This window comes from Xyrauchen texanus, chromosome 24, assembly GCF_025860055.1.
Source record: "Xyrauchen texanus isolate HMW12.3.18 chromosome 24, RBS_HiC_50CHRs, whole genome shotgun sequence".
Lineage (NCBI taxonomy): Eukaryota > Metazoa > Chordata > Actinopteri > Cypriniformes > Catostomidae > Xyrauchen > Xyrauchen texanus.
Genome location: NC_068299.1, coordinates 7,322,110 through 7,444,005, shown reverse-complemented (window position 1 = coordinate 7,444,005; position 121,896 = coordinate 7,322,110). Strand labels below are relative to the sequence as shown.

At 38.1% G+C, this 121,896-nt stretch overlaps 2 protein-coding genes across 7 annotated transcripts; both read left to right on the top strand.

The window, feature by feature from the left end:
• The first annotated feature begins 2,397 nt into the window (after nt 1–2,397).
• Nucleotides 2,398–97,373, top strand: LOC127618032 (cGMP-dependent protein kinase 1-like). 6 transcript variants are annotated; one of them, XM_052090248.1, is made up of 18 exons: nt 2,398–2,651; nt 16,290–16,456; nt 29,176–29,289; nt 50,504–50,609; nt 52,963–53,026; nt 59,671–59,748; nt 59,851–59,945; nt 63,338–63,403; nt 67,637–67,711; nt 90,242–90,338; nt 90,796–90,935; nt 91,391–91,480; nt 93,015–93,156; nt 95,048–95,211; nt 95,333–95,455; nt 95,538–95,600; nt 95,682–95,748; nt 95,880–97,373. In XM_052090248.1, the coding sequence occupies exons 1-18, from the start codon at nt 2,398–2,400 to the stop codon at nt 95,976–95,978; spliced, it is 2,004 nt and encodes a 667-aa protein (XP_051946208.1). In that variant the 3' UTR covers nt 95,979–97,373. The 6 variants fall into 6 exon arrangements, with proteins under 6 accessions (XP_051946208.1, XP_051946207.1, XP_051946209.1 ...); XM_052090247.1 differs by lacking the exon at nt 2,398–2,651 and adding an exon at nt 6,500–7,130; XM_052090249.1 differs by lacking the exon at nt 2,398–2,651 and adding an exon at nt 7,837–7,906.
• Nucleotides 97,374–99,211: 1,838 nt separating this feature from the next.
• Nucleotides 99,212–102,516, top strand: LOC127618231 (dickkopf-related protein 1-like). Its single transcript, XM_052090574.1, has 4 exons — nt 99,212–99,445; nt 99,800–99,941; nt 100,049–100,216; nt 101,794–102,516. The coding sequence occupies exons 1-4, from the start codon at nt 99,224–99,226 to the stop codon at nt 102,042–102,044; spliced, it is 783 nt and encodes a 260-aa protein (XP_051946534.1). The 5' UTR covers nt 99,212–99,223; the 3' UTR covers nt 102,045–102,516.
• Nucleotides 102,517–121,896: the final 19,380 nt, after the last annotated feature.

The following is a 121,896-nucleotide window of genomic DNA, read 5'->3' as shown; positions in this document are numbered from 1 at the left end:
ATTGTGTTCTGCTGAAGAAATTAAGTAATACACATCTGGGATGGCATGACAGTAAGTCAATTAGATCATTTAAATTTTTGGGTCAAATATTCCTTTAAGAGTATGTACTGCATTTGATGAAGAACACACTTCTAGGCCAGTAAAAAACTATGTTTTTGTGTATGCAGGTGAGTAGCATGAACACATTCTCTGAATAATTAAATTCAGCATTTTAAACATGACGTCTACTTTGCTCCAGTGGCAATATGGGATAGTACAGATTCCAGTTGATATGCACTTCAAAAGCTCACCGGATGAAATAGTTCATCCAGGTATTTCTTGCCTATGCTTTATGAATACTGAGGATTTGGACACCCTGCTACATTGGCGTACTGATTTTGGCAGTATATGCATATTTGATGCGGCCCAAGTGACATCTTTCTGCTAGAAGATATAGTCCCTGACAGGTAGACTGTATCAGAAAGATGTTCTGTAGGTGCTGCTCAGTTATTTGCATTAGTTTCATGTCACAGTATTAGTTTATTATGGTTTTTAGCATGGATCCAGCAACCAGGATCACAGCTATGCATTTTTTATTAGGCTTTTAATGTGCCAATGTCCTGTATGGTTAAGTTTAATCTTAATTTGTAAATGTAAATAATTTTTAATGTTTTGGAACTATATTTTTGAGGGGTGCCGAATGCTGAATATTTTTGTGTGTGTAGAATGCTGTAGTTCCTGTATGACTAAAAAAATATAGGCTAATATCATAAAACTCTGAATACTTTGCATTGTCTTCAGTGGCAGGTTTACGATTTCTGAGGCCCCAAGCATCTGACCAACCGGGGCTCCATTAAGAACATTTTTGCATTAAACAAAATTGATTTTACATCATAATTAAAAATATTTTTTATAATGATACAGTATTTGTTGTTCACCATGTTGCAAAAGGCTGTATTTTCTGTAATCATCATAGGCAACAGTCGTAACAGTATTGTGACAGTATACATACAAGGCACTGTGGCCCCTCAGCACACTTAAGCACTGCAGAAGGGGGAAAAAAACATTGGCATTTATCAACTTGAACTATGCTTGTGCAGAACAATCTGGAATAATGTAATTGTAACAGTCAATTCTTTGCAACCTGAACTTCAGAACGTTAAATCTTTGTGACACTGTCGCGGCTTGGGTAGTTCAGCGAGTATTGACGCTGACTACCACCCCTGGATTCGAACTCGGGACGCCAGGGGTGGTAGTCAGCGTCAATACTTGCTGAGTGACTCCAGCCATGTCTCCTAAGCAACCAAATTGGCCCAGTTGCTAGGGAGGGTAGAGTCACTTGGGTAACCTCCTTGTGGTTGCTATAATGTGGTTCTCGCTCTCGTGCGGCACGTGGTGAGTTGTGTGTGGATGCCGCGGAGAATAGGCCTCCACATGTGCTACGTCTCTGCAGTAATGCGCTCAACAAGCCATGTGATAAGATGCGTGGACTGATGGTCACAGACACAGAGGCAACTGAGATTCGTCCTCCACCACCTGGATTGAGGCGAGTCACTACGCTCCCACGAGGACTTAGAGCGCTTTGGGAATTGGGCATTCCAAATTGGGGAGAAATTTTTTTTAAAATTGCGTTAAAACGCATCTAGATGCAGCGCAACGAACGAAACAGAATGCAGGTGTTTCGGCATGCGTTTTTGAAAACCGAAGTTCTTTTTTACTTGACACAGTGTCTAAAAAAGTGCCGGTCCTGCTTGAGACACAATGCAGCAGTCAAGGATGTTCGTCCAGTGCGTTTAGATAGGAAACAATGAAAAAACAGAGCAGACCATGTTATAACACGTTCGGTGTGAACGGCCCCTATCTCTTCCATTTGTGTGTATCTATGCAAGTGAAAGCACATGGGCGAAACAAGTTCGGAAGGCCTGAATATTTTTTCATAAATTACAAACCCGAACACAAAGTCCTACCTAGGCTACTTAAAAACGTACACTAAGCCATTGACTTCTAAAGCGAACCGCTCTGAGAGCGCTGAAAACGATGTATTGGCAGCAGGTGTAGCCTACCCAGAACATCATGTTTTTGCAGAACTTTCCTACAGGCAGCTTCTGACAACCCCACCCCCAACCCTTTCACAAAAGTGAAACTCCGCCTATGACTATAGACTCCATGGAGCCACAGTCTGAGTCCGTGCCCGGTGCGAGTTTTGGACGGGGATGTTTGGGACAGTGGCCAACACATTAGCACCGGTGCACATGACGAACAGCGGGACCGACTCCGACTCCCTTTTCCAACATTAAGCACGTGGATAAATCAGCTCTGGATCTTGAAAACCAGAGCTTCTCTGGACGAATGATACGGTTGGAGAGCGCGCCTGGTTGATTTAACGGGGATTAAAGTTTTTGTATCTACTACCTCAGAATGAGTGACCTGGAGGGAGACTTTGCGAAGATTTTAATGCTGAAGGAGGAGAGGATACGAGATCTGGAGAGACGTTTGGCGGAGCGAGAAGACGAGATCAACGAAATGAAGCGAAAGCTGCACAAATGTCAGTCCGTTTTACCGTGCGCGCAGATCGGACCCCGGACGCACCGAGCGCAGGGAATATCAGCCGAACCGCAAACGCACCTGGACATATCAATACAAAGCTGTAGGAAAGTTGCCAAATCTGACAGGTGAGAGATTCTAAAAATCCCATCTGTTAAACATCTGCAAATGATGATCTTTGGGTCATCGCTTTTAATGGTTTGGTACTTTTTGTGTGTGTTTTTTGATTGCACTGTCACAAGAAGGGCGTGTTTGGTGCATCATTCAGTGTGTTTTGAGGATTCAGGACATGAATGAAGAAGCTCTCATGATGACAGAGCATCTTTGTAAAGCTTCAAAGAGAGGAGGAGGAGAGAGGGTGTATCATTGATCTCTAAACCATCATCACCATCATCATCTGCTCCCAGAGGGCTCTGAGCAGGAAGCTTCGTGCATTATCGGCTTTTAGGGGTTGAACGTGTAGCGCCCATGAGCCGGTCTGAGGATATTTAATACGCCATTAGAAAGTGCTTTGTTTGACCATATGTTTCCCCTCCCATCAGCTCTGTCCCTCTGATTTGGACCATATTTGAACGTGAGCATCTTTTAAATAGATTTGGTGGAACTTTCTAAGAAGTAAAAGTGCAAAATGTAAGTTTATGGCTTCACTTCGTTTCTGAGGTGACCTTCCAAAGGGTCTTTTAAATCTCTTGAACAGATTTTGAGTAGGCCTACCGATAGATCATATTTTTGTTAAATCTGAAATGCCTCTGCTATTACAGCTTCTTGGTAATCAGCGAATTTGTTTTGAGGTAAATACCACTCAGGCCTTGTTATTTTCATACTTTGTATGTTATCCTTTACACTGCAGTATGTTAGTATAGAGTTATGGTAGTATAATGCTCAAAAGACCATGCTGAATAATATTAGCATCATCTCACATTTAATTTGCATGCAGAGATACCCACAAGAGGGCAGAAGGTCCTTATGTTGTTGTTTTTCCTCCTCATCACTTAAGGGCCTTGCTGACAACCAAAAGAGCTTTAATATTCTTTTCAGTGACATTTTTAAGGATAATCGTCCTTGGAGAAGAGTATATGCAATTATTTATTAGTGGCATGTAGTAAGTAGGCTACTGTATGAAGACAGATATGCTGGTCTTATAACTCGTACCTTAATCATTTCATTATTGAAGAGGCAAAGCGATTAAAGTCATTTGTAGCTTAATGAGCACTTGAGACCATATGGTGATAAACCAAGAGTGTACTGATGTTGCGATCCATGTCCAGATACTTTTAGCACCTACATTTACATTTATGCATTTGGCAGACGCTTTTATCCAAAGCGACTTACAGTGCACTTATTACAGGGACAATCCCCCTGGAGCAGATAGGGTTAAGGGCCTTGCTCAAGGGCCCAACAGTGGCATCTTGGTGGTGCTGGGGCTTGAACCCCCAACCTTCTGGTCAGTAACCCTGAGCCTCAACCACTGAGCCACCACTGCCCATCACCTTTAGTGATTCCTTACAATCACAATCTTACAGCAGTTCACCTTAAAATGAACATTCTGTAATCATTTACTCAACCTCATGTTGTTCCAAACCTGTGTGTCTTTCTTCCATGAAATACAAAGAAAGATGTTTTGCTTCAGTTAACATTAACTATCCTTTTATTTTATATGAAAACACAGGTGCAATGAAAGTGAATGGTGACTGAGGCTAATTCCTAACTCCCTAATCCCTTTCTGTAGTTACAGATTTCGGTTATTTATAGGAGTGAAAACAGCACTCAACCTAAGTCACTTCTGAAAAATGTAAGTTGTGACATCCGCATTTACATTAAATTTGAGTAGTGTGACTGTAAACAGAACCAATGTCAACAGTATGTTAACCATTGCAATTTCAACACTTTAAGGAACTATAAGTTGGTGATTTACTCCCAAAACGTTGCATTGTGTATACGTTGCCATATTGAACATAAGGAATTGAGTAATAAGTAAGTTATGCTTTATTTATAAGGTAAATTCTGAAGTTATCAAGGACTTATCTGAACATTGTGGATGGATTCTAGAGTTATTGTTGAATGTTGAGATCATGTTGGTGTCATCTAAAAAGAGTTGGTGTACTTGTTAGGGTGACGAAGAGACAAAATGGCGGCAATTGTGAGTCTGTGGGTGAATCAAGCAGTCATGTTACAACAGATCCCCTTTCCATCGATCCACAGAGGAAGAACCTGGCAGGCAGAGTTTATAGAGAAGAAATTTAAAGCCTGTTTTCTAGGGAGAGGTCCATTTGAGGACAATAGCAGTGAGAGAGATAGATGCAGGGGAATAATCTTGCACAACACATTCTTCAGGTCAAATTCGGATATTATTTAGATTGTTCAATGTGTAGGATTTTTGACTGCTATGAATATCCAATGAAGTGTATGAAAAAGTAATCTGGGTGCTCTTGTAGGCTGTTAGAATCTTTTGTTTCAGATTCACGATGCCAAGGTTTGGTTTCAGGGTTCTCACTATTTCCAGATTTTTGGTGCAAGTTCCAACCTCGCCATTTGTTAATTTGTTAATCAACAAAAGCTTTCATGGAGAGCTTTGAAACGGAACATTCATCCAATATCCCCAATCGGGCACAAATACTCTGCCGTTACTTCAGAAATTATGTCCCTTAGACTTAATCATGAAGATTAACACCCCAATTTACAATTTCCCAATTTCGTCTTGTTCAGTCACAATAACAATTTGCCCTCACATCACTTCATTTGGCCTGCGTGTCCTGCATATTCAAACACCAGAGGGCGCCGTATGTTCTTAAAAAAAGTTGTCAGTCCAAACCTGAGGCAAGCTAAGGCAAACCAGTCATGATGCATCCATATACTGTCAGAAATTAACTTTAACATTAAGGAACAATATTTGCCCCTGGATTTCATTTTCAGGGGAACCTTTATGAGGGCATTTTTTCCACCTAACAATTAAAAACACAAGCTGTCTCATCTGTTAATGTCAAATATTATTCACAAATACAATTGATCAAAATTGAGAATGATTACCTCTTACCCTAAGTAATAAATCAACATTAATTCATATGTTATGCCATAATACTTATAACTATAACTGTGACTAGGCCTATAATAAAATATTAATAACTATTTTAGATGTTACATTATGAGGACATTTTTGTAATTTTTGGTGGATTCATCTCTCATTAACTATTTTGAACACGAAGTAACCATTAATTGAGATGGTTCATACTCCAGTGACTATTGCTCAGGGTAGGTTTATATTTAAAACACATATTGACCTTATGGGGTAAGATGTCAGAACATGTCACTATAGGATCCTGCTGGGCATTATGCAGCCTATTATAGGCTTTTCAGCTAAATGTAAACAATTATGAAACAAAACAATTTAAAAAAAGCAAAAATATACAATTTAGCAAAGACTAATAAATATAGAGCCAGCAGATATTACAAATAATACATTTTACATTCTAAATCACGTGACAGCTTGTCCCAATATAAATAATTGACTTATGACATCCTGGCCAAATCTGACATTTATGAAAACTGTTGAATAGTGGGGTGATTAAAATGCATGTTAAAGTTATTAAGATACATGTAAGGCTATTAAACATTACAGATTGCAATACAGCTCTACAGCGCGGAACATCCGTCTGACTGTCCAGGGGCGAATTCCAATCAAAAGTGATCCTCCCTATGCCCTAAGCACTTCAAAAGACAGAGCTATTGATGCGGCACTCTGAAGGGAACATGGCATTACAGTTTAAACAGCCTTCACAAAAAGTCTTCTGAAAGGGCCCTTTGTAAAATAAAAATAAAAAAGCCTTTTGTTTGGAACGACATTTCGAGTGGCGTCCCCTTTGCGAAGTGCCCTTCATGGGCGCAAAAATGCAGTTTGGAACAAACGCCCCAGGAATCCCGCGTTCTGTGACGCACGCGAGGAGCGCGCGAAGGCTGTGAGCAATCTCGAGCGCCACGCTCATTCGTCACGTCACTGCCCAAGAGCGACGCGCGATCACTGTCAGCGAGTGTTGGTGTGAAGATTTGTGCGCTTTTGTGAGGCTGAGCGCTTTTTATTTTCTTTCTTTTCTTTTCTTTTTTTTTTTTGTGTTACATGGATACAATGACATAGACCCCCCACGGGCTCCTCTGTTTTTTAAATGGTTGTCGCCCTTTTATAATAGACTAGAAGCTAGTTTAGTGAGCAGGATTTCTGTCCTCTCAATAAAGTTGTTAAAAGTGCAGTTCTGTGTGGATCAGTTTGATTTTAGTCGGTTCTGTTCGGGTTTATTCGGTTCGAAAGGGATGACGATGGGAACTTTACGCGACCTCCAGTACGCGCTTCAGGAAAAGATCGAAGAACTGAGGCAGAGAGACGCACTCATTGACGAACTTGAGCTCGAGCTTGACCAGAAAGACGAACTCATTCAGAAACTGCAGAATGAACTGGATAAGTACCGCTCCGTGATCCGTCCGGCGACCCAACAGGTCCAGAGTCGCTCGGAGCTGCCGGAGTATCATCGCACCAAACGTCAGGCGATCAGCGCCGAACCTGCGAACGTCCAGCAGTTGAGTCACGTGACCCTGCCCAACGTACCCAAAAGCGCCAAGTAGGTTAAACATTATAATATATAATAATCTATCTAATACCACAATAAATATAGAAAATATGGAATTAAATTAATCCAATACCACCTTAAATTGAATACATCCATTACAGTCATCAAATGCCGCACATTAAACAACATTTGAAATGGATAGTTCACCCAAAAATGAACATTATTTCATCATTTACTCAACCTCATGCCATCTCAGATGTGCATGACGTTTTCTTACAGAACACAAAGGACATTTTTAGAAGAATAATTTACCTCTGTTTGTCCTTTCAATGCAAATGAATGGTGGCCAGAACTCTGACAGTCCAGTGGTTAAATCCATGTCTTCAGAAGTGATATGATAGGTGTGTGGGTAAAAAACCCATCAATATTTAAGTTTTTAAAATAAAAAAATTTTTATTAACCTGAAATCTCCAATTTCACTTTCACTTCCACATTCTTCTTCTTTTGTTTTTTGGCGATTCACATTCTTCATGCATATCGCCAACTACTGGTTGGGGCTGGTCAAAGGTATTTATAGTAAAAAAATATTGACTTAAATATTGATCTCTTTCTCACCCACACCTATTATATTGCTTCTGACAACATGTATTTAACCACTGGAGTCTTATGGATTACTTTAATGCTGCCTTTTTGGACCTACAGATTTCTGGTCACCATTCACTTGCAGTCAATGGACCTACAGAGTGGAGATATTCTTAAAAATCTAAAAATCTTTGTTTGTGTTCAGCAGAAGAAAGAAAGTCATTCACATCTGAGATGGCTTGAGGGTGAGTAAATGATTAGATAATGTTAAAATTTGGGTGAACAATCCCTATAAACACATCATTAACATCATCAAAATCCCAATCTAAAGTATTTACAGTATATGGGATCTTATTCAGTGTACAGAAACTTTCAGAATTTCTGTCATGTAATTTCTTGTTTCTAATGACAATTGTGGCTAGTGCTCACTTATTTTTGAAACAATAACTTGAGTAACCATGGCATTTTGGCAGAAACTATGGTTACCATGGCAACTTGTTGAAAGTGAGGGCTGTATCATGATTTTTGTAGGTTACACATTTAAAATCATTCTAATTTCTGCAGTAAATCTGACAACTCGTCTATTATCCAAACTCATAATGTTTTGTTCAGAATGGCATTCATTGACATTTGCAAGTGTCTCTTTGATGATGCTCTAAAAAACTTTGATTACCCACAAGGAAACCTCTGTACCAGGAATAGTGTGTCAGTACTGAGAGGTTGTAGGGGCACTGAAGAGAGAAATGCACAATGGTTTCTGTATATAATATACTGTATTCTAACTGCCTTGTTTAACAGACTGGTAATTTGCTTATCAAGTGGTATTTGATAAGCAGGCAGGGTATTTGCTTATACCATCCTGCAGGTGGATCAGGAACATTTGCTCATGTTATTTACATAATCAGCTGTTATTATACACAGCTTAGTAGTGAATCGTGTTGTTTTAATTCAAATGGACTCTACAGGACCAGATAACCTAGCCAGAACAATTTTCCTGGACATGAAGGATCTTTGTGTTTCAACCTGCTGCCAAGAACAGACATTGCTTTCCCATAATTAATTTGTATCTAGTGGTGTGACATGGAGGAGGCCGTGGCCGGGCTGTGACGATGCACGCCGGTGCTGAACTGTCGTAATCAGCTGGTAGGGGGATAAAGACGAGCCGGGAGCACCAATTAGAGAGAGAGAGAGAGAGACATGGCCGCTGTGTTCAGTTCTTTTATGTTGACTGTTCTGTCGGTTCCTGCCTCCTCCTTGCCTATCCTTACACATTACACTGGGATTCGCTGTCGGAGAGCCCTCACCACTGTTGGAGTGTTGCGACGCCGAGGAGGTATGGTACGGTTGTACTGGAGCGGTTCGCCAGGAGACGAAGAAGCTGCTGCCATCCGCCAGGGGGCAGAGGAGCTGGCTGCCATCCGCCAGGAGGCAATGTCCAGTGCCATTGCCCATCATTGCGGAGGACTGCTGCCCAGCTGGCCGAGGACCAGGCGACAGTGTGTCAGGGGGACCAGCGAGTCACTTTTACTCTCTCTCTATGTCTCTCCCCCTCACTCTTTCCCTCTCCCCTCTCCCTCCCCTCGTCTCTCCCAGGGCTCCAGAGAGGCAGGGAATCCCTGCCGGCAGATGGACGGCCGGAAGGGCAACACCTCTCCTCCAGGAAGGGAGAGGAGGGGAGTACGTAATGCTGGATGTCTCCCCGGCCTGAATCGGGTGGCGGAGGAGTATGATGAGGAAGAGGGCATGGCCGGGCTTTGACGACGCATGCCCCGGCACTGAATTGTCATAATCAGCTAGGAGGGGATAAATATGAGCCGGGAGTTCGAGAGAGAAACACACTGTGTGTGTGTGCGTCTATGTGTTTTATGTTATGTTCAATTCTTTTATGTCATTATAGTTATGTTGACTGTTCTGCTGGTTCCTGTCTCCTCCTTGCCCATCCTTACCCGTTACAAGTGGTTTGGCAGCAGAGGAACATCATTCTTCCTTTTATGACCAGTGTAGCCTCCCCCATCTGTGGTGCATCTGACGTTTGGCAGCTCAACACTGTTAATCTACAACATAACTTTGTTTTAGAAAACCCTTTCAACCACGATGAAGCAGAGCCTGTTCTGCCTCTTGTCGTCCTTGCATATTCTGCTTATTTCTTTAGCTGATGAGCTCTTTAAGGAATGATCGTGAACATTTAAAGGAAAATAACTGACAAGAAAGCTTCAGAACAGCTTGTGTTGGGCTGTGAGATGGGAACATAGTGGCATAATTATTGCTTTATTTTTTGAAAGCTTAGAATGTGTTTGGAGAAGATTCTACATCTCTGCCTTTCCCCAGGGATACAAACTAAACTGAGCTGAAACATTGAAGAGGCAAATGGCTGTTTTTAGATGCTAAATTACAGAATTGGGTGGTTCTTAAGAAACAAGATATAAAGTCAAGAATAGAAAGACAACTGAAAATTGATCAACAATTTTTACATTTATATGCGTATGTGTGTTTTTAATTTTATACATTATGTTTTTCTTTGACATTCAATTTTACACAAATTTAAAGGGTAAAGGGACACACTTAAAACTCACTCTTGAATACTGTTTTTTATTAAATAATTCTTAAAGTTAATTAACAGAGGTTCAGGAGGAGCATGTTAATTTTAATATGACAAATCACGGCCTGCAAGTAGGAGTATATAAGCCGCTGCCAGGGCTGGACTAGAAGAGAAATTGGCCAAGGATTTTACATAGCAAGTTGCCGGTTGAGCGGGGGGGGGGGTTGGGGGGGGTTTGGGGGGGGGGTGTTGTTCGCTGTCCTTTTCTGCATATCGTGGGTCCATTTTGTGGTCCTTTCTGCATGACGCACCTGCTCATTTTAACTTATTGTGGCCCATTAGGCCCATTTCGCGGCCGACACATCATTCCGCTCGGTTCTACCGATGGCCAGTCCGCCACTGATCTGCAAACGTGACGGACTGTGAGTGCATCGGCCCATCGCGAAAATGCCCGGTATGCCAGATTACCTGTCCAGCCCTGGCCACAGCTTACCTGCTTGTTGTGACAATTCTCCTGACATCCTTCCTCTGCCCCATCTCCTCCTGTTCTCTAGATTCCTAATTTATCTAAATAAGTAAAGTCCGGGGGGGTAATCAGAACTCGAGTCTCGAGCTCCAAGCCCTTCAGTCTACGAACAGCTGGCCACATACGCTTACCACTGCTATACAAGATTACATTAACATACGAATTTCTGAGACATTAAAAAGTGATAGTATATGCACAGGAAAAGCTGTTGTTGATGATCAGTGAAAACTATTATTGAAATCAATATTAAATCCACACGGGACTCTTCAGCCACCATGCCACCCCTTGCTTTGTGTTCTAGTATCTGCAGAGAAGACAGAATAAAGGATGGAGGGAGATATGGCCATTGACTCATTAGCGCACACCTCTATAGAAAACCCTAAAGTTACCAATGACATTCCAATTAGTCCATGCCAGTCATACAGTGAATGAATGCATCATCAGAGAATGTGAATTGGAACAGAGAATGTGAATCAGAACAGATTCTCGGGACAGTCCCCTTCCCAATGCTTATAGAAAATTAATTCTCCAGTCTGAAGTATTTTTACTATTTCACCCCAAGGAAGAATATTGTGAGACAAAGAAAAGTCCTTTCTAAAGAGAAATGTCTTAATTATTTTGATCAGTAATTGCTGGTTAAATGTCACATTATCTCAACCCTTCTTCATATTGCAACATGACATAGCACAAGTAAACTGACGAAGATCCGTAACCCAAACTATGTCATTGAAATGATCAACAAATATCCTGGTAAAAGTTCTAGTCTGCAGTGAGCAAGATCTATTCACAGTCTGCATTCCACAACAAGCTGTACAACCATTATACCTCCACGTCCACAGCTTACTCCAATTTTCTCAGCTTTGTGCCTTAGCATACTTTGTCCTTTTAAGGGAGACAGTCTGTAGACCTGTGTGATGTGAATATACTTAGCAAAGGCAATGAGTAAAAATCTAAGTCAAACAGAGGCTAAAGTGTTGAGGCTGGTCACAGGAAGCTCCAGAGGTCGTCTGCTGTAAATGAGGCCAGTGATCCCTGCACTTCTACTGGATGTAAAATATCTCCCATGACCATTCCTCCAGAGAGCTGAGTAAACACCAGTATGCAAAAATGCCACACAAGTCTTGAATAATTAAGCTACAGTCTCTGAATCTTAGAGCTGTTATGTGCATTACATGGTCCTTCTTGGGTCAAAATGGTCTTTGTTGGGTGAACTATCCTGAATAATTAACATTTAATAATTATCAATTAATTTGGCACACTGAATAACTGACAGAATTTGACCTCATGTCTCACTTTAAGAGGTTTTCCTTATTAATGCTGTTTAGAATGTCAGCTGTTTGACATAGTTTCAGCTAAGCACCTAGCCATTTCAGATATTTTACTTACTATGGCTTCAAAGTGGAGAATGCTCAGTAGAATTCAAATGGGTCATACCAGTTTTGCGATTGGCTTTCCCAATGGGTCTGCTGTTATTTATGCTATCCTGCTGTCTTTCATTCTCAACTGCACAACATTAGAGGTAAGACCCCAGTTTATCTCAAGACGTTGGTGTGTTTGTGGTTATTATAAAGGCACATTTTTGTGTGTATTATAAAGGCTCATTTATACTCACTGGGCAAACAGGCTTCGCCCAGTGATGACGAAATGCAGTGACGTTTTTGTTCTGCCAAGGTGTTCATTTGGTGAGATTTCACCTGTTTGCACACATCTTTAAAATTCTTGACCCAAGTAAACTGCTGGTCGAAGAGTGCTGATGATTGGTTAAAACTATTCATGGGTGTGTTTTGGACGTGACACTTTTTATTTACAATCACGCGTGTCAGCTGAGGAGTTGTTACCTAGGTTACTGTCATTAAAATTTATAACTTTGAACTGTTTGAACCAGTCTCTCAGAGATTGTGTGGAAGTATACTTTTCTACATGATTTGCAACACAAACTTTACAAAGACAACATGGCCATGACAAATGAGTGGAGAGAGATTTGAGTTTTTATAAGTGAAAGGGGTCGTGACAAGTTCAATAAAGCAAAGAAGCGGCACAATGCTAGTAGCGTTTAGCACAGCGCTAAAAGGAACAGTACGTTAAACACTGTGACATCACCCTGTGGCAGGTCGGAGGGCGGGGCCGGCTCGTGATTATACACACCTGGTCCCTTATCAGGCTAATCAAGCCTCCGAGAGGGATAAAGGCCGACTGTGGAGGATTGTGCGGGAGAGAGAGATAGTTAACGGACATATCCGTCATGTGTGTGTTTGTGTCTTTTTAAGTTTATCATTAAAACTATTATTTATATTGTCAAGCCATTTTGAAACAATGTCATGTGTAGTATAAATGGTGGCTTCATTCGCCTAGGGTGCTTTAGTTCATCCAGGAGAAAAAAGTTTGGCTTCTTACAAAGTATAAACCAGGATTAAGTGTGCATTCTTCTAAGACCAAATGATCTGAGCTATACTATCCACATACATTTTATAGCTCTATATTCTTATCAGTATGTCAGCAATTATCTAATTTGTGTTTATTTTAATTTCTCCTAAGAAATTGCAACAGAAGCATTAGAGACAAAGTTAATACGTGTCTCTAATACTGAGAAGTAAAATTCCATAACATTTTCCTCAGGGTGAGACTGTCCAATGTGTGTGGAGTGTGTGGAGTGAAAGAGGCACTACGAAATGTAATGCGTAGATCTTTAAATGCCACATGTCTGTGGAATGTAAACAGAGTGTGGTACATAGGTGAGCTTTTGTGGGCTTTTGCAGCTAAATCTGGTGTCTGGCATTAGTCCAGGTTCACACAAAAAAAGATTCCTGCTGTCATAACGATAGACTTTATGTTTAGGAACACTCAGAAGTGTTCGTGTACCAAACATTTCTTGTCTGCTATTGTCCAGACAAACACACACACACACACACACACACACACACACACACACACACACACACACACACACACACACACACACACACACACACACAACACACACAAAAAACTGAACCAGAAGTTAGTCTATGAATCACTTTATTATAGATGGTTCTGCATTTAACAATTTTAATCGAATAATATCATGAATTAATTACATAATCACAATTAAACATTATAATTTGATGACAAAGGCCCAAAAAAATAAAGATAATTTTATATAAATAATACCTAATAATTCCAATATTTCAAAAAATTGTATGTAGGCCCTATAATATATACAGTATATAATACTGATTGAAATTCATTTTTAAGTAAATTGCATTATCGTGGCAGATGAATAAAGCATTGACTAGACAATACAAAAAGTGACTTAAGAACTCACTATATTGTTTGTTTTATTCTCATATCATTGAACAAGCCTTTAGTTGACAGCAGTCTGTTTTGCATGGAGTTCGTCAATGTATTAAATTCTCATGGTATACGTTCTTGCGTTCCATCTGCTGCATTTATAATTGTCACTCTATGCACATGTGTGTGCCTCAGACTGACACGTTTGGAGCGTCTGACTGGTATTCAATGTCATAAACGGCAAATTTTTAGGATGCTGTGGTAAGTTATATTAGAAACTTTGAAGATCGCGTTTCAAGATTCCTATGCTCTGTTGTGTTTTGCCGCACTTGTTGTGCTTCCTCTTAAGTGAGCGGTTCTCATTCTGTGGCTGCACTACTTGTGAGATTTGTTGAGGCATGCTGCCACCTGATACGCTGATACGGATCATATAAACAGATGTACTTCAAGCTTGAATTGCTCAAATGAACCAATTTTTTAAATATATATAATAGTTGCACTTAATTGATGCGTTTAATCGACAGCCGTAATTTGTAAATACAAAAATGTTAAACTTCACTTTTAAGAGCCATTAGAGAGTTTTACTCGGATAAATCTAATTTTTAATTGATTAATCTTTAAAAAATATTGTGCTTTGAGGTATACAGTATATCACACTGTCTTCCATTGTCTTCCACAGGTTACATTGACTTATAATTACTTAAAATGCATTTGAAAAAGGAATTTCTTTTTCTTTTCTGACTTTGCAGTTAATGTTGTGCAGTAGCATACTAGTGATTGATGTATGTTCTCATGAAACAGAGACCTTTCCCTATGAAATCCAAACACAATTGGTTACAGGAGACGCATTTAAGCTACCAGGTTTAAACAGTGATGTGTCTCACCTGACCACATATGATCGAAAACGAGACACATATTACAGTTTTTCTGAATCGCTAAAACACTTGTTCAGTGGCCTAAACCCATTTGTCAAATCAGTCACTTTTTTTGCAAAACCCTAAACACATTTTCACTCACTAAAACTCTGTGATGCACTTATGTTGCAATATGGTAAAAAACGGGCAACAAAAGTTGTCATCATTTACACACAACAACTCAAAAATGTTCATGCTTGTTTCTATTGATGTGAAAATGTGATGCCGAGGCAGAATGAATCTTTAGAATTAATTTTGCATTTGCACAACATTTTTGTATTGTAATGTGTTTTTCATTTAGTGTTCTTTGTTCTTTGGGGTTTTGCAGTTGGACTACTATATTTTTACAGTATGCAAGTGCTGAATATACAGATATACTATACTGTATTGCTTGCAGTACTTACATTATACCATATGTTCACTGTACTACTGTAAGTTGCGATTACTATACTTTATTTGACAGTAATTGCAATATGTGCTTACTATGCTATACAATAAAATTAGTTTCTGTAATTACATGCCCTGGATGCTGTGTTCTCCATTTTGTGATGTAGTGTCTAATGAATGCTCTGTAGTGTTTATATATTGACTTGATGTGTGCATGATCTGAAAGCATTTTTTGATTTTGAACACAGATGAAATGGTTTTGCGGCGATTGTTTGATTTTGCCAGAAGAGTCTGGTGTTTTGTGAATGTAGTTTGAAGAAGAATAGAAGAATTGTACTTTGTGTTTAAAGTTGTGAGAAAATGGGTAAATGTTTCAATGGGTAAATGTGTTTCAGCATTTCAGAAAAAACGTAATACCAGGTGTAAATGGGATATAAGAGAGTTGGTCTATTTACTTAAATCTCCTGAAAATATTCTACTAATTTAATAATTTTGTATAATTGTATTTGCTGCCCACATTCTCAGACTCACTCCTGAGGCATCTAATGGGCTATGTTCTGAATTCTGATCCTAGCATGCCTTAACTTCTGCAGAATGTAGAGTGTAAATTATACTGTGGATAATATGCATTTTTTTTTGTATGCATAGAATAACCAAATCAATTTAACACATTTTTCTTGGCTTATAGTTTGACTGGACTGAAAAGAGTTAAGTCATCAAAAAATGCTTAATTAACCTTCTTATTTCCAGAATGACAAGTGGACACCACTTTCTCGAGTTTGTTCATGTGACAAATGTTAAGGTCATGTGACAGCAGTTGAAATGTTTAGTGTGGCAAAATGTATTTTTTTTTTTACAAATGTCCTGAAGTTTTCTATATTGCACAGGATACAATAAGCAGTAGGCTAGAATTCCATTCCCAACATAGCCATGATCTATACTGCTTCAAAGAAATGACACAGCCCTATTTAACATCATCTTTCCTCACTGTACAGGTCTAAGGAACTGATCAAGTCCGCTATCCTAGACAATGATTTCATGAAGAACCTGGAGATGTCTCAGATCCAGGAGATAGTGGACTGTATGCATCCAGTGGACTATGACAAAAACAGCTGTATTATTAATGAGGGGGATGTGGGCTCCCTTGTCTACGTCATGGAAGGTGAGAGACAGGAATGGAAAATTTCCTTTTGAAAAGAGTTTAAGAGAGAGCGAGATTGTGCTTTCTCTGTGTGTGAGTGAGTATGTTCAGAAATTCTTAAAGTGATAGTTCACCCAAAATGAAAATTCTGTCATCATATACATAAATGAGATATTTAGCAGAATATCTGAGCTGGTTTTTTTTTTGTATTCAGTGAAAGTAGATTGCGACCCCAACTGTCATGTTCCAAAAAAGAAAAAATTTGCATGAAGTACCATATAAGTAGTCAATTCAACCTGTGTGCTATATTCCAAGACTTCTAAAGCCATATTCTAATTTAACCATTATAATGTGATGTTATTGTAGGGTGTACTATCCCTATAAGGAACAGGCTATAATACATAAAGAGCATTTTTGTCAAACATTTCCATTTATTTTATTGGCTGGCAATTTATCAAAGGCAGTTTTAAGGCACTGTTTAGTGTGTTTTCAGTGTCAGGGGTCAAACTTGGTCACAAGGCTTTCTGTTTTAGACCTCTGTGTGAATCCATGATTTATGTGTAATTCCATGACACTATCTGATTAGATTTAGTTAGTTAGCTAGTTAGTTAGATTTAGTCTAGTCAGAGAAACAAAATCCTGTGAGAGCTGTTAGTCTGCCGTTCCGTTGTTCACTGTCCCAATATTTATAACCATATTTACAAGTGGTCAACAAATTTTCAATGTCCTATACGATGCAATATATAGAGTCAGTGGCGGACGGCAGATATAATGCAATATACTGTATACAGTATGGGAAGCTGTATTTTAATGAAAGCAAATGAGATTGACAATAAAATTGCTGAAATTAAATACTAATTTTACACAATATTTACTCAAAATGTTTTGGTTTGTTCTAAAAATGTAATATTTTCTTTATGTATTTGATCTATATATTAACAGTCAAGCTGACTTGTTTGTTTATGGCTGTTGCTTAGTATATCAAAATGGCCAAAATGGTCTGTCAATAATTTACACATATTATATTATTTAAAGCATCAATATTATTTGTCTTGGACTTTGGTGTTGTTGCTGTCCCTGATTGGTCAATGGACCTGTCTCTGACATCTGTACATCTGTCAATGTGTGTGGTTTAACGAGGAAAAAAAAGAGGTTTGGCTTTATGAGGATCAGAGGATTTTCTCTGTCCTCTCTATTTGTGTTCCTGAGAGAGTGGAGGAACACTTGGTTTGAATTAAAGGATTTTGTTAGTCATGCCCCAGAGATTTGATGCTTTTGTGGTACAAATTGGACATTTCCCCAACACACCAAAACCTGACACAAGCCAGTTACACAGAGAGGGAAAAAGTGAGTGGTTATGTGCTATATACACTCCCAGAACACATTAGCTCTTTTCCAATACCTTGTGAGCTGCCTCGCTGCTTACTGCCTGCATTGCCAGCTGCCTGATTGGTGACTGATTTTTAATGTTCTTCATAGGCAGCAACTCAAATAGTGTGTATTTTAGGAGGCAGCATAATTAAGTTGCCTAGCTTTTGGAACAGTGTTTGCATCAGAAGTGTGCGCAAAATGCCTATAAATGCTGCCACCATAGGCAATTCACTAGGTTTTGAAAGTGCAAATATGACATGTTAATTGTTTATAATAATAAAACATTTACAATCAAACATACATAAACAAACTTCTGCTTAATCAACATTAGCTTTCATATACGTTCATATATTGCCATTGCCATACAAATAATTTGTAGATCAGGGAGAACAGAGGTTTTGGAGAGAAAGGACATGGAAAGGGGACCATTTCTTTAGGATTTTCTATTAGAAAGAGAAACAAACTCTTCACAACTGGGATTCTGTCTTCCTGGCTGAATTCTTTACATCGGAGGGCAGCATAAATAAACGCTATAGATTGTGTAAAAGCAGAGAAATGTGAGATTTTAGAACACATTGGATACTGCTACAACACAAAACTCAGCATTTGAACCCTCAGTAGCAGATAAATCCACAAATAGGGGCAGTGGTGGCACAGTGGTTGAGGCTCAGGGTTACTGACCAGAAGCTTGGGGGTTCAAGCCCCAGCAACACCAAGATGTCACTGTTGGGCCCTTGAGCAAGGCACTTAACTCCAGGTTGCTCTGGGGGGATTGTCCCTGTAATAAGTGGACTGTAAGTTGCTTTGGATAAAAGCGTCTGCCAAATGCATAAATGTAAATGTAAATAATCCAACATACTTACAGGTTATGATCTGAAGTGCCATATTGTCATGCATTATTTCTTGAAGTGGGAACTGTACCATCTTTCAGGAGAAACCATCTTGAAAATCTGGCATTGGTTGTGGTTGTACTTCTGAGCAATAGTGGTAAAAATACATACATTTAACCACTGATTCTTCAATGCGTCTGCCTTTGGAAGTCCTAACAAAGAGGTTTTGCTTTCGCAGTGAAGAAAACCACATCTTCTCGACATGGCGACAACACTAATCCAACACATCCTGGCCTCAGCTATAGCTACATTTGTTTGAGGGCGGGCCAAAGTAGCCCTTTGGTATTATGCAAATGTGTTACATAGTGACGTATATACTTTACGGAAGAAATGGCTGGACTGCAAACCAGGCGTTTCGTGTAGTTCAGGAGCAGTGTTTTCTGTGGGAGAGGATAACTCCCTTTTGCGTAGACTTTGTGCTTTGTAACTATGCTGACCTTTTACATGCACAAATAGCTATATTACACACAAAAGGAAAGGTAACATCCCAAAAAACATAATAGGGCTTCATTAAATAAACACTTAAATAATGCAAGTATGGATATTTTCCTCTTAATATATTGTTAGTTTAGTGTATTTTTAATGCATTCAGGCTGTGTTTTGTATGCAATTGTGAACTCAAACCTACATGGTCTCTGACATGATTGGTGGTGTGGATGGTACAGGGAGACTGGCAGATCAACAATGCTTGTTGTCATGTTGTACTTTAACACACTATCATGGTTTATGCACTAATCATAGTCTAATCTATAGAGAAATGCTCCATGATTTGCAAGGAAGTAAAGGATGCAAGTTTTTTTTTTTCTATTACTGACAGGACGTGACATGCAGTGAGGCAATATGCCCTCTAGCGGCTGTTGACTGTGTAGTCAGACTTTTCTCTATCTGCTGGCAAGATTACTGAACGAATTTTTGCAGAAACTGGTTAATCGACTATCAATAAGCTTAATTGATCAAATTATTAATGAAAATAATCAATCATCGATTTTTCATGAACATCTGGATTTGTATTAGATACTTCCATAACGGAACCTATTTTGTAAAGTTGTGGGAGCCAAACCAGCCATGGCAAACACCAAATGACGACTAGGGTTATGGCTTTCTCTTGCAGTAAAAGTTCAATAATAGTAATCAGAGGATCAATAATAGTGATCTGAGCTGAACTGACCAGCATTTCCATTTGAAGCCTTAAATCATGTTTGGCAAGTCCTGTATTTTTCAGTTAAAAAGAAAGTCTTGAAGATGAGATACAGTGCATTCAGAAAGTATTCAGACCCCTTCATTTTTTTCACATTTTGTTATGTTGAAGCCTTATGTTAAAATGCTTTAAATATTATTTTTTTTTCACATCAATCTACATTCCATACACCATAATGACAAAGCAAAAACAAGATTTTTGATAACTTTGTAAATAAAAAAAAAATAAAAACCTAAATATCTCATAAGTATTTAGACCCTTTGCTATGACACTTGAAATTTAGCTCAGGTGCATCCCATTCCTCTGGATCATCTTTGAAATGTTTCTACACTTTGATTGTAGTCCACCTATGGCAAAATCAATTGAATGGACATGATTTGGAAAAGCACACACCTGTCTAAATAAGGTCTCACAGCTGAAAATGCATATTAGAGCAAAAACCAAGCTATGAGGTCAAAGGAACTGCCTGCAGAATTCAGAGACAGGATTGTATTGAAGCACAGATCTAGTGAAGGCTACAAAAAGAAAATTTAGGCTGCACTGAATTTTCCCAAGAACACAGTGGCCTCCATAAATCTTAAATGGAAGAAGTTTGGAACAACCAGGAGCTGTCGGCCTGGCCAAACTGAGCAATCAGGGGAGAAGAGCCTTGGTAAGAGACTCTGGTTGAGCTCCAGACATCAAGTGTGGAGATGGGAGAAACTTGCAAAAGGACAACGATCACTGCAACACTCCACCGATCTGGGCTTAGTGGCAGAGTGTTCAGACGGATGCCTCTCCTCAGTGCAAGACACATGAAAGCTCACTTGGAATTTGCAAAAAAAGCAAGATTGAACTGTTTGGCCTCAATTCCAAGCATCATGTCTGGAGGAAACCAGGCACCTCTCATCACATGTGCAAAACCATCCCAATGATAAAACATGGTGTTGGTAACGTCATGCCGTGGGGGTGTTTTTTAGTGGCAGGGACTGGTCATGGATGAAGGAAAGCTGAACGCAGGAAGAGATATCCTTAATGAAAACCTGTTGCAGAACGCTCAGGACCTTACAAGAGAACAATGACCCTAAGCACACAACAAAGACAACACAAGAGTGTCTTAGGGACAACTCTGTGAATTCCTTGAGAGGCCCAGCAAGAGCCCGGACTTGAACCCAATCGAACATCTCTGGAGAGACCTGAAAATGGCTGTCCACCGGCAGTCCCCATTCAACCTGACAAAGCTTGAGAGGATCTGCAGAGAAGAATGGAAGAAAATCCCCAAATCAGGTGTGCAAAGATTGTCGCATCATACCCAAAAAGACTTGAGCCTGTAATCACTGTCAAAGGTATTTTAACTAAGTACTGAGTTAAGTGTCTGAATAATTATGTCAATGTGGTATTTCATTTTTTTCTTTTTAATAAATTAGCAAAGTTATCAAAAATCAGTTTTTTGGTTTGTCATTTTGGGGTATGGAGTGTAGATTTATGTCAAAAAAAATATTTGAATAATTTCAGCATAAGGCTGCAGCATAATATAATGTGAAAAAATTAAGGGGTCTGAATACTTTCTGATTGCACAGTATATCTGTGACTGGAGTGAGCATTTACACTCTCAGTCACACGTGGGATGTTTCAGCTGAGATAATTAGTTTAGCCTTACGATAGGAAAGCCCAGACAGGAAATGATGCCATGCTATTATTTTACCCTGAATGTCATATTAGTCTGTGTGCAGAAGTCATCATACTAATTAGCCCCAATCTGAATAAATTAAGACATGCTTAACGACTGCAGATAATGTCAGCTCTAAAATTGCAGCTTATACTTTTAATGCATGATTTCAGTGGATTAACCAAAGGTCACACATTAGTAATCATGTAAAAAGTGAGGATGACCCTAAAAATACAGTCATTCCTGCATTTATATGGTAAGAGTACACATTTAAGCAATTTTAAAAGGAATATTTCACCCCAAAATGGAAATTATGTCGTAATTTGTCATCATTTATAATCACTCTTATGTTGTCACAAAACCCTATGATTTTCTTTTTTCTGTGGAACACTAAAGGAGCAATTTTTAGGAATATTGAAGACACGCATGCCATTGTGGAGAACCTTTCTAGTGCTCGTGAACATACAGCAGATATCAACATTTTTACTGATAAACGAAATTGGGTTATTTCATACCAAACTCATCATTTGCTTTTAGAAGACTTGCAATATGATGCCTGTTTGCTTTCCTATAAGCTTTGATCTATCTTCTGCTATTGTTTTGCAAAGATGGACTGAAATATTCATCAAAATGTCTTGTTTTGTGTTCGAAAGTCACACAAGTTTGTAATTACATGACAGGAAAATTAAGACAGAATTTAAATATTTGGGTGAACTATACCTTTAAAGGGATAGTTCACCCAAAAATGAAACGTCTCTCTTCATTTACTCACCCTCATGCCATCTCATATGTGTATGACTTTATTTCTTCTGTAGAACAGATACAAATATTTTTAAAATATTTTTTCAGCTCTGTAGGTCCATGCAATGCAAGTGAATGGTGACCAAAACAAAAAAAGACATGAGACAGTGGTTTAATCTACTGCATATCTTCAGCAGCAATATGATAGGTGTGGTTGAGAAACAGACCACTATATAAGTCCTTTTTTGACCAGCCCCAACCAGTAGGCAGCGATATGCATGAATAATGCGTCCAAAAAAAGAAGAAGAATGTACAAGTAAAAATGTAAATATATGGTAAAAATGTACTTATTGATCTGTTTCTCACCCACACCTATCATAACACTTCAGAAGACATTTATTTAACAACTGTAGTCTTATGGATTACTTATTTTCTGCCTTTTTGAGATTTTTGGAGATTCAAAGATCTGGTCACCATTAACTTGCATTGTATGGACCTGCAGACCTGCAGAGCTGAGATATTCTTCTAAATATCTTCAGTTGTCAATATTTCATAATCCATTTTAAGAACATATTAAATCAGAATTGACCCTTTTTACTTAAGAAATGTTCTTGTCTTTTTCTGCTTTATTGTTTATCAGTACACATTATTATAAATTCTGTCCCTGAAATAGTGTTCAACCAATATGAGTATTTTAATAGCCTGTACAATGCATAACACAATACCACATAATACAAATGAAACATTCATTTGAAATAATAGAACAAACAAACATTATGAAATAATAGAAACACTTATTTTACACAATATTGTCTCAAAATTCACTAAAACACTGAAAACACATGGGTGACGAATGATTGACGTTAACCAATATTATTATATTCCAAAAGTTTAGCTTTTCACAATTTCACAAAATCGTTGTGTCCCATACTACATTAATTCTTGCAGATTATTTAGTATTACTCAGGTGTACAGCATGTGCTGTCCTTTTCAGCCTGCAGAGTAAACACAAGACAATCTCCTATCATTTAATCGGTCTTCGCTGGGTTTATCTGCAGTCCACAGATAGACTGCTCTCTTTATTTCATTTCATGCATTATTTCTTTCCTGCTTGTTTGATCACTTAGCATCTGTCTCTGAGTTATTAATGTTTGTTTAGTAGGGAGCATTGGGAACGAATATCTAATACCTACCTAATACCTTTTTTTCTTATCTCTGTGAATCATGCGTAATAGATAATAGGCTGTAGGGCATTAATAGAAGTTGAAGGCTGCTCTGAGCATTACTAATAACCATGACAGTGCAAACAGTAAGATCAGGTTAGAGGGGGGTCACCTGTCATCTTGCAGTACCAGCTCTTAACACGCCAGTGTCTGTTCCCCATGTGGCATAACAAGAGATGTTTCCATTCTTTGCCAAAGAAGCACAGTGCATGTTGGGAAATGTAATGAGTTGTTCACAGCAAAATCCTTGCCCTTAAAGGTCATAGCTTCCTGTGTCTGTTGTAGGAGGAACTGGAGGTCACACTATTGTACATTATTACTTCCTGTTTTGGTGGTGGGTGTATTCATTTTGGGAAAAACTTTAAAAAACTACTAGCTTTTCAGTTTGAGCAAACCTTGTGCTGAACCTTACAACTTTGACCCTGTTCATGCTCACAATCTTCAAAAACCTTGTGCGCTGATTAATTTCATGAATATCATTTCAGTTATTGAATGAACTTTCAGTTTAGAAAAGATGCATGCTGTAGACACAGTGGCCCAAAAAAGAATTTGGACAACATTTAAGTCACACTTAAAAAAGTTATTATGTCATTACATCAGAACACAAAATATCAAAACAAGCATATTTTAAAGGATGATAGGACAAGCATACTTTTCAAGATTCCAACATTTCACAAAAAGAAGTTTGTTAAATCATAAAAGAATAGATAAACTAAGCAAAAATAGCTAGACAAGTGAAGAAAGTTCTGAGAAAAGGTCTAACATGATTTGTTTGCAGGTTCCACTTGGTTTGATATTTTGTTTTTTAATGCAATGAAATTCTAAAATTTTAAGTGAGGTTTAAGTGTCCAAATCTTTTTGGCGCCACTGTATGTAGACTTATATAATAGACTTTATGACAAAGATTCAATGTGGGACACCATCAAAATGTCACATGGTCTGAAGCTATTATACAATCACGGTAATTTATTGGCTGATGGCGCTTAAGCGATGGCCCTAGGGAGCTACGTCAAAGGCTCCGTAAAGGCGCTCACTTTCGCGCCAATGAGCCAGATATTCTGTCCTTCAGTGCATGATCTCATCTGGCCTGTGTTGACTAGTGACTGACGTCAAAGCGAGGATTATTATTTCTCCCATTTGAGTGGCAACTTTTTTAAGAAGTGTTTACCTCCGGGTATGTGGTTCATCGTTGGTGAGGATTCCCATGTCATATGTGTTTCCTGTCTGGGGTTTTGCCATGCGGAGGCTGCTTTGGAGGGTTTGGATTGACCACAGTGTGATTTGATGAATGTCCTCTGTGAATGGCTTGCCTACTTTGGCCTTGTGGGAGGCCGGCGTGGACGCCGAGGAGATGGGATCTGAGCAGCAGGCCGACCTTCGGTTCTCTGTCAACCACCCCAGATTCGGCTCGACGTTCTCTCGTGGAGTTTACATTTTATTTGCGTCCTAACCCTGAGGCCTGCACAACAGTTTCCTTCAGTGCTAAGGATGAAGACGCCATGTCTATGGTGGTTTTGGATTCCACCAGTGGCCAGGCTGAGGCCTTGCCTCCTAGAGGACAGATTTCCAGACCCTTGGTAAATTATACAGAGTTGCTTGAGGTTATTACATGTGCAGTGGAGAAGCTGCACCTGGACTGGCCAGATGAAACACAGTCGGAGGATCAAAATCAATCTTGGGTTTCTTAGCGGGCCAACGTGCAACTACGCCTCATAGGCCACTCCCTTTTTCCCCAGACTTCCATCGGGAGATTTCAAAGTCCTTGGATCAACCTAACTCAGCAGGATTACAAACCAATCAACCTCAGAGTTTTCAAATGTGTGTCAAGCTTCCGACCATGGATATACATCATCTCAGGGATGGAGGAGATGCTGGCAGCCCATCTCTCTCTATCTTGGTGGCCGAGGCCTACTCTTCCCTCGAAGCCAGGATGACTTTATCTTTGTTGAACAATGCCTACCTGGCTTCGGGTCAAGCGGCTTTGGCTTTGCACACGCTGGTAGTTTTGCAAGACTACCAAGCCCATTTTAGATGAGGGAGCTGTGATGGGTGCTGAGGCCGTCATGGAACTACCCCAGGCTTCTGATTTGGCACTGAGAGCTACCAAACACATTGCTTGTGATGTTGGTCACAATATGGCGGGCCTCATGGGGGCAGATATTCGTGATAAGGGCAAGGCCTTCCTAATGAATGCCCCTGTGTTACAATCTGGGCTGTTTGGTGATGCAGTTCAGTCGGTGGTTTCCATGATGTAAAACAGCAGACTGCCTCATTCCAGCAGATGCTTCCTCGTAGAGAGAGAAAAAAGCCTACTGCAGCTCCAGTGCACTCACGTTTGGCATCTTCACAACGTCCCACCAGAGAGCCGCATAAGGTGGCGGACACAAGTTTAGCACCCCTCAGAGGGATTGGGATGCTCATACGGTCCTGTCAACATGGGTGCATCAGCAAAGGCAATTGGATGTTGGCCTGGCCCCTTTTAAATGGCTGGCACGACACCAGAAGCTAGCCTGACAGATTTGTGGTGAAACGAAGGGTGAGCCCCCATTCAGTGAATGAAACTGGACCATACAAGCATATCCATTTCTCTCCTGTTTGCCCTTCAGACAGTATTGGGATGAGTTTGCCGTTGTACACGCCTCGAATGCCCGACAGCCAAAATATGGTTCAGTTTCCCATTCATCAAGCACAAGTTTTCAAAAAAGACACATAAGCACCACATGTTGTCCCCCCATAAATAATGCTGGGTCTGTTGTGGCAAACCAGTTTTCTCAAATAAACATCCCCCCCCACACTCTTCCCCATTCATAATAACTGGGAAAATGTTTATTCTGTCAGCATCCCTACTGTAAATGCATTTCACGGCGTTCATCATTTCAGGGGCAGTTGGCAAATGTATGCCAACCATGCCATATAGTGGTTAAATGTTGCGATACAGGCAAGAACCATGCATTAATTCCTCTATCTGCCTGTCTAGCAGCTTAGCAGCAGTTGCAGGGTATTTCAAACTAGGTACTTCGAACGATAGAGCATGGTTATGTCATTCATTTCAGACGGGCTTCGCCAGTATTCAATGGGGTTGTTCCGAGAAATGTTTCTGTTTGGAAAGCCCCATTTTTGATTCGGGAAATTCACTCTCTCTTAGAAAAAGGGGCAATAAAGGAGATTCCCCCATCTGAGAGAATGAGGCTTTTACAGCCATTATTTTCTGGTCCCGAAAAAGACGGTGGCTTGCATCCCATTCTGGATTTGAGATGTTTGAATTTCATCCTAATGAAATGGCAATTCAGAATGCTGATGCAGTGACAAATAATGTCAAAAGTACAGCTGGGGGACTGGTTTGTGACAATAGATTTGAAGGACACTTATTTCAATAATCAGATTTCACCGAAGCACAGGCGTTTTCTCAGATTCGCTTTCGGGGGAAAGCGTATACATTTTGAAACCTTCCGTTTGGACTTGCACTTGCAGCACACTCTTTCATAAAATGCAGGGAAGCAGCTCTGACACACTTGAGGCTTCAAGGCATCTGCATTTTCAATTATCTCAACGATTGGTGTTTGCTCACTCAGAGACTTTGGTTGCCCAACATCGAGATGTTGTTTTCAACCATTTGAGCAATCTAGGTCTGCTTGTAAACCTAGACAAGAACCAATGTAACGGACTCTGTTTCTAGGTGTGGAGCTGGACTCGCAGGTGATGCAGGCACGATTGTCTCCAGCTCGCTTTCTGTCTATATGCCAGTGTCTAACAATTTTCAGAGTGGGACAAGTTCTCCTTGCGAGAACATTTCACTGGCTTTTCGGGCTCATGATCATGGTGTCCGCTGTCATTCTCCTGGGCATGTTGCATGCGAGAGCTTTTCAGTGCTGGATGAACTCCAGAAAGAGGCTTTAATCACTGACACATGCGCTTCGTCCCTTCAGAGTGGCACATGGGTGCTAACAAACACTGCTGCCATGGAAACAGACCCCCCTTCTGATGTCAGGCATTCAGTTGGGACAGGTGTGTCACCACAAGGTGATAATGACAGATGCCTCCTCCACAGTTTGGGGTGCTGTACACAAAGATCGTCCAGCCTATGGAGTCTGGACGAGCCAGCAGCAATATTGGCACATAAAAGATTTTTCCTTCCGGAGATTCTGGACAGCCATGTCCTCATCCAGTCGGACAACAGGACAGTAGTCCTGTTCAATTGCCAGGGAGGGTTGTGCTCTCATGCCATGATAAGTCTGGCACATTGCGTTCTTCTGTGGGCACTAGACAATATACTGTCTCTTCGAGCGTACATGTTCCGAGCTGGTTGAATTTTGGGTCTCTAGCAGCTGCATTGGCTCATTACTTTTGCAGAAAATTGGACACAATGGTGTGAATGCAAGTGCCTTTATGAAGCCCATGATGTAGCTTCCTGGTGGGTGTCATTTAAGCACCATCAGCCAATAAATTGGCATGATTGTTTAAGGGCTTCAGACCACATGACACTCGGATGGTGTGCCATAGTGATCATACACAGTTTCTTGTTTTCCTAAGTGAACCAAGGATACATATGTAACCATTACATTTTACTGTGATCTTAAAACATTTTATTGTATTTTGCTCTCTTGTGTACTCACTTTAATGTGTGTAAAATCTTTAGTAAACATCCATTGCAAGTTGCAGCTTTTCTCAGAGGAAGTTTTAAAATCAGAGAAGTTTTAAAATCAAAGATGCCTAAAGATTTTTTTCTCTAGAACTCCATGATTGCCTAGCAACACGTATGAGGCATATTCTTTGCACCAAAACGAACATATGAGGAATAAAATCACAATGTTTTTGTGATGGGTACGGATTCATTTTGAGACTTAGATATCATATTGTGCATGATTCTGTGCTTGTATTCACAAATATGCAAGAATAAAACAGCTAAATTATCATATTGTCATTCAGACAAAATGTATTTCTATAAACAATATTTTGGACCCTTTTCATAATGAATGAAAGCAGAGAAAGGTTTGATGAAGGTCAAGGCCATATGAAAGTCAATCCACCACATAATCCTCTTCTGGCAGAGCAGAATATTAATGATAATTTAAATAATCCATGAGAAGATATGGGTCATCAACTCTCACTCTTTCCTTGTGTTTTTAAATTCTCATCATGTTTAGCTCTCTGTTTCTCTTCTCTGAAACATTGAAATGTCCTTCTCACCTTTTCGATACATTTCTCGTCTCACATGGTTGTTCACCTGTGTCATCACCTATGTGTCTACTCATCAATTGAAAAGTGAGAATAGACGCTCTCTTTTCTTTTGTGATAAAGAACTATTCGGGTACAGCATATCATTTCCTATCGACCTGTTCATTCTATACTATCAGTTCAATCTATTCTCTATTATTTATTTCCATCAAAATGCAGACAAATGGTGTTTAAAATTAAACATTATAAAAGAACTCATAAAATATTCTATTCTTCTGTATGTGTGTATATAATTTCCTCATTGATTTTGGGTTGAAATAAGACATGAACATGTTTCTAATGTTCTTTGTTTTTGTTTTGTTTTGTGTGTGTGTGTGTGCAAATTTCATTGAATTGTTCAAGGACTGGCTATGAACTAGTTCCAAAAACTGATAAAGCCATGATTAAACATGTCTATAAATGATTGAAGTATGTATAAATATTTTTTATTCCAGAGGGGAAAGTGGAAGTGACTAAAGAAGGATTAAAACTTTGCACTATGGGACCAGGAAAGGTGTTTGGAGAACTCGCCATCCTTTATAACTGCACCAGGACAGCCACTGTGAGAAGTGAGTACACAAATATACATATGCACTGCAGTTGCGAATGAAGTAATTCTGATGACTCATTCAAAGAGTAAAAGCATAGTGGTTAAGTGGGCTAAAGCAGAGAACTGGTAAGCAGAAGGTTGCCGGTTCAATCCCCACTGCCAACACCATTGTGTCCTTGAGCAAGACACTTAACTCCAGGTTTCTCTGGGGGCATTGTCCCTGTAATAAGTGCACTGTAAGTTGCTTTAGATAAAAGTGTCTGGTAAATACATAAATATAATCTTTGCTACAGTACGATTTTCTCTCGGGGCAAAGAATTCTCAGTATGACTGAAGACAACAGTGACACTAGAAATCACTTCATCTGTGTTTGTAATGTGTGCCCTCATTGTTAGAGAAGGGGCCAGGCTCAGATATATATGTGGGGTTTTAACAGAAATAAAAGGAGACATGACAAATCTGTGGGAATAAAAGGTAGGATAGTAGAACTGTAAAAAATAAGAAGTAAAATATTATATACTTTTTTCTTAAGTTATAAAATTAAAAGAAATCAGTAGTTAAAGTAATATTCTGGGTTCAATACAAGGTAAGCTCAATTGACAGCATTTGTGGCCTCCTATTGACTACAAAAAATAAATGAAAAAATTCTCAGTTATAGAGAGGCACTTACAATGGAAGTGAATGGGGCCAATTTTTTTGAGGATTTAGAGGCAGAAATGTGAAGCTTATAATTTTAAAAAGCATTTACATTAATATTTCTGTTAAAACTTGTGTATTATTTGTGTATTATATAAGTTTAAATCATTGTTTCTACAGTCATTTTAAGATTTATGTTGTTATGTCATCATGTACATAAATTTACACAGAAAAGTTTAGTTAGGGATTTTATCACACTCAAATTTTAACATTTACAGATTGGCCCCATTCACTTCCATTTTAAGTGGCTCACTGTAACAGATTTTTAAAGAAAAGGAGAGATACACTTCAAATTATTTTATGTTGGTAATCAACATAATGCCATTAATGCTGTTGACTGAGTTTATAGGGTTAGTTCACCCAAACATTGAAATTCTCATAATTTACTCACCTCTTGCCATCCTAGATGTGTCTGACATTCTTTCATCTGCTGAACACAAAATGAAGATTTTTAGAAAAATATCTCAGCTATGTTGGTCCATACAATGCAAGGGTGCCAACATTTTGAAGCTCCAAAATCCACATAAGAGTACTTAAAAGTACTCCAGATGGTTAAATCCATATCCTCTGACTCGATGTGATAGGTGTGGCTATCCCTTTTGTATTGTACCTGGAATTTTCCTATGAAAATAATTTTATATCTTAGAATATTTCTTGAATATGGCCCCTGGTACTCATTATGGAATTACCAGATAGTTTACACAGCTGTAATAAAATCCATTGTTATCCCATAATGCTTCTTTTTTTTTCTTTTAAGTAGATCATCTTATGTGCATAGGCCTGTGTGCTCTGTTGTTTCTGGATCATTTTCAAGCCTTTCCCTCATTTCTTATTCCGTTCCGTTCCATTCTTTTCTTCATTTTCTTTTTCCTTTGTGCCATCATTCTCTTTCATACATATTCTCTTTTTTCCTCTGCTTGGCTCCGTTTCTCCATTCTCACTCCCTTTGCTCTTCCTCTTCTCTGGCAGTGTTTATGCTTCTCTTGAGCCTGCACTCTGATTCTCTGGTTAGTGTCTGGGACAGGAAGTGAGCGGGGCTGGGATTAAGGGATATGCATGTGTCTGATCTCCCTACACATGGCCAAATGAGAAACATAACTATGTGCATGACTGACATTAGAGTAAAGCTATTTTTAATCTCACTTGTAGAAGAGAATGGATAACTTTAATTAAATTCAATTTCACTTCAATTTATGTAAGGAATATCCTGGGTTAAATTATATTTAATCTCAATTTCCACAGATTTTTTTTTTTTCTTGGTTGTTGAAATAACACACATTTCTTGAATGTGTAATATGTTTTCTCAAAACCCTAAACACACGTCTTGATACTCAGACAATTTTGGCCAAACACTTGACATTTGACCCAACGTACATTGTCCCAAATAACAACATAACAAGGCTGCACTTCTCTCTGGGCTTGTTGGAACATTCAGAAGAAGACATTGAGTGTTATATGGGCCAAGAGTAGCATGACGGTGAAGGAGGCTGTGGTTGGTGATGGCTGCACAATGTGTAACATTAACTCCACGCTGGCCAGGGACGTCCACGAGAGCATCTTGGTCAATAATGTTGTGCCCTCTTTGCAGCTGGAGTATTGTCTGTATGAGATTTGATTACTGATATTCCTCCTGAAAGTGACTTGAATTTTACAGTTTGAATTTATTTTGTTTTTGGTAAATGTAGTTTACTTTAATTTTATTTGGTCGTGATTTTAAGTAAGAACTTGTTAAATTTGAGTAAAAGGAAAGTGCAATCTACATTTAGCAATCCAACAACAAAATAAATTAAACAAAATGTAAAACATTATGCAACCTCGAGTTTAGCAGTCCAACATAAAATAATTTTACAGTAAAATGATGCAATTTGAGGAAAACTTGTGCATTCTTAATTAACTCTCAGTAATACACAAATACTAAGCACATACACACAATCTCTCTCCCCCTCCTTCTTTCCCTCCCCACCCTCCACATTCCACCTCTCCTCCTCTCTCCCTCCCCCTCATCTTACAGTAACATTAGTGCAATTCAAGCAACAGTTAACTTTTTCTAACAGGAATAACTATAACTATTGCAATCTGCATTAAATCTCAGTGTGGCAAGGAATATAATCGAAATGATTTACAGACTGTAACAGTCACACAGTTTACACAATTTTATCACCCATACATGGCAACCCTCCTCGATCATGTTGGAGAAAGAATCGACATTGGCTAGTAAATTTTAGTTTTTACTCGCCAGACCTTTGACGACATGTAAGCAAAATGTAACTAAAATATATTAAGCAAGCTGAGAGAGGGATCCTCTTCATATATATATATATATATATATATATATATATATATAGATATTTCACACAATATTATATATTGTAATTTATTTTTTATTTTGCTTTATGATTTTAATCACATTTTAACTTTTTAAAATTGAACAAATATTACATTCTATCAATTTATATGATGTCATGAAATCGCATTTTTAATAATGATACAAGCTGTTGTCACTGTTTGAAATTTCGTACACATTTGTAACAAAACAATTCACAAGGTAGGAACCTAATAATGAAAATTAGGATGATTGAACCATACAAACTCACTGTGTGCTTCATTTATACAAATTTAGCTTGGGTCATATAATAAAATAAGGGTATATGATTTCCTTTTCAGGCTTCAAAAACATATGAATGACAGTCAAATAAAATTCTAATTAAAATATTATTTTATTTATTTTAAATGTTATCAAAATATGTCTAAATAACTAAAATATATCTCTCTTATTTGTCCGATTTACTTTTGATCCATTGGACTTTCAACGTTTTGTTTTTGTTTGCTTCTTTTGTAACCCAGCTAACCTGTATTTATATTATGCAATAGTAAAATATTTCTGCCTTAAATTATACAATTTCACACATTATTTTAAGGCTCTCTGATTAACTCAAAAGCCCTTATTTCTCATGAAGGAAGAGTTTGAGATTCTGTTTCTAAGCATTTTATCATTTCCACAGAAATAGAGCAGGGCATCGCTGTCTCACTGCATGTTATTAACTGGTACGATCCCTTGTTGTCTGCCCTGTGTTCTCTGTCTCACTAGTCACGTTTATGTCATGTTTCCTTGTTGTCTGCTCCGTGTTTTCCGTTTCACCCGTCACCGATCCCGTTCCATGTCACGTTTTCCCTGTTGTCCGCCCTGAGTCTCACTGTCCGTGTGTGAAACTGCACTTCCCACTATTCCCGGATCACACTCCCAGCCCTGATCACTGTGTTATTGTCCGCACCTGTCTGTTATTTTGTCATTATCTTGTCTGTTTATTTAAACCACCGCTTTCTCCCCTTCCCTTGGTCGTTCGTTGACGTTTCATGTTCGTGTCGTCTAACATTTCCCTCTGCATGTTTGCTCCGTGCCCGTTCTGCCGTGTTTCCCGAGTTCCGTGTTTCCCCGTGGTGTTCGTGTTTTGGTTTCAGTTTTGTCCCCCCGTGGATGTTTTTATTTGTTACTATCTGTTTAAGTTCATTTTTGTTAAATAAAACCCGCGTTTGGATCTGAACCTCCCGTCTGCCTTCTCCTACTTTCCACTGTCATAACAGAACGAACGACCCAAAACTATGCATCCAGCGGTCCAACGAGCGAACTTCCGGCTGCTCAGTCTAAAACAAGGGGACCGACCGGTGGAGGACCATATTGGCGACTTTCTCGTGCTGGCTAACGTCTCTGACTTCCCGGACTCTGCCCTGGTGGTCTTCTTCGGGGGCAACCTGAATGCCTCACTGAGGGAGCGGTTGCCACCGGCAATGCATGAGTGGACTCTCTGCAGCTTCGTGGAGGTGACTTTGCGGGTCTGCGGCTCGCCGTTAACCGTGGGCGTCGCTGAGGAGGACCCTACCTCTCCTCTCTCAGTGGTGACTCTCCAGTCACCCATGGTGCTTCCTGTCACGCCAGTCCCACCTGTCAGCGAGCTCACCCCCACGCCAGTCGCCTTCCACGAGCCAGCGCAGTCCACTTCGTCTGCCCGGAGGAGGAAGAGAAGACGGGCTTCCGCCTCCCGGCCCACACCTGCCCCGGTCTGCGAGCCAGAGCCCACGCCTGCCCCGGTCTGCGAGCTAGTGCCCTCGTCAGCCACGGTCAGCGAGCCTGAGCCCTCGTCAGCCACGGTCAGCGAGCCTGAGCCCTCGTCAGCCACGGTCAACGAGCCTGAGCCCTCGTCAGCCCCGGTCAACCAGTCAGAGCCATTAGCCCCCGATGTCAGTGGGCCAGCGCCTGTAGCCTCGACCGTCCCTGAGCCAGCGCCAGTGGCCATGACCGTCCAAGAGCCAGCGCCAGTGGCCATGACCATCCAAGAGCCAGCGCCAGTGGCCATGACTTCCAAGAGCCAGCTTCTCTCAAGTCTCTCAAGTCTCTCGAGCCACTCATGGCTCCGCCCCCGAGCCTCCTACGGCTCCGCCTCCCGAGCCTCCTGAGCCTCCTACAGCTCCGCCTCCCAGGCCTCCTACGGCTCCGCCTCCCGGGCCTCCTATGGCTCCGTCTCCCGGGCCTCCTAGGCCTCCGCCTCCCGATCATCCCGAGCATCCTGCGGCTCCGCCTCCCTCTGCTCAACCTCCTGAGCCTCCCAAGCCTTCCTCGGCTCCGCCTCCTGAGCCTCCCTCAGCTCCGCCTCCGAGGCCTCCCTCAGCTCCGCCCTCTGAGCCTCCCACGGCTCCGTCAACCACGGCTCCGCCCGCGGAGCCTCCCTCGGCCCTGCCTACAGAACCTTCTATGGTTCCGCCAACCACGACTCAACCTCCTAAGCCTCCTTCGGCTCCGTCTTCAGAGCCTTCTTCGCCCTCGCCTCCTTCGGCTCCGCCTCCCGAACCTCCCTCGGCGCCGCCTCCGGAACCTCCTTCAACTCCACCTCCCGAGCCTCCCTTGGCTCCGCCTCCAGTGGCTCCCTCGGCTACGCCTGCTGGGCCTTCAACGCCATCACCTCCCTCGGCTCCGCCACCCGAGTCTCCCTCGGCTCCGACTACGCCTTCCACGGCGCCTCCTCCCAAGCCTTCTACGGCCCTGCCTACACCTTCCACGGCGTCGCCGTGGAAGTGCTTTGCATTCACAAAATTAATACTTTTATACCTTGTTTATATTTTGGCAGGAGTTTGGCACAAGTCTCTGTAGACGGCATGCACATCAGAGTGCTTGAGAAGTGGCTCATCTTCACACACTCTCAAAAGAGCTGCTCTTGTGACGTCCGCGGTGCAGTTCCATGAGATGCTCTAAGTTCAACTGAATGAGACAGACACAAGTGCTTTTTCCTGCGTGCTCATGAGACAGCATGCAGGGATAGACGAGGCTGAATCCAGCTTCTTAATCAACTGCATTTACATTTATGCATTTGGCAGACACTTTTATCCAAAGCGACTTACAGTGCACTTATTACAGGGACAATCCCCCCGGAGCAACCTGGATTATGTATCTTGCTCAAGGACACAATGGTGGTGGCTGTGGGGCTCGAGCCAGCAGCCTTCTGATTACCAGTGATGTGCTTTAGTCCACTATGCCACCACCACTCCACTTTTATTCAGTAAATGGGCCTAGGTGCATCAACAATACTCTAATCACTGGCGAGTGAAATATTAATATTTACTTTCCAGTGGCTAATAACAAAAGTTTTTTGGTTGCATAGTGCAAAATTTACTTTGGTTGCCTATACGGCCAAATAACAAAATTAGATGACACATGGTGTAAAGTTATGTTAGCAGCTGTGCAGAAATTACTTTTAACATGGGGGCGATGAGGAAACATTTAGAAAATCTATTTTAAGTGACTATTACTACGAACAGAAAGACGTGTTGTAATACTATATCATGTTTGGGTGGGTGGGGACAAAAAGTAAACAGGAGTTACGCTGCTGCCGTCATGACAAGGGCTCCGGGATGCTTTCACTTTAAGTGTTCGTTCATGGCGGTTGTATGGCTGTGATTAAGCCATTTTCAATTTGCATATCTTACACAGCACCACATCATTGGGTGTCTTTCTAAAATACTCCCACACTTTAGATCACCATGGGTAAGTTTTTTTAGCTGCAGTTTGTTCTTCAGGGAATTCATGCTTAAACCAGTTGCAGCCATTTTAATTATTCCAATGTGACGCACGGACGCATGTTTTGCAAATCAACGTATTTCTGTAATCGATGACGTCGATTACGTCGATGAATCGTCCCAGCCCTAATGGCATCTAAAATGTTTGCATAGCTGGATGTGTGGTTATTCCTCTCTCTCTCTCTCTCTCTCTCTCTCTCTCTCTCTCTCTCTCTCTCTCTCTCTCTCTCTCTCTCTCTCTCTCTCTCTCTGTTGCATGCTGGAAAGTGAGAGGTGTTTGGTGTGGTGGTAAGGAGTGTGAGAGTCTGATCTTTAAGATTGAGAGATTGATCTTTAAACTTTTTTCTATACTGGTGGGAGTTTCTCTCGTTTTTTCTCTCTCTCACCCTAGTTAAGTAAAGGATTTATTTGTAAATTGGTAAAACTTTTGACCTTTTGTTTTTTAGTTTGCATCCATTTGTGGTAGATGGACATGGTGTCACTCTCTGATGAGAGAGTGCCAGGTTTCTCTAAGTAAGTGTTTTCCCAAACAAACTTATACTGTGGAGGAGGTTCTTATAGCCATGGGAAAGGCTGTTGGCCACGATAAAATAGTTTCAGCTTTAAGAATGAACAAGGCGGTTGTTATGTTTCTGAAGGAGGAACATTTTGTGAACATTCTTGTGGAGAATGGAGATGTAATATCTGACACTTTTGTCCAGGCGACACCTTTGCGTGCAACTGCAACAAGAGTAACGATTTCAAATGTGCCTCCATTCATTACAAATGAAGCGAATATTAAAGAACTTAGTCGCTTCGGAAAATTTGCAAGTGCAATTAAAATGGTCACACTCTGCTGTAAAAACACTGCGCTGAAACACGTAATGTCTTTTCGGAGACAAGTTTTCTTGTTTCTGGGATCAGAGTCAAATATTTGGGAAGTTTCCTTCCGTATACAACATGGCGATAGCTCTTTCATGATCTTTGCAACAACGGACAGTATGCAGTGTTTTGAATGTGGAGATATAGGTCACAAGAAATGTTCTTGTCCGCACAGAAAACAAGCAGAAGAGGGAAATGCAGAGACCGGTGACACTGAAATTATTAATCTGTTAGATCACGGAGGAACTAGTGATAAAACGGAAAAAAGATCTACGCTGGCAAAGGAAAAACCTGTACCACCAAAAAAAAAACAAAGAATACAAAGTGAAGTTCGAGAAGAAGGGATAGAAGATGAAAGTCCTAACAGCGGGTGCACTTCTCATTCCTGTGAGATATCCCAGACTGATGGTCAGCTTAGCTTTGTCAGATAAGGAGTCAGTTTTGAGAACAGAGGTGAGTGACATTTATTTTCAGAATTTGCTTGGCGGTTCAAAGGAAGGTGCAGGTCAGTTTGATTTGAATGGCAATGAAATCGAAATCAAAAAATAGTAGTGGTAGTGGTTTTCAGTCTGAAACGAATGATGATGAAGTGTGTGTTGAGGATTTGAGGAATGATAGTGACAGTCTTTCAGACATTTCCAAATTTGATTTTAGTCAATTATCTGGAGATCTGTACACTGTGGAAGAAATTAATGGGTTTCTGGATCAAACTAAAGGACAGAAAGTGCTGTAAAATGCTTTAGTCGGTGATGAATTTACAGAAAAGTGTGGGTTTTGATGTTATATCAAAACAAAAGCGGTATCGTTTGAAAACATTTTCAACAGCAGTAAGTAAAAGTGAAAAAGGAAAGATGAAAATGTCAAAAAAAGAAAAATAGGTTAACATGGTTAAGGGTCCTGCCTTCATCTATTTCTTTATCTACCTGTTTTCTTTGTTGTTTCTTTCTCCCTCTTCTGACATGCAAGTTTTAAGAGTTAGCTCTTTAAACGTTAATGGTGCAACGGATAGAGGAAAACAAGTTTTATTATCTGAGTTTCTTAAGCTTAAAGACGTAAGATGTACTATTTTTGCAAGAAAACCATAGTGATGATAGAAATGAGATAGACTGGGGGATTGTGTTGGGAGGGTAAATACTCTCTTAGCCATGGAACGAATTTAAGTGCTGGTGTAGCTATTCTTTTTTCATCTTACCTCAATGTAGCGATCATGTCAAAGCTAGAATTGGAAAAAGGTTGTCCCGGTTTTTGTCAGTTCATGATATGGGTGCACCTACTACATACTTTTTTAATCTTGAAAAAGTTTCAAAAAACAAAGTGTGATGCATTGTCTGTCATCCACAGATGGGTCTAGAACGTCTGACCCAAAAAAGATGAGAAAAATTGCTGTGGACTTTTACTCAGATCTTTTTCGAGCTGAAAGGTCTGATTCTCATTGTGCTTCGGACTTATTAGAGCAAATTCCAACTCTTAGCGAAAAACAACGTTCAAGTTTGGACAGTGCTCTATCTGTGCAAGAATTGACTGAAGCTGTACAACAGATGAAACCTGGTCGTGCACTGGTCGTTTGTTCTGCCGGTGGACTTTTATAAAACCTTAAGTCAATTTGTGGACGCATAAAATGTGACATAATCCAAACGCAATTGCAAATCGCGCATTACCGTTTGCATTTTCGTTTAAGCAAACGCACAGTGACTGCCAGATTTCAAATGGAAAAGCAAAGTCCGTTTGCAACTGTGTTTCCCATGTCTTACGAGTTTTGGCCCTGTCATATTTAAATAGCAATTTCAATTACCACGTCTGCTTTTTCACTTTCTCAGCGTCGCGTATGTAGCCAGCCAAAACTCAAATGGAATACTAATTCCCTTAGTATTTCCATTGATGCCTTACACGGAAACCTGTCAATCAGGGTCAAGGGTGGGATTATGCTATGGGGCGTGTTTGTCTTGGGAAGAGGCGTCACTCACAGTCGACGGTCAAGATAAAATAAACCGGCGTCTGTTCAGGGCATCACCTCTTTATTTATTTTGTATTTATTTTAATGTTTATTTGACAGGGACAAATGCATAGAACATTGCTTTATAAAGAATAGGCCTACAAAGTAGATGCCACGCATACATGTTTCTAGCCATGACTAATTTGCAACCCCTGTCCCTGGTTAGGCTTATAAATTTAAAACAAAAATGACAGAGTATTGAGTTTAAGATTTATAATTAATAAAATACATACAACAAATACATCCCATATATGAAATAAGATATGGGCTTAAGTAGATGTGGAAGTCACTATAAATCAAAGTCTAGACACATTTAACAATACAAGAACACAAAAGGGTGCATATGTCTGTGCGTGCTCACATATGCAACATTATGTTTGTATGCATTGTGTTATGTCCTGTACAGTCAGTGTTCACAAAGTTGTTTCAGTTTCAGCCATTGCTTTAAATGTGTATTAAAAACCTTGAAGTCTGTCAATGTTTTAATTTCAGATGCATTCCACAAATGTATGCCTCTTACTGAAAATGATGTCTGACCAAATGTTGTTCTACGTTTTACGGCTATAGTTTCCACTTATTGTGCCTCTAGTTCTTATTCCGCTCTTTTGTTTATGTACTAGTTGACAGAATATTTCTGGTGCAACGTTGTTCACACACTTAAAAATTAGTTTTAAAAAGAAAAATTTACAAAACTGTCAAAACTCAAGATATTATGCTTCCTTAGAATGATGCAGTGATGCCATCTTACAGATTTCTGGTCCATTACTTTTAATGCTTGTTTATATAATGACTCTTGACCGTCGACTGTGAGTGATGTCACTTCCCAAGACAAACACGCCCCATAGCATAATCCCACCCTTGACCCTGATTGACAGGTTTCCGTGTAAGGCATCAATGGAAATACTAAGGGAATTAGTATTCCATTTGAGTTTTGGCTGGCTACATACGCGACGCTGAGAAAGTGAAAAAGCAGACGTGGTAATTGAAATTGCTATTTAAATATGACAGGGCCAAAACTCGTAAGATATGGGAAACACAGTTGCAAACGGACTTTGCTTTTCCATTTGAAATCTGGCAGTCACTGTGCGTTCGCTTAAACGAAAATGCAAACGGTAATGCACGATTTTCAATTGCGTTTGGATTATGTCACATTTTATGCGTCCACAAATTGAAAACGCAATTGCAAATACAATTTGCAATTCCTTTTGAATAATGTCCGGAAAATCATTCCATATATTATACATAAAGATCAATCTTACTGTATTCCCGATAGAACTATATATGATAAAAATTATAAGAGATTTACTTGAATATTTCAAACTAACTGGAATTAATTTAGGTCTTCTATCTTTAGATCAGGAGAAGGCTTTTGATCGAGAAGATCATGGATATCTTTTCAAAACACTGAAAGCTTTTGGTTGTGCAGTGTTTTTCTTTCTTGGATTAAGATATTGTATACAAATGATTTCTGTTTAGTAAAATTTGGTGGAGGTTTAAGTCAACCAATACAAATGCAAAGGGGTATCAGACAGGGGTGACTGCATATGCTGATGACATCACTATTGTTGTTAAAAATAAAAATGATGTAAACATAATTAAGAATTGTCTTTGGACGTATGAAATAGCATCATCATCTTTCTCTCTCTCTCTCTCTCTCGCTCTCTCTCTCTCTCTCTCTCTCTCTCTCTCTCTCTCTCTCTCTCTTTCTCAAACACAAAAATGTTGTATTTGGTTTCCAGTGGTGTTAGCATGTAAATTAGTTTTCTAAAGAGGCTGTGGATTATAGTATTAGAATGCATAGGGGAAACAGCACAGATATGCCAGCGCCCTGTAGTGATCTCACTCACCCTACTGCTGCCTTGTCCTTTCATAGCAATAGGCTATAAACAACAAGAGCAGAGGAGGACTCAGCAGAGGAGAGAAAAAGCTCAATGATTCATTCTTCTGAAAGGGCAATCTAAGATAAAGGCTCTTAATCACATTACTCTGTTGTAATTATTGAACCCCAGTGGATGCTCTGTAGATATCGTAAGAGAAAAATTGACCTACTGTTAGCAAGCACAGTATGACCCTGCAGGAAAACAAACAGTACAAACAAACATACAACAGCAGACAGTGGGGTATTTGGAAAGCTGTTTTAAAACAGTGTTGATTTTTGAACTTCTGTTTTGCAGTGCTAGTGTTGCAGAAATTACAGACCTCAGCTTTAACATATCTGTGTCATATTTAACCACAAAATCAAAGGAATCAAAGGCTTTGCAGACTTCACAAATAAAAATGTTCCTTTGCTGACGTCCGAATGCTTCATCAGTGACAATTTGACTTGGCACCTTCATTTGCTGCTTTGCCAGCTATGACTTCAAGTTTGTTTACTTCTATCGAAGAGGATTTAAAAATGTAAAATATAAGTTTGAGAGATGTACTCACAGATAAGACCATCCTGCCAATATGCCAGATATTTCAAAATGTGGTCCTAAAGTAGTTTTTATGAAGACTCAATAGAAAAGTTGGAGTTTTAGATGTTATTTGTGTTGTTCTCTGTTTGATTGCAACAAAATATCCAGTAAGGGATCAGCTTACATCTCATATTGAACTTGCTTTAGACCAAACATATTTAGCAGCACCTGTGCAATTTATTTTGTAACCTCTGTTCCCCGATGGAGGGAACGAGACATTGTGTCATTCCTACCACAGCGCTGAACCGATCGCTGACATGGCTGGGAGTCTCACTCGGCTCCTCAGCACAAATCTGAATTAGTGGTGCAAGCCATCTCTTTTTATACCCATATGTCCGGGGCGGAGAGTGTCATGCAAATTCCACTCATCAGTTCTCATTAGCCTTTTCTGAATAAATCATAGAGCGAACCACTAGTGTCACTACATCGACACAACAACTCGTTCCCTCCATCAGGGATCAGAGTGTAAGGGTATTTGGAATGCTACATTTAGAAGGGAACCGTTAATGTGCCCTCATTCTCACACCAATATGTAGGATATTTGGTGCTGATGAATTTAGACGGGAACCGTTAACGTGCCCGTCTTCTAACACCAATATATGTAAGGGAATTTAGGGTCTTGAAATATGTGAGCTATGGACTAAATTAAACTGTCCTTATTGTACATTATTAGGTAATGAAATGTATAATGGAATTAGTCACGTTCGACAACCATTATAAATTAGATAAATGACAAATAACTAGATTATTCTCCACCATTAAAATCGTAAGACAACTTTTCGTTGTATCTGGTCACAAGTTCTACTGTAAGCTAGCTTTAATAAGTGAATTATGATGAATTAATTTATTGGAGTGATATTATTCTCATGGCTTATTGAAAATAATATCAGGTACAGCTTTGAAGCGAAATCTTTTAGAAACAGGGATGAGATTATTTATCAAAATATATCCCAGTTCAAACCATCTTTGAATACAGGCAAACTTTATTGCTATTCTAAACATAAATCTAATCTAACACATATATACATGAGACAGGTTGGTGAAAAGAGATTTACATTTGACAGAATGCAAAATAAATGAGCAATACAGTGAAAATGAACTTTATAGAGTCTGTTGACAATGCCTGAAGAACCATTTACCCTTCTTTAAGTCTACATCGATTTGCTATCGGATTACCCAACGTGTTTAACTAAAACACTAGCACTTTGAGCACACTGTTGGAGATGTACTTGCATGTCTTTGGTGTTTCCTTTGCTCTTAGTTGAAAGTTCGCTCCGTCGATATTTTGGACCTCTGTAAGATCGGATAGTTGTTGTCTGTATGTATGATGAGGTTGGCTTGAAGCGAGGCCTTGATTTTATGGTCCTTTGTTTCAGATTCTTCCCGCTCAAAATAGTGCACGTTTAATCATTAACTTTATATATTGCAAATGGTACAAGAGGCATGACATTCATTGTCATCAGCTTTCTCTGCATATGCCACAAACATTTAGATACTAAACATGACTTTCTTTCATGGATATTGTACGTGTAGGTAAAAAAACCTGACATTCCCTGGTTACAAATCATACTGGTTAATTCATTGGTTATACAACATGGATAAAACATTACACACCTTTTAAAGAGATACAGTATATCAGGATATAATCATTAATTTGTCAGTTATACAAGTTACCACAGTTTAAAGCAATTGTCAGTATTACCTAGCAAGACTAGGTATTGCATGTTGGTCCATGCGGTCTTGTATATTTTATAGGATTGATTAAGCAAAGTACCGTGACTTTGTGTGAGATGTTTCTGGATTAAGGAATGTCCTTATTAAGATGCTGTTTGTTGAACAATGGTCACAATGTCACGTGATCTGATGAGTCTAAGTGTAGCAAACTGGTTGATATCGGAGGACAGAATCTTGTGTGTCTTGAGTTCTCAGGAACTCCAAGGGTGTGTGTTCTGTCTTTTATTGCTTTGACCTTTGAACTAAGGGCCTTCAAGTCATATAGGATCTAGACAAGTCTCTTTGTTAGTTTTATTGGCCAGATGTGAGACTCATTAGCACCGAAGTCTTTCAATTTATGACGTTGTGGAAATCCTAGTTTCAAATCATGTCGTTTCAATTCTTCTACATGTATAATACAATAAGAGGTTACATCAGTTACCAAGACGTTCTGTCATTGCACTGTCAAACAAACAAGTGATAACCAGTGCTGAATAATTTTTACCAATCAGAAATTAGCATAATTAATTCTGATACATGTAATGACCAACATAATTCAATCACGGCCAACCTTGTTAAAATAAAATTATACAAATAAATTCTGAATCTAATTACTGATTACCATTGTCCCATGTCTGCCAACCATGTTGAGTGGTGCAAACATCATCAGCAGCCTGAAACTGAACTTTTGCTGCCCTCTGGTCGCCGTGTGTAGCAACTCCCCCCTCCTTGAGGCTGGATCTACCACCGCGCCACTTTCCACATGTCGCCTAAAGAGCCCATGTGACGTGTTTACCACGCTGACCTCCCCTTTCGGGCAGGTGTGTTCTCCGCAGGGTCTTTTCCCCCTGAAAGATTAGGAAATTGGGTAAGACCCCCCTTCCCTTGATGCATGTAAGGGCCCCGGCCGTAATCGCTCTATGCGAGAAACATAGAGAGAAAAGAGGCCCTGCCAGGCTTGGCCCGTTCTCCTCATTAGGGTAACCAGAAGGAATCTGATGACTTTTTTGGGGCATGGGGGAAGGGTACGTGCAGCCTGATACAGCTGGTCGCATTTGCACGTAAGAGTACCTGCCCGCTTCTATATCAGCAGTTCACGTACACGGCTCAGCGCATGGCACGATCCAAGTGGGACCCCTAGTGTCGCTTCTTCGACACAACGTCGAAGTGAGCGACAGACGGGGAACGTCTAGGTTACGTATGTAACCTCAGTTCCCCGATGGAGGGAACGAGACGTTGTGTCTTCCATGCCACGTCGCTGAGCCGATCCACTGTTGTGGCCGGACCAATCCTGAATGAACTCATAGTATTGCCTCGCCTTTATACCCGTATGTCCAGGGCAGGGTATGCAAATACTATATGCCAACTTCTCATTGGCCTTTTTTCATAGATCAGAGGCATATTCTGCGCTCAAGAGAGACCTGTAGTGTCGCTTCTTCGACACACGTCTCATTCCCTCCATCGGGGAACTGAGGTTACATACATAACCTAGACGGTTCAAATATAAACTGCTTGATTTTATATTGCCTGCAAAACCATCACAAGTATATCATGAATATTCAATTTATTACCTAGCCCTAAGTGCAAAATTACACATTTCTCTTTGGAAAATGTGTATAGCTCCTCATCAGAAATGAGATCTGCTTCCATGTGTAGTGATGGACATTTCCTCAGGCATCTGATATGCATGCATAAACCAGAGGATGGAAGCTGTGCTGGGCTTTGTTAAATAGACATTTGATATGGCTTTGGGGATTTAGATTCAGGTAAATACTGTATGTAGTAAATATAAGAAATGTCTTCATGAACATATGTTGCATGGCAGTTGTGTAGGTGGATACTGTTAAGTCAATGTGTGTGTCTGATGAATTGTGCCAGAGGTATGAATGTCATTACAGATCCAAACAGGAGCTGATTTTTCTCACTATCTTTCTCTCCCCTTGAGCTTGATCTTTAATACACAGCTGAGACTGGGTGTTTTAAAGGGTTAAGAGTAACCCGTCTGCATACCGGCTGTTTGGCACTAAATAATAAATCTACCAGGGCAGTCTGTCTCTTCATTGTGTAGTTCATATTTCTCTTTATGTTTCTTGCTCTTTACATTTTCTTTGCCCCCTCTCTCTCACTCTCTGTCTCTCCCAGGATGCAGAAAAAATAAGAGTGTCAGATGAAAATATGATGAATTTAGCTTAGACTCGATGAAGTCAGTCAGGCACAAAACTGAGCTCAATCCTAGCAATACTACTTGTGAGAGAAAAAGATGGAGAGAGTACTGTTCATACTGTTCTGTTCAACCAACTGAATGAAAAATAAATTATCAGTCATATGAACTTGCATCAACAACATAGAACTACATAAAAAAAAAAAAAAAATGTAATCACTATTTGTGTTTTGTTTTCAAGTGAAAATATCTAAACACACTTTAAACAAGATTCATTTATTTGAGAAGCAAAATTACATTTGCTATTAAGTCTTGTTTTTAGAGACAACGTTAAGAGGTTTATGCTTACAACAAGAAAGCTAATATTTGAAACAAGATAGACCTCTAAAAAGTTTGTTTCCTTTTGAAATCAGTTTGTTCATCTTAACCCATTGGCAAGTATAGGCTTTTCTTTGTATTAAGCATAAACCTCACTTAATTTTGTTACATTTCACTGAATAATAGGTTTACTAGATAACCCACAAATTCATTATTTGGTTAAGAAACTAAGATTTAGTGTGGGATTCTATTTTCAGAAATAAATCATATTTTTCATTTGTTGCAAGAAAGAAACTTGTTGCTGCTAATTTTCTCCCTGTTCTTGATTATGGCGATATTTTGTACAGGAATGCAAGTGATTCTTCATTGCAGGTTCTTGATGCAGTTTACCATGGTGTGATCAAATGTATTACTGGATGTGGAGGTTTAACTCGTCATTGTATCTTATATACAAATGTTGAATGGCCTTCTCTGTTTGTACTTAGACACTTTCATTAGTATGCCTTCATTTATAAAGCACTAATAGGTTTGTTGCCCAAGTATCTTGTAACACCTGTTAATATTCATATAAACTCTTACTATAGCCTACACTCTGATGATATTTTATGTGCCCTAGTCCCTTAGGTGAGGACTGAGTTTGGAAAGAAAGCTTTTTCATTCGCTTATCCTTTTTTTTTTGGAATGTTCTTTAGCAAAGCTTGAAATTACAAAGCTTTTTAGTGCCTTTAAATGTATTTATGAGTCAAGTCAGAGACTTTTTAGACAGCAACTTTAGTGAGTGTCAATATTTTAATGTAGAGTTATCCTAATTTTTATATAATTTTTTTAACCAAATTTTGTATACTTGTTTTTTTATTTGTACATCTCATGTTTATTGTTACAATGTTTTATGCTGCCATATTGGCCAGGATCTCTCGTAAAAGAGATATGCAATCTCAAGAGACAAACTTGGTACATGTCAGATTTGATAAAATGTATACAATGCATGCAAATTGCCAAAAAACTGAAGATTTAATACAAAGGTGTACACTACAGTCTTCAAAGACAAAGGACAACTGGCTCTAACAAGGACAGAAAGAGATATGGATGTCCAGATGTACAACTAAACAAGAGGATAAATACACCAGAGACTCTAGTTTGAGAAATATACACCTCACGTGTCCTCAGCTGACAGCTTTATTGAATTTATTGAATATATATATATATATATATATATATATATATATATATATATATATATATCATGTCATATGCTTCTCAAGTAAATGTGTCTTCTTTTAAAGGTGTTTGAATATTTCTTGGAAAACAAGACAAAAAATAGATAAGGATGCAGTAGATATGGGTTGCTGTGTAGACTAACAAGAGAAGAGAAGAGAAGAGAAGAGAAGAGAAGAGAAGAGAAGAGAAGAGAAGAGCTCACTGTTAAACATTGGTCTTTACCCATAATTCCACAAAGCTGAAAATTAATAGTGCTTGATAAATAGGGATTAGGGATTTGAGCTGATCCTTAACCAAAGTAATACGTGTAACTCGTCTTGAACCATTTATTCTGTGGACATAATTGAGATCTGAAATCAATTTGATTGTACTTACAGTATGATTTTCTCTTGGTAGAAGATACAATCCCATAGACTTACATATAACGAGGACCTGAGCCACATAGAAACCAGAATATCATAAAGACTCTTTTTACTAGGGCCAGTATAACAACTCAGAATTACACAGCACTTCCAATACTTATTACAGTGATATTTTCTATAAAGTACATTTTCAGTCACCCATCTTTTGAAAATCTCTGCATCTATTGTAAGTACTTTTGATGAATGCAGTTTTGTGAGTTAATTGCAGGGCTGGAAATTGTCTCGCTCTGAACAGAGGAAAAGAGGGTGGCTCGACAGAGCCAAAAGGACGGTTGTTTGTCAATAACTTTCTCAGCATTTATTAGTAGTTTAAAAAATATTGGTACAAATTGCAGTAAATATTAGCAAAATAAAAACTTTTTATACAACTCCTTGATTAATATGTGTATGGGTCTCAGTGTGATGAAGGCTGAATATTTTTGCTCTTCAAATGATAAATAACTCATGTGCAACATTAGTTATATTTTGAAAGGATGTTTATTACCTGTCTTTATCAGAGTCTATTAAAAGAATTGAAAATGTTTGAGCCCATCAAGAATTCTTATGAATTTCCCTGTGTGAGGTGAGTCAGTGACTGCATTCAGACAAGGTGGCTCTGCTGTCATTTCATCTTAGCACAGGTCTGTGTTTATTTATGCCTCAGTGTTCTCAGATCATTCACTGCTGGTACTTTTCTCAGTGCAGTCTTAGCACGTCAGTATATTATTTTGTTATGCAAATGCAGGTAAATTATACACATAATTTAGATTTTTTAAATCAAGGGATCAAGGCATAATTTTCTAAAAGTCACTTTCACACATATCAATGTCACATTGTTTTTATTGCTTTAGTGTTAAATACCTGACAGTTTTATTACTTTACATTTACATTTATTAATTTAGCAGATGTTTGTGTCCAAAGTTGTAAAAAAAAGTTGTAGGCGAAAGTCCAGAAAAGTGATTTGGTGCCTCATTGTGTTGGAATCACAAGTCACCACCAAGGCTTATAGGGAAGCCTACAAAGTTAGCTTAGATTAGCGTAACACGGCCATTCCATAGACATTCTATGGGTGGTACACTGGCGAGGAGACAAAAGGCCAGTTTTTTAGACTCTTTTTTAATGGATGTCTATGGAGGAGATGCTTCACAATGCTGAATAAATAGTTTCTGTGTGGAATCAGCTCATCAGTTAGTGAATTAACCACCCATCCGCTAATCTTGTTTTTTTTTTTTGTTTGTTTTTTTTAAACACTAAATCCTTTTGGATTTAACTATGTATGGAGTTTAAATTGATAAAATTGCTGTTTTATAAGAGAAATCATGGATGATTTTACGACCGGAAGCTAGTTGCTAGTTGACCGTTTCAGATGTTACGCTCTCTCCAATGATAACTATAAGATCTCTGGCATCTTTAACTATAAGAGCCTTGAACTTAATATGTGCAGCAACCAGCAGCCAGTGTAGAGAGACAAGGAGGGATGTGGCATGTGATCTCTTGGGTTCGCTGAAGACTAGCCATGTTGCTGCATTCTGGATAATTTGCAGAGGCCTAAAATTCATACTTGCCAACATTGGATTTTGAAAATTAGGGAGATTAGGGGGGCTTCACTATGCAGACTGGGAGTATAGTGAGTGGCAGTTCCAGTCAGTAATACTACATTAACTCTCCTATTGTGTTGTCAATTTGACCCACGTTTGATTTTAAACTGCCTAAAACACTGGTTAAGCTCTTTTTTTCTTCTTGAAATTTTGTGACTTTTCTTCGTTTAGGGTTCTAAATGTGCATGCAAATTTTGACACACAAATGTGTTTTGAAAAGGCAGTACAATATTTGTACCCTACGATGGTGTTAGGGGTCAATTTGACCCACATGTTTTTATGTGTTCAAAGTTAGCTGCACAGTCACAGAATAAAAACGTTGCTTTGAGTTGTGGTCATAATGCACTGCTCTGTGGAAATAAAGTGAACTGAACTCAAAGCACCTAATGAGCTGAGATGTCTGAGGTCATTTGCAGCACTCATAGACGATACTGTTCTTAAAAAGAAAATTCAGAAGACAGAAACAAAGAAAGAGTGAGAACCTTATACATGCGCGTGTTCCACGATATTGCACGCCTCTGTACAAACAGCGTGTCATACATGCGCATAGATGGCTTTTCTGTTATCTGTTCTTAATAATATAATAAAGTGTGTTTCTTCAAGCATGTTTCTGTCTACGAGCAAATTATTTGTAATATTAATTTGATTATAATAGCCTAATAATAATAATAATTTAATACATGGGAAAATAAGCCAAATATCATCTTGACATGGTCAAGTGTCATTGCCAGTGTCACTGTGGCTCACTTCGTGCAAGCGCTTGTTAAATTTATATTGTATAGGCTCATTATTATGTATTTCTCTGTAATGTAGAACAGTGTTAGCAAAATCACTTATAAAATAATTTCTCAGCCCTGGAACTCAAACAATTTTCTGATGCCTCCCAAAATATATGTATTTAAGTAATTAAATTAATATCATAAACGTGCAACAACTAGTCGACTAATGGCTTAAAGTAACGACTACTAGTCAACTAGGAAAATATTTGGTCAGGAGCAGCCCTAGCTGCAACAGTGTTTGTCAGGAAAAGAGAGTAAAATGAGCTCCAAAACAATTACAATCGATGATGTCCTTTCACATATTTTTGACTGTGAAACTCAAATAGATGAAGAAACAAAATCACCATATTTCCATGGATGAATATGTTTCATAGACAGAGGTTTCTCATAGACAGAGAACAATGTTGCTCATAGACAGAGAACAGTATTGGTGCAGATATCAATATGATGATTCTCCATAGACATAATGATTTTTATATTGTACAAACTATAGATTCTATACCCTAACACCTACCCTTAAACCTAACCCTCACAAAAAACTTTCTGCATTTGTAAAATTTCAATAAAACATTGTTTAGTATGTTTTTAAGTGATTTGAATTATGGGGACACTAGAAATGTCCTCATAAACCACATTTATAGCATAATACCCTTGTAATTACCTGTTTGTAACCTAAAAAAAGTCCTTTGTAAAAAACTTAAACCTGCCCACACACACACACACACACACACACACACACACACACGCTGTTGTTTGCTACATTTATTACTAGTTTTCAAATGAGTAACTTGACTATAGTGTAATTAATAACTTAGTAGCTTGGCAAGTTACAATTTCAGAGTAGCTTCCTCAACACTGATCCAGATTTAATCAAATTTAACCTTGATAAATAATGTAAAGTATATGTGGCTTTGAATTGAGGACTCAATTATAAGAAAAGCTTTAAATGCTGATATTGTGAACTGTGTTTCAGCTTTGACCAGTGTAAAGTTATGGGCCATCGACAGACAGTGCTTCCAAACCATCATGATGAGGACGGGACTCATCAAACATGCTGAATACATGGAGTTATTGAAAAGGTGAGCAGCTGTCTTGTCAAGGACGTATGTAAGTTATAAATATATATATATTTATAATATACCCCGGAACATAATAAGGAAGAGTCCTGAGAAATGCAAGCTTGTAATACCACCTGTTTACTCCAGAGGGCAGTAAGTGAAATTTCAGCTGTATGAGCAGTTTATACAGTGAAGAAAACACTTCAGTAAGCAGAACAACACAAATATGTGTTACGTTCTTGCGTTCAAAACACTTGGAGCGCAAATGCGAACTAAGGTATCTCAAGATGTGTTTAAAGATTGAGTATTAAACTATATTTAACTTGACACAGTGACCTAAACATTTTATGTTTATGACACAACGCACCTGAGACACTACACAAGCATGTCTGATGCAGGGTGTGGCTGGATTGAGATTTGGAAATTACCCATAAATATTTAATCATGAATAAAATCAAAGAAATTTCCTTCAAACTTAATTCTAAGTACTACCTCACTAATTATTACACATTCTCTAATTCCAGTGAGCACAGCGAGAGCGCTATATAAGCAGCCAAAGAACCTCCAGAGCGGGGGAGAGAGTCTGGGTCAAGAGATGTATTGTGAAGCTGATGTGTTATTGTGAGCTGACATTTTATTGTGAAGCTGTAATCGCTGAAGTTTATTAATTAAAAACCCCTACCTATGAGTGGAAGAAACCAGTTCCCTGTGTCCTCCTTCCCCTCCAGACCTGAAATTTCTTACACTACAATAACACATCAGCTTCACAATACATCTCTTGACCCAGACTCTCTCCCCCGCTCTGGAGGTTCTGTGGCTGCTTATATGGCGCTCTCGCCGTGCTCACTGGAATTAGAGACAGATGTTAGACATGATTTAGCTCAGGTGCAAGCGCCCTTTCGCTTCCTCTCCCCGACGGGCGCTTGACCACGCCCCCATTGCCACAATATATTTATATATTATGTGATCTTTCACAAGGACTGGGTAATATTTTAAGAATCAGTCATTGAAAAACACATTTTTGTTCAATAGTGAGGGGTCAAGTCCTATTATGATGGCCCCCCAGTTTTTATGGTGGTTATGACCCTGGTACTTCCGCCCATATGGGAAAATGTGATTTCAGCATTAGTCTTTTTAAATGTAATGATCCAGATATTTTATGGCACAAATTGCATTATTTGCTGTAAACTGTAATTGGAGACTTTAATGGACTCTTTTATGACATGTTATGAATTTTTTATGACATGTAAAATATTTAGGCAAGAGCTGTTATTGATGTATGATCATCTCATGACACACTAAAGTGAAACATAGACACATCTCACCGCTTTAAATGTTGTACGTTTACTATTGTACCACACAAAGATGCACAAATCTCATCAGGGACATATTATGGTCCCTCATGACAGCAGATCAGATGACCTCTCCTGCTGTCTCATACAAAATATGATTAATTTGGTTTATTATAAATTGCTGCTGATAATGTGCAATCTAAATAATGCCTTGGCTTTGTGACTTATTACCTCTCTGTGTACAAATTAGACAGAAACCTTTTCCTCTGTTATGTAACTGACCAGAAATGTTTAGAAGTTTTGTATTGTGGTGATTGAATGATATTATTGTTTCCATGGCAGAGAGTAGCTCTGGGTTTATTTCGATTTGTGATGATGACCAGCTGTTTCCATCGTTTCAAAGCCCTGCAGTACAAGAAACCATTTTAATTTGTATTTTGTCTTTTCTTTTTCCCAGTAAAGACATCTAATCATACTTTAAACAAGTTCAGTTTACTTGAAGCAAAATTGTATATAAAAAAAAATACTAGTTTTCAGAGAAAATTTCATCTTGAATCTTGAAGGTTTTTTTTACCCCTTTTACTAATTGTTTTTTCTTGTTTTAGTTAGATTTATTCTTTAGAAAAGAAAAATGATTCGGTTATGTAAGTAAAATAAACTTGATTCAAGATATGTTATATAAAGTCAACAGCTTGAAGCAATTTTCACTGGAAGATAAAAAATACTAATTAAGATATTTTTTTGTAGTGTACATGAAAGTGTGGGAAAAAAATTAGAGAGTGCTGAAAGTTTCTATGGAGTAATGACACATTAATGTCATTTTGAGGGAATTAACACTCAAGCAGGTTCACGTTTGGCCTGTGACGAGTCCCAATTGCATTCCCCCTCTCGCCTCAATAACTTATAGTCTTCTCTTTTGTGTCTATTCAATTAAAAGGATCAAATTCAATAATATGAAGAAACAGATGAGTGCAAGTCAAAGACACGTCAGCTTTGGATAAAGAACTCTGCATTCATCTGTAAATGGATTGATATTGTTTCTCTTTTTCACCATAATGAGGAAATTTGTCTCTTATGGACAGTGTCCCGACATTCCGAGGTCATGCAGAGGAAATACTGAGCAAGCTGGCTGATGTCCTTGAGGAGGTAAGAGATCTGCCTGATCCTTGAGCAAACACAGACATTGTTATATCAAAACGTCAACACATCTCTGATTATTCAAACTCTACAAACAGCACACCAGCTTGTTTTGATTACAGTTTATTCTCTCTATGTGTTATAAACTCCTATTGAAAAAAACACAATCAAACCTGTTTGTCTGAATATACACATTAGATATCGTTTGGCAGACTTCACAAATTGCTATCTTCTCAATTTAATAATTTAAATTATCAACACTTAAAATTTGACTGCAGATGGCGTCTTACGTGTACCATGTTCTTATTGGCAACTGTTGGTTTCATGTCTGTTTATGTTAAGAAAGTCACAATCTCAACAAAATACAGTTTTCAAGACGCATTGTTAAAGGTTAAGTGTGTAAATTCTATGACACTAGCAGCATCAAACCAAATGTTCCCATCTGATGCCTTGGCTGAGGCCAGAAGATAACTTGTCGGGCCACTCAAACAAACAGAGCAATGTTTTGAAAGCGCTAGAGAGTAACAGTGAACATGGAAATAAGAATGTATTTGAACTTTTGATTTTTAACATTGAACACTTTTACACGTTTAAACAAAAATATGTTAATGAGTTCTTTCACATTTAAGGCTTTTAAGCTCAGAAAGAGTCACAGCTCATGTTATGAATGCTCCATATTTATATTGTTACTTATTGAACTTTTGTGGTAAATGCACATGGCTCAATACATATTATGTGTTGGAGTGAATTTAAATATCATGGAGATATTTTTGCTCTCTATATGACTTTGAGAATAACTGCTTCTCAGACAGTAGACATCTAATGTCCAATTGTACTTTGCACACAACATCAAAGGAGAAAAATCTATGTTTTAATAGCATGAGAAGATAAGCCATAGACATTGTGAATGTCTCTTAGTCATCAGTCAGTCTGCCATTCACAGACATAAATGTCTACATACACATTCATCACAGGGGAGTCAGAGATGGATACACACAGTTCTCTGTGTTTTAAGGATGAAAGGTCATTGTTTTCCATTCTGTGTGGATTTGTTGATAATCTTGCAGTAACTGTGGTCCATCCATCCCTCTGGCCAGATCTTTATGCCTTATGGCTCCTACACACTACATGACTTTCAAAGATGTCGGATCGTGGTACCGTTCATATTACACATCTGTCTGTTTAGTACTGAAGTCATAGCGTTTTCAAATGACACAAGGAATCGGAGACAGGGGTTAACACATTACAAAACATTTCACTATTGACAAATCCCAGACGACTCTGCCTGGACTCCAAATTACGTTTCACAACAGAGTACATGCAAGAAGTGATACGAGATACGAAAACAAATGCATGATCATATGTTATGCATTTAAGAATTTCTGACTGTCCAAGACAATTTGCAATTTCTCTCCAACTCTTCTCTTTCTCCATCCGGTTGTGCTACAGTTCAGATGAAACATAAAATAGGCACTGGTGCTCTTGCCAATGTTCCACAAATTTTTCCTCCATTTCTTCAGTCCAATGAGACTTTCTTGATACCGCAGCCAAGCTAGTTGATGTTCTGATGCAGGTACATCAGGACTCCTCCCACTGAAACTTCCCGTGCCCCATTCTTGCTCTCTCATTGGCTGTAGGTCAACGCTGCTGTTGTATTCAGTCAAAACATATTTCACACTGCACAATTTGGCATTGCAGACATGTCCAGATATATAATATTCTAGATATCTCGCTGATATCGGTGACACGTTGGCGCTTCTCTCAAATCGTGTCTTTGATAGTTCATACATTGCGATCGTCGCTCACGGTAGCAAGCTCCGTTTTGCCAACGATTTCAGGCTTTTGTCGGCGTTCTCCACAAATCTGTCCGTGAGCGAAAATCGGGTTTAAAATCGGGTAGTGTAAACTCGGCATTAGCTAAAATATGACAATGTTTTCACAGCCTTTTTACACAGTACAAGCACAAGACCAAACTGTAAAGGGATCAATGGAAAGGAGGACGCGAGGACCGGCTTGATAATATAAATAATATTTTAATAATAAACTTATACAAACACACACATGACATACATGTCCGTTAACGATCTCTCTCTCCTGCACCACCATCTGTCATCGGCCTTTATCCCTCTCTGAGGCTTAATTAGCCTGATAAGGGACCGGGTGTGTATAATCACAACCCGGCCCCGCCCTCCGCCCTGCCACACACACCAAATCATAGACAACACAACAGCACATCACAGACACAGTACATGCAGAAACAGTAGCAAAACAATGCATCTAAAAACAGCATTTTACAATGAATCAACACAATTTACTCCATGATCCAGAAAACCAATCATTATCACAGGACAACACAACACAACTCAAAACATCACAGGGCAACACAACAACAAAACACGACTTGAAACCTTGCTGCATAACAGAAAAACTCAAATCATCAAAGCACAATTCAACTGAACACAGCACAACAGAACTCAAAACACCAAGGTACAACTCAACTCTAAACATCATAAAACAACCCAGCACACCACAACTCAACTGAAAACATCACAGCACAGCACAACAGAACTAAAAACATCACAGTACAGCACAACTCAAAATTTCACAGCACAACACAATTCAAAAACATCACAGGACAACAGAACAACTCAAAACATCACATCGCAACACAACACAATTCAAACACATCACATCACAGCACAGCACAGCACAACACAACTAAAAACATCACAGGACAACACAATTGAAAAGCATTACAGGATAATACAACAACTCAAAACATCACATCACAACACAACACAATTCAAACACATCACAGGACAAGACAACAACTAAAAATATCACAGCACAACTCAACTCAAAACAGCACATCATAAAACATTCACAACACAAGACCCATAATATTATGTTACAGTTTTATTCATAAGTCAGTACTGTAAGTGTGTAATTTTTGCGGAACCAGATTTAAAAAAAGATCACTTCTTTCAAATACATTTGAGAAATGTCCCCCCTGCCCAAACTCACACTATTGGTTGAACCAGTCTTGTTGTGCCAGACTTAACAGGCCACTCATAGAAGCTCACTAATGTTTTGATAGTCAGCTTGTTACACTCTTAGCTGAAATTGCCCTACAAATGGCTTACTTATTGTTGCTTCTTCATATTAAGCTTGAATACGAGACAGACTTAAACAGGGAAACAATTACACACGTCAGTTTTAATGTGTAATTATGTCAAGGAACAGTCTGTAATTACACATAGTGGTTTTGCTATTATTATTTATTACATGTTTGTGTAATATGTCTAATTTGGACACCATCAGATTTGTACTGTTAGGACAGCGGCTGTGATAAATCTACAGCATGATAAACAAAAGAGTGGATATAGCTCAGTTTCTGACATTAAGTAACTGACATAAAGTAATAAAAATTCCATTCTTTAAAAAAATAGAAGAACAAATGCCCGCTGAGGAAAACAAAATGAAATAATGAAAGTATTGAATGCCACCGTGATTTCTGTGCCATTAAGATAGACTAAACTGTCTATCACTTTTTTTCTCTCCCTCAGTATAAAGTCGCAGGTCAAACGCTCATTCCTTCCTTGAATAACATCGTGACATGATTTGTAAAACAAATGTTATGAATTTGAAGGGAGTGAAGGGAGTCTCTTCAGCTAATAATTGACTTTAAATGAGGAATTGAAATTTGCAATAGCTTTTGAAATTTTTATTTTGCATATGTAATTGTGCTGGAGTGCTCTGGGAATTGACAGTCTGAAAACATTTGTCTTTCCTCCATTGTAAAATGTTTTTTTACTTATATTTGAAATTACTCCTTCATTAATTTAGCATACAGTGTAGCTGTATGCAATTGGAAATCCAGATATATTTGCTTCATAACTTCCCTGTGTGTATTTGGACACTTAAGCACTTAAGATGTATTAATATAATTGCATAGGTAACAAAATATCAAACCAAGTGGCAATTTCTTTTTTTTTTTAAGATTTGAAACAAACCTTTCAATTGAATAATTTCACAAAAAAGATTTCAAATGATAAAATAACAAATATACTGTTAATAAAATTAAGAAGTATTTTTCCACTTTCTGGTTGTCAAATATTAGTAGTTCAAAGTTAATGTGATTAACTGCTTCTGTGTTACTCTTTTAGGACACCTTAGGACACAACTTGAGCCTTCATACATCCACTAAAATGATCTTGGGAACATCGGAAAGTAATTGCAAAAATGGCTCAGCCTCATTCATTTGCAGATGCAACTTTGTTTTATATTTATTGTGTAACGCAGTGACATTCATACATTTTTAAATGTGACTTATGTTTCCCAATAATTTTTTTGGGCCATTCTAAATGTAATTTAAGACACAGAGGAAAGCCTTTAATCCATATTAAGTGTCAAGATAGGACAAATACAAACGCATCCATCACTAAGCTGTTAGCCTCCTCTTTTTTCCTAGCGTAACCGGATAAGAAATCACAATATCTATCTCTACTCTAACAGACATCACATTGCAGGAGGTGTATGTGTGTTTTGTTAGAGGACAGATTGTAGGTGATGTTGAAACAGAGTGTTTGTTTGTGTCAAAATCTGGGTGGATAGTTCACCCAAAATAATTATAATTCTCTCATCATTTACTCACCATCATCATCCCAGGGGTGTATGACTTTATTACTTCTGCTGAACCCAAAATAAAATTTGTAGAAAATTATTTCAGATCTGTAGTCCATACAATGCAAGTGAATGGTGGCCAAAACTTTGAACCCCCAAAAATTAAACTCAGGTGGTTAAATACATGTCTTCAGAAGACATATGATAGATGTGAAAAAAATATGGATTATTTTTGTTCTGTGTTTATATGCTTTTTAGAGCTTAAAAGTTCTGGTCACCATTCACTTGCATTGTATGCACCTACAGTGGTGAGCTATTCTTCTCAAATATTTGTGTTCAGCAGAAGAAAGAAAGTCATAGACATCTTGGATGGCATGAGGGTGAATAAACGAAGAGAGAATTTTCTATTTGGGGTTAAATATTCCTTTTACAGTTTTTCCCAATTGATTTTACGCATTTGTCTAAACTCAGGTTACTGCTTTCAATACAATTATCTTAACACTTTGTAATTGTCCTAAACAGATTGTGCATTTTTCTTGATTTTCCTCATTTTCTCGAAACACAACATATACATTTCTCTGATCTAAAATTCATTGTTTTAAAACAGTTAACACAAACAACTAAATTATAGTCATACTCTCAAATGCACATGTCAGTTTGTCAAATGCCTTCATATTGATATCTGCTGTGCTAGTAGTGCTAGTAGTGCACACAGCCAAGAAAATGCAATTAACTAAATTTTTCACACAACTGTCATGACATTGCTATCTATATAAAAGGGGCCAAATATGAAAATTCAGAGCAAACAAACAATGAGGAAGAAGAATAACACAAAGAAGAGGTGCAAATGAGAAGAGGTAGAATGGGTAAATTAAGAGAAAATAGGATGAAGAAGAGATGAGAAAAGGCAAAGTTTTTTTTTAACTCTCTCATGGGTGAGCACTGCATTGAAAGAGTTGAGGAAAGACCAAATGGACATGGTGTAATAATGGTGAGCAGAGAGAAAGTGGACAGCAAGAAGAGTAAAGAAGACACAAAAGTGGCTCAAATGATCTGATAGTTCCTCTAATTTATCGTATTAGGAATCACTGTCTCTCTGAGACTCATAAAGTGTTCGGCCTAATGTGAGCAGATCTAAAGTAACTTCAATCTAAAAAAAGGACAAGGAGAAATGCCATTCCTCTGCATGCCAGTCTATCAATGTCCATTGCATTTACATTTATGCATTTGGCAGATGCTTTTATCCAAAGCAACTTATTACATGGACAATCCCCCGGAGCAACGTGCCATGCTCAAGGACACGGTGGTGGTGGCTGTAGGGATCAAACCAACAATCTTCTGCTTACCAGTACAGTGTTTTAGCCCACTACGCCACCACCTCTCCATGCCATTGATTGTAATTGTTTTGTTTGTTTGTTGTTTTTTCAACAAGAGCAGAAATAAATAGAAATGTAGAGGCATTTTATGAAAACAGATGGAAAAAAGTCTTTACTATGGATTTTTATGATAAATGTGTTATTTCAATCATAGTCAATCATAATCATGTCTATAGCTGAAAATGTTATGAATTCAATAGAGAACACATCTATAGTTTTGATGTTAATAATTATTTTTAATAAATGCATTATCAGGAAAGAATATGTTGCCTCATTATGCAGTGAAATTGAATTGTTTTGCAAAACTGAGTGTCTGTTTCATCTGCTGTGTGAATTGATTTGAGAGCACTGATTATAGTTTGGAGAAATGTATAAAATCGGAACAGAAAAACTGTAACTAATAAATCATGATTTTTTTTCCCCCACGGTTTCATTAAAAGAAGTGTCTGATGAGATTCATTTGTTTTGTGAAATATCAGACTACACTGTTTGTGCTATTCACATTTACAGTATGTGCAGCCCGTCAAGACAATGCGTTTTCTTTGGTTCATTGTGCAGTATCCTGCTCAGTTTAACTAATTATATTAAATTCAGACTGCAAATTCACAACTTGTGACTTACAATTCTCAATTCATCTCTCTGTCTCATTCACAGACACACTATGAGGATGGTGATTACATCATTCGACAGGGTGCAAGAGGAGACACTTTCTTCATTATCAGTAAAGGAAAAGTAAGTCTATTAAAAAAAAAGCACAAGCACTGTTGACATGAAGACAACATGTTGATGTCTCTTTCTCTTGTTCTAATTCCTGTCCATGCTGTCTGCGCTCAGGTAACTGTGGCTCGAGAAGAATGTCCGGGTCAGGATCCCGACCATCTGCGTTCTCTGGGGAAGGGCGACTCATTTGGGGAAAAAGCCCTACAAGGGTGAGATTATTTTTTGTTTGTTTTTTGTGTGTGTGTTTTGTTTTTAAATATTCTTACCTCAAAAACAAACACATAAATATATTTGAGGACGCATAATGGAAGATCTTTTATTAGCTTTTTAAGGATGTTGTGCCATCGTGTGGCAGCTATGAAAAGCATTCTTGGAATTGGAAAAAGTCTTGGAATATACAATGTTTAGAGTAGCTGGACTAACAGATGAATGAATGAATGAATGTTGTATTTTTATAGCACTTTTCTGACACTCAAAGCACTATACAGCATCCACCTGGATGATACAACAGCAGCCATAGTGCACCAGTAAGCTCACTACACCCCAGCTGTTGGTGGAGAGGCAAGAGTGGACTGATACAGCCAATTAATGGATGGGGATTATTAGGAGGTCATGATGGATAAGGGCCAAATATGGCCAGGAGACTGGGGTTACCCCTACTCTTTACAAGAAGTGCCCTGGGATTTTTAATGACCACAGAGAGTCAGAATGTCCCTGTGCTGGGGACACACACACACACACACACACACACACACACACACACACACACACACACACACACACACACACACACACACACACACACACACACACACACACACACACACACACACACACACACACACACACACACACACACACTGGCCTCACTAATACCTCTTCCAGCAGCAACCTTAGTTTTCCCAGGAGGTCTCCCATCCAGTTAGTGACCACACTCAACCTTGCTTAGCTTAAGTAGGTAACCAGTGTAGAACTACAGTTTGATATGGCTGCTGTACTCATACCAGTGTTTAGAACTTACACGGAGCTGAATAAAATGTGAAATCTGAAAATGCTTTATTCACAATTAAATAAAAAATTAACATGCTACAAGTTTTTTAACTAATCACATGTGATAAAGCATTTATTTTGACAGAGTATATTATAAATAGCAAAAGACTAGATAAAAAAAATTCCACTGTGTTCTATTCTATCCTGTTTTTTTTCTGTTGTGTTCTATCCTATTCTTTTGTGTTCTGTTATGTTGAAAGATTTTTTTTTGTTTTATTCTATTCAGTTTTTTTTTTCGGACTGAACTATAAATCTAATTACAAAACAAAAAAATGTTATGATCATGAGCAAATTTTAAATAGAATTGCAAGGCTAAATAAAATAAAATATTGCATTCTATTCTAATATATTATATTATATTATAGTGTCTGTGGTAAGGGGACTGTTTACCCCTGATTACCCCTGGTTGTGTTTCTAGGAAACAGTGATCCTGAGAGCATGTTGATACACTCCGGTGTATCAGGTGTCCTGGTGCTGGCAGTCTTCTGTTGTGAGTCAGATTGTGTGATATATGGAGGTGAAAATGGGCCACGGTTTTGAAGTTCAGAACATTTTACACGGTCCATATGATTCCTAACACAATTCTTCAGGGACCAATTAAAAGCTCTCCTATAAGAGCACATGCAATGCCCTTGTATAACTCAGAACACTGTGTGTGTGTGTGTGTGTGTGTGTGTGAGCATGTATTTATCACTTTGTGGGGACCAAATGTCCCCATAAGGATAGTAAAACCCGAAATTTTTGACCTTGTGGGGACATTTTGTTGGTCCCCATGAGGAAAACAGCTTATAAATAATACTAAATGATGTTTTTTGAAAATGTAAAAATGCAGAAAGTTTTCTGTGAGGGTTAGGTTTAGGGGTAGGGTTAGGTTTAGGGGATAGAATATAAAGTTTGTACAGTATAAAAACCATTATGTCTATGGAAAGTCCCCATAAAACATGGAAACACAACGTGTGTGTGTGTGTGTGTGTGTGTGTGTGTGTGTGTGTGTGTGTGTGTGTGTGTGTGTGTGTGTGTGTCATGATACTCAGAGATCATCATTAATGGCAACCAGAACTTGAAAAAGGAATCTCTTGATCCAAGGATTCAAATAATGTGTGAGTGTATGTGTACTAGATGCATTTGACACTGATTGGATCATGGACAAATGGTTGGCAGTGATGTTGGTGTCAGTTTTTCATGTCGCATTTCCTCAAGCAGGTGGATGTGTTCCAATAAAGACGCACTAACCCACAATATTTGAAAATTGTGGAATCTTACATGGAACAAAAATTAGAAGTTTGGCAGACTGTCCAAGCTGCTCTATTCCATATAAAAAAAGTGAATAGGGACTGTGAAAGTCGATTTCCAAAAATAACAAAAAAAGACCCTAAAAGTATCATAAAAGCAGTACATATGACTCAAATCTTTTGGAGCTGTATGATACCTTTGTGTGAGGAACATTATTTACTGAAAATCTTCCCCTCCGCTTTTACATTTATTCTTGAATACATATAACACAATCGTGATTGGTCACAAGATACTTACCATCCAGCGGCATTTGACATTGATTTCACTGGTGTCAAAACTGGCAGAACATGATGTGAGCACCCTGTTTGAATGCACACATGTGTGAATGAGGTTTTATAGCCACAGCGGAGAGGAAACAATTTAGCACTTGTAATACAGCGAGTAATGACAGCCCATTCTCATTCATTTTCATTGTATGCATAAGAGCTGCTTGGACATTCTGCAGACATCTAATTTTGTGTTCCACAGAACATTTTGTGTTCCTCTCCTCTACTGTCCTCTCCTCCTCTCTCCTCTCCTCTATTCAGTAGTATTGCATTAAGCAGCTGTGACCTTTGAAGCAGTGTTATTGTGTATTTGTGTTGTGACAGCTTTAGAGCCGTTATGTTGTAAAGAATTCTCACCTCTGCATATACAAGTGTGCCTCACTGGAAATGGATCCAACAATGTGTTCGTTGTGCGCACTATTTGAAATTGGACTCAGGATTATACGGTGTGCGTGCATGTGTGTTTAGTGTCCAGCCCTCTTTGCATTCAAACAGTCAGTGCGTGAGAGCTCTTCCTCTCAACAGAACTTCCTATAGTGGGACAGATGTCAGAAAGTGATTGTTGTAGCATTTGTAGAGGTGTACAGTACTGTAGTACTGTATGTGCGCATATAACTGTGCTCAGATCAGACAGCAAGTAAAAACCAGTAGAGCATCATGAAGTCAGAGTACCTTTCAGACTCTGATGACTGCGACTGGGGCGACAGTGAGGAAGAGGACAATCAGGAAATTCTGAGGCATGATTAGATATTTCTTCAATCAAAGTAAATCAGCTAATAATTTTTTGGCTTTAGGTTGAATTCTTTTAATAAGAAATGTACTTTTAATTTAATTCTTTCATTCTTATTTACTGAAATTGCTAAATGGTGATTTGTATTAATTTGTGAACATTTTTAATTTGTAAACATTTCTGTTTATCTGTCTGCATGTCTGTCACATCATATATCACACCATAACAAAAAAAAAAATGTATTATATCTGTTTTTGAACAGGGAGGATATCAGAACAGCTAACTTCATTGCAGCAGAGACTGTCACCTGCCTTGTGATTGACAGAGAGTGAGTAAATGTCAGATTTATTCAGTGGTATGTGTTTCGGCATGAGTTTCTGTATATAAATATATGCCGCTTGAAACATTAAAAGTGTCATTGACATTCCAGCAGAAGTAATTCAGTCTAGGTTTCGCATTTCATTGAACGTTTGTGGATTTTACACTTGCCTTTCTATTGGTGTGTGTGTGTGTGAGGGACACAGAATCTGTAGGTTTGAAGGTGCTTATCGGCTCCAATATAGAAGTCAATAAATCAACTCAACCTAAATAGCTAAAGAGTCACATGTGTAAATAAGCTGGAGAGAGTGAGACAGAAGGAAAGAGAGGCAGACATGTGCCCTCCAGTAGGGGAAGATCTCATTCCAGTCTGTATGACACTCATGACACCATAAGCCATCTGTGTGTTAGCTGTAGACAGTATATAAAATTTTTATGAGAATTATTCCATTTTAAATTAAGTTTCACTAAATTATATTACTGACTTTCTAAATTTAGCATGTCACAAAGTAATAAAGAGTCATAAAAGTTAGAGTGATAGATCTTCAACCGAAAGGTCCTGGATAGACAAATGGAAGTTGTATTGAAATTGTATGATTCACCAAAAAAAAATAAAATCTCATATTTACACCCTCTTATTGCTGTTATATATATATATATATATATATATATATATATATATACAGTGAGGAAAATAAGTATTTGAACACCCTGCTATTTTGCAAGTTCTCCCACTTAGAAATCATGGAGGGGTCTGAAATTGTCATCGTAGGTGCATGTCCACTGTGAGAGACATAATCTAAAAAACAAAATCCAGAAATCACAATGTATGATTTTTTAACTATTTATTTGTATGATACAGCTGCAAATAAGTATTTGAACACGTGAGAAAATCAATGTTAATATTTGGTACAGTAGCCTTTGATTGCAATTACAGAGGTCAAACGTTTCCTGTAGTTTTTCACCAGGTTTGCACACACTGCAGGAGGGATTTTGGCCCACTCCTCCACACAGATCTTCTCTAGATCAGTCAGGTTTCTGGGCTGTCACTGAGAAACACGGAGTTTGAGCTCCCTCCAAAGATTCTCTATTGGGTTTAGGTCTGGAGACTGGCTAGGCCACGCCAGAACCTTGATATGCTTCTTACAGAGCCACTCCTTGGTTATCCTGGCTGTGTGATTCGGGTCATTGTCATGTTGGAAGACCCAGCCTCGACCCATCTTCAATGCTCTAACTGAGGGAAGGAGGTTGTTCCCCAAAATCTCGCAATACATGGCCCCGGTCATCCTCTCCTTAATACAGTGCAGTCACCCTGTCCCATGTGCAGAAAAACACCCCCAAAGCATGATGCTACCACCCCCATGCTTCACAGTAGGGATGGTGTTCTTGGGATGGTACTCATCATTCTTCTTCCTCCAAACACGGTTAGTGGAATTATGACCAAAAAGTTCTATTTTGGTCTCATCTGACCACATGACTTTCTCCCATGACTCCTCTGGATCATCCAAATGGTCACTGGCAAACTTAAGACGGGCCTTGACATGTGCTGGTTTAAGCAGGGAAACCTTCCGTGCCATGCATGATTTCAAACCATGACGTCTTAGTGTATTACTAACAGTAACCTTGGAAACGGTGGTCCCAGCTCTTTTCAGGTCATTGACCAGCTCCTCCCGTGTAGTTCTGGGCTGATTTCTCACCTTTCTTAGGATCATTGAGCCCCCACGAGGTGAGATCTTGCACGGAGCCCCAGTCCGATGGAGATTGACAGTCATGTTTAGCTTCTTCCATTTTCTAATGATTGCTCCAACAGTGGACCTTTTTTCACCAAGCTGCTTGGCAATTTCCCCGTAGCCCTTTCCAGCCTTGTGGAGGTGTACAATTTTGTCTCTAGTGTCTTTGGACAGCTCTTTGGTCTTGGCCATGTTAGTAGTTGGATTCTTACTGATTGCATAGGGTGGACAGGTGTCTTTATGCAGCTAACGACCTCAAACAGGTGCATCTAATTTAGGATAATAAATGGAGTGGAGGTGGACATTTTAAAGGCAGACTAACAGGTCTTTGAGGGTCAGAATTCTAGCTGATAAACAGGTGTTCAAATACTTATTTGCAGCTGTATCATACAAATAAATAGTTAAAAAATCATACATTGTGATTTCTGGATTTTTTTTTAGATTATGTCTCTCACAGTGGACATGCACCTACGATGACAATTTCAGACCTCTCCATGATTTCCAAGTGGGAGAACTTGCAAAATAGCAGGGTGTTCAAATACTTATTTTCCTCACTGTATATATATATATATATATATATATATATATATATATATATATATATATATATATATATATATATACACTCACCTAAAGGATTATTAGGAACACCATACTAATACTGTGTTTGACCCCTTTCGCCTTCAGAACTGCCTTAATTCTACGTGGCATTGATTCAACAAGGTGCTGAAAGAATTCTTTAGAAATGTTGGCTCATATTGATAGGATAGCATCTTGCAGTTGATGAAGATTTGTGGGATGCACATCCAGGGCACGACGCTCCCATTCCACCACATCCCAAAGATGCTCTATTGGGTTGAGATCTGGTGACTGTGGGGGCCATTTTAGTACAGTGAACTCATTGTCATGTTCAAGAAACCAATTTGAAATGATTCGAGCTTTGTGACATGGTGCATTATCCTGCTGGAAGTAGCCATCAGAGGATGGGTACATGGTGGCCATAAAGGGATGGACATGGTCAGAAACAATGCTCAGGTAGGCCGTGGCATTTAAACGATGCCCAATTGGCACTAAGGGGCCTATAGTGTGCCAAGAAAACATCCCCCACACCATTACACCACCACCACCAGCCTGCACAGTGGTAACAAGGCATGATGGATCCATGTTCTCATTCTGTTTACGCCAAATTCTGACTCTACCATCTGAATGTCTCAACAGAAATCGAGACTCATCCGACCAGGCAACATTTTTCCAGTCTTCAACTGTCCAATTTTGGTGAGCTCTTGCAAATTGTAGCATCTTTTTCCTATTTGTAGTGGAGATGAGTGGTACCCGGTGGGGTCTTCTGCTGTTGTAGCCCATCCGCCTCAAGGTTGTGCGTGTTGTGGCTTCACAAATGCTTTGCTGCACACCTCGGTTGTAACGAGTGGTTATTTCAGGCAAAGTTGCTCTTCTATCAGCTTGAATCAGTCGGCCCATTCTCCTCTGACCTCTAGCATCAACAAGGCATTTTCGCCCACAGGACTGCCGCATACTGGATGTTTTTCCCTTTTCACACCATTCATTGTAAACCCTAGAAATGGTTGTGCATGAAAATCCCAGTAACTGAGCAGATTGTGAAATACTCAGACCAGCCCGTCTGGCACCAATAACCATGCCACGCTCAAAATTGCTTAAATCACCTTTCTTTCCCATTCTGACATTCAGTTTGGAGTTCAGGAGATTGTCTTGACCAGGACCACACCCCTAAATGCATTGAAGCAACTGCCATGTGATTGGTTGATTAGATATTTGCATTAATGAGAAATTGAACAGGTGTTCCTAATAATCCTTTAGGTGAGTGTATATATATATATGTTATAAAGAAAGACAGTTTTTGTTACTCGTTTTTTAAGAAGCTCTTGCCATACAAAGACTGAAACCAGGAGCTCCTTAGAGCTCCTCCAAAGTTCACGTTAAGCCCATGTTCGTATGCAGATTCAAAAATTGCTCCTAAATTTGGTTAATACTGTCATTTTTGTGTCAATGACGTTGACGTGCCATTTTTGAATCTGGATGTAGATTTGGGCTACACGCAAGCTTTGGTGGAATAATAGTATGGCAAGAGCTGTGTAACCATTCATTAAAAATGTCTACTTTTGTGTTGTGTGAAAAATAACAGCATACAGGTTTGGAACAATATGAGAGTGAGGAAATGACAGAATTTTCTTTTTGCAATAAAATTTTAATTAAGTACATTTGAATTAAGTTCTTCATTTTATCACAGTTCTGTAAGAACATTGTCACATTGTCCACTTCTCCTCAACTGGAGGAATAAGCAATATTTAGATCAGCCAACTATCAGACAGATGGTCACAAACATATTAGCACAGTCATACAGATAGACAGCCTTTTTGTTTTTGCTTCGAACCTCACAGAGAAGAGTCATGGGACATCAAATGGTGCCTTTGATAAATAAAAAAATGTGTCACAAAGATTTGTTTTAAAAATGCTGTTTTTGCCATTCTTTCCAGCTCATACAAACACTTGATTGGAGGTCTTGAAGACGTGTCTAACAAAGGCTGTGAAGACGCAGAGGCAAAGGCAGAGTAGGTTCAATCTTTTCTGAAAACCTTTTTAAAGTGTCATATAACCAGGATGCAAAAGGATATCAAAACCTTTTGATACACCCCCCCATTTTCTAGTCAGCTGTTTCTAGTGAGACTGAATGCATTTACCATATCCAACAGTAGATGGTGCTACTTAGTAAAGCCCTATTTGGACAGGTTTTACAACTAGATTAATTATTTTTAATGCATTATTTTTAATTATTACTGTGGAAGTCTGTAATGAATACTTTCGATTCGCACAGGATACGATGGGTGCGTAAACTCATTGTATTTAAACACTGACGTCACACATAAATAATCCATCAGAAAATATATACTGTAGCTGTGCTGATTACTTATCAAGAAATGTTTATATTGCATGCAGTAGCCTAGCAGGGATTATTAGAAGAAATTGATTGGAATATCGAAAATACCTACCTAAATGCAGCACAACTAGTGACATTAGCAAGCCTGTAATCTTGTTGCACTCTTGAATTAAAAAAATATGGACAATCTGTTCACATTATGTATTTTTTCATGCCCCTTTTAAAAAAATTATTCCAAAACTAAAGGCTGCAGTGTCCGAACAACACTTAATAACACAACTTCTCCCCTTCACTCTGTTCAAATAACAATATTACATGCTTGTGTACTAATAAGGAAAACATGCTGGTTTGTTTCTCTTTTACATGGGTAAATAGACACATAATTGCATTTAGTACTTGAGGAAAAACATGATTTGTTCCATACGCAAATACCAGCGTTATCTTAAGTTTTTTTCTGGTATCTTTTTACACGACCAACATCTTCAGACACACAGAGAAGTTGAGAAACAATGATAATTAAAGCCAAGGGCTCACTGACAGATTCACGAAAATTTAACCTTAACCTGGGATTATTTTGGGAGTTCTGGTTATGGCGCCCTGCTAAAGAGACGCACGTGTCAGCGCCGCTACAATTTGTATGTAAATCCTTTAAATTTTACCCTTGTTTCAACTGAAATTTCGACCATAGCTCATACATAAAAGAGTGTAGCTGATGATGTCACCTTAACCTGCAAAATTTAAGCCAAAGAAATCAGAAATGACAGAAGCTGTGACGGACTCGGAAGGCCATGAGGAAATGTCGAGCACCGTGCATGGCAGAGAGAGCTCTCGGCCAGTCCTCAGAGAACAAAATAGTAGGTCCCATGCTGATTCTAGTGATATTCTTCAAGCAATAAACTCAGAGAAAATAGAAAGTAGCAGAATGTTTAGGAAGATTGACGCAGACAGAGGAGCGCATTTCTCAAACATATGGTTACACTCCAGTCAACAACCAGCACACTTGAAAAGAAAATTAAAGCACTCACATGGAAAATCTACAACTTAGAGAATCACAGCTGATGCTCCAACCTGAGACTCATAGGTTTACCAGAAAAATCCAAGGGTAGTGATAAAGTTGGCTACCTGAGGCACTGGACATGCGAAGGACTGCGTCAGACATGAATATGGCCCTGAGAGTGATTATCATGAAGTTTTTGGACTACAGAGATTAGGAGCGCGTTATGAATGCAGCCAGAGCCAAGAAAGAAGTGCTGACCACCAAACGGTTCCTTTTATTGGTTTAATATAAACTGACCCATTTAGCCAGTGGAAGTTATAAAAGATAAAGGAATTTGTTTTGCTGGTAGTTCTCTGCAATTCACGGTTGTGAAGTTCAAGTGTTCTTTTTAGTTTGAATTGTTTGATGTCTATAATTTGGCTTTTTTTTTTGTTTTCAAGGTACAGGTGTTTTTTGTTTTCAAATTATGGAGGGTAGTGACATTTTTCAGTTAAAATAAAGATATGGTAGAGATCATTAAGATCACATTTATTTCTTGAATCTGTAAGGTGATGCATAGTATTGCAAATATCAAGCAGGTGATGACTTGGCTAAAACAGCTTCAGTCTAAAATAGTCTTCCTCCAAGAATCTAATTTAATGCCCAACAACATTAACCTGTTAACCTTTGCCAGAGCGCCAGCGCACGGAAGAGTTTTTTTCCCCCACAAGTTTAATGTTTATGAGTAGATTTAACGTGAAAGAACATCATTAATCTTGGCAAACTATATATCATTTTAAAGGTGTAAGCCTCAAGCATCGATGATAGAGCTCTGTTTTTCGATGAAAATCTTATAACGAATGTATTTCTTGCATTTATGTAAGCAGTACAGATCAAAACACACGTAATCAAAAACGGAGTACATACCAGTAGTGTCGTAATAACGAGCCACACACGCATCCACTGCTAAAAGTTCCAGATTGAATGGAAAGGTGAGGGTCTACTGAATAACATCCCATAGAGCATTTTTAGTCCAAAGAAACAATAACGTTATAACATCGATGGTTATTCCTTTGTTTACATCGAGTTTCTTCAGGGTGAAATATCATACTTGTCGGTTATGCAATAAAATTATCCATAAAAACAGACTCCCGGTAGCCGAACGTTATATGGGTGTGTTGCTTAGAGTGTAATGAACAAATTAAGACCGCACACACACACACAAATACAAAGATAGGCAATATATAGGTCAAAATATCCAAACACTGCGGTCAGTTTTTTTGACGTCATGATATGCTGATCCTATTATTTTGTCTTTACAACGAAAGCCAATGAAAGAATTTAAATTATATGACTGATAGAAAATGTAGCCAAGCAGTGCACGATTCCAACGATACCCGGGAAGTCTAAATTCCTCGTGAACAAGATGTTTTTTTATTTATTTGAATCAGCCACTCTCTATTGAGGAGCTAACCTGCGACGTAGGCTGTGACCACACCCCCGTCATTTGACAACAAACAAGCCATAGTAAAAAGACGGTTCCCCAGTCAACATCTGTTTTCGCGTCTTACTTACTGGACGGATTATCTCATCAAATGGATCGTCAAAAGAAGTTTTTTTCTGCTGAAGATATTTTATTTGCGATCACTCGAAGCAGCGATTGAGGAGAGTGAAGACAGCGTCGAGGGTGATATGCTTGAGGACGGAAAAGATGGTCCAATTTTACATCGGTGAGTTGCTATGTAACATGCACACATTATACGTGTCTAAACGACTGCCCATCAGTTTGATTGTATGGACGACCTTTAGTATGAATGCTGTCTAAACGACTGCCCAGCAGTTTGATTGTTGATTTATGAATGCTGTCTAAACGACTGCCCATCAGTTTGATTGTTGATTTATGAATGCTGTCTAAACGACTGCCCATCAGTTTGATTGTTGATTGAATGGCCAGCCACATAAAAACTATACAGAATTATTTACTTGACATGCGGTGCTAATTATCTTTCCATTCTTTCCCATGCAACAGCTGTGTGGATTATTTTATAATTGAAAAAGCATGGAACAGTGTATATGATGACTAAAATAGCTTGCAGTACCCTTCATAACATTTGGTCATTAGGTTGCTTTTTGAGGTATCCAAGGAGGCTTCTTGGTACCTGGACATAGTCTTGGAAAAATATTGCAGAAATCTCATTTTTCATAATATCTTCCTCAAATGTGAAATATAAACTAATGAAACTTGTGGCTTTCAATCAATTACCCAACTGGATTCCTCCAGGTTTGTTTTCATTTATTTTTTCATAAAATAATGCAATGTTACTTGCAGTACAAATTATCTTCAAGACACTTTAAATTCTATAAATGTTTGTCTGTGTAAGTTTTTTCAACTTTTACATTTGGGTAATAAACTCCAAAGTGTCTTCTTTTTAAATATGTCTAAATTGTGCATGTAGAGCAAATTGTTCAGTAACTACAATTATTTTAGTTTGGGGATGTCATTTCTGGGGATGTGCCTCAGCGAGGGGAAGGGAGAAAGGGAACTGACATAGTCTTGGAAAAAAGCTTGCAGGAACCCCATTTTTCATTATATCTTCCTCAAATTTGAAATATAAACTGAGAGACTTGTGGCTTTCAATCCTTTACCTAATTGGATTCCTCCAGGTCTATTTTTATATATTTGTACATGAAATAATAAAACATTTTTTGAAGTTCACATTATTTATGAGGCACTTCAACTTTTATAACTTTTTATTTGTTTGAGCATTATCAACTCTGATTTATTGTTAGTAGAGTGCCAAGTGTCTTCTTTCCAAAGAGACCTTAATTGTGCCTGTGGTACACTGTTCTCAGGAGCTATATTTATTTTAATTCAGGTATGTCATTTTCAGCTGTGAGCCCCTGAGTGGGGGTGCAGGTTAACAGGTTAATAAAATATGCAAAGGGTGGCCTGGTCAGGTGTTTTCGGCTTCATTTAGTTCCCATGCAAGAGGGATTATTACCATGATGCACAAATCAATACCATTTCAAATGGCTAAAATAATAAAAGTCCCTTTAGGTAGATATTTAATTGTTCAAGGGATATTATTAACCAAAACACTGATGCTTGTTAATATCTATGGCCCTAATGATGATATCCCAAACTTTTACAGCAACCTCTTTCTAATTCTATCAACCCTTTCTGGATTCTGTGTGATGGGAGACTTTAATTGTATGCTGGAAACAACAAGAGACCATTCACCTGGCCTAGATCAATCACATAAACAGACAAGAAAGACCCTAAATTATTTTATAGGTGACTTGAACCATGTAGAAGTATGGAAACAATTACACCCTAAAGATATCCATTATTCCTTTTTCTCCAGAACACATCAATCTTACTCAAGGATAGATTACTTCCTTATATTAGCAATTCTAATGTCCAATATTGCTGACTGCTTTTATGAAGCTATAGTTGTATCGGATCATGCTCCTATATTATTCACTTACATTGACCCTAGATTATTAGGTAACCCTCCAAAATGGAGATGCCACTTAAAATGCTTTCTAGTAGCAGAAATTACTGCACAAACAGTTTTTTTGGATGGTTTGAACATACCCACTATCTCTGAAGAGACAAAAACATCTCTGGATTTAGATATAACAGAAGAGGACATTTCAGAGTTTATTGATAGTTTAAAGGCAGGTCGGTCACCTGGGCCGAATGACCTTAATGTAGATGTCTACAAATTTTTTTAAGAAAAACTAATCCCTCCACTTTTTAACATGTTTAAAGTATCAATTGCAAATGGTGTACTCCCAGTCTCTCTAAGATGTGCTCTTATTATGTTACTCCCTAAACATAATAAAATAAATAGCAAGTGTGAATCATTTCTACCAATTTCATTGGCGAGGAGGCTGGAGGCACTTCTATCAGAAATAATAGATAGAGTCCAAAACAGATTTATTAAGGGCAGACAGGGTTTCCTTAATGTTAGGACAGTACTTAACATTTTACATCTAAAAAAGGGGGCTTTTGATACAGCCATATTGTCCTTAGATGCTGAAAAGGCCTTTGACAGGGTTTAATGGCCTTATTTATTAGAGGTTCGTAAAAAAAATTGGATTTGGAGAATCTTTTTGTAAATTTTTTATGTAAACGATTAATATCCTTAACACACATCCAACGGCTGAAGTGTTGACTAATAACATCGTTTCCAAGGCTTTTAATATTCAAAGGGACACACGTCAAGGGTGTCCCCTTTCACCACTTCTTTTTGTTTTGGCTACTGAGCCATTTGCCATGGCAGTAAGGTCTAATAATAATATAGAAGGTATCAGATTCGGCACCTTGGACCAACAAATTTCTCTGTATGCAGATGATGTCATATAATACTTGTCAGACTTGATCAAATCTATCCTCTCACTAATACAACTTATTCCTCTTTTTGGTAACTTCTCTGGTGACAAAATAAAGCATTCAAAACCATGTATCCTATTATTGAATAATGATGATAAACAATAACCAGTTGTAACACACTCCAATATTGTAGATTCACTTATTTACTTGGGAATTAAAAAGCTAACATAGATCATATATCTTTGTTAAACTATCAACCCCTTTTAGACCCTAATTCTAAATCTATTGATAGATGGAAAAGTTTGCCCATTTCCCTGATAGGGCATATAAATGTAATAGAAATTAATGTGTTGCCTAAAATATTATATTTATTTCCCAAATCTCTTTTCTTTTCTTTTTAACAACACTTCAAAAGCTTCTCACTGATTTTATCTGGAATAGTTAAGAGTGCTTGTCCATTTGTCTCTATTGTACTTGCCTTACAACAGGGGTGGTCTTCAACTTCCTAATTTACAGTGGTTTTACTGGGCTGCACAGTTACAAACTATTTTGTATTTTTTCACCTCCGAATGTCATCCTTCTTGGATGGAAATCGAATCACTCTGTATAAAGTCAAATCTACGCTTTAATCTATACCTCAATTCGGCAGATACCAAAGCCCTTAAAAAACGCAAAGATATGGTTTCTTTTAACCCTATTTTAATAAATACATTTTATGTCTGGTGTAAAGTACACAAGCATCTAGGTCAGCCGAATACCCTTTCATGCTTTACTCCAATATGGGGAAATGAAAAATTTAAGCCAGCTTGTTCAGATTTAGGATTTAGTTATGGTATGACAAAGGACTGCAAAAAATCCAGGATGTTTACCAGGATAATGATCTAAAGTCTTTTACAGAGATAACACAATTTGGTATTCCTAAAATAAAAAGGGTTACCTAAGAAATGTCCCTTTTTCAGGACACTGTATTTTAAAAACAGTTTTGTAAAAACCCAAATAACTTTACAGATCTTTATTGTAAAGGGTTACACGGTAAAGGGTTAAGTCCTAAGGTGGAGTTTGGAAAGAGGTGGTTCAGATATTTTTTTCAGATGTTTTCTGTAAACCTACCGATGAAACCAGAAATGTTTATTTTGGGAATCACTCCTGAGAATGTTGTCATGGGTAGCAACACTCGTAAAATTATTGACACAAGTATATTGAAGCAAAAGGTCTGATAGCTCTGTTTTGTAAGAAAGTGGAAAGACCATCTGTTGTGCAGTGGATTCATAATATGTCTTTTTGTTAATCAATGGAAAAGATAACATATGTACTGAAAGATAAACAATTTACTTTTGAATGTATCAGGAAACCCTTTGTATCCCTTATTTCCCATTCAGATTTTAGTAAACTAGTGGATGAGTTTGAAAGAGTCAAGGTAGCATGAATCAATAATTGAAAACTATTCCTTTTTCTTGTCATGACTTATTGAATCCTCTGTGTATACAATTTATATTATTTGCTCTCCATACTTTAAGGCTGCAAAATTAACGTTTCTTTAACCACAACAAGAGATGTTAGGTACTATGTTCGTTCGCAGTCCTTTTTTCATATTTGTAAGTGAATGGTTACCGATTGGTGTTTGCACCTCAAAAATCACATATAAACAAGTGAAATTATATTTGTCACTTTACATGTCGGTGAGATGGCCCATTCCTGTTTAAGTGGGTGGTTTTTGACCAGAATAAGCTGCAATATGGATCAGACTTCATGCTGATTATCAAAAGTCTGGCAATGTGAGACTATTTAATTATTATAAAAATTATTATACTTTATTATGCCAATTAAACACATCAAAATGAAATGTTTTGACTAGGGCTGTCGATTTAACGCGTTAATTCAGTGCGATTAATTTTACAAAAAATAATGCATTAAAAAAATTAACGCAATTAATCGAAATGCCACCGGACCATAATAAGGAAGATTCCTGAGAAATGCAAGTTTGTAGTACCACCTGTTTACTCCAGAGGGCAGTAAGTGAAATTTCAGTTGTATGAGCAACGCGCAGTTTATATAGTGAAGAAAACTCTTCAGTAGGCAGAACAACACAAAAATGCGTTACGTTCTTGCGTTCAAAACACTTGATGGAGCGCAAATCTGAACTAAGGGATCTAAACATGTGTTTAAAGATTGAGTATTAAACTATATTTAACTTGACACAGTGACCTAAACATTTTATGTTTATTACACAACGCACCCGAGATGCGACACAAGCATTTAGGTGTAAATTGGCGGGTCCTTAAACAAGCCCTCATAATAAATCTCGAACTGATTGACAGATTCACTTGTGAAATGGATTGCTGTGAACTGTATGCCAATGATTGGATTATGATCAATAATATGGTAGTAAACAGGAATGTAATGCATTGTAATTATCTGAATATTTTTTATTATATATATATATATATATATATATATATATATATATATATATATATACACATATATAATTTTTTAATATTTAAAGATAACTATGTATAATTATATATTGATATAAATATGTTTAATCATTCTATATTCAATTATTGTTATATGATGGGCTTTCTCAGCAAATATTTGTATATGCGATTAATCACGATTAATTAATCGGGACACCATGTAATTAATTTGATTAACAGCCCTAGTTTTGACCCATCCAAATGAGTTGTTGCAATAACAATTTTCCCCAAAATATTTGTATCAATAGCATTCTATTTCAGTAATTACTATGTATTAGTTAGTGCAGGCAAGTTTTTCTCCTTACACAAGAGTGTGTACTAAAACTCTAAAGTAGGAAAGGCTGTGAGAACGTAAAGAATATATGCTGCATAAGAGAAAACCGTTCATTATCACAAGAAACATGATGAGAGCTAGAGGCAATCATTGTGCGGCAATGAGAAAATAATACGCTCAGAGAAATGTGACCCGTCACGGAAACCAGTGACACAAGTCGGCAGCACAACTTGTGAGCAAAATGAGAAACAAGTGTTTTTTTCCAAAATTGGTGATTTCCGCTTTTTTGCAGAATCTGTTAGTTGAGATCATGAAGAAGCCTCTCCATGTTTGAGATAACAGTATTGGTATATTTAAAAGCGTACATTTTGAGGTTGAAATCGGCTTGTTTTTCGGAGATTCTAGCATGCAGTAGGGGCGTATCATTGTCTGTGTGTATTTCCGTACTGAATAGCCGCCGGCGCTTTTGCCCCGCCCCCAACAGCGTGGCTACTTATTATGCAGTGCTCTAGCCGGCTCTATCTGATATCAAAATTCAATGAAGATGGACGCCGCAAAGAATGTCGCAGACGAGCTGAACCGTGGTCGTTACAACGAAAATGTTTTGAAGTACTTCTTCGACAAGCCGGATGCTTATGAACAAGCGTTCACTGATTCTGAAAGACGATCTGAGCGACGATGAAAGTGGAATGTCACTTTATCAACCAACCACCTGAATTTAGTTTTACATTCTTGTATGAAAAGCACTCAGTGTACATAAGAGTTGCCTATACAGTTTTATCGGTAGATGCTAAGAGACATTTATTTATTACCTGTTTGCAAACTTTTTTTTTCTTTGATGGCACATTTTCCTGACCTTTTTGCTCCCCTGTGCTTTACAGGGGAGCTTTACAGGGGTATGGCTTATCTAAATGAGATGTAAATGAGCCCTATTGTCACTCCCAGCAGCAGAGAGAGGTGAGAACTGCACAATCTTTTGAGGCCGTTTTCTACCCTTTTAGCTTTTTTGAGTGCCCACCTTCAAATGGCCACAACTTCTCCAAATATTGTCAGATTTCCATGTGTTACAAATCGTTGGAAAGCTTGGAGACTACACTTTCAGAATATGTGAATAACTCAAAATGCCCCAAAACCGACTTGTGTCCCTACTTTCTGTGATCGGTCACAAATGTGAAACCTTATCACACCAGTATTCATAGAGAGAATGTCACACACACACAAACAAACACACACACACACACACACACACACACACACACACACACACACACAAAGAAGGTCTCTGTGACAGGATTGAAAGTCATTTCCCCCTGTCTTACATCTGACAAGAGATATTAACTTTTTTCCTCTTATCTGCTCATCTGTAATGTAAATTCCGGCTGATAAATAATGAATAACTGTCTGCATGACTGTGTGACTGTCACAGATTAAAGCTTATTAAGAGACTTCTATAGCTGTCACCTCCTGCTCTGCATCCCTTGTGATCTAAACTACAAACCTGCCATGCTGACAGATAGAAAAAGACAAAATACACCCTTAACTAGATACAGTAACAAACATTGTTTTCCAGGGTTTGTTTGTATTTTTTGTAGTTATGTCTGGCCCCCCTGTTAAAGTTTTGTTTATTACCTTTCACTATATCTTTACAGTCAGTTGCAGATCAGTGTTGTTTCTGGGCCTGCTGATTTAATCTACTGTTTTTAGATTAGATGCGCATTGCAAAAAATTATTGTCTTAGTATTTTTGTTTTGGTGTCCAGTAAAATAGGTAAACATTCAGTAGTTCTCTAGCAAGTGTTAGCATTGCTCTTCTTCGTGTACTTTAAGTGCTGATGTGACCGTGGTGATAGATGCTGTACTGCCATCTATCGACATGGATCAGCATGATCGACTCTGCTGCCCCTGCCAGTTTTGGAATATTATTTGCATCTGGAGAATGTCAGACTTTGAGGTAGGGTGACCAGACGTCCCGAAAAATTCGGGACAATCCCGAAATCCAAGCAGTTGTCCCGAATCCCGAATCCTGCCCTAATTGTCCCGAAAATTAGAACAAAGTCTCAAGAGCAGACTCTCGAGTAGTTATAGTGGGATAGAATATTAAAAATTGCTCATTGCCGTCCTGCAGCCAGCTCCTGTCGGCTGCTCATTGCAACCATAGGCAGTAAAAGAACGTAGAGAGGTGCAGTAGGCTACGTAGAATACGTAGGCGGCAAGGCACGAATTTCATGCTCAAAAAAGTCACAAGGAGTGATTTGATTGGATGTTGCTGATGTTAAAGCGCAGTGTTTGTTTTATTTGTTTCATGATGACACTTGAGTTCAATGGGTTTTTTTATTTGTATTTCCGTGTTTACATGACAGACAGTCATTTCATTCAGAAGTCCTCAATAAATAATTTTGCCCAGATTTTTGAAATTCATTAACCCAGTCAATTTACACCTGCGTCAGACATGCTTGTGTCATGCTCGGGTGCTTGGCGTCATAAACATAAACTTTTTAGGTCACTGTGTCAAGTTAAATATAGTTTAATACTTAGAAAACGTATTGAGATCCCTTATTTTGAATTTACGTTCCATCAAGTGTTTTGAACGCAAGAACGTTATGTGTTTTCTTCACTGTATAAACTGTGCGTTGCAACACAGCTGAAATTTAAATTACTGCCCTCTGGAGTAAACAGGTGTTACTACAAGCTTGCATTTCTCAGGAATCTTCCTTATTACAGTCCGGGGGCATTTCGATTAATTGCGTACATTTTTTGAATGCGTTATTGAATTAACGCGTTAAATCGACAGCCCTAATATATATACAGTGAGGAAAATAAGTATTTGAACACCCTGCTATTTTGCAAGTTCTCCCACTTGGAAATCATGGAGGGGTCTGAAATTGTCATCGTAGGTGCATGTCCACTGTGAGAGACATAATCTAAAAAACAAAAATCCAGAAATCACAATATATGATTTTTTAACTATTTATTTGTATGATACAGCTGCAAATAAGTATTTGAACACCTGTCTATCAGCTAGAATTCTGACCCTCAAAACCTGTTAGTCTGCCTTTAAAATGGCCACCTCCACTCGATTTATTATCCTAAATTAGATGCACCTGTTTGAGGTCGTTAGCTGCATAAAGACACCTGTCCACCCCATACAATCAGTAAGAATCCAACTACTAACATGGCCAAGACCAAAGAGCTGTCCAAAGACACTAGAGACAAAATTGTACACCTCCACAAGGCTGGAAAGGGCTACGGGGAAATTGCCAAGCAGCTTGGTGAAAAAAGGTCCACTGTTGGAGCAATCATTAGAAAATGGAAGAAGCTAAACATGACTGTCAATCTCCCTCGGACTGGGGCTCCATGCAAGATCTCACCTCGTGGGGTCTCAATGATCCTAAGAAAGGTGAGAAATCAGCCCAGAACTACACGGGAGGAGCTGGTCAATGACCTGAAAAGAGCTGGGACCACCGTTTCCAAGGTTACTGTTGGTAATACACTAAGACGTCATGGTTTGAAATCATGCATGGCACGGAAGGTTCCCCTGCTTAAACCAGCACATGTCAAGGCCCGTCTTAAGTTTGCCAATGACCATTTGGATGATCCAGAGGAGTCATGGGAGAAAGTCATGTGGTCAGATGAGACCAAAATAGAACTTTTTGGTCATAATTCCACTAACCGTGTTTGGAGGAAGAAGAATGATGAGTACCATCCCAAGAACACCATCCCTACTGTGAAGCATGGGGGTGGTAGCATCATGCTTTGGGGGTGTTTTTCTGCACATGGGACAGGGCGACTGCACTGTATTAAGGAGAGGATGACCGGGGCCATGTATTGCGAGATTTTGGGAAACAACCTCCTTCCCTCAGTTAGAGCATTGAAGATGGGTCGAGGCTGGGTCTTCCAACATGACAATGACCCGAAGCACACAGCCAGGATAACCAAGGAGTGGCTCTGTAAGAAGCATATCAAGGTTCTGGCGTGGCCTAGCCAGTTTCCAGACCTAAACCCAATAGAGAATCTTTGGAGGGAGCTCAAACTCCGTGTTTCTCAGCGACAGCCCAGAAACCTGACTGATCTAGAGAAGATCTGTGTGGAGGAGTGGGCCAAAATCCCTCCTGCAGTGTGTGCAAACCTGGTGAAAAACTACAGGAAACGTTTGACCTCTGTAATTGCAAACAAAGGCTACTGTACCAAATATTAACATTGATTTTCTCAGGTGTTCAAATACTTATTTGCAGCTGTATCATACAAATAAATAGTTAAAAAATCATACATTGTGATTTCTGGATTTTGTTTTTTAGATTATGTCTCTCACAGTGGACATGCACCTACGATGACAATTTCAGACCCCTCCATGATTTCTAAGTGGGAGAACTTGCAAAATAGCAGGGTGTTCAAATACTTATTTTCCTCACTGTATATATATATATATATGCAGTACTGTGCAAAAAACACATTTGTGTTAAGATGGTAATTTATATCTGCTACTTTACTGTCAATAGGAAATATACATTTTTATACTCCCAAACATTCCTTTTGCAAATAAAATAGAATAGAAGAACAGGGAGCCTTGCAACAGATGGCATGGCCCTCACAGAGCCCCCCCCACTGAACATCAGGTCAGACTGGGATTACACGAAGAGACAGAAGTAGTTGAGAGAGCCTAAATAAATAAAAGAACTGTGACAAATTCTCTAAGAAGCTGGGAACATCCTATCTGCCATCAACCAAGAAAAACTGTGTCCAGGTGTAAGTAGGAAAATTGGTGCCGTTTTGAAGGCAAACGTATTCACACCCAATATTGATTTAGATCTTTTTTTGTTTACTGGACTTTGTATGATGTTAATTGATTAATTAAAACTATTTATTAAACTATTTATATCATTACTTTATTATGTCATTACTACATAACGTTTTTCACAAGTGCCTAAAACTTTTGCACAGTAATGTGTATATATATATATATATATATATATATATATATATATATATATATATACACAGTATTCTGTATAAGGCAATCGTATACAGTATATACAGTGGCCTCAAAACGTATTTAGAGGAGTGTGTTGAATTTGAAACAAAATTGGTCAAAGTTTCCTTCAGGTTTCAGCCACCAAGTTTTTAGGTTATCCACACTAGAACATGCTTTTTTCTTCCACATTGCATCCCATAGGTGTGGGCTCTGGGAGGGCCATTCTAGGACTGTCATTTTTTTTTTGCAAAGTATTCTTTCAATAGGCGGCTGGTATGCTTTGGGTCGTTATCCTTTTGAAAGAGCCACTTCTGTGTCTTAAATTCTTCACTGATTTCTGCAAGTTTGCATCCAGAATGTCTTAGTACACTTCAGGGTTCATGATTCCTTCAGTGACCCCACTGTAGGAATTCTTCCCCTGCCTTACTCCACACAAAATACTCGGCCATCAGATCCATGCAGGTTCAATTTGGACTCGTCTGATAATAAGACTTTCTGTGCATGTTATTTTGCCAATTTTATCCTGGCTTTCATATTCTTTAAGCTAATGAATGGTTTCCGCCACATTACTCTCCCTATGTACCCATACTCTTTGATCCTGTTTCGATTTTATTCACAATTATACTGTCCTGCTGGTTACATTTCTGTGTCTGCCTGTGCATGTTCTGTTCACATTAACAAGTCCTTCATCTTTTAACTTTTTGCAATATACCCAATTGTGGAGGATAGAAGATTTATTTTTGCTTATCTGGCAAGAGAACCTATGAAAACAATGTTGTTGATGTTCTAGTGTGAATGAACTGAAAGCTTTGGTGGCTTGAACCTGGAAGAAACTTTCACTACAGCTTTTACAGAAACTTGCTGATTCTATGCCCAGACATTGTCAAGAAGATCTGCAAATGAAAGGGTTGCAATCTAATACTAAAATACGTGAACTTGTTATCTATAATGAAGCCATTATCAAGTGTCCAAATAATTTTTTGTCTTAATTTTAAACCATATATCTGTTGTCTTATCATTTAAAAAAAATGTGTTAAATGTTTTGCTTGAAAAGTGTGCCTATGTTATCTTCCTTTACAATAAATGCTAATTGGTTTGATGTTTTGTTCTCAAATGCAAAGGAATACATTTTTAAATTCAGCTTAAGCGTCCAAATACATTTTAGGGCCATTGTATATTGTGACACAAATAAGACAAATTCTGTATGTTTGTGTCCCCAAAACAGTAGGAATTATATAGGGATGTGCCCGAAGCCAAAACCTTATTTGAAAAGGCACGAATAATGACTTCAAAACGAATAAGGAATTAATCCGAATAATACAAAAAATATTTGGAAGACTGATCATCCAGCGAGCTCTGGTGATTTAGCATCCAAGTGATATTTTAAATAAACATAACCAAAATTACAAAGTGATGATGAGTCTGTGAAGCCAGTATTACTACAGTGTAAACCGTATGAATGCAAATGCACACGGTGTGACTTCAAGTTCATCGGATGGTCTTAGTCTCGACTCTTGTCATGAGTAACATTAATCCAAATACAGAGACAGATACAAATAATTTTGTCATAGTAACAGATAAAAATACAGATAATGGCTTTAATGCACACCCCTAGAATTAAGACACACTTGAGTTCAAGTCCACAGTTTTCAATTTTATTTAGGCAATTTGCAGTGGACAAACACAACCAAAAAAGAAAAAGCTTCAACAAAGGTCCTAGGAGGTCGGAACAACAACAAAAATCTCAAAGTCCAAACAAAACTTGGGGGAATTTGGGCAGGATTGCAGTACTTACAGCTGGTTTTCCCTTACTCCTGAAGTTAATGATAAATTCTCTACAGGTGTGTACTCTTCTGGAGGCCTGGAAATTGGCGCTATCTGGTGGCTGCATAAGACCCATCCACCATTAGGTCCCTCCAACTGTCACAATATATAAACACAATATGTGTAGAATTATTGTTAATATTATTATTAATATTTAATTTAAACTCATTCTTCAATTCAACAGAGTTTTAAAACATACCTTTACTCTTATTTAATGAAAAGTCTGTGTGTGTGACAAGTTTGTTTCTTTGCATCACAATAGCATTTAGATACATATAGCTCCATATTGCCACCTTGTGGTCAATCAGATTTAATCCTCAGTTTAGAGAGCGAGTGTCTTTTTTATTCATAATGAATTAAAGGAACTGTGAGCCTGAAGTAACGTCATACACAGCGGTGGCGTTTCACAAAAACTTAGGGGTATGGCAAAAAAATTAAAAAAAGAAACTTGGATAACCAACCCAAAAATCTTCAATGAGCTTTTTAAGAGTCGCTGTCCCTGTGTGAATGTTGAAATGTGACTGTGTTGTCTCTCGTCATTGTAATTTTTTTTTATAGCTTGACGCATAACTTTATAATTTATACATATAATTTACCAAGCTGCGAAAGTTATTCTCTTCAACAAAGTAACTAAATGTATTTTTGTTATTATTACTGTCGATCAGCACAGTACGATCTTATTTGAACACAATCAATGCTTTGTTCATTAAGTTTTCAGTGTTTCATTTACACAAATATGTTTACTGTGTTATCAGTGGGACTATTGCAAGTGCACAATATCAATTCCCTCTAAATTTAGTTTGGTCCTGCACACAAATATGTGTCAGTAATTAATTGATTTATGCTATTTAATTATTTGATCAAACATTATTTTTCATTGATCTAATTTTGCCTTCATTTTAAAATATATTGTTATAAGTTAGATATAAGATATGCCTATTTAGGTTAATTATATAAGTAGGCCTTTATAATTGGCCTATATTCTATTAAAATGTAAATCAAATAAAAAAAAAAATTTATTATAGTCATATTGTATACATATGCATAAAGTGCATAAAAGTAGGACAATAACTGCATTAAATTGTATGAGGTGTAGTTTTGTGATTGTCTTGTAGGTATCTGCATAAGTCAGGTATGTCCTTACTCCAGAACACTAAATCTACAACCATTTTCAAGTACTTAAATTAAGATCCCTTTTGGAAACAGATGATTCATACGGTCATTTCTATGATATAATTGGGCTTATAATGCTCTGGGGAAATGAGGCCGGCACAGACTGAAGTGACGAGCAAACTGCATATTATTAAGGCATATTTATTGCCGGTTTTATCTGCATGCTAGGGTATGGCAACTGCCATACGCAAATGCCTCCCCTGGTCACATGCATGTTTAATCAAAGCAGTTTTAAAATTGATTATTTTGATTTGATTTTAAAGATTAATATGAAGAAAAAAACTGAAATATTAGGAAAAAAGATTGTTCTCTTTTTATGCGTTTCTTTCTTCTGCTGTAGCTTCTGTAGGCCTTCTAGCTACTTTTGGAACTTGGCAGTGTGATGCTGCAGATATTGTCTGGCATGTTTGAAGTGATAAATACGGTTCAGTACACTGTTCTGTTATGGTCAATAGTTAAAATTGCAGTCATATCCAAAGTGATTACTTGAAGTCACAACTGAATTTTAAAAAAAAAATTAAATTCAGAGGGCCATGGTAGCTCTGCGAGGAAAGACGCTGACTACCACCCCTGTAGTCACAAGCTCGAATCCAGGGTGTGCTGAGTGACTTCAGCCAGGTCTCCTAAGCAAATAAATTGTCCCAGTTGCTAGGGAGGGTAGAGTCACATGGGGTAACCTCCTCGTGGTCGCTATAATGTGCGAGTTGTGCGTGGATGCCACAGAGAATAGCGTGAAGCCTCGACATGCGTTAACACACTCAACAAGCCACGAGATAAGATACGCAGAGGCAACTGAGATTCGTCCTCCACCACCCGGATTGAGGCAAGTCACCAAGCCACCACGAGGATTTAGAGTGCATTGGGAATAAAAAAAGAGAGAGACCCTAATTTTGAAAAGAGCCTAACTTTAACCTGTTAACCTGCACCCCCACTCAGGGGCTCACAGCTGAAAATGACATACCTGAATTAAAATAAATATAGCTCCTGAGAACAGTGTACCACAGGCACAATTAAGGTCTCTTTGGAAAGAAGACACTTGGCACTCTACTAACAATAAATCAGAGTTGATAATGCTCAAACAAATAAAAAGTTATAAAAGTTGAAGTGCCTCATAAATAATGTGAACTTCAAAAAATGTTTTATTATTTCATGTACAAATATATAAAAATAGACCTGGAGGAATCCAATTAGGTAAATAATTGAAAGCCACAAGTCTCATCAGTTTATATTTCAAATTTGAGGAAGATATAATGAAAAATGGGGTTCCTGCAAGCTTTTTCCAAGACTATGTCAGTTCCCTTTCTCCCTCCCTCTGCCTGAGGCACATCCCCAGAAATGACATCCCCAAACTAAAATAATTGTAGTTACTGAACAATTTGCTCTACATGCACAATTTAGACATATTTAAAAAGAAGACACTTTGGAGTTTATTACCCAAATGTAAAAGTTGAAAAAACTTACACAGACAAAAATTTATAGAATTTAAAGTGTCTTGAAGATAATTTGTACTGCAAGTAACATTTCATTATTTTATGAAAAAATAAATGAAAACAAACCTGGAGGAATCCAGTTAGGCAATTGATTGAAAGCCACAAGTCTCATCAGTTTATATTTCACATTTGAGGAAGATATTATGAAAAATGAGATTTCTGCAATATTTTTTCCAAGACTATGTCCAGGTACCAAGAAGCCTCCTTGGATACCTCAAAAAGCAACCTAATGAAAATATGTTATGAAGGGTACTGCAAGCTATTTTAGTCATCATATACACTGTTCCATGCTTTTTCAATTATAAAATAATCCACACAACCATAAGACTTTATATAAGTGATTTATTTGCACAACAGAACAATAAAAATATAAGTAAAATATTATGAAATATTTAAAAAATAAATGTATAAAAAATAACTGAATTTCTTTGCAACAGAAAAGGCAAAGAAAAAAATTCAAAAATGCTGTTGTCTCTGGCAAAATGCTAAGTCCTGTTTAGTCAGTGCTGGTCATGCCAAACGTCCTCGTCAGTTGAACAGTTCCACTTTTCTTTAGGGGTGCTTGGGGACACAGCGGGTATGGACTTGGTTTTTCTGCTGCTCTTTTGCCTCTCCCTTTTACTGGTCGATTCAGGTCTAAAACAGCAAGTGCAGATCTTGAAGAATTTGAGAGCTTGCATCTCTTTTCTACTGGTTGGCTGGTGCTTGGATGCCACTCTTCATCTGAAGATTCAACTTGATGGCTGTTGCATGGGAAAGAATGGAAAGATAATTAGCACCGCATGTCAAGTAAATAATTCTGTATAGTTTTTATGTGGCTGGCCATTCAATCAACAATCAAACTGATGGGCATGTTGCAGCATTCATAAATCAACAATCAAACTGATGGGCAGTCGTTTAGACAGCATTCATACTAAGTCGAACAGCATGGTGATGGCCAGTGATACAGACAGCATTCATATGGATGGTCAGACATAGAACCAACAATCACACTGATGGCCAGCCATCAGACAGGCCATTTGTTTTATAAGGTAAATGCATTGTGGTCTGAAAAGATGATGCTACTTTATTTCTATTTATTTCTATTTGTATATATTGGACAATTGTAAAGTTGTTTAGTTATTTCTGTAATTTTTCCTAGCACAAACACACTATATATATATATATATATCAAATGGGAAAACAAACACACACACACACTCTCTCTCTCTCTCTCTCTCTCTCTCTCTCACACACACACACACACACACACACACACACACACACACACACACACACACACACACACACACACACGTATAATGTGTGCATGTTACATAACAACTCACCGATGTAAAATTGGACCATCTTTTCCGTCCTCAAGCATATCACCCTCGGCTGTCTTCACTCTCCTCAATTTCGTCATCGCTGCTTCGAGTGATCGCAAATAAAACATCTTCAGCAGAAAAAAACTTCTTTTGATGATCCATTTGATGAGATAATCCGTCCAGTAAGTAAGACGCGAAAACAGATGTTTTCCGTCTTTTTACTATGGCTCGTTTGTTGTCAAATGGCGGGGTGTGGTCACAGCCTAATTCGCAGGTTAGAGTGGCTGATTCAAATAAATAAAAAAACATCTTGTTAGCGAGGAATTTAAACTTCCGGGTATCGTTGGAATCGTGCACTGCTTGGCTCCATTTTCTATCAGTCATATCATTTCAATTCTTTCATTGGCTTTCGTTGTAAAGACAAAACAATAGGATCAGCATATCATGGCGTCAAAAAACTGACCGCAGTGTTTGGATATTTTGACCTATATATTGCCTATCTTTGTATTTGTGTGTGTGTGTGCGGTCTTAATTTGTTCATTACACTCTAAGCAACACACCCATATAACGTTCGGCTACGGGAGTCTGTTTTTATGCATAATTTTATTGCATAACCGACAAGTATGATACTTCACCCTGAAGAAACTTCGATGTAAACAAAGGAACAACCATCGATGTTACAACGTTATTGTTTCTTTGGACTAAAAATGCTCTATGGGATGTTATTCAGTGGACCCTCACCTTTCCATTCAATCTGGAACTTTTAGCAGTGGATGCGTGTGTGGCTCGTTATTACGACACTACAGGTATGTACTCCGTTTTTTATTACGTGTGTTTTGATCTGTATTGCTTATATAAATGCAAGAAATACATTCGTTATAAGCTTTTCATCGAAAAACAGAGCTCTATCATCGATGCTTGAGGCTTACACCTTTAAAATGATATATAGTTTGCCAAGATTAATGATGTTCTTTCACGTTAAATCTATTCATAAACATGAAACTAGTGGGGGGAAAAAACTCTTCAGTGCGCTGGCGCACTGGCAAAGGTTAACAGGTTAACTGTAAATGTGTTTAAGGTGGATTTTTGGCTTCGATAAGAAAATTTTGTTGTGTGCTATGAACAGGAGTCAACATCTACATGAGCTTATATGTATACTGTACATACCCCTAAATAGAATGGAGGTTATTTATTTTTGCTCTGTATCAGCAGAACATGCCAGCGTTCAACAGCCTGGATCTACATCTCTGACCCAGAAAAGATTTCCCCTCCGTCAGCCAGCCTAATAATGATGATGTGAAAGGGATTAATTAATAACTGAAGGATGCTTTGTGTTTGCATACTGGTTTTTAGGACCCTTGGCAGTGTGCATGGAAAATCATAACCTCGGTGTAACACTGTAAAGCAATTTTTGCCAAGCCAAACACAAGTTCAATCATGTCTGTGTTCACGAGATGAACTCGCTCAAGTTAGTTATTTTAAGGGGAGTAGATTGCCCAGTTCTGCGTCATGGTCCCTTTTAAGGGCTCTGACTGAATAAAAATACAGTTTGTAAATAGACATCAAGCAGAGTTTCATTTAGAATGTGTAACAGTACCACTACTTCATCCTGACCTCTTTTGAACCTGCTGTAGTATGATGCAATGGAAATGTCAGTGGCGAACAAAATCAAAACACCATTGTAAGATTATGACGAGAACTCCTCCTTGATCTTTGTAGTGAATCATTTGTCACTGAGCTAAATGAACTGACTTTCTATCCCATAAAGCCAAGAGCCACATCCAGCCCTTCAGCTTTTTTTTGTTGTCCCCCACAACATGCCTATTAATGAATGTGTAATGCAATAACGTCTAATACAGTCTCATTCTAACCGCCAACGTAAAAGTTAACTATCGCAAGAGCTCAACAGTCAAACCAGCATATTTTACACATTAATTGATAGCAACAAAGACAAGGAAAGTGGGTGTGGCGTCAGGTTTTAGCAGTGGAAAGATGCTCAATCTTTTAAAGGGATAGTTCACCCAAAAATCTAAATTCTCTCATCATTGACTCACCCCCATGCCATCTCAGATGTGAATGACTTTCTTTATTCTCCAGAACACAAACAAAGGTTTTTAGAAGAATATCTCAACGTTTTAGGTACTTACAATGCTAGTGAATGGTGATCAGAGATTTCTAGCAAGGAAACATAAAAGTAATCTATATGACTCCAGTGGTTAAATCTATACCTTCAGAAGCGATATGATAGGCGTGGGGGAGAAACAACAATATTTAAGTCCCTTTTTACTCTAAATCTCCACTTTCACTTTCAACATCATGAAAATAATTTCACATACTTTATAAAGTTCCTTGTTTCTAGTTATTTTTCAGCCACCCCTTACCACTAGAAGGCATACACTTGTTTAAATCTATACTGGTATTCACAGAGAATAAATAACTGCGACTTTGCATCTGTTGCTGTTTGAATGTGACACTTTTGGCTTCTAAGGTTAATTATCGCTGTTTAACGGTGTAAAAGCTTTATGACTGAAAATGCCCTTGGTGGCTATAGTGGATGGGAGTTTTGTTAGTGATTAGAGTCAACAAAAACGTTCTTAAGAAGAAAAAAAGAAAGTTCTTAGGATAAATTATAAGAAGTTTGTAAGAATGTGCTAGTGAAATTCTTGAAAAATTTATAAATAATGTTCTAATATTTTCTTAAGAACATCTTATTTGTTTTTTTTTCCTTAAGAGTAAAATGACAGGCTTTGACATTGTCTGATGATAGCCTGCTTATGAGGTTACCTTGTCCAGTACAACAAATTCAATACATCAACACTGGTAAATCTTAATGATAGAATAATCTATATATTAATCATTTTTATCTATTAACTATTATCTATTAACCAGTGTACCTTGCAATTATTATTTTTTTTTTTTTGTAAAGTGCATGATATTTGTTAATTTAATGACATTCACCGTCATAGGAGAATTTAGTTGCTGGTAACCGTTTGACAACTTTTAATTTGACATGGAGGGAAAGAAATAGAAAAAAAAAACCTTCAGGTTTTCATCGAGTAAATTACTGCAAGGAAAAAAGTTCTCTTGGGAAGCTTGATACCTATATCACATCAGAAAGTAAGAGGCAGGCATGGGAAAGGGAGGCGGAGGACAGTCTCATCTTTCTAATAATATAATTATTATGTTTCTTATCAGCCCATTGCAACTTCTGACAGGATAGTATGTGTTACATTTGAAACAACCCAGTAAATTAATTAAACATCTTACCTTTTGGGATTCAAGACAACTGTAAGGTTATCCTAACTTATTTACAACAATTTTAAGAAATCTTCCATTCCATTCAGTCTTCACTTATTATTCTGCTTATGAAATGCAGGTATGAAGCAGAGAATGCCTTTTTCTCAAACATAAACCTGTCTGACTTCAACATCATTGACACTCTTGGAGTTGGAGGATTTGGACGTGTTGAACTGGTAAATGCAAATATTTATAAAATGTATAATATTACATCAGTAATATAATATAATTGATAAACAAGTGCATTTATGTTATTTAACAAAGTATCATGTCAGCATAGATTAAGTCAGCAAGTATTTATTTATTTGATCCCATTGTGTTTACAATAAAAAAGATATTATAGTCATACACATGCAGGAATTGTTACCTAACAAGCAGGCCCACACAGATCTCTGCAGAAAAGTTTTTGTTTTTGTTAAATATTCTGGTTAATTTGATTGTGCTTTCATCTTCCAAAAAGAGTGTAATACTCTCAGACCTGTTTAAAAAGTTTATATAAATCCATTCCACAAAAGCACAAAAGTTGAAAAAGGTGTGCTGATTCCATGTGGGCTTGCTTATTACTTTTTTATTATTATTATTTTGCAAAACTAATGACTTACATGATATATCCTTCTCTTCTTTTGTTCTCAGGTGCAGCTTAAGAGTGATGAGGTGAAGACATTTGCGATGAAGATCCTGAAGAAGTGTCACATTGTGGACACGAGACAGCAGGAGCACATTCGCTCCGAGAAACTCATCATGCAGGAGGCACACTCGGATTTTATTGTCAGGTACTTCCAGCATCGGACATCATTACATTAAACTTCATGGTTTTTGCAGTGACATCAGATATGTGACAATACAGTACTTTACTTTTGCCCTTGAATGTTTAAAATGCCATTTCATTTACTAACTATAGCTGCTGTTGCAGCAAGAATAGACACCAACAAGTCTTGATTGAACACTAGTATCTGATCGAAGTATTTATCCACTGAACTACTGTATGCTGTCCCTAGCAGACAAAATACATGCAAGTCATATGCAAGTTCATTTAAGCATTGATTAAGAATTGATTGAAGAGAACTTATGTCACAAAAAGCCATTCAGTGTGCTATTAAAATTGTTGTTTATATTATTTCAGACATTTAGTAAAGTTATTAATATAGTGCTGACATTCAAACGCTCCAATATATCAGGGTTCAAAATGTCTTGCGTTTCTGACTGTATGCTTTTTGTTCTTTAATAGACTCTACAGGACATTTAAGGATAGTAAATACCTCTACATGCTGATGGAAGCATGTCTGGGTGGAGAATTGTGGACAATTCTCAGAGATAGGTGAGAGCTGCCTTCATTCACTCATTATCAATATGTTTTCTCTTTTGGTTACAACCACAGGTTGCATACATGGAGTGGTGGTGGCGTAGTGGGCTAAAGCACAAAACTGTTAATCAGAAGGTTACTGGTTCGATCCCCACGGCCACCACCATTGTGTCCTTGAGCAAGGCACTTAACTCCAGGTTGCTCTGGATGGATTGTCCCTGTAATAAGTGCACTTTAAGTCACTTTGGATAAAAGTGCCTACCAAACGTAAATGAACATTTGTTAAAATTAGTAAATCCATCCATCCATCGTCAACCGCGTATCCTGTGTACAGGGTCGCGGGGGGCTGGAGCCTATCCCAGCTAACATTGGGCGAAAGGCGGGGACACCCTGGACAGGTCGCCAGTCCATCGCAGTAAAATTAGTAAATGCATTAGAGTATTATGAACTAACAATGAACAATAAATGTTTTGGTTTATAAAAATACAGGTGTTTATTGTGAGTTCATAATGCATTAAAATTATGTTAAAATTAACTATTAACCATATGCTATAAAAGTATTGTTCAATATTAGTTTGTGTAGGAGCCAAATGTAATGATTGTTCAAACCACTAGATGGCAGTGTGTAAAAGTGTTGTGGGTGTGGTCACCTGAAATTTAGAATAGAATCCTTTATTTTGGTCACACATTATTCACACAGTTCTTTGCATATATACAGTGAAATGTATTAGTTTTCACATATCCCAGCTAAGCTGGGGTCAGAGTGCAGGGTCAGCCATGATACAGCGCCCTGGAGCAGATAGGGTTAAGGGCCTTGCTCAAGGGCCCAACAGTGGCATCTTGGTGGTGCTGGGGCTTGAACCCCCGACCTTCTGGTCAATAACCCTGAGCCTCAACCACTGAGCCACCACTGCCCCATACATGGTATTTAAACTTCTGGTGGGTTGTATCAGGGGGGACAGGTGGCAGGAACATATGGTTATATATATATATATATATATATATTTCATTAAATGGACAACAAAGCATTTGAAATGGGTATCGATGTGTGGACATTGTTTATTTCATACTATGCGTAAAGAACATCTTACCACCTGGTCCTGGCTTAAAGGACGGCCACTATAGTTCGTGTTAACTAATGTAGTGAACTAATGTTAAAGGGTTCGTTCACCCCAAAATGAAAATTCTCTCAATTTGCCATCCCAGAAAAACATACATTTTTAGAATAGTTCAGCTCTGTAGGTATTTTACGCTCCAAAATGCACATTGTCATCATAAAAGTTATCCATACAACTCCAGTGGATAAATCCATATCTACAGAAGTGATATGATAGGTGTAGGTGAGAAGCAGCCCAATATGTAAGTAATTTTTCTGCACAAAATTCTTCTAAAAATTTTAATTTGAGTTCGGCAGATGAAAGAAAGTCATGCAAATCTGAGATGGCATAAGAGTACATGTTGAGATCATTTTAATTTTTGGGTGAAATATTCCTTTAATGAATACAACCTTATTGTAAAGTATTACCTGTTTTGTTTTTTCTAATCACAGGGGCAACTTTGATGATTCAACTACGCGGTTTTACACGGCATGTGTGGTGGAAGCATTTGCTTACCTGCATTCTAAAGGCATCATATACAGAGACCTCAAACCAGAAAACTTGATACTGGACCACAGAGGCTATGCCAAACTGGTGAGAATAGAAAGAGATGTCTATGTCCTAAAGTCACCCATGTTGATACCCAGTATTCACCCTTCAATAGTTTCAGGGGGAGCACAGCAGAAAGTAGTCTCCATAAAGTATTTGGATATTGGAGATAGTGTATTAATGAATTAAGTTAATTTAATTAGATTACAAACTATCAAACCAAGTGGCATTTACTAAGAGAGATGCTCACTTTCCAATCAAAACAATAAAACCAATAATATTACAGTTCAAAATGAAGACAAATAATTCGGACAGTTTGTGGTTACTTAGTGGAACATGTCCATAGTTGATTTGATGAACTACACCTGTGTTTATTCTGAGAGGACACCGGGGCTACAGACTTGAGGGGAACTGATTTCAGACATCCACTAAATATCTCTTTTCAAAAACGATTAGAAAATTGGTTAGTTCTGAGAAAAGTTCTAGCTTTTAAAAAGATAATTTGTTATTACATACATCAAGTTTTTTTCTTCATTTTCTTTTTCTTCTTTTAAACTATCATCACACATAGAAACTCAAAGTGGACCAAAAAGAGTTCAGAGTCCACTTTAAAGGCCAGGAACAATGTGATTGCAAAAAGAAGTGTATTTGTGTTCAATGTTTGGTTTACTTAAAAAGACCTGAGTTTATGGTAACACTTTAGTTTAGGGATCAGAAATTAGACAGTAATTAATTACTAATAATTGGACTTGTAAGGATTAGTTTAGGCATTTGTTAATTGATTTCTTACCCTTGCCTAATAGCCTCTTTACAACAGTTTTTTACTAACAATGAACTTATTAGGTAAAAACACAAGATACCAATAGCTAGTAAGGTTTAAAATACAACCTTTATAGGTTCTAATTACACTGTGAATGTGCAATTTATATGTATAAAATAAATATAGAAAGAGAATGTTGCTTAGTGTAAATAGCAACAAAAAGCATCTTCTTTGCACTAAGGGCAAAAAGTGTTAGATGCTATTTTATCCCTAATTAAATACTACCATACAGTATAGGGGGATCACTGCAGCATGTTTACTGTGTTTATTTAGAGTCCCACAAACACCCTACACCAACACCAACCCCTATGCCTAAACCTAACATTCCCTGCTTTTGAAATACTATTTGCATTATACACATTTACACAGAGTCCTAAGAACCTATAAAGGGTGAATTTTGCATCAGACTAGCTATTGACATCATTTGATTTTTGCTAAAAATTAATTGTTATGACAAAAGCAAATATAAAGGTGTTATAAATTAAGAATAAGAAATCAGCCAATAAAGGATTCATTAAATACGTTATAATGGCAAATAAGTCCATAACTAATCACTTACAAGTGTAATTATTAGTCATGAATTACTGTCTAATTCCTGATCCCTAAACTAATGTGTTACTGAGTTGGTTTCTTTTAAGAGACCCCAATTTTGTTGATGCTGTCCACCACCACTGAAGTCACAAGTTCGAAGCCAGGGCGTGCTGAGTGACTCCAGCCAGGTCTCCTAAGCAACCAAATTGGCCCGGTTGCGAGGGAGGGTAGAGCCACATGGGGTAACCTTCTCATGGTTGCTATAATGTGTGGTTCTCGCTCTCGATGGGACACATGGCGAGTTGTGCGTGGATGCCTCGGAGAATAGCGCGAAGCCTCCACATGTGCTACATCTTGACGGTAACGCGCTCAACAAGCCATGTGATAAGATGCACAGATTGATGTTCTTAGACGTGGAGGCAACTGAGATTCGTCCTCCACCACCCGGATTGAGGCAAGTCACTACGCCACCACAAGGACTTAGAGCGCATTGGGAATTGGGCATTCCAAATTGGGGAGAAAAAAAAAAGAGACCCCAATTTTGAAAAGAGCCTAACTTTCACATTGTGTGTAAATGTGTTTAAGGTGGATTTTGGCTTTGCTAAGAAGATCGGCTTTGGGAAGAAGACATGGACGTTTTGCGGTACTCCAGAGTATGTGGCTCCAGAGATCATTCTGAACAAAGGACATGATATCTCAGCAGATTATTGGTCCCTCGGTATACTCATGTATGAGCTACTGACTGGCAGGTATGTCAGAGGGGTAAATTAAACATTAAATATTAGCAAGTATCACGATTGCAAATTTACACACATTCAAATGTATTTTTTTAAATTTTTTTCAACACTTTTTTCCCCTTATACTTTTCAGTCCTCCTTTTTCAGGCCCTGATCCAATGAAAACATACAACATCATTCTAAGAGGCATTGACATGATAGAATTCCCCAAAAAAATCACCAAAAATGCTGCCAATCTCATCAAAAAGCTATGCAGGTATGTCTGTCAAAACAGATATTCTTTCTCTCTGTTGGTGGCTCTTAACAACACCGATTTATGTCATTATATTTGTTCTCAGAGATGCTCCTTCTGAAAGACTAGGAAACTTGAAAAACGGAGTCAAAGACATCCAAAAGCACAAGTGAGTATGAGATATGCATTAAAACATGGACATGAATAAAGAAAGTCTCAGAATCATCTCATGTAGTGAATGTGTCTACAGATGGTTTGAAGGGTTTAACTGGGACGGATTGAAAAAAGGGACACTGATTCCCCCCATCATCCCCAATGTAAGTACTTATATTTTAGACTCTGATGTTAGGCCAGAAACATACTCTACAAAAGTGCAGACACATTGCAAGCGTGATGTTAAGGATGTAACAAGCTAACATTTTCTGCCCTGTTTTTTCCCATCATGCAGGTAACATCATCTACAGACACCAGTAACTTTGACAGCTTTCCAGAGGACAATGAAGATCCACCACCTGATGATAACTCAGGCTGGGATATAGACTTCTAAAAAGACTTAAACATACGTATGAACACACATGCACCGACACTCAACACTGCTCACATGGGACTTTTGCCTGGGATAGACTTGCTTCTCTTGCGAGTGCGGCACTACTGTATGGACTTGAGGAGAAATTAAGGAAGAAGCTGGAGGGAAAAAAAAGATTTTTGTCCACCATGAAATTAAGTTATTTTGGAGTGACTAAGTTGACTATAGAGACACATAGTCAAAAAAATGTATCTTGTGTGTGTGTGTGTGTGTGTGTGTGTGTGTGTGTGTGTGTGTGTGTGTGTGTGTGTGCGTGTGCGTGTGTGTGTGTGTGTGCCTGTGTGTGTGTGTGCGCTGACCTTTGACCCAGATAACCACCTTTTCTGTACGGTAATTCATGAGTCAGTCCATTTAGGGAAAATATTGTGACCTCAGTGCTTTGTTCTATTCCCTGATCTGCTGCAAACTCCTTATTCACCAATCGCTGTGCAGACTACTCTTGCAAAGATTATCTATTTAAAAACAACACTATGTGAAAGCTACATATCGAGGGAGTCCAGACAGACCTGAATGTTACTCTTAAAGTAATACTCATTCATTATAGCACATGTACATAGTAGCATAGTATCACTACCCAAAAAATACACACGTATGCTGACATTCATGTCATGTATCAGTTAATCTTCACATGTATCATAATCTGTCAATCATAAAACCCTCATGGCTCAGTTTCACCCAAAAGCCTGGTGCACTCTGAAGAATGAGCAGAAAATAAAACTAAAAACACACTGAGTGAATCGGAGATCATTTCATTGTATGAACATAACATACCAACAGGCTTGTGCACCAGGCTTAAAATCATCTCTGCAAGCATATACAGACATCTTTAGACACATTATCTCACCTCTTTTTGCCATTAATTTATTGTCCAGTATGATGGCCATTACGATTTATGATATTTCTTGCGCTGGTTTTCTCAAACTGTAATCTCAAATTCATAGCTCCGTTGATAGTGTACTGTATTTATTGTCCCATATGCATTTACAATCAGGAGGAGGTGACTGTTTTAACCACTGTGAATGGCCAGATTTTAAAAGGAAACGCGCGGAGTCAAAACAAGAACAGAACTGGGATTGGTTTACCTTTTATGGCCATCTCTTAAACTTGTATGCTCTAAGGTCTAATCCGAATGCAGGTACAATGTAATAATTTCTCCAGCGATTCAGCTGTATCAGATCATGAACAGTATTAGTGCCTTAAATCAACGGCATTCTGAAACACTCCTCATGCTGCATGTCAGTATACGACCCCTTCAGCCTGCTGCTATCCATCAGATGCTCTCTCTCCTTTTTTTACACAATAAAACTGTTTTAGACACTCCCGGTGTCCTCGCATGATGTTTGAAATGCTCATTCTGTGAAATTTAAAGAAATAAAAAAATCTCATTTGACTTTTCTTCTTTTGAACACATAACATGATTTTTTTATTTATTTAGTATTTATATAAATTGTATTTCTCATTTTGGAGATTAACATCCTGTACCCATTCACTTCCATTATATTGGAGAGGGGCCAGGATATACTTCTAAAACATAATAACCTTTTGTGTTCTACAGAAGCAAGTTAAAGAGTTTGGAACGACATAAGGGTGAATAAATGACATGATTTTTATTACTGGACGACCTATTCCTTAAAAGGCTTATAGCTGCAGTGACTTTAAATGGGATTTTTGCATCTGTGTGTAGGGATGCTACCATTGGAGCGTGTGTCCCTTAATTGCCGCTTTAAAAGTTTGTAATGCTTTTTTTCAGCATGATCAGTAGAGGGCACCAGTTCATCACTGAATTTCAGCGCTGTGACAGTGCGCACTTGAACTGACAGTTATTGACAATATGGAAAAGGTTTCAATGTATTCTGATTTCGGGTTTCATTATAATTCAGGCTATTATGTACCTGTTTAATAAAACTGTAATTAGGGTACTTAATGTTTACTATAAGGCTATTATTAAATTAATAAAGAACAGCATAGCTAAAGACTAACAAATCTCCAAAGCTGAACAAAATAGATATTTAAAGTAGGTTTGTGGGTCATTTCACATTTGTTCAATCATCATAACAAGACCAGATTAGCGCAGTTAATTAAGACTGAGTAGAATAAACTTTATGACTGTTTAACCCAGAGGCCTACTTTTTCTCGCAAAGAAGATGCACTTTGGTGAAGAACTGTTTTTTTATTTATTTATTTTTTATTATTACACTAAGTTTGATAAGCATATTAATTTATCTTATGTGCTAACCGACAAGTTGTTAGATTGAAGCTCAGGACATAGTTAACAAGGGGCTGCTGACAGGTACTATAATGATACCCTTATATTCCACTGTAATAGATTTGCGTTTCTGAGGGGGCGCGACGGTAATTACGCACAACTATTGCGAAAGATGTGACGACCCAATCCCTATTATAATGAGAGCGTGGCTTATGAATATTCATTAGGCAACGCAAGAGGATGTTACCAAGCAGCGTGAGTATGAATATAATGGAAAGAAGTGTGGCTACTTGGGAAGGTATTTTTTTTTTAATCTAACAATATAGTTAAACATTTGCAAAGTTGTTTATAACTGTTACCTAGTAAACTATAGTTTAAAGTTAATTTATTCCATCTGTCATCAAACATGACCATCTGTTGTAATTTTTAAACAAAAAAATAGATATAATACCTTAATTTTGTATTAGTCAAAATCTTTGAAGTTAGATCCCCTTTTTTATTAATTTATTATTTTTACAAGCAAAATTAGCACCTGTTAATCAAAAAATTTCGAAGAAAACAGCTTAAAAAAAAGATTTTGAGTCACTACTATATATATATATATATATATATATATATATATATATATATATATATATATATATATATATATAGTATTTTTTGGCGTTGTGTCGCGCATTTAGACTCAAGATCAGGTTAAAAAGTATTTAGTTTTGTATTTTTTGTTTCGTTGATTATATATTAAAAAGCGGCGTCAGCGTGACCAAATTAATATTAATTAACTATTCCACACGCCTGTGCAGTCGTCTGCGCTGGGTAAACGGCGCGTGTGTGCACAGTCGATGGCAAGGACCTCATAAGAGCGTCTTGGTGCACTCGCAAAGTCATTTAAAAGGGGCGGGAACATACAAACCGTCCCGCATGTATAAAACTCATGTGTCCCAACACAAACTCTTGGAGACACGTGAAGTGCTCTGGACTTTAATCATTCACTCAACAAATGGGAATGCAAAACAAAATGTCAGAGAAGAACATGAGAATGGTCTACTTTCTCACCGTTGCGACTGTTTATCTCGCTGTTTGCGGAGGAAACACTGCAGATGCTCAAGCAGGACCAGTGTTACGGAACTCCATCAGGCATCTGCCCGCCGCATCCAGCCCGAGTGATGCGGTCAGCGTGAGTCCGCGCATCACGGGCACCGGAGACAGTGACGCTCCGGCGGTACGTGTGCTCATCACTGGATGCTTTGACTCAAAGAGGATCTAGACTATGAGGATACAACTATTTGCATTTAGACTTTGTGCTTTTATTGAGCTTATTTGCAAAGCTTGTTATAATAATTCTAATAATAATAATGAATTTTATATATAGGTCCATATATATATATATATATATATATATATATATATATATATATATATATATATATATATATATATATATATAATTTTGTTATTATTTTCTTGTTTGAGTTTGTGATATATGCAATATGCATCCCGTGAAGCACTTTATAAACATTGGTTTTAAAAGGCGCACTTTGAATGAAATGTATAATTACTATATATTCGTCCACAGTCACCAAAATGCGCCGTTGACGCTGAGTGCAAGTTAGGTGAATTTTGTTACGGCTCTCGGGGAGTTTGTCATACCTGCCGCAGGCGGAGGAAGCGCTGCGTCCGCAACGGGATGTGCTGCGCTGGAAATCAATGTATTAACGGTACAAACCACCTACTGCTTATTATATTTTGAGGGCTTAAATCATTTTACTGCTGCTGCAGTTTGCATAAAGTTAAACCTTTCACATGCATCTTGTTCCTTTCTTAGGCGTGTGTCAATCTGCTGATACAGATGGTATTGTGAGGGTAAATGCCACCCAGCAGGTTGGCAAAACGGATGCTCCTACTATGGTGGTCACACGTGGACACAACATCACAACAGTGCCACATCCCAGAAGAAACACCATCCAAACAAAACCACAGCAACCAGTGAAAGGTGAATGTGATTCTCTCCTCTCATCTCCTGGTCTGGTCTAGTCTTTTCTGGTCTCTTCTCATTTCTTCTATTCTGGTGTATTCTGGTTTTGTAATGTCTGGTCTCTTCTCACCTAGTCTTGTCTCTTCTCTTCTAATCTGGCCTAGTTTAATCTGGTCTCTTCCTTTCTGGTCTCTTCTCTCTCTTTGTCTGGTCTCATATGGTCTAGTCTCTTCTCTTCTAGACTAATCTGGTCTAGTTTTTTCTGGTCTCTTTTCTTCTCTTCTGGTCTAGTCTTGTCTGATCTCTTCTCTTCTAATCTGGTCTAGTCTCATCTGGTCTCCTCTTTTCTCGCCTGGTCTCTTCTCTTTTCTTCTGGTCTCATCTGGTCTCATCTCTTTTCTTCTATTCTTGTGTATTCTGGTTTTGCCTGGTCTGTTCTCTTCTCATCTGGTCTCTTCTATTCTTGTCTGGTCTCTATTCTTCTCTTCTGGTCTATTCTGTTCTAGTCTAGTCTTGTCTGGTCTCTTCGCTTCTAATCTGGTCTCTTTTCTTCTCTTCTGGTCTATTCTGTTCAAGTTTTGTCTGGCCTCTTCTCTTTTAATCTGGTCTCTTTTCTTCTCTTCTGGTCTATTCTGATCTAGTCTTGACTGGTCTATTTTCTTCTTTTCTCTTCTGGTCTCTTCTCTCGTCTGATATAATCTGGTCTAGTGTCGTCTGGTCTCTTCTAATCTGGTCTAGTCTCATCTGGACTCCTCTTTCTCATCTGATCAAGTCTTGCCTGGTCTCTTCTCTTTAATTCTGGTTTCATCTGGTCTAGTCTCATCTGGTTTCATCTCTTTTATTCTATTCTTGTGTATTCTGGTTTTGCCTTGCCTGTTCTCTTCTCATCTGGTTTTGTCTGGTCTCTTCTAATCTGGTCTATTCTTGTCTGGTCTCTATTCTTCTCTTCTGGTCTATTCTGTTCTAGTCTAGTCTAGTCTTGTCTGGCCTCTTCTCTTTTAATCTGGTCTCTTTTCTTCTCTTCTGGTCTATTCTGTTCAAGTCTTGTATGGCATCTTCTCTTTTAATCTGGTCTCATCTGGTCTCTTTTCTTCTCTTCTGGTCTATTCTGGTGTAGTCTTGTCTAGTCTCTTCTCATCTGGTCTGGTCTCCATCTCTTTTCTTCTGGTCTATTCTGATCTAGTCTTGACTGGTCTCTTTCTCCTTTTCTCTTCTGGTCTCTTCTCTCACCTGATATAATCTGGTCTCGTCTCTTCTCTATCTGAAATAAAAGTCAATTGCATTGATCCACCTTATAAAGGAACATTTTCGTCTCATCTCATCTTGTTTCTTCTCAACCTCTTTTTTTTCCTATCTCTTTTAATCTTGCTCTCCTGTTTCCTCGTCTCTAATGCTCTCTTCATGTCTCTTTACTTCATTTCTTGTATCTTCTGTTCTCTTCTTGACTCTCCTCGTCTCTTCTTTTCTCACATCAACTTTACCAGGAGGTTAATTTCCAAAAAAACACAACTTCTCGTAGCTGTTATAAATAACATCCAATCTTTACAGCACAGAACTAATGTACATCAGTTTGATATAAACGTTTTCTCTCTTAGGTGGCGAGGGCGAGACATGTTTAAGGTCCTCAGACTGTTTGGACGGGCTGTGCTGTGCCCGGCACTTCTGGTCACGGATCTGTAAACCTGTGCTGACGGAGGGGCAGATGTGCACGCGTCATCGGCGGAAAGGGGCTCACGGCCTGGAGATCTTCCAGCGCTGTGACTGCAGGGCTGGTCTGACCTGCCGAGGCCAGAGAGAGAAAGCCGGAGCAGAAAGCCGAAACCTCCATACCTGCCAACCGCGCTGACACTGCATAACTGCTTTCACAACACACGCATGCATGCAGACACACATGCAGTGTGGAGACAAAGGAAAACTGACTCCACGGAAGGATGCACCATTAAAAGGACTGATCACATTTCCTGGACGGATGCAGAGAAACTGCATTGTATGGATGTTTCTATAGTACACTCTGCTATTTAAGACTTTTTTCCTGGGTCATCACAAAAGGCAGAATGCTTTTGTTTCCCTTTATAAGGAACTTCTTATTCTTCTTGCAGTAAATTACTGTATTGTAAATACGTAGTCAGATATTGCACTTAACTCTGAGCATATGGATTCTATAAAAGTAGCATTTTATGATTCCCACACTCCCATTTTGTAAATATGCAAGCCATATGGTTTAGATTGTGTTATCAGTACTCTATTTTTATTTCAAGTAAATTGTAAAAATAAGTGTGTTATTAAAATATATTAATGTAATAATAATAATAAATGATGAACACTCTATCTTCTCTCGGTGGAGTCTTCTGATCCATACTGCCACAGCTGCAACCTATAAAACAATTCACTCTCTTTAGTCTAATGACTTTTCACAATATTCAGCAAGTTTACAGTAGCTTCCAGTTGTAGCGTTCCTCATATGAAAGTCACTTTGGTTAAAAGCAATTGCTAGATTAATGAATGCACATGTAAAGGTGAAGTAGAGGCATAGGGGTCAAGTAAAAAACAAGATATGTTTTAAGTTGTGTTGTATTCCTGCATTGTTGTACACTGTACAGTTTATTTTACAGCATACCTCAGTTTTTACAAAACACTGACAGCATGTTGCTTTCAATTAACACAGAACATATTCCGACTCGTACCTTAGTTTGTAAAAACAACAACAAGAAAAAGTGTACACAGAAATGCATTTGCAATGGAGGTCTATGAGCCATCCATTGTAAGATTGCCCAATAGACCCACAGTAGGTGATGCAGACTGTAAAGTTTTCTAAAATCATTGTTTGCTTGCCCCAAAGACTTCCTCAGCACTGGAAGTTCATAGTTGTCCATGCTTTCTTCTTTGAGTTTGATGTGCAGTCACGCAGTGCACAGAAAAAAATCTTTATTTTATAATGCATGTATGTGGAGCATGTGGACATAACAGCGAGACCAGGTGTCTGCCAAGGTGTGGACAGCGTGCATTTGTTTCCTAATGAAAACAAGCTGAGCGGTGACAACATTGCTTTTAAAATAAAAACCTCCTACTGTACCACAACCCCCTGATGTACTTGCCTGGTTTTTTACCCCTGGTGTAAGTTATCATGGCAAATAAACAAGTTCAGAGCTCTTCTAAAAGAGACGTAATCCTCCGTGTAGCCATATCCCTGTCTACAGAAAAACACCTGACCACATGAAAGACTGAATGTGCCCAAAGAGCAGGGAAGTACAAAGCTGACAGGGTATATCAAATGAGTAGAATCTCAAAGAAGTACAAGAGGATCAGCTACAAATCCTTTGGTGTGTATGGCTAACTTTTAATTAGTTCTGCAGTCAGGCCTGAATTGCAGGTTAATCATAAAGATATCTGAAACTTTAATTACTTTATTATGTAGCCTGTTTGGTATGCAGGTAGCTTGTTTAGTTAAAAAAGAAAAAGAAAAAAAGAGTTCTTGATCCAATAAGCAATTGCATTTGAGGTTACCAATAATTATGATTTGTGCAGCCTGTTTTTGTAGTTCAACTGCACCTGAATATATTCCATTGATATTAGGCCATGTAGTATGGAAGCCAGATCTTGCACACACACAAAAAGTAAATTATTGGGAATTAATTAATTTAGTTACTTAAAAGGAAAGTAATTCTGACTTTATCTCTCGTAAATGCTAGTTTATATCTTGTAATTACAAGAAATAGTTGGAATTGACCCTTCGCTAAGCTCCGCCCCTCTTGATTACAGTCACTCGCACTGACAAGCCCTGCAGATCTCCCCATAGGAATGAATGAGACTGCCGTGAACGGTTCGGTTTTTGGCAAAATATTTTAATTAACGGAATGGATAATAGTATTATGTGGGCTGGAATAAAGAGTGACATTGTAAAGCATATTTATCTGATGTAATTGTAAAATACATTGTTAAATTACATAGTAATTTGATTGAAAACTCTGCAGACTGTGAATCACAATTCGCTATGTGCACAGGTGACGCGACGAACGTTCGAAATCTGCGTGGTGGGCGGGGGGACTTCCGGTTTAGGTTACTACCGGTATTTCCAATGTAGATGTTGTGGAAGAGTGAGTGGCAAGCTATCAGTGAGTACCGTATGTAAAATGTTAACAGTAAATAAGAAACGTCTTACATATCAGTATCAAATTGGCAACTCTAAATTACATTGTAGTGTTCCTCGATGTGCCGTTTCATCGAGGTATAATTCTGAAGTTTTCATCGTTTTCCGCATCAGCCTGAGGTACGAGCTCAGTGGCTAGTCAAGATAAGACGCGAGAACTTCACTCCTACCGATAACACCCGGGTATGCAGTCGACATTTTAAGCTAGAAGATTTCATCATAACCACAGGACGCCGAAAACTTGTTCAAGGAGCTGTGCCATGTCTTTTGAGTGGAACAATTTTTGTTTACCAGCGCCAAGGACTGTATTTTTCTCTATGAGCTTCCATATACTGCTTATATATTTTGTAATTTACTATGCTGTTTGTTTTTTGTATCTTGTGATATACCTTTCAGAAAATTGTCTGAAATATTGACAATGTTTACATGTCATTTATTGTCTTTTACACTGCCAGGAGGAACACAAATACATGAGTTAATTCAGACATTTATTATACAAAGACACAAGCTGTCATACTACACTCAACAATAACATGGCTCCTATAATTGTAACATTGTGATGCAACGTTTGACATTTTGTATGAGTTTGTAGATAACTAGTCCACATAACTGCACATAATACAGTACTCAACAGTACTTTAATGCTTCTTTGCACTTCTGGTTGGATGTCAACTGCATTTCATTGGCTCTGTACCTGTACTCTGCTAAATGACAATAAAATTTAATGTAATCTAATAACTACTAACACTGAATTCATAATAACAAAAGGTACCTTGTATAGGTTTGTTGTTTATGTACATACATGTGCATTTCTTAAAGAGAACTATTTACATTGATTTTCACACAAACACATGTTTTGTACAGTCTGATACAGTAATGCAACATTATGATTAAGGCTCTGCCAGCCACACAGGAGCACTCGAACCTCATAGAGCTGAACAGGAGTGGAGTCTTCTAGGACAATCTTTTAAAAAACAAAAAAGTGTGTTATAATCAGCAGAGATCACAAACTGATCAGATATCTCAAAGTCAAAAGTGCATTTTGCATTATTTTTCAAGTTAGCTACTATGAGTTAGAGAATGAGGTTACTTTAGGGTTAGTAAGAAAGTAAGTTAAACACAACACAATATAAACAGCAAAGCAACTGTCTCAACAACCAGCTTCTGGGGTTTCATATAGGAATGGTAGGTCTACTAGAACACTAATAGGGCAGGCACGTGTCATCATAGTGTTACCTACTTCAAACGTTTGGCTAGCTAGATAGTTGTCTAAGATGTTCAACTTGTTTAGGTAATTATACATTTGTTTGCCAGTTTAACCCATCATTGCCAAATTGAAGCCCCAGAACAGAACTGGTTGGATCAGACGAACAACTGAACTGTCTTTCATCCTACTCTGATGGTGTGAGGTTTCTCATGTTTCCTCAAAGATCTATGACAGGTAGCACGGATGCTGACTCTCCCTGTCTGTCTTTACTTGATACTGGGGATAACCAAATACTGTCAATACATGTAACTGAACAACACAAGTCATTAGTATATGGGTGATTCTTAGACTATGGGCACTTTTATGTACTTTGTAACCAAAAATGTCATTTTTTAAAAATATGACCAAAGTACAATTGATATGGATTGCAAGAGTAGATTTGTGTAATACTTTTTATATTATAATACATTACAATACTTTTTATATTTAGATTATAATATTATTTTTATTTCTAAATTATACTTTTATATTAATTGATTTCATTTAGATGAATGAAAATTCAATTTTGTTGCATCATTTATTGCTTATATTTTTGCCTTGCCATCAGTTGTGTCAGTTATTTACACGCACTGTAACCGTTCATCTGTGAGACAAATCAGTTGTATACATCAAACTCAGCACTACACTAAAAACAGTTGTGGTTATGTTTAATGGCTTTGTGAATTGAGTTTACTGAGTGTGATGAGTTTAATTGTTTTTCTAATAAACATCTCCACTGTTTCTCTACATTCACGTTAATTCATTGTAATTTCCATCACCACCCACATTTTTAAAAAATATTTAAAAAGTTCTCATCACACATTAAAAATGTATCCACAATTTACGAGATCATGCTCTACTTAATATAAAAATGCAAGTCATTTATTTTCTAATAAGCTCTTGCCCAAACCAGTATTACATTTCAGAGTGTGACAGGTGTACTGTTCACCGTTTGGTCCTTAGGGCAGTTAATTTATCTCATTGACAAATGTATAATTATTGTACATTGTGGAAAAACTGATAAAACTAGTTACAAAAATGATCCTAGACAATTCTTGACTGACATAAGTTATTCTGTTTTTAAATAACAGCATTGAGATGTGGTGGAAATGACATTTCACTGCTGTTATCTAAAAACAGAATAACTCATAACTTCTTAGTTATGAGACTAACACAGTCTCATAACTTCTCTTGTAATCTAAGTTTGTCCTCTTACAGACCTTAAAACTAGACAAATAATTTAAACTTATGAGACGGTGTTACATGACTTTTGAACAAGTTTTTTTATTCAACTTCACAAGCCTAAAAGTGCCCCTTGTTGAAGAAACGCCCATACATTTATTCAATGTCAGATAGTAAAATGAACATATAATAAACCACATGTGACCAACAACTAAAATTAATCGTTTAATAAGTATTTTGTAAAGGTTACTTTCTAGCCTAACGTCACCTAGCATCATCGCTAACGTTAGGGCTACAGCTAGCTAAAGACATAGCATAACTTACCTTCATAATTGTCAATGAATGAAGAGACGTATATCTTGAAACCCTTTTCCCTCTTGCTCTTGGGAGCCGATGATGACGCTTGAATTATTCGGTGTACGTCATTTATCGTTATCCTTGGCAGATGTTGAAGGGATCTGGTGTAGAAAGCCATGTTTATCTGGTCCTAGTCTTACCTGACAGTTACCGGCGTCATCGATGAACCTAACGTAGCGTTAGACCGGAAATACCATCGCCCACCAGTGACGTCTGACAATCATGGAACGTTCGTAAAATCAACTAGCCAATTGAAGCAAACGATCATCACTGTCACATAAAAAGAGAAACAAGTCACTTGATCACAAGTGAAAAGAACCGCGTATAACGTCTCGTAACACACTAATTTTGATGCTGTGAACTCTTTATTTACTATCACTTTTACTCAGACCTGAATCAATAGGTAAATTAATGAATGTTAAGTTGTTAGCTTTAATTAACCTCGGAGGAAATGTAGGTGTCTTCGCTGATGTTATAAATGCTCATTTGGCAATGAGGACTGACACACCATAGTATGCTCTTCTCAATATTTATTTAAAGATTTTTTTTTAAAAGAAAGAAAAAACACTACACGTTTCCTCTCAGTTGTGTCACTATTACAAGTGACCCAGTGTAACTGATCCTACTCGACCCACTCCGATCGTGATTCGAATAGGGGTCTCCAGCATGGGAGGCAGGCGTGCTAACGAGGAGGCTACAGCTTTTAGCAGCACTAGCTAGTGCACTACTTGAGGCCAGGGGAGTGAGGTTTATACACTGCTTAGCTACCTACCAGCTGGCTACCATTACACTTACCCCCCTAAACCTCACTCCCATCCAGATAATGGCAACACTGTAACCAGTCCTGCTAGACCCACTCCGAGTGGGATTCGAACCGGCATCTCCGGCATGAGAGGTGGGCACGCCAACGAGTAGGCTAAAGGCTACAGTCTCGAATGCGCCTCTTGAGGTCAGGGGAGTGAGGTATACACACTACTCAGCTACCTACCAGCTGGCTACCGTTACTCTAGCAACAATGTTTTTTATTTCTGATAAAATCACACACATTACTCCAATAGGCTCTCATTGTAAAAAGCAAATGCTTGTCAGAGAAATGGCGGCAGGGCAACAATTGCTAAGACTGGATTGGTCAGAAACACTTTTAAGATGGGGCTTAGTGAAGGGTCAATTGAGAAATATAAATGATAAATTATGAGTAAAGTTGCAATTGCAAGAAATAATGATGAAATTGTGAGAAATAAAGTTGAAACTACAAGAAATTAAGTTGAAATTGCAAGAAATAAAGTGGCAATTCATTAATATAAACATGCAATTGCAGGAAATAAAGTAAAAAAATGTCAGAATTGCCTTTATTTTTTTTCTCCGTGGTGGGATCAAGGCACCATTATTAAGGGAGAGGATGAAAGACATATCTAAAATACAGTGGCCCCCAACGACTACAGTAACGCCTTCAAAAACGGGAGTTTTTGATAACAAACTAAATTTGATAACAAACTTAGGAGTAAGCATTGATAACAAACTAAATTTCACGGACCACATCTCAAAGACCGCAAGATCATGTAGATTTAAACTCTACAATATCAGGAAAATAAGACCCTTCCTCTCTGAACATACCACACAACTGCTTGTTCAGTCACTTGTCATAACTAGACTGGACTACTGTAACTCTCTCATTGCAGGCCTTCATGCATGTGCTATTAGACCCCTGCAAATGATCCAGAATGCAGCAGCACGTCTGGTCTTTAATGAACCTAAGAGAGCACATGTTACACCACTCCTTGTCACTCTCCACTGGCTGCCGGTTGATGCAAGTATCAAATTCAAGGCTCTGATGCTGGCATACAGAACAGTCACTGGGTCTGCTCTAACATACCTAAAATAATTTCTGCAGAGCTACAAGCCCACTAGAAGCCTGCGGTCGGCTAAGGAACATTGTCTTGTTGTACCAAATCAAAGAGGTACCAAAACACTTTCCCGGACTTTTAGCTTCATCATGCCACGTTGGTGGAATGACCTTCCCAACTTCATCCGTTAAGCAGACTCACTCTCTGTCTTCAAAAAACAACTTAAAACGCATCTTTTGGAAGAGCGCTTAACTAATCATTAACAAAAAAAAAAAAGAAAAATAAATGGCACATGTATATGTTTTGAATACTTTTCTGATGCTAGTGAAACTTTGTAATATGGCACTGTCTCCTTAAGATGATTTGCTTATGTTTTCCTCTTTTGTAAGTCGCTTTGGAAAAAAGCGTCTTCCAAATGAATACATGTAAATGTAAAAAATACATGATGTGATCATGTACCAATGCTCAGTGGAACACAAAAGGAACATTTCTGCAGAATGTATGCACTACTCTTTTCTATACAATGAATGTGAATGGCGATTTCTACTCTCAAGCTCCAAATAGGGCAAAAAAGGCACCATAAAAGTCATATAGCTTTGTGTGAGGAACAGTCTGAAATTTAAGTTGTTATTCACTGAAAATCTTTCCCTCTGTCATACCTTTCAAATCTCATTCATGCTTGCGTACATTCAAACATGGCATGTCAACACCCGTCATGCCAGTTTTGAAGTCAAACCAAATGAAATGTCACATTCACTTTTATTGCATGTACGTAAGAGCAACTTGATCTTTCTCAACATATAATGTCAAACATGCTAAAAATCAAATTTTGTGTGCCACAGAAGAAAGAAAATAAAAGAGTTCAGATCGATCTTCAGGTGAGAAATTGATGACAGAATTTACATTTTAAGGTGAACTATTTATTTAAATGTAAATGTAAAAATGTACCCACAAATAACACAGAATGACATATACACATTCACACACACTTGGCCAGCTCGACTGATATGAAACCGAATGCTTTTCTGCAGTTTTGTTTGGACTTGTTTCTGAATAATTTTCGCATTTGGCTTCGATAGGAAGTGAGTAACTTTGACAGTGCATAAGGAGAACAGCTCAGAAAACCAAAACTTGTTCTTACAGTGGACGTGCAATCATGATTTGTGTGTGCATGAGTGTGTGTGTGTGAAGTCTGTCTCCTCCTCTAGTCTCCGTGTGCACAGTTAAAATAGTCAGTTTTCTTGAGCCCTCGAATCTGTGACGCCTGACATCATTAAACAGATCTGCCTGTCTGTAATTTTCAGCCACAGTGTCTGTCACCAGAGAGAAAGAGAGACAGATAGAGGTAAAGAGAGACAGAAGGGTCAACTGATGGATAGAAGGGTTGCATTTTAACGGAAGAGTAGAAAATTGAATCATCCTCTGATTGAAGAGTCTTGTTTTGACATTTGGCAGTGTCTGGATAGATGTAAATAGAACTGATCTCTCAGTTTGATTTGTGTACAGTGTCCACAGAATGTACTTGGACACTTAAGTGACACATAAATATTTATGAATACCAATATTACGCAATATTGCATGCCGTTATATGCAAACAAATTATGCTAGAGCCTATGTTAGAACTACTTTTTTGCCATTTTAGCAAATACTTTTTGCTCCAAAGGTCATTTTTGTGAATGTGAAGTCAGTTCTGCTTCACATAGATGTCCTAGCTGAGTACCCATAGACGTATTTTATACAGCCTTGGTTAAATCATTCCATGGATACTGCACATTCTTGTTTGTTTATTTATTATTTGTTGAGCTTTTTGTATCCATTGCTTTTGTATTATTTTTTTACTTTTGTGTATTTAATATTTCTTATTACTTTTAAATATTTTTTGTCTTTATACAGTACATACTGTACATATCTATGACATTGAATTTGACTTTTAACTTAAATTTTTTATATACTTCTACTAAATATTACAATTGAATGCATTTAGTACTATTATCCTGTTGTACCTCTAAAGACAATAAAGACATTGGCCTGCAGTTCATCACACAGACATGGTCAACTAGGTTCTACTAATTTTGACAATCAGAAAGATCCTGATCTCATTATGTGACAGTGCTGCCATTTTTGCAACATTACATTGCGTGACTCCTTAAACGTATCGTGGCACTTTCGAGGTTAAATGCCCACTGAGTGGCACTCAAATTGAGTTAGCTCCCAAACAAAACCTTCATCCCTACCCTAAACCTTAATCTAACTGATAGTGTCATAAAAGCAAATTTGAGATGAAACGCTCATTAGCTTTGGCAACCACGTCATTTTCTGGCAAATCTACCGCACTTTATTTGCACATGTCGACTCGAATACTCATCAGAACTCGTTCCCCAGTCCTTTGAATCACAATTTGAATGCACTCAAACAGCTTTTAAATGTAGTTGGTTATGTAAAGCTATAATAAGTGTTTAGTTGTCATAATACAGCATTGTGAGAGCAAAAACGCGAAAAGTAAGTGTTTATGAACTGATAATCTCCCCTTTTTGACATGATTTGTATGAAATGGAATAAAAGTCATTGTTGTTTTAGCGCCTCTGGCACAAAGAATGTAGGTATATTAACGCAATTCTATGTGACCACAAAATGTTCAAATCTAGAGAGCTTGACAGACAGACTGGCGATTGGTTTCAATATAACAAATATATTAAGCCTACCCAGAGTCCAACAGCTGAATTAAAGGAATATTCCGGGTTCAATACAAGTTAAGTTTAATCGACAGAATTTGTGGCACAGCATTGATTACCACAAAAAAATTGTTTTACTTGCCCCTCTGGGTTATATAAAACAATCTTGGTTACAGTGTGGCATTTACAATGAAAGTGAATGGGGGCCAATTTTTTTACATTAAAATTATCACTGTTTCAAAAGTATAGCCACAAGACATAAACAATATGCATGTAATCATGAGTTTAGTGTGATAAAATCACTCCCTAACCTTTTCTGCGTAAAGTTATAGCCAATTTTACAACTTAGTTGCCATGACAATGTAATGTAATGTCAATAAACCTTGAAACGACTGTAAAAATTACAATTTAAACAACTTTACAGCTCAAATAATACACAAGAGTTAATAAATTATAAGCTTCACATTTCTGCCTTTAAACCCTCCAATAATTGAATGATCAAAATTGATTTATTAAATCCAAGAGTGTCCAATAACAAAAGGTTACTGAAAGTAGTATTCGGCTGGTCATGTGATTCTAAAATGGCAGCCCCCATGAGGGTTCCCCTGCCCCATGTAGAATAAAACAGCTTTTATAAAGTTACTGATATGACTAGAGTCCTCATCTCAAGTGAGTGCTCATGATATTATACATGTGTTTCAAAATTACAATTCAGTTGTTTAGGAGTAAAACCTTTTTTTTATTATTGGGGAACAATTTACTGTGTGCACCTTTAAGACTGCATTGCAAAAATATTATAATAATAATTGTGTAACTTCACATGGCTATATTATATCCTTTATATTTTGATGTGCCATATTTCCTTTAGCAAGTCACAAGTGTTTTGCATGAATGTGAGCAATATTTCAGCAGCAGTGGGTTCTGGGGTTTGGGGCAGTCTAGAAACCGTGTTTACGCTGAACTGCTCGTTATTGGGCTGACCACAAACCTCTGCTGCCCACAGGCATGTGTTTGTGTGTGTGTGTGTGTGTGTGTGTGTGTGTGTGTGTGTGTGTGTGTGTGTGTGTGTGTGTGTGAGTGTGTGTGTGTGTATTAGTGTGTTTGTGGTGATGGTTGAGGTGGGAGTGAACTACTCTAAAATACGGCAGAACTTCAGCACTGAGCCGAAGCAAAGATCTCACTGCCAGCTACATCATATTCAAGATTTGCGCGACAACAATTATCTCATTATCTCAACTCTTGGGACAAGTTTTTGCTAAGTGTTGGGGCGCAATACAAAATTGTGTCACCTCTCTGACTGTGAAACATGGGCGGGCTGTTTTTCCATCTGTGTACAAAGCTTCAGCCTGCTTTGAAGAGAAATTACAAAGATGATGTTGATTCTAGAGATAATGTGGCAAAAACCTCTCATATATCTCTGAATAATTGATTCACTGTTGATTTCTTTGGCACAGGTGTACATCAATTCAATCCTAATTCAAAGAGTCTTTGTTAACCTGCAAAGGGCCTTGTTCTTGGTGGGAACGTCAGTTTACACAGTACACAGTAGACGCATCAAAGCACCTGGAACAAGTCCGTTTATAGTGAGCTTATCAAAACAGTCTTAGAACGGGTGTCAATCTTACACCCAACAGATCCATTCTTAAACAATACACTCCATTCATCTTTGTGTCACGGTCTCCCTGATGGTCAGAGGAAGTAAATGAAGGTAGTTGCGTAAAAAGAGATTGGCACTTACTTATTAAACCCCTTTCATTCCAAAGCTAACTGAACTTCCTTATCAAAACAAACAATTAAAAAGTGAACGTAAACAGCGCAGAGCCTCAGGACTGCTCATATTTCACAAGGGAACTATGCAAGATTTGTTTTGTTCAGAGGCTGCTCTTTCATGACTCAGGAGGCCTAATGGAGTTCCCTGTTATGTTTTATTTAAATATAAATTTTTCATAAAAGTCGTAAAAATAGACATACAGTATTCTAAGTGTATAGAGCTATAAAATGGTGTATAGAGCTATAAAATAGTCTTGGAAGAATATGATGAGAAATGTTTCAACTTTAAATCTCTGACTTTTGATTGTGGTGAACTTTTGGGTGAACTATCCTTTAATTTGCCAATTACCTATTATCAAATTTTTTCGGTGTCTAGGAGTAAAATTAGCTATTAAAGTGATTTGTTTGAGTGCAATAGTTATTTTAAGTTTGTTATCAACCTTTATAAACCCAGGGAGAACCCATCCAGACTCTCATACTGAGTCAGACATCCCAAGGACCCAGTTACAAAAAAGCCTCTGTAAAATTGTCTAAAATCTTTCATTATTAACTGAAAGTTGATATTATTGCCATAATAAACATTATTGCCTTCTGTAATGGCAGGGTGATTCTCACAATAGCACAAACATTTCTGGACCTATTTTATTCTCAATTCAAAAGAAACAAATAAGAATTATATTTTGCATACACACAACAAAGCCTATTTTAGGGACATTAATATTTAATTGACACTGTGAAATTATTTTCAGTTAAGCACAAAATAAGCCACTTGCCTGATCAAAATAAGCGAAAAGCTATTTTATTTTCCCTGTGTGGTGGATTTATCAGCATATCATAACAAGCAAACAGTTGATTAACAGTTTAATATAATTTTAATTACAGATCTGCTTTTCAGTTAAAACCCAGCATCCTCAAATCAGTATTAAGGCATGACATCTAACAATAATTTAGTAACAGAAATATACTTTTACCTCTAATAATGTTTTCCTTGTGTCTGGATTAGCCATGCATGTACAGTATATATAGTAATTATACATAGCTGTAAAAAAAGGTCTTCATTCACAGAATGCAGCATCCACAACAGGCAATTAAGAGATGTGTGTTGCAGCAGTTTCCTTCAGGATCAAAGCACGTTTCATTTTTTCGGGCAACATGGGCAATGTGGTGTAGTTGCAAAATATTTACTGTGAAAAACCCTTTGGGCTTTGGTTTCAGGAAAAAACGATTGGAACAAAATTAACCGGTTATAATCGGTTACCAGCATTTAAAAATAACGTTTTCATCCCGGAACACTTTGTTCCCATTTTCGGTTACGTTCTGCATTCGTTTTCGGTTTTCGTTCCTTGATCCATTTTTAGTCCCTGGTTGTAAGCCATTATTATATGTTTCTCTTAACTCACCCACCACACTGTGTAGTTTTCATGGTGGAATGTCTGTCTGGAGAGGCGTCTCTCGCTCTGACATCAGACTGTCATGTGGCATCCAGGAGGCATACAGACAGACAGCCAGCAGAGCTCTCACTGAGACGACAGTCTTTTGGTTTGATCCATGCCGGTGTCCCCATATGAAGCATTTAAACACACACTCATACACACAAAAACAGACTAATGCATTCTTAATGTAATGCGCCATAAAACAAAACAGCACTTTCTCCCTCGTGAAGTTATTTTGGATATCTGTGAACTAAGGAATTTTGACATTTTCCACAAAAGCAGGAGATTTGATATAAAGTTGGACCTAAAAAGTATTTGGACATGTAAGATGAACTTAAATATGTATGAATGTCATTGAATTATATACAAACCAAGTGGAATTAATTTTAAAGAACGGCCTTGAAAACAATTGTTTTATTGTGAATATAAGTTTATTGTGCTATGCTCTAAAACATTTAATTGGCTTGAAAATACTCTTTGTGTGTGAAGTATCTATTATTATTATTATTATTATTATTATTATTATTATTATTGTGAACCCAGCAGAGATTAATTTTAGTTTTTCCCCCAATCCCGGGAAGCTCTATGGGTTATGGCTGGAGGATATGTCTTTGTGGGGTATGCTTTCGAATTTTTTGCACTGTCTTCAGATTTGGGATACAATAAGGCCTTGCCTGATTGAGCATTTTAGGGAGGGTCTTAATGTGCCCATTAGGTCCTGTGTTCTAGAGGAGGGTGAGGATAGAAACTTTCTCGAGACTATCAGACTGGCCATGAAATGGGAGGCAGTCGTTTCAGCCTGTGTCTAGGGAGGTTTCCAGTTTTCATCCCAGTCTGAGTACAACCTCCTTTCCCCACCTGAGGCAGACATCTCATCCTTTTCATCCCCAAGTCCCGGAGGAGGACGAAAGAGAAGCCTAACCCATCAGATCAGCTTGCTGCAGCCTTCGCGCCCGTTCCCGCTTACAGCCCACAGGAGGCGGTGGCCATTCTCCTGTCATTTTAGCTCCTGTCTTGGAGCTGCCTGTCCTCACTCCCGGCCTGGAGCTGCCTGTCCAGTTCCCTGTGGCTGTCGACGAATCCATCCAGTTCCCTGAGCCTGTCCAGTTCCCTGTGGCTGTCCACAAGCCTGTTCAAGCCCCCGTGTCCGGTCAAGTCTTCTCATCCAGTCAAGCTGTTACAACAAGACAAGTTGCCATGGAAAGTCATGCCGTCAAGTAGTCACTGCCATGTCAAGTCATCTCGAGTAGTCTAGCAGCCGATCAAAGTCCAGCATCCAAGCCAAGTCCAGCATCCAAGCCAAGTCCAGCAGCCAAGCACAGTCCAGCTGCCAAATCCAGCCAAGCTGCTATATCATCGTCCATCCTGCTGGCGTTGCTCTGGTTTGACCTGCCAGCTCCTCCCTGGTCCATCCTGGTCAGTCCTGTCGGTGTATCCCTGGTCTGTCCCATTGGTGCCACCCTGGTCCAGCCCGTTGGCACCACCCTGGTCCAACCTGTTGGCTCCTTCCAGGTCCATCCTGCTTGCATCACCCTGGTATGACCCGCCAGTGGTACTGTAATGATCCTGCCTTTTTGGTCTTGATTTATTTTTGTTTTTGCAGGACTGTGACAGTTTCTCTCAGGCTGCCCCATGTGCTGTTGTTCTCCTCTCTCCCTTTTGTTTCTCACAGGTGCTGCAACTACTGTGCCACCTGCTATCTTCAGGAGAGTCTGGTGCATGGCCTATGGTTATGTTTGCTACTTTATTCCCTGCAAATGTCTGTCCATTGTTTACCAAAATAATAAAACAATAAAACAATATGCTGTGTCTGGAGTGGCTGCCAGACTAAACAGAACAAATGTAGAGCTCCTGGGGTCCACGGCTGCTAGGCCTGCTGTGAATTAGCACACTTTCACATTTGTTTTAGCCAAGAACAGGGCAATATTTAATGTTGAAGAGCCCATCCCAGCTTTAAAAAAACAAAGAATGCAGCTGAATTTTACACAAAGTAGTTTGGTTCCAAAAAACAGTGAGCTGTTTTGCTGTCTAAATTGCCTAACTAGTGTAAAGCTGAACAGAAGACATTAATGTGATGTAAATGTGTGATGTACTGTTTTGAAATTAAATTTTTGTATTGGGATTAATGTCATTACGGTACATTCAAAATGACTGCATTTTGTCATATATTTATCAGTTTATTCATTTTGTGGTGACAGATGAATCAAATAAGGAATACGTTACCTGACCACATCTAATTTATATAGAAATTCTGTCATCATTTACTCACCCTCAGATTCATTCCAAACCCCTTGTTTCTTCTGTGGAACACCAAAGGATACGTTTTCAGAATGTCCAAGGCAAACTGCTTTCTTCCATAAAATGAAAGTAGATGGAGTTCAGGGGTCATCAAGCTCCAAAAAGCACCAAAAAGCAAAATAAATATATATATATATATATATATATATATATATATATATATATATATATATATATATATATATATATATATAGGTCCTTTTGCACAGTAGCTTATGAGGAACAGACTGATATTTGATAAGTCATTATTCACTGAATATTCAGCCATGATCAACCTTCTCTTTCATTGCATAGAAAAGGGCAGATTGGACATTCTGTTATAAATATCTCATTTTGTGTTCCACTGAAGAAATTACAGTAAGTCATACATATTTGGAACAACATGGTGTAAATAATGACTGAATTTTGAAATGACTATTCCTTTAACTGCAAATAATAGCAGACATGGCAATTCTGAAGATGACAAAATATATATATTTATTTTCTTGATAATAAGGCAGCAGAAATAAGTTTAAACTGTATTTTAACAGAGATGATGTGGAAGAAGTGGCATAGCCACCTGCCAACTGCAACTGCCACCCAAAATTTAAGCTTGCACACCTAAAACCTATTTTTTTTTATATTTTTTTACGCTTCACTGTTTGCATCATGTCAGACATGGTATTATACTTTATTAATATTGGCTTAATAATTAGCATAACAACAGTATTATTTGTCTTTTTTTATTTACTAAGAACCAAAACCTCCCTGTACTCCAATGTTCAAAAAAGATTTTGTATATTTACCACAATTTAGTTTTTAAACCAAATAATGTAACTAAAACCTGGTGTATTTTCTATATATATTGTGCAAAGTGTACCATCATATATATTTGTGTCTTTAGCATATTTGGGAAAATAATGCTGAATCATTCCAACACTCCAAACATTCGTTTTCATTTTTGATGAAATATTAAGCCTCATATATTTTATATATTAATTGGGCAACTTACTCAAAAATATATATAGCCAAAAGGAAAGTCTTCTCATTGAAGCAATGGTTGTTAATGGTCAATTTATTATATTTCACTTAATTGTGCTTTAGTTCTTGCACCCCCAGTTTTCTCTTGGCACACTCAAAGTCTTGTTTCTGGCTACACCACTGCGTTGAAGGCACTGTTTGAAGCCTTTGTGTCAGTATAAAAGACTTTTGTTCTTATTTTTTATCAGGGAGGTTATCAAACTAGCATCAGTGAGTGGCACTCATTTGGAGAAATAGCTTCCTTAACCGAAAGCATCCTAATCTATAAAAAGCTTCATAAGTGAGCGATTTGGAACACTCTTCACAGACACTAGACGGCAACTCTGTGTGCCACAGAAATAGAGCTCCTCATGTGACGCACACAGGAGGCCGACAAAAAATGGATTTGGATGTTAGCATGTTGGTAATAATAATAATAATGCATTATCTAAGGGTTTTCTGTTGGGTAAAAGATCTAATCTATGTTTCAATTAGAACGTAGCAGCCTATTTGGTTTTGGAGTTGAGCTAGTGTGTGTGTGTGTGTGTGTATCAGCATCATGCTGCTTACATACAGAAAGAAGGGAATCGAGGTCTAAACTGATTTAACTTACAGTGCTTTATACTTACATAGCTGAATACTCTGTTTCTGACATAAAACTGAAATGGCATACATGGTTTATGCGCTAACATTTTTCTTTTAATATGTATTATTTCGGCATGTGACAATATGTGAAAAATTCACATTCAATCCAAAACTTCATACAGACATGTAACTGAGCAAGAAACACAAAACAGAAGATTCTGGAAGCCATCTGTCCTCATATTACATATGTACAGATCAATAGCTTCCAGCACAAAAGGCATTTGTCACTAAGTAGATTAGAATGGCAAAACGCTTCACTATTTCAAGAAATACTCTTGTGCCCTTATAGATGGCTATATAAAATATATCTTTTCAACAACATACAAGTAAACATTACTTCTCCATGCTCTCTCTCTCTCTCTCTCTACAATAACTATTTTTTTAGAGAAAAAAATAAAAAGGACAGGGAATGAATGAACCACATGTATGAGATTGTCCGCCATGTTTTCTCGATTTCACAGCGCAAATAGTCCCGCCACACAGATGCCCATTGGACACGCGGATGCCTACATCAGAGTGTGTTGCAGCAAAAAGTTTAATGTTCTCAACTTTTGGTCGCATGATGGAGCTTCACTATCGGAAACCCTTGCGTTTTCCCTTTCCATCCTTCCGACAAGCCATCCTCATTGAGATCAATGCATTCTCAGCGTTCTCTGATGCAGCATAAACTCTAGTGTGTAGGTGCCCTAAGACTGTTTGTGATACTCCTTTTACAGTCAACATGAGGCGCAAGTGCAGATGCGGACTGTCCGTGTGTCTAGAAAAACTGGGCTGCATATGGCACGCATGCTGTGCTGATGATTAAATTTGCGCCAACGTGATATACAACGTTATAGCCAGCATGAACTTGTGACATTTACACAGCCATGATGACATTTTTGGAATTCAAAATGTATTTACTCTATTACATGATAGGCTGTAGTTTTCCAGAGAACTGTCCAGCTGGCAGTGCCAAAAGCAATTGAAATGATGACGTAATCAGATGTGGTTTTAAGATGAATTTTAGATGATTAATGATTAAAATGTACCTCCCTAACCTAAAACTTTAGCCTAAATATAACCAATAGTGTTTTCAAATATAAATGACACGTTAAAACACCAATAAAATCCCTACACCTAACTGATAGTAATTTAAACTGCAGAAGTGTTCATTTTCTGAAGCAACCACATAATTTCATTTCACTTCTATTACACTGACAGCTAGCACTGTTGACTGGTCTTGAACCATGGTCCTCCGAATCCAAAGTCCAATGCTCTATACATTTTTCAATTGTTGTGTTAGAGTAAAAGTGTGTCGATATCATAACATAGTAGGGTCTCAGTAATAGAGAGAAAGGAGTATTTATAAAGTCATTATAAGCCATTGAAGCCATTGAAGAATGATTTCCGTAAAAGGGAAGAAAACACACAGATGTTATAGCATCTCTAGTGTTGATTTCACATGAAAACTGCAAGGAATTGTACCTGCAAACACGTACAGTATATCAAGTTTTGCAAAAATGTATCTAGAGTCACATCTCACTGTGAGACCAGGTTGCTGCATACGTAACTTGTCCTGCACTGGTATGCTATTACATTTTCAAGTGATCAGATGCTAGCAGTTTTGCCTGGTGGACAATAAAGCTGGCAAAAAATTAGAGAACTGAGAATTTCTAGACACCAGAATATTACTGAGACTTGGCAGTGGGCTCTTTTTTACTTTGGAGTCGAGACAGTAGGCAAACTCCCAAAACACCTTTGTAACAATGCTCTAACAACCATTAAGAACATCTTAGTAACTACACAGCAACACCCATGTAGTTTTGCATAGGTAAGGTCCATTCAGAGTTTCTTAGAAAAAGGAAATATTTACCTGCAGTTTAAAAGTCAATTGGTTACAGTCTATATCTGTTTCACTCTACTTATAAATCTGGAATATGACAAAGTATTTTAACATCAAAATGTTTTCCTTCATAACCTGACAGGCTGCCATTTGTTAAGTACACTTTGTGTATGGGTTGAGTTTAATTAGTTAAATGTCTACTTGTCATCACTTTGAATCTCTTTATGACATCATAATGATCAACACCATTCAAAAATTAGCTTTTTATTTAGATGAAAACAAGTCTGAACAGCGAGGAGAAATGACAGGCACAAACTAGCTTTGATCACAGTGAGGAGCTGATTGGGTTTCTTTCTCACGTCCATGGGTGAAGTGAGAGTTTAAATCAAGTAATTTATCTGCAGAAAGTCCATCACAGTCTCATCACAGCATAAAAATATTTGCTCATTCACACCTGCTTCGGAAATACCTAGCTAACAGCCGCTGCCAGGCATGATCAGAGACTATATGTTTATCTGAGTCTGGAGACCCAGAGCACACACACAGAGACCCCAGAGCTCATTAAACAGCTCTGTGAAGCCACATAATACTATAGTATTATAGTAGAGTGCATTTCTCTCAGTTTTAAAAGCTCAAAGTCATTAAATATGGGTCATATAAAGAGAAAACCCCATTAAAAAAAGTGCTTTCTGTCACACATTGAGATTGGTGATAACCTTTAGTATTTAACCAAGAAAACACACAAGGCTCATTCCTGTTATCAAAGTCCCTTTAATGGCAAGTCAGTCCACTTGGTAGCCATCTTTGGAATGCTCCTGGGAAGGCTGGGCAGCTATTTTCTATGTAAACACATCTTATAAAGTACATATCTAATCTACTTGACTGGGGAAAGACCAAAATCTCCAAAACTGTTGGTCAAGATTAAGATAAAATAACATATTTCAACTCAGCAGTAAAATCTCACAACAATGGTATTACAAATTGTGCTTATTTAGCTCAGATCATGCAAAAAAAAGCAATTTTTCAGGCTGGTTCCGCTAATGCGCATGCTCGTTCTCGAGATGACTGACAGGTAATGCCTGTATCTAAAATGCTCTTTTACCTCTAAGGCGGGACTTCCTTTTCAACACTCATTGGGCACTCCAATTTCTCCCATTCATTTTAATATCCATCTATGTTAAACTGTATGCTGTTTTGCAGTACAGTACTTTCATGTTCCCATCATATCAGTCTTAGAGGTTCATTTTGTCATTTTCTAATTCATACCATTTAATTGAAATGGT

Coding starts and splice junctions, on each gene's coding strand:
- LOC127618032 (XM_052090247.1), top strand. CDS start 6,826: ATGACGATGGGAACTTTACGCGACCTCCAGTACGCGCTTCAGGAAAAG. Junction 90,339..90,795: donor GATTTGGACGTGTTGAACTG/GTAAATGCAAAT, acceptor TTTTGTTCTCAG/GTGCAGCTTAAGAGTGATGA. Junction 95,456..95,537: donor CTCATCAAAAAGCTATGCAG/GTATGTCTGTCA, acceptor ATTTGTTCTCAG/AGATGCTCCTTCTGAAAGAC.
- LOC127618231 (XM_052090574.1), top strand. CDS start 99,224: ATGGGAATGCAAAACAAAATGTCAGAGAAGAACATGAGAATGGTCTAC. Junction 99,942..100,048: donor TGGAAATCAATGTATTAACG/GTACAAACCACC, acceptor TTCCTTTCTTAG/GCGTGTGTCAATCTGCTGAT. Junction 100,217..101,793: donor ACCACAGCAACCAGTGAAAG/GTGAATGTGATT, acceptor TTTCTCTCTTAG/GTGGCGAGGGCGAGACATGT.